At 40.2% G+C, this 121,115-nt stretch overlaps 3 protein-coding genes across 3 annotated transcripts; 2 read left to right on the forward strand and 1 right to left on the reverse strand.

Moving 5' to 3' along the window:
- Window positions 1–22,002: 22,002 nt before the first annotated feature.
- GPR137B (G protein-coupled receptor 137B) lies at window positions 22,003–46,780 on the forward strand. Its single transcript, XM_054395685.1, has 7 exons — window positions 22,003–22,371; window positions 31,166–31,215; window positions 36,034–36,256; window positions 40,132–40,281; window positions 42,167–42,295; window positions 45,045–45,169; window positions 46,650–46,780. The coding sequence occupies exons 1-7, from the start codon at window positions 22,003–22,005 to the stop codon at window positions 46,759–46,761; spliced, it is 1,158 nt and encodes a 385-aa protein (XP_054251660.1). The 3' UTR covers window positions 46,762–46,780.
- A 6,161-nt stretch (window positions 46,781–52,941) lies between these two features.
- On the reverse strand, window positions 52,942–79,303 carry ERO1B (endoplasmic reticulum oxidoreductase 1 beta). The gene is made up of 16 exons (XM_054393946.1): window positions 79,205–79,303; window positions 74,780–74,899; window positions 71,584–71,667; window positions 71,168–71,209; window positions 66,349–66,431; window positions 64,332–64,405; window positions 60,751–60,871; window positions 60,616–60,662; window positions 59,516–59,527; window positions 58,720–58,746; window positions 57,218–57,310; window positions 56,805–57,051; window positions 55,966–56,035; window positions 54,742–54,828; window positions 53,778–53,911; window positions 52,942–53,026 (listed from the first exon to the last, which is right to left on the reverse strand). Exons 1-16 carry the CDS (start codon window positions 79,301–79,303, stop codon window positions 52,966–52,968), a joined length of 1,401 nt encoding a protein of 466 aa, XP_054249921.1. The 3' UTR covers window positions 52,942–52,965.
- Window positions 79,304–85,699: 6,396 nt separating this feature from the next.
- Window positions 85,700–108,854, forward strand: EDARADD (EDAR associated via death domain). Its single transcript, XM_054399175.1, has 6 exons — window positions 85,700–85,730; window positions 92,844–92,902; window positions 94,348–94,387; window positions 97,139–97,227; window positions 100,033–100,078; window positions 108,478–108,854. The coding sequence occupies exons 1-6, from the start codon at window positions 85,700–85,702 to the stop codon at window positions 108,852–108,854; spliced, it is 642 nt and encodes a 213-aa protein (XP_054255150.1).
- Window positions 108,855–121,115: the final 12,261 nt, after the last annotated feature.

Genomic DNA, 121,115 nt, shown 5'->3' on the forward strand with positions numbered 1-121,115 from the left:
TTGGAGAGAATTCAGAGTGAAGTAATAAAAAAAGATCAGAGGACCAGAGGGAGTGACATACAAAGAATTTTCAAAGAATTGAAGGTCTGTACTTGGATGAATGATAATGGGGAGGAGATCTGATTAACACCTTCCATATGGAGTGTCTTCAAATATCCAAGGAGTGCTACCAAAGAGATGGAGAAATTATACGGTTGAGTTTGAGGAGTACAGATAACTAAGAAATCAAAATAACTAAAAGAATCCATGAAACCAAGAAATAGATAAAATATTTACTCACCATGAGGTCTTTTTTTTTTTTTTTCCCCTGAAAAATCATAGATTAGGCATGGTGGAAGAAGAATGACAGAAAGCTTTGATTAGTCCAGCACTAGGTTGGTCAGATTACTGAATAACAGATGTTAAGGATTAATTCTGTATGTGATCATGGGACAAGGAGCCCAACAGGTTTTGACCAGAATTTCTACCTTCCATGGTACTAAAATAGCTCACAAGTATACATGCACATCTATTTGAAAACTTCCACTGCCCACATCTGAGGAAAACTGGAAAAGGGGTTTGCAGATACTGTGACTCTCCTGACCTTCACAAGCTTTTTCCCAGGTTCTATTAACAGAGAAAAGGGAGTTAATCTCCCATTTGCTGGCATGACTGGAGGAAGGAAAATAATGCCTGTGCTCCTCAAGATGATCTGCTGTCCAAAGATGACAAAGCATTCTAGTGGATAGATCAAAGGATAGAGTAACCATGTGGTAATAAACTGGAGAGAACTGAGCATTTGGATAATGACAGGAAAGAAAAGGACTGAGGTCTGCTGAGAAGAAGCATTTTTTAATAGAGATAGGGTCATGGGAATAAGAGGGTCACAAGCAAAGGCAAGGCTTGCAGGAAGATCATGGAGTGAGCATCATAAATTTAAATCACTCTGTCTTGGAACTTGATGTTCATTGCTCATTAGAGTGGAACATGATGAGATTCATTCTGTAATTCTACATGAGTCTGTTTATTATGGAGGTCACAAGACACAGGAGCAACTTCCCAAAAGCGTATTTTGCAGCAGAACTTTCTACAGAAAGACTAATTTTGAAGTGCTGTTAGGCGCTCTCAAGAAGAGATGTACATGAAGAGCAATATTTTATCTCGCCCTCTGCATTAGCAAAGGGTACAAAAGATTCTATAATCCCTTCTTTTGCTCTCATGCAAAGATCTTACAGGGCAACAAAAGGACAAGCTCCTTTGGTAACTCATATCTTATAATGGAGAACAGCTGGGCAAGAGTGGGGGTGTGCTAAGACTCGGCCAATGTCCTGATCAGTACAGGAGACATACACTGCTGCAATATAAGGGTACATAGCAGTTACAGATTAATAATTACTTGGAGCAGGGCTAGAAACGTGTGGGAAATACTGTCTCTCAGGATCCTGCTAGATCTGGTGCTAGGAGAGACTGTAAACGATTCTAGGATTAACTTAACCTATTTTTGTGTCTCATTGTTAGAACTGTTAAATCAATGAGACAGAAAAAAAACATCCCAGAGGAAGTAATATAGTGAAGTTATATTTATACAGAAGTGTGAACACTTTTCTTTGTCCCAGTTTATAACTTAGGAAAAATGAGATGGAGAGCAGAACAAAATAGTATCAAAATCACAGAAACTGGCTAGTTAAAAAAAGCAGCCACATGTCATGTAGCCATATGAAAAATATCATAGAATCCTAGAATCAACCAGGTTGGAAGACACCTCCAAGATCATCTGGTCCATCCTATCACCCAGCCCTATCCAATCAATTAGACCATGGCATCAAGTGCCTCATCCAGTCTTCTCTTGAACATCTCCAGGGTCGGCCACTCCACCATCTCCCTGGGCAGCCCATTCCAATGGGCAATCACTCTCGCTGTGAAGAACTTCCTCCTAATATCCAGCCTATACCTCCCTTGGCACAACTTGAGACTGTGTCCTCTTGTTCTGCCACTGGTTGCCAGGGAGAAGACACCGACCCCCACCTGGCTGCAACCTCCCTTCAGGTAGCTGTAGACAGCAATGAGGTCTCCCCTGAGCCTTCTCTTCTCCCGGCTAAACACCCCCAGCTCCCTCAGCCTCTCCTCATAGGGTTTATGTTCCAGACCCCTCACCAGCTTCATTGTCCTTCTCTGGACACGTTCCAGTACCTCAACATCTCTCTTGAATTGAGGAGCCCAGAACTGGACACAGCACTCAAGGTGTGGCCTGACAGGTGCTCAGTACAGGGGAAGAATAACCTCCCTTGTCCTGCTGGCTACACTATTCCTGACACAGGCCAGGATGCCATTGGCTCTCCTGGCCACCTGGGCTCACTGCTGGCTCATGTTCAGCCTACTATCAACCAGCACCCCCAGGTCCCTTTCTGCCTGGCTGCTCTCCAGCCACTCTGTCCCCAGCCTGTAGTGCTGCTTGGAGTTGTGGCCAAAGTGTAGAACCTTGCACTTAGCCTTGTTAAATCTCATCCCATTGGCCTCTGCCCACCCATCCAGCCTGTCCAGGTCCCTCTGCAGAGCCCTTCTACCCTCCAACAGATCAACACCTGCTCCCAGCTTGGTGTCATCTGCAGACTTACTGATGATGGACTCAATTCCCTCATCCAGATCATCAGTAAAGATATGGAACAGGATGGGGCCCAGCACTGATCCCTGGGGGACACCACTAGTGACAGGCTGCCAGCTGGATGTGGCACCATTCACCACCACTCTCTGGGCACAGCCCTCCAGCCAGTTCTTGACCCATTTCAGAGTGAATCTGTCCAAGCCACAAGCTGCCAGCTTTGCCAGGAGCTTCTTGTGGCAGACAGTGTCAAAGGATTTGCTGAAGTCCAGGTAGACTACACCCACAGCCTTCCCTGCATTCACCAGGTGGGTAACCTGATCATAAATGGAGATCAGGTTGGTCAGGCAGGACCTGCCCCTCCTGAATCCATGCTGGCTGGGCCTGATCCCTTGACCATCCTGTAGGTTCTGTGTGATTTCACTCAAGATGACCTGTTCCATAACCTTCCCTGGCACCGAGGTCAGGCTGACAGGTCTGTAATTTCCAGGTTCCTCCTTCAGGCCCTTCTTGTGGATGGGCATCACACTGGCCAGCCTCCAGTCATCAGGGACCTCACCTGTGAGCCAGGACTGCTGATAAATGATGGAGAGTGTCTTGATGATGGCCAGCTCATCGGCCAGCTCATCTGCCAGCTATCTCAGCACCCTAGGGTGGATCCCATCTGGTCCCATGGACTTGTGAGGACCCAAGTGGCTCAGCAGGTCTCTTACTGCTTCCTCCTGGACTACAGGGAGACTATACTGGTCCCTGGCTCCATCTGCCAGTTCAGGAGGCCAGTTGTCCTGAAGACAACCTGTCCCACTATTGAAGACTGAGGCAAAGAAGGTGTTAAGTACCTCTGCCTTTTCCTCATCTTTTGTTACTATATTCCCCTCCGCATCCAGTAAAGAGTGGAGATTGCCCTTGCCTCTTCTTTTGCCATTAATATATTTATAGAAATATTTGCTTTTAAACTTTAATTTTCTTTTAATCAAAATATCCTACTTATATCCTGATACTACTTGTCTTTCAAGAATGGAGTCTCTGATCCAGCAAGAATACCAGGACTTTTCTGCAATGGGAGAGCTGCAAGAGGTCAAAAGGGTGTGTAAATAGACTTCTACTTAAACATTCAGCATAGCACTAACTACAACACCTAACCCAAGTCAACTAGTACACCTACTCCGAGCTTGAATGTTTTGTTATTTTCTGAAAGTTTTAACTTTTGCAACAAAAGACTCCAAAAGGAAAATAATAACTAACTCTGGACTTTTAAAAAACGCATAGGAGACAGGAAGATAAAATGCATAACCAGTTTCTCATATATGCAAAACCCAATTAGAATCTGAAGGAACACTGTTTTTTAAGCAATGGGAATAGGATGTGGAAAAGCAATTTGAACAGAACAGGAAGATAGATATAGAAAAGGTATCCTTTATTTCCTATCTGCTCCAAGAGTAAAGAAATAACTACTTTGTCCCACTGGTATCTTACTGTGCTGGATTTCAGAACAGACAATACACACAGGACCATGTAACCTGGTGATGGCATTTAATGCGTCTCAGGTTAAACTATCATTTCAGATTGAATGTGCACCCAAACCAAAATCATTGCTAAACTTCTTATGCTGTTTTACTTGTGATCCAGACTTTGCCTGCAATGACTCTTAGTGTCATTTGCACAGAGAACACACACACAAAAAGATGTTGCAAAGCTTCTGGGTGACAGTCAACAGGAAAAGAGAGGCGAAGTGCTAGTGTGAGTGTGATGCTAGTAGTGGCTAGAAATTCAAAACCAAATTATTATGAGAGAAGCTCAGCCCTAACTTTTCTACAGAAGGGCTAATACATTCTGAATAATTGGCATAGTCTCTCTTGTGGCAGTCAAGCTATTATCTCACACGTGCCTGTAGAGCACATCAGGCCTGGTCCTGCCTATATTCTCTGGCTGCTAGAATAATACAACTTGCAACAATTTTCATCTAGAAAAAGTATACATGATTCCTTAGATGAGTCTAGATAACCATTACAATTTAGAGAAAAGGCTTAACTAATTTTTCCCCATTATGACTAGATGATCTCTTTTACCAGGAAGAGGAGTTATTTTTGAAACTGATTTTCTGAAGTGGAGTTCATTGCCTGAGATAGTAAAATTCACCCAGGAGAAGGTATCATTACCCTGAGCAGCTGTAAGTGAAACAGAAACTGATTTTCATTTAGGGTAGATGATGATGTGGTGAAGCAAAGGCCAACAATTTACTGGTTTTCGCAGCAAGACTGGGTAATATAAGAAATATTTAATAAAGATAACACTTTATCTGTATTTAATAAAGATAACACATTAACTGTATGGTCTCAAAACTAGACTGTGGTTCATCTTTACATGTAGACGTAGTTGTGAAAGCCCTGCATAGAGGGAGAACAAAGTTCCCTGTATAAATCCATGATCAGTGAGGCTGAAGACTAGGTGCTAGTATTTCCTTTAGTGAGGTTGATTGTAAATATTTTCATTGGACAAGGTCTACTAAAAAAAACCAAACAAACAAACAAAAGATGTGTTTCCTGAACTCTGCTGGCCAATCATTCAAAGTTGGCTACACTAAAGACTTTCTGCACTGATGAATCCACTCAGCACACACCAAAGTTTCCTGAAGTTACTGAAATTTGAGAGTTTAAAATAATTTGCTGAATGGGGTGGATGTGAGTGTATGCTCAAAGACTAAAGTGTTTGTTCCTCAAACCTTGTTTGTTCCTACAACCTTGAATCATAACTTAGACTCCAAGAACAGTGTCAACAGGTAAGATTTTGGAGTGACAATTCTGCTGATCATTCACACAAAATTCTAATGAAAACTACTGGGTAAAAAGACATGAAAAAAACCAAACAACAAACAAACAAACAAAACTCCAGTATTTTCACCGTTTTTAGATTACTCTTCCTTTTTTTTTTCTTTCATAAGATTTCTAGTATCTTGAGTTGAAATTGTACCTATGATGTATTATAATAATTTATCTTTAGATTAAACAGGTATAAGTTCAAGAACCTATGGCATATTTTTAATCTGAAGGCCTAATTTGTGTGCTTGGAGACAAATAATTTTTAAAATGTTGGACATCATAAATATAGTTAGCTGTAATATACAACTCCTCTATAACACTAAAAAAATATTTTTCTCTCCTTTTAAAAAACCCAACATGTATAAAGACTGTGAACTTTCCCCTGACCTGAAATGGTCCAGAAACACAAAACCAAGAGTAATGCCATGTATTACAGCTATTTAGTCTTCCAGACCTAAGAACTTATATTGCTGCTCACTTATCTTGGAATCTGCAGACTAATATAAATAGTGGCCCACTCCTTTCTTCCCAAACACTGCTGAGTGTTTTAGTCTAGGATGTAACACTGAATTCTTGTCACAGAGCAACAGTTAAACATCAGGATCTGCACAGAAAAATCATGTTGCTGTTGGGAAAAAAAGAACCATTGTTTGCAAACACTAGGATTGATGCAATAACTTATTCATTGAAGATGTGACAGTGTAGGAGCAACAAAAGCAGAAACTCTTTTTTTCTACAATAATAATTTTTTGTGTAGTCTAAACTCCCAATTAAGGGAGGGACAGAGTGTGATCCCTGAGGCCAAGTAGCAAGGACTGGATTGTGTCCAAACTGCTAACCCCTAGATCTGACCAGCTGTGTCCACACTGCATAGCATTTAGCCCATGATCTATGCTGGGTTACTCTGACAAAAAAAAATCACTTTTATTTTTCCCCCAAGTTCACAGTGTCTGAAATAAAGTGAACCGTGATGTAGTCTAGCAGTGGTTTAGTTACAGCACAAAACTAAGAGGGTACATGACACATAGACCACAGTCTATGACACCAGAATAGGTGTAGATACTTGAAATTGAAAAGCCTTTGGACTGGCTTTGGAAGATTATATAGGGCCAAGAGCAAAGCCTGTTCCTGGCTTGTGACTGTCTTTTGAGTGTGGCAAAAGACAGTGGACTGTCTTATGAGTGTGGCAAACTGTCCCTAGAACACCACTCAGCTTTGTCTTGGAAAGAGCTGTTTGGACCAGGAAGGAAATCAACCTAACACTTAAGCAGTTTGGATATTCAGGGATGCAGTGCACGAGAGAGATCCCTGGCCCTCTCTCTTTGACAATAAAGATGTACTTGTGCATCTGCAGTCAGAGGCAGTAAGTTCTTCAAGGAGAAGAAACAGCAAGGCTGTTACAAATGAAAAAGTCACCCTTGCAAATAAAAGTGTACCAGAACTTTTGTCAAGTAATTATTTCTTCTTGCTCTGCAGTCACTACTTGAATTTCTACCTAAACAGTCTTTCTTATTATGTCTTCTCTTCCTTGACTCTGCACCCACTGCATAGATTCTCCTTCTTTACCTCTTACCTGCATGGGCCTTTTGCTCTGTATCAGTTGCATTCATCCTAGTTTCTTTCCCTGTCTTTTTTTGCAGAAGAGGGTTGATATTAACCTTTTGGGATCTTAGGGCTGACCCACTTCATGGATCATTGACCAGTTCTCATTCCTTGAGTTCTTTCTCAGAGAAACTCATGTCTGTTTTCCTTTAATTGCTAGTCTTTTATGATTCTCTCAAACTTCCTGCATGAAAAACATTTGAGTGTTTTCCAGCAGTATAGATCTTTGAAAGCACACTTCTGCCAGCGTGGGTTATTCTTATTTACAAGTATAACCACTAAACTTAAGAAAATTACTTAAAAAAAAGTATTATCCAATATAAGACCATCTAAATCTGCTCCTTATTTCTCTATTTTCTTCTTGAAATATAACAATTTTTATTTCTGCATTTCATGTATTTAATCCATTGTCCAATAGAACAATGATACAATCCAGCAACCCCATCCACCTTTAGAGCATTAAATACTATATGAAATTGCCATTTAGAGACCCCTATTTGCCCTGTGAACACAGCTTATACAGTCTGAAAATATTTGGAGATGCAGTTATTGAAAACAAACAACAGGGGGAAACGCTTATCACACTGCATCTAAGTTTTAACAAAATGATTGATTTTTGTGGTGTACTGCTGTTTACATTTATATCATCTAAAGAGAGAATCTAACTTCTGAAGAATGAGCCACAGTGTTTGAACAAACAAGACCATTGTGTTCTTCCTGAGGGAAATCTACTGCCCTCTGCTTCCTCCATATGGTAAAGACAATTCAGTTATTTAAGAGCTCAGACTCTTAAATAGGACAGGACTTTGCCTCATTCAAAAAGTAATTATTTACTGCAGTTTATTCTCTGCAGAAGTGCTAAAGTATAAAGCAGATTTTCATACAGCAGTGATAGTATAATAGCCTCATGAGGACTTTCTGTTATTACTCTGTAATATCTCAGACCCTTTTCTGGTGATTTAAGAAACATTGACATTCCACTTACAAACTGAAAGATTAAAGCATATAAAATAAATACAGCTTGTCCACATAGCAAATCACAGGAAACTCAGTGGACATTTCCTGACAATGAGAAACAGCTTTCTGAAGTGCAGCAGATTATGTTTCTTCCCAAGACAAATGCCAGTTTCAACTCTCTCTGAATATCCAGAATGCAAAGATATATAGTAATTCCTGATGCTCACAAGCCTCAGGAAGCATCACCAAATTGAGATATTCAGGGAACTACCACATGGCAGAAATTAATTAATTAATTAAAGTCGAAAGGAAAAATTAAAAGTGTTTTCTAAAATGAACATATAACAAAGAATTCTGCTGCTGGCTGCCAAATTGAGCCTTGTTGGGGGCATACAACTGACAAATTACAAGTCAGTAAGCAGAGAAAGATACAAAACTTTTGCAACAATTTACATTCTGTGTGGTGGAGGAATTTGAAAGTAGGTCTTAACTATCTGCAAGCTGTTTCTGATCTCCATAAATTGAGCCATCACTTGGAAAACAGGGTCTATGCTTTGGACTAAAGTAAACTAAACAGACGGATGTAACACTACAGCAGGAGAAAATCACCCCTGAAAGTACAGTATCTTTCAAAAAACCCTCTTTCTAAACACAGCAAAGTACAATAATAGGAGAATTAGAGAGGAACTTCTATTTGGAACAATCCTCACATGAACTGACACCTTACATTTAAAGCTTCCACAGCATCATGTCCATTTTATATGCCAAACTATAACCAAGACTAACTTAATTTTCTTGTTTGCTGATGCTCATTTCCACAGCATATTCGTCAGCATGCCATACATGTTTCATACATCTAAGTGTTCTCCAAAACCTGCCTGAGCATTTGCAACCTTGGGGCTTATATTTTTACTATCATCTATATTATGTGTACAGAAGAACTTATAAGTACGTTACGCTTATTATTTCATTACCACTAAGTCCAATCGTTTTTCAAATTTCTGTGATTTCTGAACATTTCCCACAGTTGACTATAGTTTTCTCAATCTCTTTAGACTGGCCTGTACAGAAATCCCCTCAAATTGTTCAAACTTGCCTAAGGACAAGAGCATTATCATCTCCAGAGCCTATCGTCACTGAACATTCCTTTTCCCTCTTAGTACCAAATATAAACATTTGCTACATGTTGCTTCAGCAGAGTAACAACTCAGTTATTGTCCCAGCATCTGAACCAGCTGCTTTCAGCGGCTCCTGACTGTGGCACAGCCAGTCCTATGGCCCAGAAGAAGAAATTGCTGGACTTCTATTGAGTTCAATAACCTCACTTTCTACTTTGAGGATGTCTTTTTTTCAAGGAATATCCAGGGAGTGGAAAAACGATTTCAAAAAAGAGTCGGATGAGAGAAGGATGGCAGGAAAGAGAAAGAGAATTGAGTTCTTTAAGTCAGATGATATGAATACAATACCTGACACTGCCAGCACTTGTGTATGCAAATTGTCCCATTCACTTTAAGAGGGCTGGTTACACAGTAACAGCAAGTAGAGGAGAACAACTTGGGCTGTCCAATCCTGCAGGCAAAGAGGCAGGACGGGGACTCCTAGATAACCGTGTGTACACTCCCAGCACTACAGCACTACCAAACAAAATCCATGGACTGCTGGTCCTGGCACGCTGCATTAACAACAACAAAAATCTGTTCTTTGACTGAAGATCTCTCCTCTTCAGTAATGCTCAGCTAAGGTGAGTGGATTCTCCAAATGGGTTCCTGCTATGCTTGAGGAAAGAAATGCTGCCACTCAGTATTAAGTAAAAAATGCTTAGAGAGATGAAAAGAATAGACACAACAAAGGCACTGGTACTGGTCCAAAGAGCAAAAACTAGGTGAAGATAGTGACCACCAAAAAGACAGAGCACCACACAGGAGGCACTAAGTGTCTTAAAATGTATTTAGAAGTTATTTCTTGCTGAGATTGACTCCTACTTCATATGTCTAATAGTTTATTTCTGCCTTCAAACTCCATTCAACGGGCATTAATGACTTCTCGGCATTGCAGGCTTTCTCTTTAGGATAGCAGGCAAACTGCAAATAGAACAGAAGCTGGGGGGTCCAGGAGGTTTTTTCCTTAACAGAGGTTCCATGCCTGTGAGGTTAACCAGCAAAAGATCCAGGCATATGCAATTCAACCCGCATGGGCTATGACACATGATGCTTTTAATACTGCATACCTTACAACCTCTAAAAGGTGACTTTTTGAAGTTGACATCAGGCTTGCTGGAAAACAGCCAAGAAGCTACAACGTCACAAAGGAAGCACAAGCTCACCACACCTTGTCCTTCAGACTGGAGATGATGCTCACAGTAAACCATTATTAACTAGTTCAAAGATTTCCGAGGCTGGGGTGGGTGGGAGCTCGCAGAAGCCATGCTGGGAGGGGAGCAGCCGGACCCCAGGCTGGCACAGTATCAGCATTTTCCCGCCGTGCCCCGGCACAGAAATTTAACAACAGCACCCTCCGCTGGCCGCCGCCATGAATACACCTGCTGCTAGTGAAGGGGTTGGCTGGAGCTGCAGCTCGGTCTGTTACGTCAAACCCAGGGAAACACGCATTTTAACTAAACGTACTCATAGCTCATACTCTCTGTAAGTGGTCTCCAAATGCCTCACTACACACACACATGTGTGAAAAGCAGGGGCAGTGACTAAAAAGCTTATGCACCGAAAGCACGCTTAATTTTAGTGTTAGTAACAAGATCCTTAAACTGTTAACACATGTGACAAGATTTATTTCCCAAACAGACTAATATCGATTATCACTTTAGTTGTAGTACCAACCTTATGTAGGAGATTGTAATGAAGAGTTACACTGGGCATTACCATCATCGCATTTTTAGCTCCAAGATTTCTGGTCGTTGGATACGTGCAAAATTCAAACAAAAGAAGAGGACAATCTGAGCCATTGTATGTGAGGAAGACAGGGTACCTGTGTGCATAACAGCTTGAAAACAATGTTTTTAATTTGATCTGGAAATAGTAAATAGCGACTTTCAGTGAGCAAACATGTTCAGCATTTTTTTTGCTTTGAAGATCACCTCTAAATTAAAGGTATAAAAATCTTTATGTTTTGTAGTCAACTCTTCAGCCGTACTGAAGTATCTAATATTCAGGTATACAATGATAAAAACACAAAGATCCATACTGAAATGCTCTTCCTAAAATAGTTCATCATCTGATTACTTGTTTATTTTGTAGATGATATTTTCTTTCTTTTTAGCGTATGTGAAATCATGCATGTTAATACAGTTTGTATTATCAAAGCTAATTAATTAAAAATTCCTCATAAAATTGCTTATATGTACATAGTATGAAAAATGTGTTTGAAGCCAATAAAAGAAAATAATATATAATGGAATCTAACACACTGAATCAGACTGTTAAGTCTATAGCAGCAGAATCTCCCCGAAAGGCTGGAATTCATCACTGTTGAGTTTGAAGGATTTTTAACTGCTTTATAGATACAGGCATCCACCACAAAATTTGATCTTCTCATTAATCTCTGTATTTTATAGTGAATTTTAAAAGGTTGCAAATTTTCCATGGCCTCTGTCAGTCACTGTGAGAGAGCACAGAAGGACAGATAGTTGCTTTATTTTTTAAGAATTTTTTTCAAATATACCTTATTTCTTCTAACATTAAATTAATTTTTGATATACCACTGCTATTCACTTTTTATATATGACTATAAGGCTACTGTGCAGAGAACTACTTTCATGTTTCCACATTAAAAAGAAAAAAAAATTCCTTTTACAAAGTCCTGCAAATGGAATGAATGAAAACAATTCCCATTTAGTGTGTCTCATAACATTTGGAAGACTGATGATTTCTTGTGCAACTCACTTTTATAGAGCTCTGAGGGAAACTGACTATCCATCTCCTTCCCCAGCCCCAACTTCTGACTACCAGATCCCACTGTCTTTTTTGTTGTGAACTTTCTCTGACATGACTATTTTCTTTCTTAATTTAAAAATATTCATAGACATAAACAGAATAAAATAGGTAGGCCACTAGGATGGATTTTATATGATTCTAACTAAATCATAACCAACGCTGAGTGAAGATACAGAGAGAGGCTTGCATATCTTACCTTTGAGGTACAGTCCTGTATCCTGGAAATTCTTTCTCCTTTATTTCTTTATACTCTTTTGTCATGTCTTTCAACAGAGGTCACACTTCTAGCAAGGTGTAATTAATGGCCCAGTGCTGTAGGTCTTGTGAGACTACAATTTTATACTTTCAGTTTTCAGAAAACTCCAATACTCAGCATGTCATTATGTAACGGACACCTGATGCCACCAACTTCAGAAACACTTGGGACAAGCAGTCCCAATATAGGACAGTCCCAAGAGGAACTGTCAATTGGTTAAAATCTCTTCTGATTTTAGTTTTGTCATTGATGCCACTGTCTGAGGTCTCTTTAGTACATCTCTCACAATTAAACCAACAAATTAGGTTACACATATCTCAAAACTTTTCATACCAATAAATCCAATTCAGCTGCTCAGGTTCTTTCATTAAGGTAGTTTGGTATTCTGTATGTTTTTTCTATTCATTAATCAAGTTGATTGCCAAACTGGGATTTAGAAAGTCATTACTGTTTAAAAAATCTAGGTCAAAAAAAAAAGAAAAAAGAGAAACATTATTTGAAAAGCCAGCAGTTTCTGATGAAACATTCTCTACAATGTCACAGTTAAGATGAAGTAAATACAGCTGCACACAGAAACACACTTTGTAACGTTTTAATAGCAGAAATGATTTAAGTCCTTTGACTGTGATGTCGTCTGTGCTATAAGAGGATTGGAAATCTGCCATTGTATTATACCGGATTTTGCTCTAAAATAAACTACATCCAGCACAGCTGGAGGTGACAGAAGTATGTCCAGGATAAATACCTATGCCTACCCTCCAACCCAGCTGTTAAATCATTCTGTGTCTTTCCTTTTCACAGCATGTAGCACTAGACAATTTCTACCCTCTCCTCTCTGCAAAGCTCCTCAGCTCTCCTCATCCTGTAGTTAGAAAGAGCTGATATACCCTTATTTTACCAAACCCCAATTTGCAAGAATCTTACACCCTCTCAACAACTGTGTCACTTCCTAACAACTCTGGTTCCACCTAGAACACTTTGTTGCACTACTACTCTGTCCTCTGAATGAAGCAAGGATCCTGGGGGGAAAGAAATCCCTAAAGGTAACACCAAAAACTACTTGCAAAGAAATTAAAACAAAGCTTACACTGACAATCTTCACCATTTCCTAATCTTTACATAGTTAATATATTATTACTTAATAATTATATGTTATAATTTATAACATAGTTATGTTTAATAACAAATCAACATAGAGTTATAATATAATGACATTTCTGGATTTATAATTATCATTTATTATAAATGCATTGTCAAATATTATTATTAAGGAATTATAATTGTAGCTAAGATGCTTATTTAATATAATAAACTTACATAGATGCATTTGTGAAAAGAAATGAGAAAGAGCAAGTTTTTGCTAGCCACGATACCATCAAACAACTTGGGAGAAATTTACAAAAAATCTGGGCCATCTGAAGTGTAACGCATCTAATATCCTGTCATGGTATAAACAAACATAAATGGTTGGCATGATTATTAAATTCACAAAAGCATAATCTTTCAAAAGCAATTCCATTTGCAAACATACTGGCACTTTTTCCACAATAAACCAAACATTTTGCTAAGCCACTTACTATTGTTTCTCACTGAAATGTATTTTAAGGGATGAGATAAAGCTCAATTGATCTTTGCCACTAAGCCACAGTTCATGAAGAATAAAATCCCACAGATGCAATCAGAATAAGGAGCAGGACAACGCTGGTTACTGCTTTGCAGCAAGGGTAAATGCAGAAAGGCTGCTGGTCAGGACAGGGTACTGCCTAGCTAAAGGCAGCTGACTGAAGGACATGAACCTCTGTAACAGCTCATTTCTCTTCCAGTGAAGTTTTATGAAGAAAACAGGCATCTTCAAGGGGTAGACAGTACAGAAAAGTGCATGCCCTCAGGACACACAGAGCTGGAGGGAAAAGAAGCAGCCTCAGTGTCTTCTCAACCTGTCCTTCTCAGGTGATCGGCACAAAGAATTCAATTGCCTGCCTAGCCCCCTGGATCCTTTACAACTCTGAGTGCAGACATAGACAGATGGCAGCCTTAACGAATGGTAGAATAAATGACCCACAGCACACGGATTAAATCCCTCACACCCTTGGTGGTGGGGTCGGAGGCACGGAACTGCAGCACACACTAACAATCCCTGCAGCGCTCTGGCCCTTGTTATGATTCCCTCATGTCCCAGGCCGAATGAAGTAGTGCCTGCTTGTTAATGCCGAAAGCCAGCATTAAGGAGTTTTATTCCTGATTTCACTGACAGGGGGACCCGCTGGGCCTGTCAGACCAGAGTCCTTCTCCCTCACATGTAGGCTAACAGCCTGTACAAGTTATGTTGCAACAGGAAAGTAACTGCACAAATACACAGGTGCAGACTTAGGCTGCAGCATAAAAAAGGTACACATGTATAGGGCAAGGAAGGGTGCTGTTGGCTGAACCTTGTGTATTAAATGTTGTACACAATTTTGTTGTAAAAGTTTATTTACTATTCGGTTTTAGCACAGGAGTTACATTTGTCTCTCAGATCTTTGCAGATGCTTTAAGTACAGATTTTCTAATGATCCAGTTCCTGTGGAAATTAATCCCCAAGGGTTTGACATGTATCTCAGTAATTCACTGCACAGCTACTCCACCTTGCGGTTCCAAACACAATCCTTTTCTTCCAGCCACACTGGCTACTCCTTTTCAACCTGTTTTTATATCCCAGAAAGGCCATACTGGAGTTCTGTAAGCCCTTCATCAACAAAAATGTCTTAATCACAGCTCCAAGTTTCAGCCGTGAGCATTCAGAGGGCAGCCTTGCCACAGTTTAGGGAAGTGAGGAAACATCAAGTTGTTCAGACCGTCTGCGAGCCCACTTCCTAGCATCACACAGTCCTCTGAGCTAGTATGGATGTCAGTACCTTTGTTTCCACAGCGGAATTCTCAGCTGCTTAAACAAGCAGATGATCAGGGCTGAAGCAGATGAATTTTAACATGTGAGAATTTACTAGCTGAGAGCCAGATGCTTTGCATTGTCTATGTATCAGAAGGCAAGGAAAGAAAATTAATTCGCTTCCTTTACTGGATGTGGCTAAAATCATTCTTGTTTAATTGGGCTTTTATTCTTTATTCATCAAGATTCTTGTGAAGAGAAGACATATTCCCTGCTAGGATGAGCCATAGATGATATGAAACCCAGAAACTGGTCCAAATGATCTTCAGCCCTCAAATCCACCTCTGTCGTCAGTCTACTAGCCCACATCCCTTTTCCAGTCAGACCATACCCAGCTGACTGATATATTTAAGGGAATCCCCACTTAAGGGAAATAAATGTCTACTTTAGTTCCTCTTTTGTATGTTTTACCAGTGGGGGGTGGGAAGGAGTGCAAAGAAGGAGATAAACACTAAGTCAAAGACAGCAGAGAAGGGTAGAAAAGGAGAAAACATATTCTACTTGAGCTAACTTGGATTTAAAGTATCTTTCAGAATTATGGAGCCATCTGGGAAACTGAACACTGGAAAGAATGCTTTGAGCACTGGAAAGCAACAAATTCTTTCCAATGCTTTTTAATCTTAGATCTGCAGATTGCTGAGTCTTGTTTTAAACCCCAAGAAACGTGCAGCATGGACAGAACTTTCAGGCTGTTCAAGACTTTCTTTCTTCTGGAAAGTAGACTGCATCTTCAAGCTGAGAGTGTTCTTATCATGTGTTGTGCAACGGGGAAGTTTGCAGGACAGAAACAAAGGCACTGGTACTTCTCTTTCTTAGAATATGTCTCCTTCCATCTTCTATTTGTGGCATAGCATATTTAATTCTTCTAGAAAGTTTGTTGGGTTTTTTTGTTTATTTGTTTGTGGTGAGTTTTTCATTTGATTGGTTTTGGTTGTTTTTTCTGGACAAGTATTGTCTGAAATGATGAAACTACAGTTTTCTTGCTTTGAAGCTACTTGCGTTACTCTGTTTAGTTTGTGCAATGAGTTCCTGCTCTTGATATGTAGGCATTACTTTATTTGAAGCCAATGGAAGATTTGGCTGCATTAAGAATTATGGGTTAAGGCCCTACATTTGTACTGTTGCACACCACTGTGTGACCTAAATGAGATTAGAATAATAAATCCTGATTTATTTATGAGGGCTTTATTTAGACATGTTTTGAGTATGCAGTCTGTGTCAGGATTAACAGTGAAATCAAACATACCCAAGCACAGAGAAAGCGCAACAACAAAAGGACAATTTTTCCCTTGAGAAAATTGGTTCCCAGCCCTCTGCTCGGCTTTTGCCAGAGTTGCTCAATGCTGAATGGCACAGAGATGCTGAATCCCAAAGATGGTGACGTAGTCCATGACTTGGAGATGAGCCCATACCGAGTGAAGGGTAGAAGTATCCCATCAGCAGTATTTCCCAAGGCTGAGTATTTATGTTATGCAATGCAGTAATATTCAAAAAGCTTCAAGTATTAGGTTTTCAGAAGCCAAAGACAAATGAGATACTACCATTTCAGGATTTACTGGCTAATTCATCTATCACGTTGTGCAGACACTAATTTAGATGCTTGCCCTGTAATTAAATCAGATTCCTGAACCTGTTCCAGGGGAATGTCCATTCTTTTCAGCATCCTGACCACCACCTCTCATTGGGAAATGTGACATCTTGCTATGCCATGCACCAAGTTGCAATGGCCTAATGCAGACACTGTGTGCTTACACTACATAGTTAAATTTCTCTATTCTAATAACCAGCTTAGTAAAGGCTTCTGAGGAATGTATATATTTAAAAAATTGTTTAAATAGAAACTAATAGACTGCAAGGACGTGAGCTGATATTTCTATGGGACACATAATGAAGTAAGAGGAGGTGTAAGTGTGTGACAATTTTGAGTGAAGTCATCATGAATTCCACAGAGTATCTATCTTTTTTTCTAATTATCCTACTCTCCACCAGCTAGTTGACAGATCTTGTTAAATGGCAGATTTCTGTCCTGCTTTGTTTTTGAGTAGAAATGGCAAGAATTATTTCCTTCAAAATGTTGTTGAGTTTACTAATCATAGGCCTCATGAATTGCACAGAAAAAGAAAATATTGACCAGAATACCATTTTCTTTTTCTTTGGTTTGGTGAGAGGACACCTTTCCTAGTATGTCTCAATTAGGGTGGAACTGGATGGAATGGCCTTTCACAGGTTTTCAGATAACTTTTGGGAAAAGCAGCTTTTGAAGAAGGGCAGAATTTAAGGTCCAACTATGACACTTTATTAAGTACTGGAGGTTTAAACCATGACAGACAGGTATTTGTAAGAAACACAGTCTAAGAAATCATTAAAATCCTGCCAGCGTAACTGAGGACAGACACTCTGGACTACCACAGTGTTAAATCAAAGATTAAAATGGTTCAGTATCTAAGAAAATCTTTAATTACTTTATTTTCTTCACTCCCTAAAAGTGCTCTTTTCTGCAAAATAATTTCTAAAAGACTCTTCGAAATACACACTAGTGAAAGTCATTAGATGCAGAGTGCTTTAGCATGCAGTAATTCACTAAGTCTTGCCAGCAAATTCATTAACTGCAAATAACATCAAAGATGAGAACTGTAGACCTTTCTGCTCAGGAATGGGGGAGCAGTTCAGTTTGTAAAATCTGGATACTTTGTATTATCTACTTCAGTCAGTTTCAAGTCAAACAGCAGTGAGGCAGCCTAGCTAAGCAAGTTTTTGAACCCTTGAGCTCTACTCAAATTTATTCCTTTGGACGACAACCCTTAGAAAGAAAACAGAAACACAAACAGATTTGTTTCTGGAATTACCCAACAGCACTAGACAGCAGCAGGAGTGTTCTGAAGACCAAGCAGCGCCTGAACTTCTCAAGCACTGGAAATCTGCGTGGAAGTTTGGCAAATGTGACAGAAGCAGGACCCAAGGAATTACAGACCTGTCATTCTGACCTTGGTGCCTGGGAAGGTCATGGAGCAGATCATCTTGAGTGCCATTATGCAGCCATGAAGGGCAGGTCCTGCTTGGCAAACCTGTTGTCATTCTACAGCAAGGTGATCCGCTTAGTGGATGACTTTAGTAAGGCATTTGACACCGTCTCCCACAGCATCATCCTGGAGAAATTGTCTGCTCAAGGCTTGGATGGGCAGATAATTTGATGGATTACAAAAAGGCTGGATGGCTCGAACCAAAGGGTGATGGTGAACAGTGGTAAATCCAGTTGGCAGCTGGTGTGTAGTGGTGTTTCCCAGGGCTCAATACTGGAGCTGGTCTTTTTTTAATATCTTTATCAATGATCTGGATGAGGGGATTGGATGTGCTCTCAGTAAGTTTGCAGATGACACCAAATTGAGTGGGAGTGTTGATCAACTTGAAGGTAGGAAGGATCTACAGACTGCTCTGGACTTGCTGGATTAATGGGCTGAGATCACTTGTATGAAGTTTAACAAAACCAAGTGCTGGGTGCTGCACCTGGGTCACAAAAACCCCATGCAATGCCACAGGCTAGGGAAAGGTGGCTGGAAGGCTGCCCAGCAGAAAAGGATGTGGGGACACTGTCTGACATCTGACTGAACATGAGATAACAGTGTGCTCAGCTGCGTCAACAGCATCCTGGCCTGTATCAGGTATAGTGTGGCCAGCAGGAGTAGGGAAGTGACTGTGTCCCTGTGCTCAGCACTCCTGAGGCTGCACCTAAAATACTGCATTCAGTTTTGAGGCCCTCGCTACATGAAGGACATTAAATGTCCAAAGAACAGCAGTGAAGCTGGAGAAGGATCTGGAGAGCAAGTCTTATGAAGAGCAGCCCAGGCAACTGGGATTGTTTAAGCCTGGTAGAGACTGAGAGGAGACTGTATTGCTCACTGCAGCTACTTGAAAGGAGGTTGCAGTGAGGTGGGTGTTGGTCTCTTCTACCTAGTATCAAGTGATAGAATGAGAAGAAATGGCCTGAAGCTGCATCTAGGGAGGGTTAGATTGGATATTAGAAAATACTTCTTTGCTGAAAGATTGGTAAGTCTTTGGAATAGGCTGTCCAGGGAGGTGATGGAGTCACCATCCATGGAGGTGTTTAAAAAAAGTATAGACATGGCACTTTGGGACATGTTTTAATGACTGTGATGTTGTTAGGTTGATAGTTAGACTTACTGAGTTTTGGACCTTTTCCAACTAAAACAACTCTGTGATTTATTAAGAAGTTTCTTGTAATGATGCAATGCAAACTTTCCCAGCCAACCTTTGTTCACTTACTGGCAAAGGACACATTTGTGATACACTTTGTGCAACCGGTGTTCTTTGCTGCCCCTTAGCAACACCTGACCAAAGAAGCATTAGCTTTCTTTGTTTACAACATGCTGCCCATGAGCTGTCAGTTTGCCATAACATCCACAGGGGAACTAAAGAAACCAGCAGTTTATTGAGTGGAAGTGGATTCCTGTTTCTCTGTACATTTTATACTTCAGGCATGTGGCAATCTTAAAATCCTGGTGGTTTTGCTGATGGCATGTCCTGGAAGCCTTTACCCTCCTTCAGCGGGTTAAAGTCTTACAGCATAAGCTGTGAAGAGTTCTTATAGGTCACTGATAAAAAGCAATGGAGTGCTTACCGCTACGGTGGGTTAATGTCAGCCACAAGCATAACCTGAAAGTTTGTGCTGAGGGCAGAGAGCTGGTGTGTAACCCACTGAATTTATTATCACTGTACTCTGGCCTCTAGATAGTGCATGTGTGCACTGGGGTTGTGGTCTGATGGATGTATAAAGCAAGTCTTTTAGTAGAACTGGGAAAGACTAGGAAGAGGTTTTCCTTGTTTGCTTAAAAGGAAGTATATTATGGAGATGTTTTCCTGACCTGGGAGATGCAGCCTTCTGTCATATGTACTGAAATAAATTTTGTTTTATCTGTTCTGTCTTTTATAGTGTCTAAACTCCTGTCCAGGCCCTTTATCTGCCTTGTATTTCCCTAATGAATGTGATGGCCTGAGTACATCCAGCTTCTCTGACAAATTTGCTTCACTAACTGCTGTTTTTCATGTTCTACTCTGGTATTGAGTCAATTTTACTTTTTTTTTTTTCCTCTTTTCCCAAGGAAATACAGAGTCTAGCAGCAGATCTAATTTAAAACTAAATCCAAGTTCATCTATGTTGAAGTAATAAAATTCTCTTTCTGTGCAAGCTACATCATGCTTCTGTATGGGTGTGCAGATTTTAATGCTAGGACATTTCTTATCCTCTTTTCTTTTTCCCATCACTCACTGTGTGTTCTATTTTATACACAGCAAAACCCACACAGCCCCTCACTCTGTGTCACCCTGCTTCTGTAAGCTGTTTATCCAAGATTTCCAAAGCTTCTGGTAAGGGTCTTAGAGTCACCTAATAGAAGTCACTCTTTCCAGTCAATGGGAGCTGAGTTTGCTTAGCACATTTTAAAATCAAACCACTTATGTTTCAGTACCTAAACATGGATTTTGGAACATTGCTTTATGTGTTCAGCGTGGGTATGTTTAGGGCAAGATGGGCTTCACTTGGAGACCTTTTTAAAGAACCTTTCAAACTTATATATGTTGTATTTATATTAATAATCACAATTATAACATTAGTCTTTTTCAATAAAACAGTAGTTCTGAACTCCTCTGGAGGTGAGGCATTAATAATGGAAATAATTATTTTCGTTAGCATTCAGTGTCAGTATCAGCATCTGCATGCCTTGAGCACTGTGTTAGCTCACTACATGGACTCTTTCACTCAAGGGATTTTTTTTTTTCCTGGGGATTATTTCAGGTAACAAACACTTCTCATAGCTTACTATAAATGATAGAACAGAATATGGCAGTGGTCCAGCCACAGCCAAGGCACCTTTTTCTGATGTTATATGACACTATACATGACCTAAAAACATATGAAGTATTTCCCCCATGTTACAAATGTCTAAACCACTCAGTTTCAGTTCTCACTTCTCACCCCCATGAGGCAAACCCAGCAGCCTGCCATAGTACCTGCTAATTTATAGATTTAATTCCAAGGACACATCTGCACACTCATGAGAAGGCATGTCTAGTCAGCTGTTGCCACAGTGACGGCACAAACAGAAAACCTAGAAGAAAAGAACCTGAAGATGCATGTATGTTTCAGATAATTTGGGTATTTAGGGATTTTTATTTGCTCCTGTACACTGCATTTGGAAGCCTTGATATGTCTTTTGTCCCATTCTAATGAAATATGTTAGAAGAAAAATAAAATACTGTTTGTGTTACATTTGCTGTGTAAATTGTATGTTTCTTTATGAACACAAAAGTTTCTGCAATGCAGAGCTGAACTGTTACAGCTTACTACAGTGATTTGAATTTAATTAATTTCATTCTTTTAAGGTGCTTAAAATGATTTCTAACAAAATGCAGCTAGGTAAAGTAGTTGCTAAATGGGAAACGAGACAAAAAACCCTACAAAGATATGTCAAGGCTGCTGGGGGGAAATGTCAGGGAGTTACTTCTTGTAGAAAATAGAACATCACTTGAACTGATTTAAAATCCAGATAATTTTCCTTAGGGAAAAAGAAAAAAAAAAAAAACAACAACACAGCAGCAAATCATTCAGGAACTAGTGGATTTCTTTGTTTCTTGCAAACGGTAAAGATTTGTGCACAAACACCAGCAAAGGGCAGCTTTCTGAGCTGTTCCCTGCCAATTGCTGACAAAGGCAGTCCTAATGAATCATTCTGAATTGTGATCATGTGCTACCAGCCCACAGTGAGCTGCCAAAGAGGAAGTGCAGCTTGTTTTCTTTCATTTTCTTGATTCCTATGCTGTAGGAAGATGAAAGAAGAAGAAGGAGGAGGAGGCAACTGCGGCAGCCAAACTTAATAAATAATTCTAAGGATTTCTGATATCAAATGGAGGCCCCTGAGTGGGACCCACTGAAAAATGACACTCTTCCACCGACCCTGACGCCAGCTGTCCCTCCGTATGTGAAGTTGGGCCTGACCATTGTATATACTGTTTTTTATTCACTGCTTTTTGTGTTCATCTACGTCCAGCTCTGGCTGGTTCTTCACTACCGGCACAAGAGGTTCAGTTACCAAACTGTCTTTCTGTTTCTGTGCTTGTTTTGGGCTTCTCTTAGGACTGTGCTCTTTTCATTTTACTTCAAAGACTTTGTCACAGCAAATTCTCTCAGCCCCTTCATCTTCTGGCTTCTCTATTGTTTCCCAGTCTGCCTCCAGTTTTTCACCCTGACCCTGATGAATCTTTACTTCACACAGGTAAGCAAGAGATATTTGGTCAATTAAATCTGAAAAAATGGTAAAGCTTTGGGGTTTGTTTTGTTTTGTTTTGTTTTTAAGAATCATGAGAAAAAACTTAATTTACAACTGTACTTTGGCAATACAAAAAGCAAAATTCAGTGATTTATTTTGAAATTTTAACTTTTGACCTATATGCAAGTGATCAGTGTTACAATGAAATTGAATTCTGAAGTGGTCATTCCAGGGATGGCAAATAGTATAGGTACTGCCTCTTAGGTGTATGGTTTTTAATTTAATGACTGGGGGGGTAATTGCATAGGAGAGCTTGGAAGCTGCACATCCAAAATGTTACTCTATTATTATTCTTTAACATTGTTGTTATTATTTGACTTATTAAACCTCCTGTCTTAGCAGTCATGATCTCTGTGTGCAGTCATAATTGTAATTTCTAATTTTGATGACAAACCCACCTCCCCAGTTTTTCATAAATTGACTAACATGTTTCTGAGTGAGATTTCTGTTCTGTGTATCACAGTCAAAACTGTTGATCAAGTCCTGCTGCAGACCCAAATTCCTGTCATGATCTATAAATAGCAGTGAATCTGCACCTCAGTAAGTGCTGAATGCTGCACAGAAACACCCTCTATTTCAAGGATGCTGTGATGTAAAGGTAAATTAGCCCTATAGTGGGGTAAAGGAAACAGCATCACCATTTCAGAAAAAGGTGGGGAGAGAGTATCTGTGCTATGGGCAGCACAGATTTGGCTAAAAAGCCAAATGAGTTAGGCTGCACAGTGCTCTAGATTGCTGCAGTTACAACTTGTTTGTAAGTATTTCTGGTGAGCTTGGGTATCTTGGCAGGACAAGATATTGGCATGCTGAGACAAAGACAGGCTGCCGGGCTTGCCTGCGATTTCACAGGAGGATTGCAGAAGGGCAGGAACTGGGTTCTCTATCTCCCCAGTCCCACTACAGTGGCTGAATCAGGAAGCCAAACCTGCACTCAGATGACCCTTGTCAAAGTCCACTTTTCCAGTGCAAGGGTAGTTGACCAGGAGAGCACTAGCCAGCTCTGGAGCACCCTTGGCAGTACTCAGGATGTTTTGGGTGTTGCTGTGTGCTCCGCTTGGAAGCAGCTTTGTGGCTGGCTCTAGGTGCTCCTGTAATCCTATGGTGTTTAAAAGTGCTCTGTAGTGAGTATAGGCCTGTTAGTTCTGAATAGCCTGGTTGCAGAGATCAGGCTGTTTATGAGATCTGTCATCCCAGACCTGAAAAAGCAGCAATGATAAACATGACAGCTGTAAGAGGATCACTTGAGTTGTATAGAATATTAAATACTTAGAACCGCATACACAGTGGTTTGCTTTTCTGGATTCAGTGTCTGAAACACCTGCTACCTCACCCTTCTCCATTCTCTGGGACTTGAGATGTATTAAGGGATTACAGGAACATTTCTTCTACACACTACTCAAATCTAGCTCAGGCATGTGGTGACCTATGCTTCATTCTGTATCTATTGTGAGAGTCATTTGATAGCGGTACAGTTCCCCACACCCATCATTGCACAGTCCATTCCCATGACAGTGGCTGGGACCAAGTTGTAGCCCTAATCAGAGTCTTCCCTCAGACATGGACATGTAGGACTGCTGTCAAAGTCTGGAGGTAGAATGCAGCATCCTGGCTCTTTGCCAAGAGGAGCTGAGGCTGGTGTGAGTACAGAGGGTGCACAGCGGTCTGCACTCTGCACATTAGAGTGCCAGCACTTGGGGTCTTAGTGTTGTGGGTAACTTATTCCTTTTGTCTAAGGAAGATCTAAAAAGAGAACATACAGAATGCACACATATGTCCTTTAAATTATTTTTGGCATCGTTGTCTGATCTCATTCAGGAAGCACAAGTCAGTGGCTGGAAACAGAAAAAAAATGCTAAGGTTGGTTCTGACTTTGAGACAATTTCTGCTTTGTCATCATGAATCCTCACAATCTTCCTCTGAGCCCCTTTGTAAAAGAATGTAATAGTTATCTGTCTTAAAGAGCTGTTGTGAGGCTTTTGAGAAGATATTGCAAGGGACTTTTAGAGTTTTTGATGTGCGTCATAACCTGTAAAGATCGTGGGCTGCTGTAGACAGGCATATTATTAGTATTGTTCCCTTTAGAGCTGGTTGCTCACGGTGAATTCTCATCTCAAATATCTCCCCAGTCAAAACAAAGCCTTAAGAAATACAAGCACAACCATTATATGAATATAATGTGAGACACAGAATAGGTGCACAATTTTTTAATTCACTGTTATTAATTCTTTACTTCTAACCATTGTAAGGTGGTTTGGCTTGAAATTCAGCATCTTTTTGAGACTGTATATTTAATATGCATCTAGCTTTCCTCAGTAGGCAAGCAAGAACTAGTGTGAAAGGGGTGGGGAGAGAGAATTTTGTTTTCAGTAATGGCTTATAACTTCACAAACCTGTTCAGAAACAACTTTTATCCATTTATTTTCTCTAGAAGGCAGGCAAGAAGGGACTGCAGCTGTGTCTCATTGCTTGAAAACCATACTATTTAAGTAGTGCTTAGCTAGGGGAAAGTAAGTGATGTATGTATACAGTGAGGACAGAGGACTGTCAGAGACCCTACAAATCTCTGGAATTTGCAGGTATTTATTATTATCTGCTGTACAGCACACACAATTTCTAAATGTGGCACTGCTAGGAAAGCTTTTAGACATAGATGTGAAAAGTGATTTAAAAATACTACAAATCCTTCTGGCCAAAGCAAAAAACTTATTTGGTAAGCGCCTGAAGGCGTTTGTTTCAGATTAATAAGCATTTTTGAACCTAACAGAAAGTTAGCCACAACTATTCTGTTTTTTAAAGGGTATCTCAAAGCAATGGGGATGCAAATTTCAACTGTATTTTAGGTGGAGCAACACAACTAAGCCACCACATTGGCACAGCTGAGGTTGTTCCCAGACCTGAGCATCACCATCAGCACATTCAGCAGGAGGAGTTGTGATGTGCTGGGGCAGGTTGTTAAAGCAGAGGACCTGTGTTTGAAAAGGGAAGTTACAATCAAAATAGTTTTGATTAAGAACAAAGGATCTTTGGATTAAGAGCCAAGTTCAGGGTCCTTTGTTAAGGTCTTAATGCCTTACATAAGGCAGAAAAGAAAGGGTGCTGCAGATAAGGCTTATAAAATATCAGCTCATCTCAGAAATCCCATGCTGGTGAAAATATGTGTGATTTCTAGTGAGAGTGCTACAAGTAACAGAATTTTTAATTTTGTGTCTGTATTCATTGTCTTCTAAGGAAAAAAAAAAAGGGGGGGGGGGGTTTTGAGGAAAAACAAAACACACATGCAAAAAAACCCCACAAAACCAACCAAACTATCTACCCTTTCAGGATAAGCCTCTGTCTACTTAGAAATCATGAAAATAAATCTCAAGTGAAGATGAGATCCAGTGGCAGTTTTGTAAAACAATAGCACAACACCAGCAAATAACTGCATTGTACTAAGCCAGAACAGCTCCCTGATCCAGATCCATTACATAGGGAGCTGAAGTGTGCATTTTCACTTACAGAGACCAAAAAGCCCATAAATGTTTGCCTCACACCTGCAGCTCCCATGGGTTTATATTGCTGCTTGATAAAGCTAATACAGCAAATCTGTAAATCACATATTTCCACTTTAAGTGACTTCAGACAGTGAGAATCCCAGGACTCCGGCGTTCTTTCATTTATGTCCTGCCTGGCTAAATCTTCCTTGCCCTTAACAAAAGGAGGCTGAGATGAGTCCTCAGGCTTTACAGTCAGTGCTGTGGGCAAAAGTGTAAAGAGGCTCTGGGTAATAAAAAAAAAGAAGTTGCTTTTTTGGTGTATGTGAGGAGGGATGGGCAGAGAAAGGCTTGCTTCACTTCATCCTGTTTGCTTAGACTTTGCATTTCCCTGGGGAAAAAGATACAAATGAAGCTGAAGCAAGGCTAGGATGAAAGGTTACAAAATCAAAACCCAAGGTCAGGGCCAAAGACCGTGAGCCATAGCGGGTGCTGGAAATCCCAGACCTCCCCTGTGGCCAGGCTCAGCAAACTATTTGGTGGACTGTAGGTTTAATCCTCAGGTTGGGAGCATCTCTAGAACCTAGGGAACCTGGTACTGAGCTAAAGACTTGTGAAGCTGTATGGATGGAGAAGGGCTGCTAGGCAGATTTACCTCTCCTTCCTCCTCCCTAACCATCTCCCTTTTCTCTGGCATCCAGATTGAGAAGCTTACCCTGCCTTCCAGGCAGGGCCGATAAAATCAGGGACTTTCAAGTGAGGAGAAATTGTACCAAGTAAGACAGTTTGGAGGGGAGCTGGCCATGCTGGAAGTGCCTGGCAGGGCAGATTAAAACCAGCACAAGGCTTTCAGTGAGGTTGCGTGTATCTCAGTGGAACTGGGGTATGTGTTAGCTCTGGGGGGGAAATTAAGAGAACTTCTTATCCTCTAATTACCATTTCAAAAGTTATACCATCAGTGACTGAAAAAAGAGGGCTTTACATTTGGAGAGAAATACGTATTTTTTAGTAGAAATGAATACAGCATATATAATACAGATTATTATTAATTTAAAGCATGCTTTAGAACTACGCAGGAGTTTGACATCAAACATTGTCCTCAGCATTGGATCTATAGGAGAAAAAGTGCAACTGCAGACTAGCTGGCTTTCAGCATCTGACATGAAGAATGAAGTCATTTGACTTGGAAAATAATTTGACAGGAAAGCTACACATTCAAGTTTACCATGGCCACCAATCCTGCCATGGTCTCTGTCTTTTCAGGGCTATTTTTACCAATTTACAAAAGGCTGAGTATGGCAGTGAGTCATGTCGCCCATGCTCACACTGTGTGGCACTTAGAGAGTAGAGGAGAAGCATGCGTATTTTGGGGAAACTGATCCAAATGAAAGAATGGACATGGGAGAAAGAGAGAAAGAGGAAGGTGGGACTGGGACTGGAAGATATACAGCAGAAGAAAGATATGTGCTGATGGTGAGGGGCTCTGGGCCTGCATGAGCTTGTGGTATATTTTCAGGGTGCAAAGAGAAGTTTGCATGGAGTGTGACAGAGGAAGAGAAAGGCAGTGGTGAAAAGAAACAGGAAGAAAAAGTACACACTCTGCTCCTTATAGAGATTTTGAACTGGTAAATAAAGCTAAACTCCATTCCTGTGCAAAGGGCCAGCACATAACACATACCTGAGGCTTTTTGGTAAGCTGGGTTGTGGATCCTGTAAAACTGAATTGATTAGCTAGCAGTAGTGGTACATAGAAGGTTTGTGCCAGCCATCACATAGAATTGTAGAATGGTCTGGGTTGTAAGGGACCTCCAAAGGTCATCTAGTCCAACCTCCTCTGCAGTAAGAAGGGGTATCCTCAACTAGATCAGGTTGCCACATGAGTTCAGCTAAACCAGAGCATGGACTGAACATTGTTCTAGTGGTTTGGTTTTAGTTTTGGTTTTTTTTTCCCCACTCTGGGAATATGTGACCTGACTTTGACACCTGCTTCACTGATATTTGGAGGGCCAGAGTGGCTCCTGATTTAACTTACATATCTGTAGCTGGAACCCCCTTAAGTTACAGCAGCCTGGCCCTGTCTGCTTTCCCTGCTGCTCAGCAGCTCTGCAGAGCAGTTTTGCAGACAAGACACTGATGGACTCCTAAACAATCCTCATTGCTCCTCTGCCAGGACCTGGTAAGATGTCTTTAAGGTCAGCTGTTTACATCAGTTCCTGCACCAGGAATTCTCCCTGGCTGTATGAAGGGCTTTTAGGAGTCCTTTTTGTACTGCTGCAGATTTATATGCCAGACGTATACCTCAAGGGAGTGGGGGAAGGGGTGTGAGAATCTCATTTGAGGTTTCCGGTGCTTTGGCAAAAACAAGGAGTTAAACCAGGATATTTCTCCTTTAAAGAAAAAGCAAAAGGGGAAACACTTTTAGGAAGAAAAACTTTAGACATTCGAAAATCAGCAAAACATGTCACGAGTTTTCTGTATCGCTGTTCATCTCAGGTCTTTTTTTAAAAGTCTGCCTTCTGCTCACTGTTAAGTCTATTCTTACGAATAGCCTGGTTTGCTCTGGTTTGCTGGAAGACTTGCTTAGATGACTCAGATATTGACTGGAAGCTTTCTCAACACTGTTGCGGGGAGGGGCTATTGAGCAACCAGTTTCTTGAGCTAAATGACTTAAAAGCAAAAAGCTGCACCCACGCATGTAAGGTATATTGAGATCAGCATCTGACATCCTTACTCCCACTGAACAGCTCTTTATTCTTTATTCTGTGACAATCACATTGCTTCCAGCAAGGCTACTCAGGAACTAAGGCTCCACTACTGTTCCAGCAAGGTTTAAGCAAAGCTGGCAGAACCTGGCTGTCTACATTTCTGTCTAGCAGTGAATTTGTAAGAATGTACATGCCTTATAGTGTAGTTTTCATTCTACACAGAGTTAATTTGTTATGCAGTGTTCATTTTTTTTTTTCTTAATGGTCAGTTTAATAGAATTCCTAAGATTTTATTGGCTAGGAGAGACTAACCAAATGTGTAATCACTGTAACAGCTGTTTTGGTGATCTCACATCTGGAGATCCTGCTGTATCTGCAGCAGTAATGCCATACTACATTTAGCTAAGTTATCCACTGAACATTTGTTAGGTAGGGCAGCCTTGATCTGGTTTATGTGACAGGAGTGTGCCATGACACTACAGGGGTGAGTGGATCCTTTTTGGGGAACCACAGGAGATGAATTTCAGGAACTTGTGAATTTTCAAGATTTTGTGGACTCAGCAAAACTCATTGCCCACTGCAAATTGCTTGTCTTTTGTAGTTCTTTGCAGTCTCTGAACACTTCTGTTCAGTGCTTCTCCTGAAAGCCGTCAAAACTAACAGTACAATATATGTACATGCTACTCAGAACAGGTGAGGATTGTGGAATGGCCTGATCATTGAGATCAGGAATCTGTGCCTTCCCACTTGCCCATGGTATTTTCCAGAATAAGCAGAGCAGGGAACAAGCCTAGCACAAACAGCATGTTGGAAATGTTCTGAAAGCCATCTCGTCTCTAAAAACTGTCTTTGTGTACCACAGAAACACATAACATTCATAAGCCTCTTGTACTTTCCTTTCAGTAGCAAGTAAGTAAACAACACAAAGCTTCTTCCTGAACTTCTGTGAGAATTCGTGATCCAGGAATTTGGAGAACGAATCACAAAAATATTTTGTAAAGTGTGCTTCAAGAGATGCTAATGGGTTGAAAACATCAATGGTTGCAGAATGTTTTTAGAGACTTTTCCCCCCTAACATTTCAGTTTTGGTTATTCATTTTCTAGGGTCTGCTGAAAAGCTCAGTGTTCTCTCCTGGTTCAGTTAGTGCTAAGCAGCTGAATGATGCGTCACGGAAGAAATTTCCATGTCAAGGCAGCTGTTTATGGTGAATAGGAGTTAAATGACAAGTTGTTCTAGAAGTGCTGGAACAAGTGAAGCCTGATTTTCTCCATATCTGCCTGATTCTTGATTTTGTGCTGTTTCCATAACTGGGACATTTCTTATAATACTTTGTTGTGCAGTCTCTCTCATACTGGGTGATGTGTAGGATCGTTATGAAGGGTTCTTCTCACAAGAGTTCATGTACCAGATGCATTTATAAGTTTTCTTATTTCCATTGGGTCACCGATAATTTTGGAGAGTGATAAAGGATCATGTCTTTGATGCTTCCAGTATTTTTCCATCAGTTCTCTGACCAGAGTATTTTAAGATTAGTGAGGTGACAGATAAACAAGTTGACAGGCAGACATAGGCCTACACAGACATACTGATCATGTAAGTCCCATTTCCTTGAGAAAGCATGATAATCATAGCAAATGTTATGCAAGATATACTAAAAGGCATGCAAAACCAAGTGAAATGGATAAGGCAGGATAACTGGAGGAGAAAACAATTAGGCAACAACCCAGAATAAGTCATGCAGCATGTTTTTTTTTTTTAATACTAGCCAGTCAGTGTGTTTTGATGTTGGTTTAAGTGAACACTGGTAAACTGAGTGTGCTTGGAAACCACTTTAGCTTATGAAAAAAACAGTGATGTTTATTTTTCAATAAATAAGATTATGCTAATATTTTTTCATATAATTTCTGATGGTGGTTAAACACCTGTGACCGCTACTACATAGCTATGCTGCAGAAAACATGTCAGGAGTTTTTCTGTTACAGAAAGGTGACTACTGGGTTTGAGCTTTCTGTAAAAATACATATTGTTCTATAGTGAACAGACAGTCAGCAGAAGCCAAATATACCTCAGAGAAAACTAGTCAGTTTGGTTCTTGGTGGTATGCTTTGGGCAATGTAAGATGCATACAATTGTATATGACCAATTTCAGGCCAGGATATTATGATGGGCTCTTCATGTCAACAGAGCATCTGAACCAGTATGTTGGTATGGGCTGGTCTGCATGAGACCATGTTAGGTCATGTAAAAGCCTAAGGACTTGACTCTAAGATTCTACTGCTATTGGTCCTCTTGTATAAAGTGGTATGAAGGACCTTACTCCCAAGTGGAGTAAGTGAAAATAGTGGTGTATAAAATTTGTGCATGAGTACATCGTGATCACCTGCTGAGTGGTTTTAGTACTTAGAGCTTGCCTGCCATGAGTAAGCAATAAATACAAATCTGTTAAGTAATGAAACTTATCATCACAATTCGTGACCTGTGAGACAGCATTCCTGCAAATCACAGTTTCTTTCTTTATTTTCATGTATCCTATGTTTGATGCAACGTTTTTCTGTTCACAGGTGATTTTCAAAGCTAAGTCAAAATATTCCCCAGAGCTACTGAAATACAGGTAAGAACTATGAAAACATTTAATGTCCTGACAAGTAGCCATATTTAACTATTTGTGGTAGTCTTGTCTCAGTTATTCGTATATCAGTGTTTTATGGTGATGGTTCTGGGGCCAGTTTCATCCTGTGACATTTAGAAGTCTGTGTCATTTCACAAAACAAGCACCATTTTTAGACATTCATATATTTGAAAAACAAGGAGAAAAGTCCCTGGGAGATTTGTTTACAGGTTCTTAATATTTGCACTTCTAGATGAATTCAGATCCAGTGTTTTGCTTAAGGTAGCAGAGTGATGTATTTATTTTGACAGGAGTGAGTGGAACTCTCATGAGTATTAAACCACGAGGTCAGTGGTAATAAGAAACTGAAGTATTTTGGCGAAATGAGAGAAGAGTTGTGAAGGGAAAGAACTAGAGAGAGTGAATTTAACTTGATGTGTTTGGGAGCTCTTTTGGGAGCTCACATGTAACCTTCCCTGACTCCACAGAGTAGAGGTTATGCTAGCTTTGTATTTATGTGGAGAGATTTGTTTGGGATCTTGCTGAGCAGCAGGAAATGTCAGGCACAACTTGAAAGCTCTCCAAAAGGCCAAAATGTCCAGAAAGCTGAGGAAGAGCTCAATAAATTAATGTTTACTGTGGCAATGCCTAAAAGCCTCAGCTGGGCAGTGTCTGAATAGAGGAGGTGAGAGAGAGAGAGAGAGGTTGTCTCCATTCTAAGGAAAATTTACAATCTGAATTCAGGATAGGAAAGCAGTAATTTGAAACTAAAATCTATTCTATTACTTGCGGACTCTTAGGAGAACGCCATATAAGCAGGTCAAATGTTAACATTGTCCTTTTCCTCTGAAGTTTGTTACTCAGCTGAACAGGTCATCATCTGGAGCAAGTGCTTTAGAAACAATGTTTGGTAGAATGGTAGCACAGTGAGAGCAGGCTTGAGGCAACCTGCAGTTGGGCTCCTGAGAGTATGGGACACGTAGGAGGTGATGGCCAGCTGAGGGTGTGGACTCCATGCTGAGCTGCAGCTGATGCAGAAATTGTCAGGATAGAACAGAGAGGCTGCATTTATTTTGGTGGTCTCAGAATGCCACTTCGCAAACCACAAGAGGAAAGAGCTCGATGCTTCCTGGTAAACACCTCTGCATCCAAACCCATTCACCTCCCTCTACGCTCTGGCTTCTGTGGGAAAGAAATCCAGAAGTATGGGCTGGCAGACAAGCACCGCACACACCACCCAGCCCCCAGTTCAAGCATGCCTGCCCCTGATTGTACTCATATGCAAGAGGAACAAAGAGGACAGCTTTGCACAAGGCCTGGGCTGCAGGTGAGGGTGGTACAGGGCAGGTCTGTGAATATGTTCCTGACTAGCTTTAGAGATGAAAGTTAGAAGCTTTGAACCTGATCTGTTACTGATACTTGTGACAGGGCTTTATTCCTGAAAACTGCTTGAAAACGTCTTTCTTAAAGCAAAGGGAGCTTGTCATATTTAGTCGATGCCTATGAAGAGACAATATTAGCACAGTGCTTGTAGTACATAGAGCATTTCTGTTCCTAAACACTTATATATTGTGACTGGAATTACTTATGCAAACCTACCTTTCCCACAACAGCTCCATGTCCACCCTGACTCTTGCCTACTGCATTTCTAACAGGGATCACACTTGGATCTGGCCTTTTCCTTTTTTAGCTCTGTTGGTAAAGAACTTCAGCAGTATTTTACTTTAATATCTAGATCTCTTACTATGAATGTGGTTAGCCTGTGTAGAAGAGCCATATAAACAAAGCTGACCTTGTTTCCTATCTTACACAAGGCAACTGAAGCGGTGTAACGTGCACACCCACAGCTGAGGTCCTGAATCTTCATTGCAACATGGTAGTAAAAGATAGAATCACAGACTGGCTTAGGCTGGACCTTTAAAGATCATTTAGTCTGCCCTCTATTCCATTGGCAAGGACATCTTTCATTAAATCAGGTTGCTCAAATCCTGATAGAAAAGTGATGGATGGCCTACAGTCAGGGCCCGCAGTCTGCACTTACTGAATTTGATTTTTCTTCATTGCTGAATGTGCACTTTTGGAAATTTATTTCCCCTTATTTTCTTTAATATGTGTCAGACCTTATTACCTGGGATCGGCATATAGAGGCACCTGGCATTTCTGCAATAGATGATGGCAACACAAACAGGGCAACAAAGAGGTAGGACTGCAGTCCATGTGCTGGCAGATGTGTCAGAAATCAGGATCATTTCAGATGTGGAACAAATTGATAAAATCCTATCAGAGATTCAGAATCTTAAGTAAACTTTAGGCAGTGCAGCTTTCACAATGTTAGTCACTGTGGCATCCCAGCTTCATATTTAAACAGTCCTTCTGCACATCTCCCTGGGCTGGAAATGGGTTTGGATGAGGCTTGCTGTGCTGTATGTGCAAGCCTTGTTACACACAGGCCTTAGATGCTGTATGGTTTCCAAGGAAATCACATATAAAACACAGTAGTTTCAAAGAGATGTTTCCTGTTAAACAAGGTGAATTTCAGTGTGTTCACCTGAAGTTTGATTTCTAAGCTCAAAGAAAAACTTAGGCATGCATCTGTGCTTCAGAAAGAACCAGAACACCCTGACATGTGCCTTCCCAGGCTGAGCCTGATTACACACAGATCCTTTGAACGGACTAGCCCAAAAATAGGGATTAGACACAATAGTCTTTTGAACAGTGGCTGGTGCAATCTGGAAGCACCTCTTCTGCCCTGCTTTTCTATTTTCTAAAAAACTCCACATGCTTATTCATGCCTTGTAGGTGCCCTTGTAGTTGAGATATAAGGATACATTCTGCCTTTAAGTGAGTTAAAAATGCTTTCTGCAGCTGCAGAGACCCTAAAGATGCCCTGAGAGACACAGTCTGTATCTCCATCAGTTCTTATTCAGAAGTTCAGCAACAATGCTTCTATTGTCAAAACAGGGAGCTATTTCCCCAGCCACATCATGTTAATAAGGGGAATGGAAGATCATTATGTGAAGAGCTGCACAAATGTCTGGCCATGACTGTCTCACCCTGGCACACAGGGGAGTGTGTGGGCATGAAAGCATGACAGTGTTTGGTTTTTATGGTTGGATGGTTTGTTGGGGTTTTTTTTGTTTGTTTGGTTTGGTTTGGTCTGTTTTTTTTTATTCCCTAACCTCCATGAAGGAGAAGCCTTTCCTGGAAGTCTCTGAGCCCTGCTGGTTGCAAGCCAGCATCAAGGAAAGGCTGAAGTGGAAGGTTTCTCTGTCTAAGATGAAGAAAAAAAGAGAGCATATACTTACTGTCTTGCAAGGAGACAGCATGTAAGAGTGTACTTTGTAAACCTGAACCCCACAAAAATATTTCACCTGCACTATAATAGGAGAGCAGAAATGGGATGATTAAATAAACTTTGGGAGAGAAAGGAAAGGAATACACATGACCACCACTTAAAGACTTTTGACATATTAATGAAAGCTGTGAATGTACCACCATTACAACTGGGAACTGCATTCTCCAGAGAAAGCCATGTGAGAAAGTTGCTCCAGTACTGCAGTGCTTCCAATATTAAACGTTGAGGTTTAAAGGAACTGTAGCTGCTTATCCTAAAAACAGACCGCTGCACTGCGCTAGGAATGACTACGATCTTCCCCCTTAAGAGGGAGTTTCCATGATTGACCAGCAGGGACTTTAAAGCTTTCGGTTTTCCCTGAAAACTGTTACACATTTTAAAGGTCTCAAAAGAATACCCCTTCCTTTCTTGCCCTCTGCAAAGAAGTGGGCTATGCCTTAGCTTTGAAGATGTGTTAATGCTATCGCAAAAGGATATGATTGTGTGAAAGAAGATCATCACCGTTGGGTGAAGTATATTTACAATCAGAATCGGATTCCTCAGAGACAGTCTGGATATTTGTGGTCAGCCTAATTCGAAGTTCCAGCAGACGTGAAAAGCTGCGGCCAGTGATGGCAGATTATTACTCTTACCAGTAATTGCCTTGGTCAGCAATGATAATGAAGTAAACAAACACCTGAAGTGGAAACATGACTTTTTCTTTTTTTTTAATGAAAAGCTCCACAGGTGTGTGTAGGAGTAAGAAGGAATTAGAAGTAGCTTTTATTGAGTATGCAGCATACATATCTTGCAGGTATCAGTGCTGGTATGTGTGAAAATAACAGATGGAGAAAAGCAGTCCAACGTGTCTGTCACGTTTCTGTTCCAACTCTACTCCTGTGATTGTGCAAAACAACTTTTTGCCTGGCATAGATAGCAAAATGCCAACCCATAATCACTATGTATATTTACATTTCTTGATGTTTATTTCAAAAGGTTGCCCATGGCCGAGTTATTTAGGAAAAGGGACAGAGAAAGATGCTGGGGAACCAGTAAGAGATTTTTTTCCTACTGTTAGATAATGGTGTAATAGAACCAGGGTCAAAACAAGTTCATTCCAGATGGCTCAACCTTTAATGAGATTTCTCCTGTCAGTGATCAGTCAGGGGGTTTGTGTTGTGTATGAGGTGCATGGCTCTAAGAAAGTCTGTGCATATTTAAGTAGTTTCTAAGAACCGTGTTGTTGTATTTCTGTGGCAACCTTCCATGTTTTGTTATCTTTACTTACAGCTTGTTGTGTAACTGTAAAAAACAGGCTTGAAACCTCCTAACTTAATCTCTCTAGCAATCTGAAGCACTATGATTTAGGCTTGAGTGTCTGGTCACTCTCAGCCCAATGTGTGCAGCTTTCATTGCTCAGACTGCAACTTCCATCTCGAGACACAGTTAACAATGTCACTAAACCTGTTTTCTCCTCACTCTCCCAGGTTGCCCCTCTACTTGGCTTCTCTTTTCATAAGTCTCCTCTTCCTCTTGGTGAATTTAACATGTGCAGTATTGGTGAGGACACAGAATTCAGAGAGAAAAATCATTGTCTCCGTCCGGGTGGCAATTAATGACACATTGTTTGTGCTCTGTGCTGTTTCACTCTCCATCTGCCTGTATAAGATTTCCAAGATGTCTCTAGCCAACATTTACTTGGAGTCCAAGGTAAGGTACATTTTCAATTCTTTTCAAGTACCTTCTAAAATACAAGGGCAGCTCAAGGCAAAGCCACACAATTCTTTCGGTCCCCTGAGCACTGGTGACCTTAAATTTCACAACTTGTGCTTGGATGGCCATCCTGCTCAATATATGAATTAAATACTAAGTGCTAGCAAGGGTGCTCCTGGCTAACACTAGTGACCCCAAAATGTGTAGTTTCCAGGCAGAGTTTACAGAACTTCTTGGCTGGATTTTCTCGTAGCTGTTTGTCAAGTGGATTCTGCTTTCTATCTTCATCTGATGATGTCTTAATTTTAGTAATGCTACAGAGAAAGGGCCTTTATTTTAGTATCCTTCAGCTTATAAATTATTCACTGATTAAGTTACACGTTTAAGGTAGCAGCATGCTGAAGATAAACCAGTGGAATATGAATCTACCTTTATACATATTGTCTTACAAATAAGGAGAATGTGTTTTAAAAGAATTACTGCACTATAAATTCAGCCAAGTGGGGAAAAGAGGATAAAAGTCTCTCATATAAATCTTAAAAATGTACTTTATAGAAATATTTTAGATTTACATCTTTGGATATATTCCATGGTCAAGGCACAGGGTGGCATCACCTAACCCTGTTTGTTACAAAATCAATGGTGTCTTGTGTTTATAAATAACAGAACAGAGCTTTCAAAGCTTTTTGTATTTGTAATAGATAGTTAAATCTTGAAGTAAATCATTAGTTTAACCAATAGCACATTATCTCTACCACAGAAAACCTTTCAGAAATGTAAGTTTCAGCTAGTCTTTAGAAAACCCTTATAATAAAATTCCTCTCTCCATTTATTTAATCAGATGAAAGGAGTACTTTTCCTGTTTATTCAGATCTGGCCATACTGCAGGGATGAATAGAAGATTTAAAAACATAGCTTAGTTTGTTTCATGGTTTGGGGTTTTTTTGTTGTTGTTTTTTTTTCCCAAGCCTGTCACTTGCTGACCAAAGGGCATGGGCAATGGATTATTTTTACTAGTAAGAAAAGTTTTCCTACTGCTGCAAATCACAGAAGCATAAATCTCTGTAACAAAGCAGTATTAACCTAAGAGAGGCTTTGTTAGATTATTTTGTTCCATTTCCTCCTCCTGTAGGAAATCTGATTTTCTTTACTTCAATCTGTTTCATAAAACCCAGACAAACTCTGACATTATTGCAGGCAGGAAAGGACAGGACACTCAGCTGATGAAAGCTGGAATGTGGAAATGAAAACTCAAGAGCACTTTGTTTCTCTCTGCTGATCTGAAATGGGAATTCCTCTGGGGACTCAGTAGAATTTGACTGCACAACGTTAGGGATAAAGATGGCTGGAACTGCCAGTGAAGAAACATCCTGCTACTGTTGTGCCGGGAAAAAAAATAAAAGCTAGATAAAAAAGAAAAATCCGCTCTCTACAGTGATATAACAGAAGTAGCATTGGACATAATGTGTCCTCTACCCTGCATGTAGATAGTCATCAGTACCGGCAGTCTTCTATTTGCATCTCCCATCTGCTGGCACATATCTTCTGACCACAAGTGAAAATGCATTCACCTCCATGACGCAGTGTGGAAGATGAGCCTGGTTCTCTACATCAAGGCTATGACAGCACCATGGAAATGCGCAGCCCTGCCCTTAGGTGCTGAATTGGGCCAGATCTGTGCTGGCCACATGTTCCTATGTGACCTGCACTAGATTCTATGGTCCTGCTCTGGCAGGGAGGTTGGACTTGAAGATCTCCAGAGGTCCCTTTCAACCTGTAACATCCTGTGATCCTGTGATCATGCAGTGGGACACCCTGCAAACTCAGGGCTCCTCTTCTTTCCTGTAGTGCTCTGTGACTGAAAAAAGATTCTTTTGCCTCTACTCTTACTGTTGCTCTCTCCTTTCCCCAAGCCACTAAGTATATTGGACTAGCAGCAAAACCAGGATGCTTTAATCACCTGTTTGGTGGGATTAAGTTTGTTAAATCTCTAGTATATTTAACTATTAACTGTTAAAGAATGACAGCTACATAGGGAAACCTGTACAGGGTAATACCAATCGCGTTCTCGTCTTCAATTCTGCTATCTTGACTCTGTTAGTGCCACTGAACTGGCAAATGGTATGTGCCAGTCAGGAGCTTCTCTCTGCTCTCTCACCCTCGGTTTCCATGACAGCATCACTGATTTGCTGGTACTAAAGGATAACAGAGAATTGCCTAGGAAAGATTTCCTCTTTATGGCATTTCTTACTTGCTGGTCTTGCCATAGCTTTCACCACTGCCTACTATGTATCTGGAATCAATTTTCCTATAGCAGAAGGCTCTTGGCTAACTCCTGAAGTGGCTGCAGGTTATGGCCTGGTGAACACCAGTAGTTGCAGTGTATCATGTGCCAGAGTTCAAAGAGGTTGACTATACTGGGGATTTTGTAATACTTCTGAGCCTGATTGTTCCCTGAAGCACTGTTACTTTGCTGGGAAAACTAGCAAGCTACTTTTTGTCAAGGTTTTCTGACTACTCCCCGAGCCTGCAATAAGGAGAACAGACCAGGCTCCTGGGTTGACAGAGCTGCAAGAACAGCAGCCACCAAGAAGGGTGATCAGCAGAGGGGCCCTGGTAGTCCTCTGAAGGCTAGGGATTCAGGAAACGGTGACTTGGTGACTTTCACTAATATTTCACTACCCATTCTGTTATGTCTGTGCTTTACTCACCGCAGCACTTTGGACCTCTGCTTCTTGGCTGCAAATCTGGAAGCGGAGTGTGTGAATGGAAGGAACAGGTTGCAGACCTTCCTGTCTCCTGCATGGTATAAAAAGACCTGTGAGAGAAGGAGCAGCTTCCTTTTTGGCCTCTCTCTCACACAGATAAGAGAAACCTGTCTTAGTGGTATGGGTCTTTGCGAGGGCAGGGCTGGTGAAGCAAATGACTGTAAGGTATCCTGTTCCTCTAAAAGCATGCAGAGCTTTAGCCTATCTTTTCTCCTTTGACTGTGCAAAGCTCTATTCCAGAGACAACTGCACATTTTACTTTGAGCTTCTCTCAAAGCCAGTCCCATATTTGTATATCTGCTTATCTCTGTGATCAGACCCATACTGATCCCTGTAGCTGTGGCTTCTGGATTTCTTCCTTGCTTGCTGCTACAACTTCTGTGCTGGGGTCTTAGTCCCCCACAGTGACCCTTCCCACCTGACACAGCGGTCAAGTGTCTCACTTATTCTTTATCATGGGTTAGGCTCTTTCCCTGCTCTGTTTTTCTCTCCAGGGCTTAGGAACTGTTGTTTTTTCACACTTTGTGGTCTAATCCCTCCCCTTGTGCCCAAGTTCCCACTCACAGACTGCCCAGCCATAATCACTCTCCCACAGGCTGTGCTTCCACTTGGTCTTCACTGAGTTGACATCAAGTAAGGCAGGATGTGCTGTGTTTAACTGCTGACAGTTAATGATCTCTGTACTTAGGAAATAGGTGCACAGCAAGCAGTTGTAAAAACATGCAAGATTGCATCATGCTAGCTAGCCAGAATCTGATACAGGATGCTCTGTAGCTAATGCAGAGCTGAAGGATGAATTCCCTTGCTCCATCTGATATCAAATATAGTTCTTAAGTGTTTTCATGGCTCTGAAAGTAGCACTTGTACAATAAATTTTAGGAATTAGTCACAGCTCATCTTTGTGAGGGCTGCAACTGCTACCATTGCCTGGAAACTACTGTACTGATAAAATACAGGAATATATGTAGTATAGGATATACTGATCAAAGAATGATAAAGTCAGTTGCATTAGACAGAGTAGGATGGCATCCCTTGAAGTCCATGCAAAGCAATGTTCTTCTCAACTGCCTTATGAATAATAACCTGTACTTAAATCTCTTCCAGGGCTCATCTGTGTGTCAGGTGACAAGTATAGGAGTGACTGTTATACTACTTTATACCTCACGAGCCTGTTACAACTTGTTCATCTTATCATTTTCCCAAACCAAGAAAGTAAATTCTTTTGATTACGACTGGTACAATGTTTCAGATCAGGCAAGTATGAAAATATTTGCTAATGAGAAAAATTAATTCTGCATGGCTGATTTCCTCAATCCTAAGACAAGAGGAATGAATATATTAAAATCCTTTCCTTTTTTCTCTAATTCAATTAAGATTGTTTTGTTCCAGGAATACAAATTTCCGATAATTTCAGCATAAGGAGAAAAAAAAACCCTTGTTGCTAAAAGACAGAAAGAAGTAACACTACCCAAGTAATTTGGGGGGGAAAAAAAATCAATCCTTTTTTAACCTTCACTTTATTCTTGTTTAAAAGGAAAAAATGCCTTTTGTTTCAAACAAACAAACAAACAGACAAAAAAACCCCAACAACAACAAAAAAAACCAACAAGGTTTTTTTTTCCATTAGAAAGAGCATACCACACTTGGACAAGCAGAAAACCAGTACCTGATTCTATTCAGATGCTCTGTGCTGAAGTCATCATCCAATCTACTGCCATCCAGGGTTGTGGAGTTATTTACCTTAATTCTGTTATTAGCATGTTAACTTCTGTAGTTTGAGGATAAGACTAAGATTCTCCCCAACTTTTAATTGCAAGTGACAATTCAGATTGAAACTAACAGTTGATGAAAACACTAAAGGAAATAGCAGGTGATTCTTCTTTGAAATTTCTGAAATTTGGGCATCCAGCTCCTTTTCCTTCTTTGAAGAGTGTAGTTAGGCCCTAGTAGTTTTCCAGCTCTGTCAAGGCTAGGAAAAATGGCAGGCCTGAGTTGACTGGTAGATAAAACTGTAAATAAGAAGTAGATGAACAGTAGGGTAGGATTGCTTGGAGGAGTTAATTATGAGTTAGCTGAGTAGGTTTGTCAAGAGACCACTACTCAACCCTGCTGTGATGCAGAGGAGTGCAGTTAGGTGATGGCATTCCATGTAACTAGAACAGGATGAGGCAGAAGGGTGAGGCATCTCCTGAATCAAAACATCTCCCCTCTTGTTGGGATCTAGAGTGTTGCTGCTGCTCCTGATGACCCTTTGCAAGGGACACTTCTTGTACTGACTCCCATTTCTCCTGTGGAGTCAGAGGTTGTTCATAGGGCACTCACTGGAATGTTCTAGGCCTTAAGGTTGCTACTACTGATTTTTGAACATCTGACCCGACTTCTGATATTACGGCTGCCTGGATTTTGGGGTAAATTATCAGAGCCATATGTAAATGGTTTGGAACCAATGAGCTCAATTTGGTACCAGAATCAAAAGCCACTTAAAAGTAGAGCCCAATGTTTGTACTGTGGTACTGTCTCAGGTCACCTGTCAGGAACATCACCCTTCTCCTGTACAAAACACATGAAAAGACAGCATTTGCCCTCTAGAACTCTGGCAAATGGTGGAGGGAAACTCTAGAGAGGTAAAGGTTAATGCTAGAGTAACAGCGTGGTTAGTAAAGCTAACAATATGCACCAATTTGAAGGGATCCAAGCCTTAATTTTTAAAAGCCAGATTGCCAGCATGCCCTTGAAGGCCTGGACATTGATTGTTCCTTCATGTATTATTTCCAGCTGGAAAAGGATTGGAAAACTTGTTGCTCATTACCTGGATTTGATCACTTGATCAAATGGTTTCTTGCCAGGTTCTGAGACTAGGAACTCCTGCATTAGATTTTGATGAAGTAAAGACAGGAGGAGGAGAAGAAAGGAGGAGAAGACATAGAAGGGAAGACATATACCCAACAATATAGCACATCAATTCTTATATTATACCTTCAATCATTAGCCAGGTTAACCAGGCTTTATACTGAATGAAGTTTCTGGTCATGTCAGGTATTTTAGCCAGTTAAGCATAGACCATAAGGAAGGAAGGTGCCTCCTACACCTGTACATGAGCTGCCATTTAAAAACACTTTTCTCTTTGACTTTTCAACAGGCAGATCTGAAATGTCAGCTGGGAGATGCAGGTTACATAGTGTTCGGAGTGATTCTTTTCATCTGGGAGCTCTTACCTACTTCTTTGGTTGTGTATTTCTTCCGTGTTCGAAACCCTACAAAAGACCTAGTAAGTGGAATTTGTTAGTGCAATGTCCAGGTGGGTCTGGAGGGCACACCTTCTGAAGGAGCTTTTGCTTCTTTACGTTTTGACTTACCTTTTTCAATGTGCCCTTGGCAGAATAAACACAATCCAAACTTCCCAATTCTTTATACTAACTCCTCATGAAAGAAATTCATCATGTTTGCCCAGAAGGAAGGCAAAGGTGTTTCTCGGGCAGTTTACTTTAAAAATCAGGAACCTTCTTAAATTTGCAGAGATCTGCCCTTTGAATTAATACAGTACTTTACTGGAGTCAATGGAAAAGGAGTTTGTTATCCAAACTTAGGGTCTTTTCTCACATAGCAGTGAAAAGGGTTATGTGCTAACTGGTCAAATTCTTTCAGCTCTGTACTTGTTCAATTATTTCCATGTCAAAGAGCAATAGCCATAACAAGCACTTGCTTTGTTTGCTGTTTCAGCAGAGCAGAGATTAAGGTGTAAATTGTAAGGAAAATTCCATGTAAGTATCCTTGATATCCAAGCAGTTACTAGATGGACAAATGCTTTTTATAGCTGTAGGCAGTTTCTCCAGGTTAGCATAGGATATGCTGGTTGACAGGTATCTGGTGAGTATTAGTCTTGTATTATGATTACTGAGGTAGTACCCCTGCTTCTGCAGGGTAAACCAAATCAAATCTAATATTCCCCATCAAGATGGGAATGGTAAATTCACAAGAAAGAGAAACAAATAGAATAAAACTTTTTAAAGAAGGTGACGGGGTTTATTCTCACATGCAGATTTCTCAGACGATAAAGCCAAGCTGAATAAGGAAGGAATACCTGACACCACACTAAGAAACCCCATAGTCCCCAGTGTTCATCACAAAAAAGAGAAAATATCTCAGCCTCAGTCCTGCTTAAGGGGTAGACACGACAACTGCAAAGAGAAAAAATATTTTAAAGTACATTCTATTTGTTCTGCTCTTCTAAAAAGTGACCATATAGAGATCTCATTTTATTTAAAATGAGTTTAGTGATGGTGGTCAAGTTTGGATAGTGTGGGAGAGATTTGCAAGAGAACAAAAATCAGGGATGTGGTCTAACCTCTCAAAAAGCTGATCACATAAAGATCTGGAACCCTACTCAAACAAGAGCTCAAATGGAGTCAAACATCTCTCGCAACTCAAAGAGCACTGCACTAATGCATATAACATTGTATTTATTGCATTGTGATTTGCAGAAAGCCTTCACATCTCCAACTTCATAAAGATACAGTTCAGAAGCACCAGTCAGTAGTATAATTTCTTTTATGGCTACCTCTTTTAGGGTTGACATTATCTGTTAAAGCAGATAGGGCATACATGGATATTTTTCTACACAAGACAAATATTTACATTGAACAATATCAAGGTAAGAAGGAAACTGGAAATTACTTGGAAACAAAAAATGAACTCTAGCAAGGCAAAACTGAACTTCAGTGCAAGTGTGCCACAAGAGGGAGACCAAGGGCCACAGGACTTTAATACATTCAGTGGGCTAACTGTTGGAGCAGTTAAGTATCTAACAGTCCAGTGGTTGAAAATGCTGGGCCAAGGAAGCATATGATTAGATTTAAAACAAAATTTCTTTCAGTTAAAAAAATCTTAATAACAACTTTGATTTAGTAAAAATCAGAAACGTTCTTTATTTTAATAAGGAACAACCCCAGGAAATAGTGGGTTTACATTTCATTCAGGACTTCAGAAACAAAAAACTTCAGAAGCAGCAGTCTGCATTCATCATTGCTTGAATGTAAAGCTCAGTTCCAGAGATGACTGTAGCCAGGAACAAGTTGTCTGGCTGCTCTGGTGCTGACACAGGATAAGTGCAGTGCATGGTCCTTTACCTTGCCATACCTTCAGCCAGATGAATGTTGGAAATGGACATATTTTTAGTTCATCTTTATCAGTTACTTAACATCTCAAAAGCAGGAGATTGAACTGCTTTCATTCTTAAGATTGAGGGGAAGATGCCATCCTGGTGCATCCACAGGTGCAGGAAGCCCTGTTCCTTGGGGATAAAAGTAGTGGAGCAGTAGAAGAGGCTCAGCTGGGTCCTAGTTGTTTCTCTGTACTGTTTCCAGAACCAACCTGACTTTCAGAATCTACGTTTTATGTTTTGATTCATAAGGAAATAAGGGCAAAATTCTTTGTAAATGAAGGATTTATATGTAGCCCCTTTGCCTGTTTTATCAAAAGATTTTTCCTTGGTATTTGGCCTTCATAGCACTGTAGGGTAGACACTGAAATTTCTCAGAGATCCTAAGGGGCTTTTCAGCTGTGGTCTCAATTAAGCAGAGTGCCATGATCAGTTCCTGAGGTAAGGGAGGTAACATACACACCAAGAGGGAAGGTAAACCCAAATCTTTTTACATGTTTCATATCCTTCAGCTCCTCAGCTGCTTCCATATTGCTAACTTGAAGTCAGTTGGCTAAAAGCACAAAGTGCCCAAGATAGACAGGAATTCAGCAGACAGGTTAAACGCACACTGGGGGGTGGTTTCAGAAATGGGTTGTACTGGTCAGTTAGAAAGGAAGAAAAATGAAAGCTGTTAAGATCGGTACACTATCCCTATGCTGACAGAGCAACAGAAAAAGCAAAAAGATTTCTTTTGCTCTACAGGAAATGTAAAATTGCCTGGTTTACTTTGGAAGCCATGAGCTAAGTCTGCAGTAACTTCTTTTAGGAATCATTACTTTTCTGTTGCAAGTACTGACTGAGATTCTCCTTCCCTCAGACCAATGCAGGAATGGTCCCGAGCCATGGCTTCAGTCCCAGATCTTATTTCTTTGACAACCCTCGCAGATACGACAGTGATGACGATCTAGCATGGAATATTGCACCACAGGGGGCACAGGGCAGGTGAGATACAAGAGGGAACCACTTCCTTCCCATAACAGAAGCTGGAAGAGGAAGAACTCTCTTATACTGCTGAAAACTAATGTAATTTTTCTATCTCCAATTGTTGCATAATTTCCAGGGGGTGACTGGAAGCAAAGAGTGAACCTGAAGTGGAAAGGCAGCACTAACTAACTGTAGGGATCCAAGGGCCCCACAGAGACTACCAGGACACAAGAATGAAAACAGTTACATAATTTAAGAGTATGCCACTCTTTCAAAATCTCAGGTCAGATCTTTGAGTTGCATGTTTCACCCTCTGTTTTTACCAGGAGTGGCTTAAACTAGTAAATGGCACTTCTTAAGTGTGTGAGCAAGGTAACCTTACAGGTCTGCTGTCTCCCTGCCTTCAGGGAGAACCAGGGCGAAGCTGGACAGTGCAGGCAACAGCTTGCAACAGTGGTAGTGAGAAGCCTCTCAGCTCAGGTTGCCCTGTAACATGGCTGAATGTCCTAGGGTTGCCCTGAAATAAAAGGGGCATTTGCTTTCCCACTTGCTGAAAGCTTATGTGAATCCACCTAAATGCTGAACTCTAACACAACCCAGAAACAGCACAAAAAGCCTGCTTTCTTTGTGTAACTGTGAGCTTTAGGTAAGGATTTCCTTCCAGGAAGGAGCAGTTGATAGCAGTTTGCAGCACCCAAAACAGAGAAGGAAGGGCACTGCCAAGATACTACCGTGCCCCGAAAGGAGACTCAGTCATGTGTTACTCGTTCGCTGTTCCTGTATCTACATTATACCAGTAGTTCATTAGTACAGTCATCTTAAAATGAAGGCTAACTTGCTTACCATAGCTGACAGATCTAGTTCACTCTTCTAGCTAAGATTGTGTGGTTGCTCTCTGAGCCCAAACCATGATTCAGTGAAGTTGGATATTCACTAGTTATCAATCATTCCACATAGTAACTGAGGATTTCCACTGAGGATGCTGGAGGTGATGCACACCAGGCTGGTGTCCAGCCTAAGGCTGGAGGCAGCCTCCCTTCTGCACAGAGGCATGAGGAAGGGAACCAACCATCTGTGTTGTCTCACACTGCTCATGGGAGAAAAACCAGCGTGCCAGAGCTGCTAACCAAGTAACGGTTCCTTGTACATGGACAAAGGAAGTTTAGGTCTTACACTGACAGGCTCTTGCAGTGACAGAACTTGGCAGGGATTCGCAGCACAGCTTCTAGGGTTTTCTAACACACTCTGGATTAGCAAATCAGAAAGGGGAAGGTTTTAGGCAAACTAGAAGAATCAGGAAACAGATGAGTTGAAAACACCTGGGCCAAGGTAACTGACAGATCAGAAAAATAAATAGCAGCCTGAAGCCCTAGTTGGGGTTTTATGTTTGCACTTCAGTGTGAGAACTACCTGTGTGATTGTGTTTTGCCCACATTCACTAACCAGCTATCTACAAAACTAACCTGTCAATCACTAATTCTTCCATTTTCTTTTTAAGTTTCTCTCCAGACTATTACGATTGGAGCCACCAGAACAACAGCTTCATGGCTTACATAGGATCCCTCCAACAGGATCCAGCATTGGACACAGACCGGCCAAGTCCTATGTAACTTCAATCAACTACAGCATTCTAAGACATTCCAATATTAAAACAAATGTTCTGGAAAACAAAACTTAGCAATTTTTCATCACCTTCTGGGTTTTATAAGTGTTTTTATGTACAGATAAATGAAGAATTTGTCTTTGCCATGAACCTTTTGTAGTTCAAGGAGAAGTATAAGCTAATGATTTAAACTTTGAGGACTGTTCTCATTAATACCTTGTTCTAAGCCATGGTGTTTTTGGCTTTGAACAGAGTTGTTAGAAGGTATAATTTAATCATTTTATGCTCATTTGAAAAGAGCACATTTCATGAAGCAAAATGGCATAATTATTTTCTAAGTATTTTTATTTTTACATTGTGTATTAGGTTAGAAATATGTGATTATGATAAATATACTGTAAACACACGAATGGATTGTTCAAACACACGACAGCAGCAATTCATACACACACATAAAAGCCTGTAAAGGGAAAAATAACCCAAATAAATACTGTCTTTTCAAGTTATTGCTACATTCTCAGAGCACAATTTACTCTTTGGATCATCACCACTTACTCAATATGGCAAGGTGTTTGGAGGCTAAAAGTCATCTGTATTCTAGCTACAATCTCTAAATGCACTGCATTCCTCTGAGAGCAGGGCAATCTCAGTGGCTATAGTGATAGTCTCAAAACAGCAGAGAGGGGCATCTGCTCTGGCTGCAGCACTGTGAACTGCAAAACAGGCGGAAAATGTTTAAGTTAAAAAAAACCAAAATGAAGTTACATGGTCATCTCTGCCAATCAGTTTGAGGTATGCTAGGCAGTAGAGTAAGATCAAGCAAACACCGAGACAGAGAGATGGATACACATAACAGTACTTAATATTAAAAACCTAGGAAGTGCACTCTGGGAATACAGTAAGACTCAAGTGGACACAGAAGCTATATTCCACATAACTAGCTGAAGCTCAGCAAAGCTGTGCATCAGCCTTTTATATTCAGGGATAAAATAAATACGGTGGTTTGCACTAGAAATGGTGGATAACTGTAATATGTGATGTTTGCACAAAGCAAGCCTAAAAGTAATTAATACTAATCTAGGGTGAGCAAGAACCCTAACTCTAATTCAGGTCTTTCATTGTGCCCAATACTGACTGGTATGCTCTGCTGGGAATTCTGCACTTCCAGCATCTCCTTCTCCTTCCCCACGTGAAACAAATACTGTAACTCAATCCACATTTCCCCAGGAGAAAACCCTATTTTTATAGCAATCTTTACTTCTATAAAAGCAGTTCATTTTGAGGTGTATTACAGAATCACCCAGTGGTGGATAGGCTGGATGTTTTCTCATATGTGCCTTCTTTGGTAAGTGTAAAGAAACGGAGAATTCTTATATGTACTTCAGAGAGAATACACAGAAAAAAATAGAAGAGATAGGGAGTAAGCATAGAGCACCATACTCATATCCCAAGTCTTCCACAGAATCTTTAGGTTTTGGGCCTTTGTGAGAAAAATCAAAGCACGAGCCCTGAATCTCTGGCAGAAGCACAGTGCAGCCTGCAAACCGTATACTCTCCAGAGTATAGTTTCTTCCATTAGTTTCTTCGCTTCTTCCCAAGTGGAAGTAGCCAATTAAACTATCAGCCAGAAATTGAAATTGGCTTCTTCATGGAAGCAGCCAATTAAACTATCAGCCAGAAATTGAAAAAGATGCCGCAGGGTTGGAAGAAGAACAGAAATGTTATTAAACCCTTTGGAGTTCTACAGTCATATTTGTACAAAACTGCCTAAAGACCTAGTGCAAGAAAAGTCTGCAGGAATTACATTTTTTCACAGTGGATAGAGCTGCACAGCAAAATTTTAATTATGAGAATTTTGCACTTAAACCAAGTTTAATCCCTGTGCCACAGCATGCAGGCAAAAGAGCGCAATGACAGGTAACTACAACCAATCATGGCAATCAGTTAAATACTGTCAAACACAAGAGATTTAAACAACATCCTGAAAGGTAAGATTTTAATCACTTTAATTATCATCCCCTGTAACAGGCACTTACCCACCTAAACTGGGGATGAAGCATGTATCAAATTTTATTAACATAATTTGTTAAAATGCACACACGGAATGAAGCAGCGAGCTGCAAAACCCTTTCGGGGAAACAATTTCACATGAAGAGCCCAGCCCTACTGGAAGAACCAACCAGAAAGTATTTACAAAATTGATTTTGTAAGTTGTTCCCAGATAGGGACAGAACAGACCAAATTTCACTTCAAAACAAGCTTTTTTACCTCTTAAAACAACTGGACTTAAACAGGGACTACATTTGGCTATATTCATACAGGACCATATTGTAGTTCTGAGACTGCTGTGCTGACACATCAGAATGCCCTGTAAACAGCAACACATATACAGGTTACACTCCTCTTTTGAGCAAAAAGTGAGAATGAAAGCCTTCCCCTCATCTTAAGCTTAAATGACTGACATGTAAATAGTTATGCAATTTCTACCAAGTGTAGTTAAAAGACAAATTGAAAGAAAATAAATTCAAACAAACCCCCAAAAACTACGTTCACAAAAGAAGTTGTAGCAGAAAATACTTTAATTTTCATTTTATGGATTCAAACATAGCAAAGATTCTGAAGTGTTTAGATCTCAGTAAGCAGTTCCAACATTGATTCTGATTTTAATAAATATTACATTTTAATAGGCTAGCTATATGGAAGAATTGTAAAGTGATGGATTGCCAATTGCTACTATATAAACATAAGCATCTAAATTATTTACAATTTATTACAGGTCATTTCCCAGAAGAGCACAAAGCAAGGTCAGATAAAGGCAACCCAACCATCAAAACACAACTCAAAGTGTGGCACAGTGTATTTCATGCACATACAATGACAGACAGCACAAATCATCATCTGAAGTAGGAAAACACTTTTGTTATTCCATCTGACACAAGTCTATATTCTAACCTTCCTCTCAGGCACTGGAAGAGCAAATTGTTCAGCAACAGCACCCCACGTTTTACCTAAGCAGTGTGCATCAAGTCTTTTTTACCATTCCACGTAAGACTGGAAAAATTAAATGTTTTTGTCTGTCTTGTCATCACTTCTGGGATTACAATCATCATGTCATTTGTACAGGGAAATGTACTTTTACTCTGAAATGAACGACAGAATGTTCATCTCCAACATGGAGATGGAATTTAAAGTAGTTTACAGGTCATGGACAGTGTAACTAACCTTACTTTTTAGTATAAAAAGGAATCTGGAAAGTTCTAAAATTTAATTTAACATAGAAAGAACTCAGTCATCTGACTCACATGGCAAACTTTCATGGGCAGCATAGTCACAGAATGCATATCGAATACAGTAAAAAGATAGTGACAGGAAAGTTGTTTCAATTAGATCTGTACCCAGAAAACAATCTTACATCCTAGTTCTACAATGACAGTGAAGTGAAACACCTTCATATTTGATCACCAGGTGAGATGTACCTCAAATGCAAAAGAACTTTCCCATGTGCAGTTTGCTGTTCAGCTGTATTCGTCTATTTTCATGATAGAAATTAAAAAAAGAGCTTCCCATCCCTTCATGCCTTACCCAACTGCATTAGCCTTGCCTTCATTGAGGCAATGAGGGTTGCAAGGACCAGGTGTCCAGGATGCGCATGCCTGAATCTCTCACCTGTCCCAAGAGCAAGTGCGTGATGCTAGTACATGATGCTGCTTTAGTGTCCTTAGATCTTAGCCAGGCACAGGTGGACAATAAGAAAAATAGCAAGTTGCATCCCCAGAAGGTTGGAAGCCATTCACTTTCCCCACAAAGCAAGGGGGAAAAGGTAAGAAACAACTCTGAGACTCAGTTTCTTCCTGGGGCAGCAGACACAGCAATTTTTTTTTCAACTGAAAATCCTAGCTAAAGCTTTAGGCACTACAGTATATAACAATAGAGATAAATCCCAGCTATACAGCATTCCTCATCAGGGAGCCTAGAAGTTCATGCCCTTGCATGTCCATCCAAAAGGCAAGAAATTAAGGCCACCCAAACCCCACAATCTATCAATATATACAATTACTCAGAAGAGTCAGATATGGTGCAACTCATTTACCAAACACTGCCGTTCACATCTGAGTTAGCTATCTGGATTCCTACTTCAGTTTAGATGAGAAAAATAAACTCTGGGGTGCAGATACAGAGCTTGCGAAAGGCCAGATGAATCCACCTAGAAATCACTTGGGTTCTTCTCCATTAACTAGAAAAAGGAAGCCTTTGGTGACTTGCTCAGACAGAGATGAGACAGGCTACTACATAAGAACATAACATCCTCAGACTGGCATCAGCCTTCCCTAAGACCATGTTAAATTATCTCCTGGCTTAGACAGGAACATCTGGCTGGATACCAGTTCCTTGTCAATTTGTGCAACTAACAGTCAAACTTTGTGGGGGTGGTTTGTTGTTCATCTTTTTTGTTGGTTTTAGTTGTTGTTGTTCTCTCTCCCTTCCCCCTCTGCCCCTCACCCCACTTTCATTTAGCTTACCACAGTTTGACTGAATATTGGGAAACAGTATTTTTCATAATAGTGAGTGTCAGCAAGACAGTCCACCTCATTTCCAGTCAGGAACAAATTTTAGGCTCATCTCAAAACAAAGTACATAGAGATAGAGCATATCCCAGCTTTCAGAAAAATCTCAGCTGTAAAGGACCACACTATGGAAGCCAATACAGTTACAATCAGTTATATAAACAGGTCGCTAAATATATGGTAGGGTGAAAAATGTTTAAGAGCACTTTATTTTGTAAAGACTTGTTTTTAAAAACAAGACATGTATCTACACTGTACCAGCACTTCCTACATTCATAATTTCTAACTTCTTTGAAACATGATGGTTTAAAAAAAAAAAAATTACTCCATTTTAAATTTAAACCAACATTTGGTTGCTACTAATTAGTCGTGCTGTTTCTGAATTCTGTTTTGGACCGCGGTCAAGTTATCATTGGCATTTGTAGATGATGATACGTATGTAATTTCATATTTTATGAAAGTTGTTATTAACATACCCGTTTTTTTATGCTGAATATCCTTTTAAAGAAGATACAGTCAGGGATTGCATAGATAGAGTATGCAGTACTAAATGTCAATGTGATTATGAATTTTTAAAAAGCATCATTTTTAAAAAGCGACTACAAAGACAAGTTCTTACTTTTTGTACTGACCTTTTAACATTGCACTAAAACATTAACCCATAAAGAGCAAATCTCTTTCCACAGCTGAAGTGTGCTCTTTTATAACTTTAGACTTTAAAAAGACAATTTCTGAAGACTGAACTTGTGATTACAATCTTGAAAATACAACGGGGTAGATGCAAATTTGACTCAGGCTTGTCAGGTAGCAGCACTCCACTAACCACCTTCCCCTGCCCTGATCCCACACCCAAGCAACCACGGGTAGCCAAGGGGCTGCAGAAAAGCAGAAAAGTCACTTCAACTGTGCTGCAGAGACAAGGTAGTTAAAAAAAAGGGAAATTCTGAGAAGTAGCACATATGGAAAAAACGTTGATAGTGGCATGATGCAAAGGAACTCAGTATGAAACAAAATTTTCTGCTCAGTAAATTTTCTGGTTTTAAGTAACTTTAATTATTACAGTAATGAGTTGGAAATCCACAAGAGCCTTATTTCCTTTTCTGTTTTTGGGTTGGTTTTTTCTCTTCTTTGTTTTTCTTTTCTTTTGTTTTTGTTTTGTTGTTATTTTGTTTCCCCCTCCTCTCTTTCTTTCTTCCTTTGTTTTAGACAGCCAGAAGAGTCATACCCAATTCTCAGAATATACCGAGGCTCAGTACTCAGAAGAGGCAAAAGGTGAACCACCTGTCTCAGGTCAGGGTGGAGGTACATATGTTTCCATGTAAAATAACTGTCTCAGGAAGACAAATAAAATCTATGAAGTTTCAGTACAACAGAACAGTGACCAGAGAACTTAAAAAATAAACAAATCAGCATAATTTACACATCTTAAAACTATGTATTTCATTCATAAATATCTTTTCTAATTAATAACCATTCCTAGTTTAAACACAAATTCAAGTTGGTTTTGATTTTCAACAATTTGAATTTCAACAATTCAAGTTGATTTTGATTTTCATCAGTTCATGTGAGTCCTGTAAGGATCGGTTCCTTCTGCTCAATGCAGTCATGTAAATGATCTTCACTAATGGGTTGTGCAAAGGCCTTCATTACCTCGTTTGTTGTAATAAAACTTTAAAATTCTGCAATTCTCTTATACTCGTGGAAAGCCTGTAAAACAAAAAAACCTTAAATGTTAACAATTCAACTACAACAAAAATGCAAATCATCACCTTCCAAGGGAGCTGTTTGGTTTTTTTGAACACAATTTTGTTCCAAAGATGAACACCCTGAATATAATGCCTTCCCTCAAAAAAAAAAAAAAAAGACCCACTATCTGAGTCTCCACTATACTTATGCAATACATTGCAGGGATTAAAATTTGTACATGTTTATAGTCTTCCTGACTTCATTAAACAACTAAAAATCTCTACCCAGAGATAGTAATTTTAAAAGGAACAGATTATTATATTCAAGATCTGAGACACTAGAATGATGAACAAAATAAGGTCTACACATCTTTTCATTACTTGAATGGGGTAAATTTAAAAAGTTAACTAAAGCTTTAATTAAAAATAATGACTTTATACACCAAAAATCCAAAAGCTTAAGAGAAATACAAAATGTAGAACAGCTGTAGTTGGTGATCAAAAATGAGGAGACAAAGTGACTGTTTAAAGGAATTACATCAAGATTTCACAAGGAGGAATTTATGAGATTTGAGATAAAGAGATGAATTGGATACAAACACAGAATGGTAACCAAGGTTAATAATGAACACTCAACATACTCAGTTTGAAGGCATTAAGTTTATCAATATCACTAATAGTAACTCAGCCTTTTCAAAAGCTACATCTACATGTACACCTCTATCTTTCCACAGACCCTGAGTGTCAACACTGAAGTTTTATGTTATGCTTACCTTCCAAAGGCATTTACAAGAGCAACTATTTCTTGACGTGTGAGCTGAAAACCTTTTGATGGGCTATTCTCAGGAAGGCTCTGTATTTCCTTCTCAGAAAACAAGATCTTCAGAGCAGTTCCTAAGCCCTGCGTCTACAAAAAAGTCCAGTGTTTTAGCATCAATAAATCACCACTGGCCCCATTTAATTTTGTTTGAGAAGGGAAAACCAGAAACAGATCAGAGGTATTAACTGGGACAGCATAGAAAGAACTCCAGAAACTCAAAGAGCCCAAATTTTTAATGTTACAAATTTCTTTGAAAGCTGAACTCTGATAAGTTTAATGCTCTGCAGCAGTACAGTAGGCACCAAGTAACAACTACTCTTAGTTTGGACTTGACGTTAAACCTTGAGGTTTGAAACCCTTGTTCTCAATAAAATAAGTGTTTGCAGAAACTAAAATTGATTTTCAACTCTCCAGTTTTACTGTACAGCTCTGCATTAAATTTCCTGCCTTCTCCATAAATGATAAAAAATGTAATTACTTCTTTTTCTTATGCCTCAATTCACTGAGTTAAATTTCTTGATTAATTGCTAGAAAATACAGCAAGTGCTGCACTTCCAGGAAGGCTTCCCACAGGTGATTCTGTAAGGCTCATCTGATCACTGAATACAGTTAAGATACTGACTGCCAGTAAGACCTTGCCATGAAGTGTCTACTTTAAATAAATTTTTCTGGTGACTACAAACTATACCTTTTAGTAAACTAAACATCTGGTGACTAGACAAACATCTTTAAACAGTAAACTAAACATACTTCTCTTTAATGCATAAGTAAGAATATCAAAAGACCAACCATGTGCAGCAAAGTCTGAATGCTAAGGTAAGATGCATCCTGCCAAACTGAAATACATGTTTATCTTCTAACCTTCACAGCCACGCCCCCACCCTGCCCCATGCACACACATGTGAAATAAATTGTACCTGCAGTTTGCCCCACAGCCTGCATTTGTCACATCCAACACAATCCATTATGCGGGATATGTTCTTGAAATGCAGTCTGAATTCTTCCTATCAGTTAAAAACAAACTAAAAAAGTTAACTTAAAGTACCTCTTAGTTTTACACAAAAACAAGATTAAGTAATGTAGTACCAATAGAATTTCCATTGTCTATTACTAAAACTGAGGAAAACCACTACCTTATGTAGTCAGGCCATAAGTAAGGTCCATGTAAACCCAGAATCTTTTTTCCAAGCCACTGTTACCAGTTAATTCCTCAAACCACAACCCCCTGCCCCACCAAGACAAGACATGCAAGATAATCTTGGATTCTGTACACTGTTTCTACCAACTGTCTCAAAATCGTCTGAACTATAAATGCTGCATCCCAGCCCAATTTTACTTCCATTATTTAAATTCCTTTTGAGCCAGCCTACCTTTTGACAAACAGGTAAATAAGTAACAGTTCCCAAGAAACATTTCCTGTCTAGAGCTGTAAGTAGACTGTTGCTTTGCAGCTTCAGTCAGAGTGGAAACACACATTAATTAAGATGAATTTGATTAAATACTTAAGGTCAGAAAAACACTAGCTGGGCTAATAAACTACTGGCACCTTTCTAATTACATTCTTTCTAATGCTTAAGAAATTCCATACCACTGCTGAACTACGTATTAAAAATGTCATTAAGTAACAAAAGAGACTGAGCCACATTCCAACTGTGGAATTGTTGTGCATACCGATCTGAACAGCAGCATGTTAGCAATGAAAGTTATAGGTAACAGCATCCATATAAAATTCGCATATCTAGGAACTATGGTTTTTTAATGTTAAAATTATAATACATTATCTTATACTATATAAGACATCTGTTTTTTTAAGCAAGTATCACTGTTTTTACCAGATACTCATGAAAAACACATACTCTATTTAAAAAACACCATTGCATCTACTGATAATGCCAGTTCAAATCATTTGCCTCATCACGGTCCTGACAGCAGACCCAAGGCATTAAACCACAGATTTCAGTTTGCTTGACCCAGGACAACACCTTGTACTCCTTTAAAGTAGATTAAGAGGCCTCACATACAATTCAGTAAGTTTTTTATCCTGCTTTTTCTGCTCTCAGCAGTGTGCTGCCAGTAAGTAGAGAGTAACAACTTAATTTCAAAATGGATATTTTGGATATCATTCACAAAATTCACTTTACCTTTAATGACTTGGCTCCTTTTTTATCTCCAGCAAACATGGACTTTTCATCAAAGTGCATATGGAAGGACCTAATAAAGACAAAATGTTAAAAAAAAAAACAAACCCCAAACACTGGCATAAACTACAGCGTTTCACCCAGTCTGGTGAGCAGCAATGGACATCAACGTAAAATACTTTTCAGAGTATTCATCTCTGCGCAATATCAGTTCTACCATTTGATCACTGTAATTTGAAATCTTTTTTTGCAGTTTATCTGAAATTTTTCTTCACTCCATTTCCACTGATCAAGATGTCTTTCTTAATATAAACTGAAACTGTATTAATGTTTGCTTCTCAGCTGATCACTGACTTAACACAATTACGATTAGAGACAGCAACAAAGCCACACAGCACATTACCAATCAGAAAAGAAGTGAGAAGATGAATAAAGGAACTGGACTAAAGAACCTTGCATAAAGAGAAAGGGATGGCTAAAATCCCAGAGGTTAAGCCTATATAAAAAGCTGGATTACTCCTAGAATCATTTAGACTATATGTACTATTTTCCTTTTCAAAATAAATCATGTGCACATTAATGAAGATTCAGAAAAAGCAGCGAACAGAATGGTTTTGTTGTTGCTGGTTTTGTTTGGTTTTTATAAAAATTGGTACATTCAAACCTCGGAAATATTAATCTCTTCCTATCTAACGCACAAATCCCTCTCGTTCTGTCCTCCTAATTTCTTCATTCCACTCTCCTCCTTGTTCTGTTCTATCATATCAAGAAGTCATCAATTCTCACTTGTGAGAAAAGAACTGCAAGCTACTTATTAAAAAAAAAAAAATTCTATGCCTTACTTTGTATCCCTGAAGATATCTAGTAAGAGGGCTTTAGATTCAGCATCCTCATGGCCATTTCCAGTGTAAAGGTCAACAACTGAACGTTCAAAGTATGGTGCAACCTTTGACAAAGCACGCAGCTCTATCAAATATAAGAAATACAAATTTTTCAGCCTCCTTGGTCCTTCTCCTTTTGTTTCAGCAGGATCAAAGCGGCGAGTGAACTCTTTCACATTCGGTCCCCAGCGAGGCTTCCCCCAGGTTTCTGCAAAGGTGGGAAGGGAGGGGCAGGAACATAAAACATACATAATTAGAAATAGACAGCAACTATGCATCAAAAGCATAAAAAATGTTCAGAAAAAAAAACCCCAACAAACATGTTATAGATATTGTAGAACTCCATTCAGCAATTTTATCTAGACTTAAATTACCTTCAAGAAGATAATTTGCACAAAGATGCAAGTTGATGCTAGCGTGAAGTCCAGAAATGAGTTTATAAAACACTCTTTTCTCAAGGCAAAGACCTGTTCAGGAGAAAAAAAAAAAAAGACAAACAGACCCCAAAGTAATTACTAGAAATAATGCATTAAAATAAATATAGCCTGACATTTCAGTGAAGGAAGTCTGCATAGTTTAACTTTCAAGAGTTACAGTTACAGTATTGTTAGTAAGCCCTTATATGTATCACAGGAAAAAAAAGTACCAAGAATGAAGTTTAGCATTTCTTACTTGGTATTTCAATGCTCTAATAAATACAGTCAAATATGTATATGGTCACGTAGTACAGAAGAATTGCCAAACAAAACCAAAATGCTTACATTGTTTGAGCAATAAATTTGGAACAGTCTCGAATTTTGACAATCTGGAATCCAGAATTATACTGTGACCCATCCTAATCAGAATCAAAGCTACTGAATTAGAGTAGTGACTGTACAGAAATACATCAAATTCCCCCCAAAAACCACATGGCACTGGAAAACACCATAAGTGTTCCCAGTTGTACTCTAAATTCACTGAAGAACTAAATCTACAGAGCAAAAAATATTACTTTGATGGACACAGAGCTCTAGAACATAAAGAAAAATGCAATGGCATTGGGCAGCCAAAATATAGTTAGAAAGCAGAAATCACTTCTACTACCACTTGGACCAAGAGGCAGAGACTACGCTCCACCAAGAGGCAGAGACTACGCTTGGAATTCAGGGGTTTCTTCCTTTCTCAAAGGTATGTCTGGGTGACTTCACTGTCACTCCAATCTGCAGCAGTGGAAGCAGAGAGAATGATAGCAAAGCCCATCTGTGAGGCTGAGATGTGAACTCATTTACAGACATCCCATTTTAAAAAGCATGTACATTTGTACATTTTCCTACAAAAGCACCAGTTAGAGACTTCCAACTAGACAAGACTTACAATAGGCGGAATGAACTCAGTTTAAAACTAAGCAAAATTAAAGCATTTACTTCTCTGCACACTTCCAAAATGCAGTTTCGTTACCACTGTAATAATAATTGCATTTAAAATATGAAAAAAAAATAATTCCTCTGTCTTCTGAACACACATTATATATATGTTAGTCCATATATTGGGAACAGAACCATCAAAAACTTTAATACTTTTTAAAGCTGTTTTCAGATAAAAATGTCTAGCAATAATGTTCCTACTTCGATGCCTAAACTGAGCAGAAAATTCCAAGTAACTGGTATGTAACTCCCCCTTTATAAAAAATGAAACACTGAAGGGTTTATGGACTATAACATCTAAGTGAATGAGATATCCAAAGACTATCAAGAAAAATATATTCTTTGACACTCAAAAGTTCTGCACTGTTCATTAAAGAGCCTACACTATGAAAAATATTTTAGGAGATGAAAAAAATTCTACAGTGTTTTATCTAATTATTTTAACATTATATTAACCTTTCAAGAGCCTTTACCTTCTAGCCATGTGTAGAAAGATTCTCCTGTAAATATAAAAATACATAGTTAAATGAAGAACATCAATTTTCAGCATTACTATTCATACTAACATTAGCTGCCACCTCAACATAAAGCTAAATAATTTAGCTATTAAAGTGAGAATAGGCACTGAAGTGGCTGAACGTCGTGGTGAGTTTAAATCTGCTGGGGTCAGATTAAGAGAAACAGTCAGGGCATTCAGAAGTGTATGGAAGTGCAAGCCTGATTATGCATGCACTAGTGGCGAAAGACATGATGGATACGTGTAACTGTATCTGATAGCACTTACCTTACCTTACAGCTACTGTCTGAAGGTTTCCTATTGACACAGATCTTTGCCTGAGAGCCTTCAGCTGACTACAAAATTGTAAAGTCTCTTGCCCCACAGGCAAGACCACATACTTTATTCTCCTCACTTTCCCAAGATCAAGGGCGTTCAACAAAGTACACAAAAAAATGTCCCTCTTCTTTTAAGGGATCTGACATCACTATCAATGGAGCTCTGGAGGAGACCCAGGAGTCCTTTAATTTATGCATCTCCAGTTATCTTGCTAATACCTTTATCACAATACATATTCTGCTACTTTTATCCACTCCTTCCCCTTACTCCTAATGCAAGACTTATCCCCCCAAACCCTCATTTTATGATCAATCACCTGCATAAAAACATAACTTTCCTGCCTTCTAATGCAACAGCAATAAAGTGAATAAATCAGATGGCAAAAACTCTAATGCTTACCTTACTTCTGCAAGTCAAGCAAAATACTTACTTACCATCATCGCCTCCTTAGGAGGAAAAAACAGAATAAATACATAAGCATTAAAAAGATATTTTCCACACAAAACTAATAAAACACAAGCACTTAAAAAGTGCAAGAAACCTTATCTACCAAAAAAAAACCCAAAAAAGCTGCTTTCCATCCACATCCTCCATAAGACCACCCGAGACTAAACACATTGTAACAATGAAATTTATTAAGAATTTGATGTCTTAGTAGCAGATGATTTACATATTCTTGAAAGCTATGTTTTAGCTTCAGAAAGATGGTTAGGAAGCTTTCTTCAGTGTACACTATTCAACAATCCGGCCAGTGCTCCTTTCTGAAATTCTAATTCCTGAGTTGAACTGCTCTTGCAATTCATTTTATTGGTGCATACCAGCAATAAATTATCATAATATTTATAAATACTGAAAGCTGTCATGTTTTTCTAACATACAGTGATAGATTCCAATTCAATCTCTTGGCTAATAGTTAACTTTTAAGGGAAATGAGACACACTGGCATGAGAAAGCTGATTCATTTGGAACACAAAGTTACAGTTTTCCATTTAAATTTGAAAACTTAAAGTCCAAGTCATTGTTGGTTTTTTTTTTCTTTTAAACATTTTTGCAGATAACTGAACCTTCCTAAGCATCCACTCTTTCTTCAAATAATGCAGTCATTTGTATATTGGTATTACACTAAACATTATGGTTGGAAATTGTACAGTTACTTTACACTAGGATGACTATGAGCTAAATAGCTTGACTTAAATGTGCCAAGAGAAGAGTACAAGAGTGCTGAATTTGTTGCATTTTAACTCCTTCCCATCCACACTGGAAAATTACTGGGACACTTACTAATCAGTTTGAGACTTCAACTCCCCTGACATTAATAAGCCTATTCATAAGAGTAAGATTACACATGTATGTAATCAAGTATCACAAAACTTAAGTCTAAATATCGAAAATGGACAGCTGCTTCTGCCGAGGAAATTAAAAAAGCAGAAAGCACACCTACAGACTAAAGACTGGGATTTGCATCACTTCTGCTGCAATAGTCACTATGTTAAAAAAACTGCATTAGGAAAAAAAAAAAACAGGCAAGACCCACCCCTGCTAGGTGCCAGTGGATTTAAGGGACGATAGACAGACCGAGGCCTAGAAAATAAGTTAGAAAACAAAAATTAGGTTTAAGATAAACTAAAGAGCAAGTATATGAAATAGTTTTCCTCTCCCCCCCAATTACTTGAAGCAGTTTTCCTCATAGATGCTGTTCCACACTCTCCAAGCAGAAGGCCCCTTGTATCCAGTGTAACGTTCTGGATTCAGCAGCAAATCCACATACTGTGCATCTGGAGATCTCTCATCTAAGTAAGAAACCTTTTGTTACATATTCTAACTGATCAGTTAAATATTTAATTACAAACCCACAATACTCACACAGCATTGAATGTAAATGTAACACTATCCTGTGTACCAACTGGATTATAAATGCCTTGTAATAAAAATATAGCAATAGACATACTAAATAGAAAGCTCAAAAGTATGAGATTTATTACAGTCTCTTGTACAGCCACAATTTCTAAAACTTCGGAGCACATTTTATATGGCTTCTTCAACTCCACCATAAACACTTGTCCTGCGATGTGTCCTCTCACCCGACACTAAGATAGAAACAGAGTTTTGTTTTAAATGGGCTTCAAAGTCAGCATTTATTTGACTGGCAGTATTTGGTTGGAGGGGTTGCTTTTCTGAACTGGGTATACTGCTATAGGGGCTTCTTAATACAGACAAGGTCAAAGAAACGCATCTTGCATTTGTTACGTATTATACGCTTCTTAGCTAAATGCCTTTTTTCACCAGATACCTTTGTATACTGGCAGAAAGTCTGTATTACATTGCTTAACTGAACAAACTTTCAGCACACCTGCTATCTCTGTTATGGAAAGAAACACATTATTTAAGCAGCATTTTAACAAGCTATACCTTCATCTCTATAGTTCACTACAAATTCAGGCATTGTATCCAAAGGAAACTGTGAAACAGTACCCTCTCTGCTTAAAAAAACTGTATGAATAGAAACTTAAGTTTTGAGCCACAACTAGTAAAAAAACAGGAAGAATTTCCTCCTCTTCAAAATTCTAGGTCAAGTGCAGCTCATGCTTTAGAAAACAACACATACAATACAAGATAGAAGTCCAGAGATTTTTTTCACAGGAATAGGCCAAGCAGTCCCACTGAGTATTTCCTCAGATGCTGAAAAAAGCCACAGAAACAGAGAGTGAAAACTGCTCTAAAAAGAAGAGATGATTCTGCACAAGCAGTTAAACACCGCTTCAGCAGCCGTAGCAAAACCAAGAGAAAGACACAAGACGCACAACACCACAGTGCCAGATGAGACAAGCTGGGAGCAGGTATAGATCTGTTAGAGGGTAGTAGGGCTCTGCAGAGGGACCTTTACAGGCTGGACAGATAGGCAGAGTCCAACAGCATGAGATTTAACACATCTAAGTGTTGGGTTCTACATATTGGCCACAACAACCCCGTGCAGCGCCACAGGCTGGGGACAGAGCGGCTGGAGAGCAGCCAGACAGAAAGGGACCTGGGGGTACTGGTTGACAGCTGGCTGAACATGAGCCAGCAGTGTGCCCAGGTAGCAAAGAAGGCCAATGGCATCCTGGCCTGTATCAGGAATAGTGTGGCCAGCAGGAGCAGGGAAGTCATTCTGCCCCTGTACTCAGCATTGGTTAGGCCACACCTTGAGCACTGTGTCCAGTTCTGGGCCCCTCAGTTTAAGAAAGATGTTGAGTTGCTCAAACGTGTCCAGATAAGGGCAACAAAGCTGGTGAGGGGTCTGGAGCAGAAGCCCTATGAGAAGCGGCTGAGGGAGCTGGGATTGTTTATTCTGGAGAAGGAGGCTCAGGGGAGACCTTATTATTTTCTACAACTACCTGAAGGGAGGTTGTAGCCAGGTGGGGGTTGGTCTCTTCTCCCAGGCAACCAGTGACAGAAGGAGAGGACACAGTCTCAAGCTGCACCAGGGGAGGTTTAGGCTGGATGTTAGGAAGAAATTCTCCACAGAGAGTGATTGCCCATTGGAATGGACTGCCCAGGGAGGTGGTGGAGTCACCGTCACTGGAAGTGTTTAAAATAAGACTGGATGAGGCACGTAGTGTCATGGTTTAGTTCAACAGATGGTGCTGGGTGACAGATTGGACTTGATGATCTCAAATGTCTTTTCCAACCTGGTTAATTCTGTGATATAAAGTTAAATTACAGCTTGCTTTACTTCTTTGACAGCATGGCTAACCTAAGCAGTTCCTACACTTCCCGGTCACCTCAGGTCTTCATTTTTTCTTCTTGTTATCCACATATAACTGAGTCTGTGAAGCAGTGCAACAGAAAGATGAAAAGCTGACCTGGATTATGAACCTTTTTTCACCTAGATCAGTTCCTTTATCTAATTTACCATTAAGACTGACAAAAAGCTGATAAAAAAATAAAAGTAACAATACAGTTTAGTGCTACAGTTGAGCAAATTAGGAGCTCTCTCATTACCAGAAAGAAAGGAAAAGAGAACAGTTTCTAACTCCTCACAGTCACTCCCAGTAGCTATTCTCTCTTACCCCTCCCTGCTCCAGCTCACAAACTCACCTGATAAGCAGACAATCACAACAATCTGGGAGATGGAAGGAAGATGTCAACTTACTTTCCAGCTATTCAAGTAAGCTAAATTAGCTTGCCATGCAGAGCCAGTGCAAAAAAAAAAAAGAAAAAAGAGCACTGGAACAACACAGCTAGGGCCAGTACACCCTCCTTCAAAAGGCATGATGTAAGAAGAGATGGAAGTAGAATCAGGATGTACTTAGACTAGTATTACTCCTAAAAGAAAGGCTCTTAAAATGTACTTTTCCCCACTAAAACCTCGTAAAAATACAAGCAGGCAGCTTGAAGACAGCAGAGACAACAGCATGTAACAGTTCAGATCTACAGTAATGCTCACTATTTATCACAGGAACAGCTTATGTAGAGTATTTTCACAGTTATGCAGCAGAAGTGCTGAAAGGGAACAGCGGTTGTTAAGTCCATTACAGCTGCTACTTTCTGAGTTGGCATCAAACAATAGCCTCAAAGTAGATTAAAACATCTTGCATTATGTACTGTCTTCTTAGCATAGAAAGCTTTGTAAGGTATTTATTAAAAAGGCCTTTAGCAGTCACTCCTAAACTTGGCAATTCTCATGTTTTTTTGAAAAGAGGTCCTTCAAACTTTGAATGTTACTAGCAAATAAAGACTCACATATTTAGAGCAGAGGGAAGACACAATCCAGCATTTTCATGTTCTACCAATAAAAGTCATTACAAATAAGGACGAGTTTAATGTAGAAATCATTTGGAAGCATAGCATGGCTGGAAGAACTCAGTCCAAGCATAAAGAGTAGAATAGCAACAAAAATAATACACTAGTAAGAAACTGAAACACCTGGAAAAGTAATTTATCCTATATTTGAACTAGATGCAACTCTTCCGTGTGAGGAAGCTTTTAAAAAAAATATATGCTAACTCCCTACCATTTACCTTCTATTTCCACAAAAGTCACCTGTTCACTGTATTAACAGGAGGCAAGAGTGAATGTGCATCATGTAGACTACCAAATGCTCCTCATAAAAAAGCTTCCTTTGCATGTAAGGTAAGAACTGTCAAATTTCCATTTAGCAAAAATTAAAACTTTTTTTAAATGCCTGTTTGCAGAGGAACTATAATTCTTAAATTTTATTTTAGAGACAGTAAATAAAACCAACAATCGGAAAAAGCTTAAACATTTTACCATCAAGTTCACAAAAATGATCCTGTGAATCATCATGTCTTGCCCAGTCAATGAAAGCCTCCTTACTTTGGTTACTGAGGGGAGAAAAATACATTTGATTTTAACATTTTAAATAAACAAAATCAGTAAGAACTACTGAAAGAAACACAATCCACGTATAGTAATTAACTTGGAATTGAACTCTGAATTACTGTATCTGAAACTTGAGAATATATGAAGTTACCATTTATTAGCTGCCCAGAGATTCAAGCAGACATGAACTGCAATACTTTAAGAAGTTATCTTATAGATAGCAAAAAAGATTTCATCATATTTACTTGCACAAACTGTGCAGCAGCAGTGACTTTGCATCCTCTTTCATAGCATGTATTTTTAACACCTTTCGAAGTACTACTTTAACAGCTGTCACTTTGGGGAGGGAGGGAGGAAGCATATTTTCATAACCTATACTAAAGAGATCTACAATACTTAGCCTTGCTTTTCAGTGGAGACTAGATGTACTAAACACTCCTTCCAAGTTAAATTACTCTGTGAATATGATTTGCTTTTAGTCTTTTAAATAATAATGCTATTCCACTCACTTTTCAAAGGCATACTGTACAGAGAAACATATACTTTGAAGTTCCCCCACAAAGAAACACAGTGCCAAGAGCTGAATGCTTTCTTTTATGCATACGTGCAGCACAGAACTACTAATGCCACTCTACCGACAGCAAAACGTAAGAGAGGTTAAAACTGGAAACTGTGCTCCAGGGTGCAGTGAAGTGCCCTGAAATAATGAAAACAACCTATTTCCTTTGATCAAATTTGTACCAGCACAATTTTACAAACACAGGCAATTCTATAAGAAGATACCTAGAAGATCTTTAACCTTCTGCCAAATCACAATAGGAGACTTCATACTTAGCATTAGGGGAGGAACTTCTTCAGTAATTACTAGGAGGCAAGATTTGGTAATCTCACAGGAAATACAGTTGAAAGGAAAACAACCCAAAAATCATGAGGATGATGCACCACTATGTGGAGAACATGGAGGTTTGCCTACAAAGCACAGACCCTCCCTGCACTTACAGGATCCATTACCTGCCCTCGCCCAAGTATAATTAAGATATTCTACTCTCACAAGAAGTGTTCTCTTTAGTTCTCCATGTGTGTACTTAATCTCATATTCTTTTGCCCTACATGAATGGAAGAGAGTTAATAGTTCTTATTTCACCTAAAAAACTCTTCATAAAAGTTTTACCTAGTTTGGTTTAAAAACACTGCATGTCAGGCAGCAGCAGTTGCTTTTTCAAGGCCATCTGATTTTGACAGGAAAGAGTTTTATCAACTCTATCAGGTGCAGCTGCTGAAATCTGAGGTCAAAGGCACCACACTCTCACCAACAGTGGAGAACTAATACCTCTATTTCTATTTTTTTAAAAGGTGGAGAGTAGTACAATGCAAGTTTTCCCAAGTGCTGTTCCACATACTTTCCTACTCAGGAGCAACACCATCCTGCAGAATTCCTTCCACCCAACCCTGACTGTACCATGCAATTATCAAGACCAGGGAATTGATCCAAGCTAAAAATAACTTTGACAACAACAGAAGTAACTCATAAGCTCCCTGATCTGGTTCACTGAATGATCATAAACAGGCATCAGTGTAACTGAGGGACACAGCAGGACAGAATCCCTTAATCCAGGACAGTCATCAAGAACAAAGACTCATACTGGTAAAAAGCAGAAAAATCAGGTGAGTTTAGTTGCAAGTTTCCTCTGAATGTTGATGCTGTAAGGTACTGCTTACAAATAATACCAAAGTGGGCTTTTTTTTTTTTTTTTTTTTTAAAGGAAGTCTGTTTGTCACTTAACACATTTACCTTTAGATGTTCTTACATCATTTCACATTTACTTTCTAACAGGCTAAGGAAAGAATGAAGAACAAAAAACAGAATATTTCAAAAAAGAGACAGACAAAATTAAACACTCCTTTATTACTGTTTTTGTACTATTGTAAATTGCAGAATACCTACCTTAAAGTACTGTTAACTGCTCCCAGTTTGTTAGCTTGCTCACAGTCTTCCAGTTCTTTGGAATTATTTGCTGCCTTTGAATACTGTAGGAAAATTAATATTTAAATTAATTACCTACAATTCTGTAAGGACAGGTGCTGTGAAAATTATTTCTAGGTTTAGCAGTAAATTGGCTAGTACTAGAGAAAACCCTCAGATTCCAAAAGCTCTAAGTAATTCTGGGACACTTTTTATTTCTGTTTTTCTTCACTTAATTTCATCAGGCCAGTTTCATTCTGTGGAATTAACTACCATAGAAAATTCAGCTAAATATGTAGGAATTTTGTTAGTTTTGGTTTTGTTTGCTTATTTGTTTAAATTAAATGGGGTTCTGAAGTGTTCCAGATAGTTATTTACATTGTTCTTTCTGAAAGGACATTGGAAGACAAGCAGTGTCATTCCTATAAACATACCTTGTGTTTTGCAAGCATAATCATACCCCAGATGCCATTAGTCATTTAAGTAAGAAAATACATCAGTTTTGCCATTTCCCCTTCACGTTTCATTTAATTCTATTCTTTGGCATGCTTTAAATGTGCGCAGGTCTAGAAGAAAAGCTTTTCAAGATGAAGTTTTCATTACTTTAAAACCAGAACTGAGGTATTTAAGCTGAATTCTGATTCTAGAGTATTTTTTTTTAAAAAGTAATCCACTAAAATGGACTTACTATTAGAATACTTATAATGAAAACATGTGAAGAATTAAGAAATTAAATTCCACTATTCTACAATAATATGGTTATGTCAGCAAGGAATTTAAGTCTGTTAGTTTAAAACTGAAAAAAACTCATCTAAAAATTTTGGAGCATAATAGCCAGTACCAGTGCTCTCAAAATATAAACCAACAAAATCTCCACTTTTTATTTTTAAGTTATTGGACTGGATTATTTTTTGTGTGTGTACGCTTTCTCTTGCAGACTAAGCCTCAGGTTTACACAGATACTTATCACAGCTCTTAAGAAATACAGAAAATAATTTAATGCTAAGTAACTGATAGCTTACATAAAGCTAAACTGCTGGCTTCCCCTATACTTAGAGTACACACATACTTATATGAAGGACTACTGTCTGAAACCAACTCAAAATAAAAACATAAGATAAAAGGCTTTGCTCCATCCTTCAGAAATAGTAAACAACAATTATAATTTGATACATTTTAAAAGAAAGAGAACAGTTCATTTCTGAGGACACACTTGAGGTCTAGACATCAAGAGGCAAAGTACCATCACAATACTTCTCAAAAAGAAAGAGATAAAACTGTTTAGATGAGCAAGCAAGACTCCTTGCTTTAAAAATGTATTTACCAGAATGAACACAAGGAAACATAGCAGAATCTACTGAAGACCAAAAGGAGATTAAAATACCCTCATAACTTAAACCTTGTTAGAGGCCTTTCCCCTAACTCTAGAAGAATATTCTCACTTAATTTTCTTGGATTTGTCAGGTATGGGGGCTCATTCTTTATCATCACATGGATGTTAAATGGAAAAATCTGAACAAGTGACTCTGGACTTGGACTGCTGACAAAATAACATAAGAGATGATGAAGTAAACATTCTGTATGTCTACAGAGTTGCAAAACAATCTTCACCCTCAAATGAAAATACACACTCACGTCTCAAAACCTGCTTAAGTGGGTCCATAGGAGGGCCAAGATGATGATCAGGGAATTGGAGCACCTCCCCTATGAGGAAAGGCTGAGAGAGTTGGGGGTTTTCAGCCTAGAGAAAGAGAAGGCTCTGGGGATACTTTATAGTGGCTTTCCAGTACTTAAAGGGGGACCCTTTAAGTGAGGGATTCTTTGTCAGGAACTATGGTAGTAAGACAAGGATTACAGCTACAAACTGAAAGAGGATAGACTTGTATTAGATATTAGGAAGAAATTCTGTACTGTGAGGGTGGTGAGACACAAAACAGGTTGCCTAGAGAAGATGTGGATGTCCCCTCCCTCTAAGTGTTCAAGCCCAGGCTGGATAGGGCTTTGACCAACCTGGTCTAGTGGAAGGTGGAGGCTGGAACTAAATGATCTTCATGGTCCTTTCACACCCAAACCATTCTATGGTTCTATGAATACATGTTGCCAGGCTTCACTATTTTCAGTATTTAACAGCCACAGCTGTGATCAGTGCTTTGTGACCACTGTCTACAAATCAGGACAAAGTATCTATTCCTGCCAAAGCAGGATCTCCTAAGAGTAGTTTCTGGGAAAACAGAAGAGAGGTGAGCAAGAAGTAAAATATTTTCAGTGTTGTAACCTTGAGTTACTGCATCCTATCCCTTGCTTCAAAGTTTAATACAGCAACTGTCATGACAGTTCTTTAATGTCTAGCCCCCCAAAATGTGGTCACCACTCAAATGAAACAGGATTATAGAAAAGTAAACTACTTTGTGTCTCTTTCAACATTTAAAAAAATATATTGGTGTTGAGAATTAAAAAGAGATCCTCTACTTCTAACTGCACTTTTGTGGGGAAATCTGTGTAAGTGTAACCCTGGTCTTTGTGGCTACATGAGCTTTCAAAGGAAGAGCTGCTATGGTTCAGCAAACAAACAAAAAAAATCCTCCACTAAAGCCTAAACAAAGCTGGAAGTTTACAGATTTCTCTGCATTAGGAAAGAAGGGCAGTAGGAAACTGCATAGAAGCCAAGCACTTAGACCACAAAACATTTCCCCACAAGATTCTCCCCTGAGTACATCTACTCATTGTTAAAAAGATGCCTGTGGCTGTTTTCACCTATTCAAGGCAGACACTACAAGAATGAAAGACAGAAACTGGACATGTATGTCCCCAGAGGAAAAATGCTTTTTTAAATCTTTTCCCCCAAACCAATACTATAAAAATAATCCACAAAACACAGGACTTTCCCAATGGACCAAGCACAGGCTAATAGCACAGTACTTGCAGTCCTTGAAACAAAACATTCATACTAAGGCAAGCTTGATGTTTCCTCAGAAGAAGGGATTGTCAATTTGTCAGTTAAACAAGACTAAGTTTTTAATTGGGTGCAAGAAAGATCTTTAACTAAATCCTGAGAAGTAAGAAAGTGGTGTTGGTAAGATTTATGTCAGTCCTGAAGACAATTTTCCTGCAGAAATATTTTGTTTTCTGACAGGGAAGCAGGAGATGTTACTATTATTTGCTTTTCTACAAATTAAAGATGCAGAAATGCCCAACTTCAAGCACTGTAGCTGGCTGCAACAACCTGAACAGCAAGTCGAAGTAAACAAATAGAAGCAAATGATGGCTTCCCAAAGAAGCTGTCCCAGCTTCTTTAGCATACTGAAACCAAAGGGTGGCTGATTGTTCATTTCCAAAGTTCAATTCGATACACTTATGTGAAATATCTTAAGAATAGCACAGTCTTTGGCTACTTAACATCTTATTTATGGCTCTCAAGATTAATCAAACAGGAAGCTCAAACACCTACTAGAAGAATCCTTTGTAAAACTGTCTTTAAAGAATTAAAATGCCTCTTTAGGAGGCATTACAATGTTCTAGGAATGAGTTCCTCTACAATCAAGGTTGGAAAAGAACAGAGTCAGTGAAAAAAATGGAACTGGCAACAGATGATCCAGCTAGAACTCAACATCTTCTGAAAGCCCAGAGACAGTGCCAAAATTTGTCTAGTACAACTACTGCTCTTTGTGCTGAAACTGTGAATGACTGATATTTAACTCACATCAGTGAGAAAGATGTTTCTTCTCCGATCATCAGAAACCTTTAAATCAAGAGGCACATTTTACTTCAGAATGAGCTTAACAATATATGGATAAACAGGAGTTGAGACTTCCTTCTGAGCTAAAGCTTGGATTGACTTGCCTGCATTGTTCATGAAAGGAGGACACGGAAGTCATCAATCCACGGTGAAGCAGTCCTCTCAGCTTTGGTAATCTTTCTTGGCAGAAAGCCTAAGCCTAATGCAAAGGGTCAGTTATGATACTGTGACCTATACTCTGATAAGGCAAGCGGCAACTATGGCTGCCCACTGAGGCAGAAAGTACTGGGGCGATAGAGATACAATAGTTAGCCAAGATTCACCACAGTCACGGCACTCAACAGAGCTCTCATTTGGACACTATTATCCCATCACCTACGAAAAATGTTTATTGTTGTCACTGTGTTTTAGATTTGGGGGTGAGGGAGGTTATCTGTGTTTCTGCTCTGACCTCTTTTCTAGTTATATACACCCTCTTTTCTTTTTTAGCTTTGCTACAATCACTTGGTGACCTAAGAAAGACTTGACGAGAAGTAAAAGTCACAGCACAGCCTGACTACTTATGCTTGCATCAACCACTACATTATCTTTAGACTAATGACCTGCTCAAGATTAGACACAGCAAAATTTATGTAACCATTCTGGTTCTTTTAATAGTAGAAGTTGTGGCTATCTACAATTCTTTCAAAAGACTGCTCTGCTACTGCATGCGTATCTCAGCCTATTATAGCTTCATAGAAGATGGCCTGTACTCAGAAATGAAAAAAAAAAAAAATTTTGCATGAGGCTTTGTGGGAGCATGTACTACATCCCTGATCATTCACTGATGCAGTCTGCACCAGTTCTCAAGCCATGATAGTCTCAGAAAGACATGACAGTACCAGCTATGTCAGAAACACTATCACACGTGACAGTAAAAATGTAAAGCCGCATACAAGAAGTGATCAGTTATGTTACCGATTTCATCACTATGCCAAGAATGAAGGTTTGTGATAAAAAGGCACACAGCTCTTGTAATTTAAAAAAAACAAAAATTAAGAACTTAGAAAAGTAATGACTACTTACTTTATTAGAGCTCCCAGCCTTAATTCCAACAGGTATTTTGCTCTAAAACCAAAAAACAACTGTTTTTACACTTCACAAAAATCGTTATGCTTGATTAAAATCTACAAATTAAATATCATTCCCACATAGGTCACAGCAAGCTTGCTTTTAAATAATTAACTTGATTCTTTATCTTCACAACATGCTATATCCAAAACAGTGCTAGAGTTCAGAACAGAATTATTCTTTAAGTTATTTGTTTTATTGGTAAAATAAATAAGTCCTTAGAATATATTGGTGGTATTTCTGCTTTTGGTCACTCTTATTTAACTTCAGAATCCCATTAGTAAATATTGTTAGTATGATATTAGTTACTGCAAATTAGCAAAGTTTTAAACCAAACAATATTTTTATATTCTATATTATTTTATCCATACCTCAGGACAAGGCTCTACATGACAATCTTTGATAGAACAATGGCCATCATCAGCCCAAAATGGGCATGGTCTCTTCAGGTTGACCTAAACATACAAACCCAAAAGATTACAAGCAGCACTTATATATGGCAACTTTACAAGAAATAGCTCTCAGTATCAGGAAATCCTTTCAAATTAAAAGAGAGATGACACCAGGAAAGAAAAAAAAGAGTTAAGCATAACACTTCAAGTTTGGGAAGTTTTCCTGGAGTTTGTTGGTTGATTTCTTTTAACTGCTTTCCCTCTTGAGTATAAGCTGAAGCTTGCTGAAGTGGAATTGTTAGTTAGTCTCCAGTGGATACAAACACATAGCATATTAAAGTGCAAAGTAAATCTCTCACCTCAAATATAACTTTAAAACAGTAAAATAAACTACTACTTACACACACTAACAAACATTAGTGATAGAACACACTTTGATCTCACCACTCCTAAACTAAAGAATACAGACTAAAGGTTTTCCTGAATGACCATTCATAAAATTGCAGTACACCAGCTTTTAAATCTAACTTTATAAATACAAAGCATTTATGCTCAGTAGCAACCACTATTTTCCAGATAGTCAGTTTTAAAACTTTTAAAATAAAAAAAAAAATTAAAAACCACACAACCCAAAATTAACAATTTTCCTTACTTTGTTTTCCTTGTGCTAGTGTTTTTCAGTTGATAAATACTACTCATGAAGATATTCAGCTGAAGTTACTGTTTACATGCAGCAAACTTCATCTTGGATGATGTATTCACTTATTAGTAACTGTTGCAGATAACTCACTTTGATTCTGTGCTCATAGAATATGATGGGTTGGAAGTGACACAGCAAGAGTTCTATAAAATGCACAGTAAAATTATGCCTAATACTCCACAGATGGCATCAGACCCTAAAGCAGTTTCAACACAAAATTTTAAGAACTATAAATGTGCTTATAAAAATTACTTAAAACTATAAATCTTAAGTCACAAAACTAATCCTTACAGTACATACTTCATAAAAAACAAACAAAACCCCCACTCAACAACATAGAAACTACAGTAAATTAATAGTCATATTAAAGATTATAAATAACAGTATTCTTGCTTTACCTAGTAGGTTAAAAGATTGAAAACTAAATGGAAGTGTTTAGTCCCAAAGAACATGTTTTCCCCTTTTATATAGGAACATAGTTCTAATTAATGTAATTTATATCTTGCACTTTCACTGTACATAGGAGAAATATAGACAGGAGACAAAGCTTAAACATCTAGTACAGAAATGCCAGAGCAGGCCCTCAGGCAAATAGGCAACTGAACTCTAAATCCCATGCTCCAATGAACTTAGAGTAAACTACACACAATAACTGAAGGGTTCACAATAAGAGAAACACACTACTCGATCTTTTCATTTGGAGAAAAGCTGAAATAACTGAGACATTGCTTTACTTTCCCTCCAGCCTATTGTCTTAATTTTGACAGCTAACAACAATCAAAACTGTACACCAGATAAAAATAAATTATCTTTAATGTCTGAAGGATAAATTGTTCTGTAACACCTGGTACCCAAATTAAAGCAAAACAAAAGGAATTCCCTCTTCAAAGGGTCCGTCAATACCATTAAGGTTCTCCAAAGAGCAAAACAAAGTTTGACTTGTTCAAACTAAATCCTAAAGTCCTCTACCAAATCTTTCAGCAAGTAAAACCTTTCTCTGTTTTCAAAACACACATACAAATTTAATTGCTACATAGCATCTGAAGGAAAGACTGTTTTCAAGTTTTCTGTTTCGATGTACTTACTCAGCGTGACTGGGAGTTATAAATTCAGCTTCAAAATGTTATATGGATTCCTCAGTCAAATAAACCCAAGCTAACATGACATTAAGCAGATGGTACAACTTCTTAGAGGTGATGACAACTATCTTCTAATCACAGGTCAAACCATGCTAGCACAAATACATTAAAAGCAGGGATTTCAGGTTACTTCCTCTTCCCCATTTCCAATATTCAACCCACAAACACCATTCTTGTAAAAGAATATGCAAAATTTTATAATTTTTTGTATTTGTTAATTTTTTTTTAAAATAAAGCAGGAAAAAGTGTTACATCACCTTCACAGTAAGGCCTATTAAGTAAAACATGCCCCTTCCACCAATTTCTACCAAAAAAACCCAAGACCAGAAAATGGTTAATTCTACAATCATTTTCAAAGTCTAACAATAAAAACAATGCCAACACGCTTAGGAAGATACAAGTAACTAGGCAGTAGCTGTTCTTACAGAGAGGAACACTGTAAATAAAAGAATACTGCTGTCTAAACTGATGATTAATTCAGAAAGAACACCTGAAAATCAAGATATACTACTTTCAGAATGAGTCAAGCGCACTAAAAACCAGCATACGCACACATAGTTCTAAGACAAATTGAAGTTGCACAGCACTTGTACTGTAATCAATACCAATTATGCACTGACTACACAGAACGCTCTTCTACTTTTTCAAGCCTGACATATTATCATTTAGAGTATTATTCAGTATTTGTCACAGATTAAAAGTTAGATTCCTTACGATGAGGCTTCCATAGTTTATGGTTTAATGTATAGAACTATATAGAGACAACGTTTTTTATTCCTTCCTTTCTTTCCTTGAGAACTGTCCCACTAACTATTCTAGAAACCACTCAGCACAATTTCAGCAAGACTTTAAAGCTTTCTTCAGTCTTTAAATAAAAACTCCATAGTCCATGTTAAATTTTCTGTTCTTTTATGGCTGTTGAACTAGTAATACAATGGGAATACCACGATTGTATTTACAAAATATCATGATTCAAATTCCTATTACAAATAAAATTACTTCAGAGTAGGGAGTGTTATCAGAATAAGTATATTCCCTGGGTGCTTACTCAACCTGGTTGATACTGTGACATCAAAAATACTCTGTTGCTTATTCAGTGGGGAAACAGTGAAAAATATTCTGGCTTACTTAGTCAGTTTTCAATATAAATTTTTCCATATCACAGATGGAAGTACTAAATAATGTGTGGTGAAGGGTGGGCTTGCACACTGATCCTTGGAACTGCCCATCTATTAGTAAGATCAGTATTAAAGATGAGGTAGGATTGCAACGCACCATTAATCTGCAGAACTGCTGTTGAAGTGAAAATTCAGAAAAAGTATAATTCTAATCATACCTTGTAATATCTGAAGTAATCACGTTCTTGCAGTTTCTGTATTTTGGGGAAGATCTTGAAAGTATTGAAGTCATCGATGCTTTCTATGTCACACAAACAATCATCTAGGACTCCTGTGAGCTATTTAAAAAATACATAAAAATGTAGTTTTCATTAAGAAATGCAGTATTAACTACAGAAAAATCCTCTAAACAGAAAAAGATGCCAGCAAAACACAATTCCATAGCAAATAATTTATTTCTCATTAACATATTCTATAACATACCTTACAGAATCAAAATTAGAAAATAAAAAATCCAAAGCACTTTCTTTGAACTTAAGTCCACCTCCAACTGAGTTAGTTAGCCACACTAACACTTTCAGTCCTGAACTTATTGACAGATTCAGCATATAGAATTTTCTGCAGAATGAGCAGTAAGATTTCCCAAATTACAAGTACATGGTATATTAACACATCAGAGTTGCATACCAACTCTCGTTAGCTGAATTGCTCATTAGCTGAATTGTCTTAAAAACAAACAAAACCAAAACAAACAAAAACCAAACCCCACAAATCACAATCATATATCGCCATCTTGTTTTTATAATTCTTCTCAAAGCATCAAAACACTCCATCTAGTTCCTTTAGACATATGGGAGAAAGGAGAATCCGTACTTTTGTGCCCCAAAAAAATAGTAACTTCACAGTTAAATTCTATAAATAAATACTAGGAAAACCAGGTGTAGGTATCTGCATTGTAAGGTTGAAAAATCTATTGTGAAACTACAGTCCCAGCTTCCTGGTCCCATTCCTCTTCTGACACCAGGAGAGCAATCTGGTTCAAGGTGCTGCACCAGCTTAAGACCACCTCTATGAAGAGGAGTGCACACAAGTGCGGAGGCACTACTGCCAGTACAGGAGAGAAAGACAGGACTGTACAAGTAGCTCAACTAACTTAGAGACTTAAGCCACAGCAACACTTTTGCTGAGATCCTGACAGCATCTTAGTGAAAGGCAGAAACATTAAAAAGTATGATTCTATTAATATTTGTATGATAAATTTCATTAGCTCTAAATTACTCCTAAGCATAGCTTCTTAAACAACTACAAATGTGTTTGAAAGGCTGTTCAAATGCAAGTTAGAAAGCTACAGATCATAGCTAAGGGTAAGGAATCAGATATTGCTGTTAACTACTACTGTTCTTCAGCCACACAGGAAATGCATTGACATAAAGGATGGCCTGGAAAGCATATAAAATAGGAAAGCCCTCATATCTTGTATGGGCTTAGAACTTCTAACTATTAAAAGGTTATGTGCAAAAGCAGATGGAAAATATTTTTTTCTCCACAGACTTCATGTAGATGAGATTATAAAATCATCTTATCTGTTTTATGCATGATAAATCACTTCACTACTTTACAGAACAGATACCCTTATATAACCAAGCTTGATGTAAGAGAGTCATTAGAAACTGAATTATAGGTTTCTTCTCTTTTATGAAGCATAAAGGAGGCCTGGTAGACAGATTTCCTCCAGCCCCCTGTGAGAATAAAAAGGTGTGGGTATGGCGATAAAGCATTTGGTAGAAAATTAACTGTATGTAAATCCTGCTTTTCCTGAGGCACTAAATAAGCTGTCACAATTCTGCAGAGTAGATATAGCAGTGAAATAAAACTCATTTAAGGGAAGTTACTTTACCCAAAGTCTTCTACACTGTTATGTTTGTCCTGTTCTCTCACTTCAACTCCAGGCTAACAGCTATGAAAGGGCCTATATGCAATTACAGTTTTTTCACACAACATGAAAGCTCACAGCATTTATAACGGCCAACTTCAAAGTCAGAAGATGAAACTTTTTATTATTGATACTTACAGAAAAAAAAACCTGGATGCATTTTCATCTATAATGATTTCATTAAAAATTCTGAATTTCCTTTTCAGTCACACAGAAGAATTACTTTTGCAGTCTTTACACGTCACACCACAAAAGAAATGGCAGAACATTTCGTTATAATATGAAAAGGCAAAAAGATAACTGACCATTTTGCTCAACTATCATGAAACTGTATAAACAAGATAAACCTCATGTGAACAGCAATACTGAAAACAGTAGGAAAGAGTCAAGAAATTTTCTTTGGAATCAGAAGAGTAGGGAACTGTTTTGATGACCAACTCATGAAGTTATCCACTGCTTACAAAAATATTTTTATCATCTATGCAAAACGGAAAGCGATTTTTCAGGGGATAATGTTCCAAATTCATTCAGTGTCGAATCCTCATGGAAAAATAAAAAGCTGCAGTCTTTTTGTAAGATTAAGACAGAAAACTAATGAAGGTCATACATTTGTCAGATGTCTGTGACAAAATTTTGATTCTAAAAACAGCTTTTTAGAACATTATGTAGTTTCAGAAATAATCCTGCCACAAAATCAGAACTGGTCTAAGAATTTTTTTAAGATTACAGTAACGAAAGCACGCAAGTGAAATCCTCCATTTCTCTCTCACAGCTTTTGAAAAAATGAAACAGCTGTCTTTATACATAAAATAGTAAAATTAATGCTTCCTTAGAAGGCATGCTCTATCTATACCAAACCACAGTTTATTAAATTGTCTAATAGCACATAACAAACACCAACACAGCAGCAGCGTCAGTTCATAGCACACCAATACAACAGCAACATAAGCTTCAAGTACCATAGTTAGAAGGGTTTTGATTAGTACAGGTGTAGCCTTCAGTGCTCTCACTTTTGTAATGATGGAACACTAAGAACAAGCAGCTTTGGTAATTACATTCTGTTAATTACACTGAACTCTAAGAAACTCCAAAAGCATTAGCTTACTACAATTTGTGTTCAAGAAGTCATCTGACATTAAATAACTATTTCTCCTATATTTCAAATATACTTATCAAAGTATTTCCGTGTATCGTCAAACGTATTTTAGCTCTTGTACAGGTAACAGAGCTGTACTGGAGATGTTATCTCCTCCAAAATAAAACAACCTTTCAGAAGGAAAGGCCAATGTCCAACCTGTATCAATTCCTCCTTATGAAATCTGGAAAGAAACATATTCAACACTTCAACGTTAGAAGCTGAACAAACGCCCGCACCAGTCTATTCCTACAAGCAATTTTATCAGTGTTATCAGGTTGTTATACTCTAATTGCTTCAACAATTATAAGACCACCTGGGACTCCTTGTTTTGTTCCGTAACATTTTACTTTGCCATAGCTGCAGAATGAGAGAAAAAATATAGGTAACATGATTTTAAGAACTAATGGCTAGCTCCTCAGTGCATATCAAACTCTAGGTATTTAAATCCTGAATACGATATGCCAACAATTTTATGAAATAGTAACAACCGCTCTGCCAAGTGTCATAAGAAAACTATGCCATTTTGTAAACGGCTCCTTTAGGAATCTTAATTCAATAAGCACCTCTTTATTCTAAAATTGCTACTAACATATGGGATTTTCAAGCCTAAAAAACCTCAGTTTACAACAATTTTTTTAAAAAGCCATAAAAGCCATCTAGACTAGACTACTCTAGTCACTGTCTTAATCACTTACAACATAGTAGGTTAAACAAAGCAGAAATTTAAAAACTGCAAGAAAAATAAGTGTCAGACACAGAAGACAAACTTTGCTCCACGTGGACATTGTGTTTCCACATGAACTCACTCTAATATCTTTGGCCCAGCTGATACCCTTTTCTGCTTGACACCAGCTGTTATTTCAGTCACGGTCATACTGATGAATAACGAACTCCCAACTAGAGACACTTGTCCTTCTGAAGCTGTGAAGGCAGTTCACAGAAAGAAGCAGCATTCTCATCCTTCTCTGTAACGCGTGCAAACAAATACGACCTAAACACAAGCCAAGCCCGGACACTGATACTACCATTCGAACATATGGCTTCTCATCGACTTCATAAAGACGCCAAACTTTTTGTCTAAACCAAAAGTACGATCCAACCCAGAGCTCCTCAACGTAAGAGTATAGACACCAAGCAGTGGTATCTAGATTAAACACTCCTCTATGAGCTGGACCGTTATGTAAGGCTCCCAGGTAAACCAACCTCTTCCCTCACTGTAGCAGCGGGGCACCACGGATCGGAGGCACCCAACTGGCCGGCCGCGGGCTGACTCCCAGCAACTAACAACCCGAGAGTATCGGATATGAAGGACGTGAGCTACAGACTTCAGCAAGAGATCTTCAGACTTCGATGCACAACGCACAGCCCGAAGCTATCCTGTCCCCCACAACCCTCCGAAGTGCCTCCATCACCTTCTCCAGCCCGCGACAGGAAGGATCTCTGCCCTCCTTCCCCTCAGGCAGGGGTCCGCAGCCCTATCCAATGCTAGTGGGACATCTCTGCCGAGCTATGCTCCTCCTCCCCGCCATGTGGAGACCCCGCCGCTTCGCCCCATCCGCTGCTGGTTCCTACCTGGGCCTTCGCTGTCAGGACGCAGATGAGCACCGCCAGCAGCTGCGTCGCCAAGCGTGTCCTCGCCGCTGTGCTCCGGTCGGCATCGCCACCGCTCATGCTGCTGCTGCCGCCACCACCACCACTCCGCCCGCCACAGCTGACGGGGGAGGGCGGCCCTGGCCCCGCCGCACAGAAGCCGCCGCCGCCGCCACAGGAAGAAGACGGAAAAACCCGAGGGTCGGGGGCGGTGGCGGTGGCAGCGTCTACTCCCAGCACGGCCACTCCCGCCTATGGCAAGAGCCGTCAGGCGGGGGCGCCGCGCTCACCCCAACCTGATGTCCGTCTGCTGCCGCCACAGCACCGACACACGCGCACAGTGCCCCCACACTGCCGCCGCCACTACCCGCCTGCTCCTTCGGCCGTCGCACAGCATCCCGGGAACTGTAGTTCACACGCGCGCGCAGGGCTGGGGCGGGGCATTGCGCGGTGTGGCTCCAATCAGAGAGGACCACGCGCGCCTCCAAAACAAGCGACGAGCGAGGGGCGTCTGGGCGCGTGTGCGTAGTGGAGTCTTGTGTTTGCGTGTCGACGCGTAAGGAAGGCACGATGTGGGCGATGGCAGCTTGCGGCACCGTCCCGCCGGGGGTGTCACCCCTGTTGCCGCACAGTGTGAAGTAGCACGCGCTTCCGTGAGGCAGCGCCGCGGGCCTCATCTTCCTACACCCACCTCGCCCCGGCGCTGGGCGGGAGGGAGCCGCCGGCGGGAAATTGTTTACCGGTCCTTGTCCAGCCTTCGGTCTCCTGTTTCGAAGAGACAAAAAAATACTAGGGACTTACCGTCTTCCTGCGGCTGCCAAGTGCTGGAAGGTGCCTTAGAGGTGATCTGTGTTGAGTGTTTAGAAGTGGGTTCTTTGTCTTTCAGGTTAATCTGCCCTTTATTCTCAGTACAGCAGCTTTTATAACAAGCTCTTTATACGAAGATAGGCACGCCTGATTTGTGAGGGTTTTAACAGCGAGCACAGGAAGATAGGAAATACACCTTTGCCTTGTCTGATTCTCTTACTTGCTCCCTTTGAGAGTAAAGTTAAAAGTTAATCTAAGAGCTATGGACTCCATCCAGTGGTGCTTTTTAAATTATTTTTTAAAATAATTTTTCTAGTTCTAAAACTATCCCCCAATTCCTTTCAGTGGAAGCACAAGCCAGTGTGCAGCGATTTGGAGCCTAGAAGAGCAGAAGGTGGTGCTTTCAGGTGTGGTTTCATGTTAAGAATGAAGTAGTGCCTTGTACAGAAAGTGGCAGGCCTGTTTCTCCTTTCCTCCTTCTCCAGGTCCCCATCCCATGTACCTGCACTAACAGTCCAGCAGTTGCATTTAAATTAATTCAGCTACTTGAATGATTTTTCTTAATCTTTTTTTTTTCCCCTATATACCATTTTCTGCCAGAGCAGCCAGCTGAACTGACACACCGTATGTCTGCCTTGCTCAATCTGATCCAGGGTAAGAGGCAAGGATGTGTATCCTTGTATCTAGAATATGTACAAGGATATGTACTCCTCTATGTTAGGGTAGGAAGATGAGAGAGTATGGCCAACCCTTCTAGTGGCTGCTTACTGTTACATCACTTTAGCTACACTAATTTTTATTTTGTTATTTACTAACTTTATTCTAACCCCTTAGGGAGACTGTTTCAAACTTGAGAGGTTGAAAGTTGCCATATTAAATCAATTTAATTTGTCTAGCTGTGCTTTGCCGGTAGCTATTGGAACTGATCTAAGACTATTACTGCTGCTTCCTTCAAGTTTTTGACTGCCTTGTAGGAAACGAATAATTTTAAGAGGCAAATAAATTATTTCCTTGTATAGATAAATATTCTCTGCTATACTAGAGCTGAATTTAACTTAATACAGTTTTCTAAACCCCAGGGTACTCTCAATCTTATTTTATGTTTTAGTGTTGATTTCAGTCTACATATGCTACCTTGGTAGCAGCATATAAATGTTTAAAAGAACATACAAATCCTAATGTAGGATTCTTTGTGAAATCAGTTTCAGGAAATAGCTTCAGAAGAAACAGTCTTAAAATTGCAAACAAAGCCTAACAGCATATTTCAAAGCTGAGAGTATCTGCTAAATTTGTTTATTTTGAAGACATTTGCCATGACTTTATAATATTTTAGCAGAGGCTGAGGACAAGCCTTTACTGGGGAGAGATAATCATAGTTTACAGCTTGTTGGGCTCTTGAAAAGAATCTGGAATATATATTTTATTTTTCAATGTACATTGTGCAGGGTACATGCTTGGCATAAGAACAAGTATGCTCTGTGATTTCATAATACACATTGCTGTAAAAAGCTGACAATTTTATTTGCAAACTCAAATATTTTCTTTCTATGTGCAAGCAAAGAAAGCACGAACTAAACTCATTGTTTTGTGTTAGTAAATGAGTTAAATAATGTGTATCTGTCACCTCTTCCCCATCACAGTATTGTGCACCAGAGAGTGACATATTCTTTTAGTAGATATGACAAATGTGTGAATATCAGACTTCCCTCTGGCCTGCAAAAAGGACACAGTGAGAACTGAAACTGACAAAATCCTGCTACTTCTATCTCCTTGTTCCATCTATGTTCTGTAGTCAGCTACTTCCCAGAATTGAGCTTGTATACTCTGGTTGTGCTCAGAAAAAAATATCTGTGGTCATCAATCATAAGAAAATGCATATTAGAAATTATTACAGACTAATTAAATCGAACAAACAGGCAAAACAGGATAGCTTCACATTTCACATTAGGAAAAGCTTGGTAAATCCCACTACTTCATGAAGTTCATGAATTAGATTTCAGTAATCTGAAGTGTGAATTTCTGGAAAAATTTGGCCCTTGAAACTTTTGCCTTTATTTTTCCAAATTAACATTTGCATAGGCTCTTTCTAAACTAGGAAAATAAAGCAGAGGAATCAATATGTCACAAACTTCTGTTTAAGTCTGGCAAACAGCAGTGGCAGGAATGCAGCACCTGTTGAGCAATGGAACATCTTGTGGTGGCCTAATTACAAAGATCTGATGATACAGCAAGGCAAAGCTATGGGTAAGGACTCCTAATACACCACCTAATGTAAGTAGAAAAAAACAGACCTGTGGTCTATCAGGCCCACTTCAATTGAAGAACTTGTATGCTGGATCTCCTGTTTTATCCAGCTGTCATTAGGCTAGATACAAGCTAGGTTTCCTTGCAAGCCATGCTTCATTGACATCTTGTTCTCACCTACTGATACCTGCCTTACCACAATATATACTAAAGTCTGAGGTAATGGTTGCAAGTTACTTTTGAAAAGTAGCCATCAGTACCTAGGTGAACTGGAGAAATTACATGAGTATTGTCTGTAAACAGCAAAACAATAGGTCAAACTCAGTATAGTGAAAAAAAATATACATTTTAATATGAAAATTGCATACAGCTATATCTTCACAATGAATGTAGGGGGAAAAGAGGAAAAGTAAAGGTAGAATGTAGTAAAAAAATAGCAAAGTAGAAGGTGGGAATAGATGTTTTAAAAAGAAGTCTCTGTAGATAGTGAAAAATTAACTGCAAATTTTAGTTACACACTTAAATCCTCATTCCTGTGTTTCATGTGTGTTACAGTTGAATGTTAACAAACTGCACTCTGTAGTATGACAGCATAGTCTGAGTCAAGGATACAGAAGTAATCTCTGGAGTTTTACTGTCATTCCTGTAGTACCTACAATTTCTGAAGAAGGAACACAAATGTCTGCTGTCAAACTTCTGAATATAGCAGGTATAGATAAGCAGGTCTTTCTGGTAAAAGAAAAAAAAGAAAAACCAAGGTTTATGCACTTGTACTTTCTGTGCATGTGCTTATCTGTCAACAAATCCAATTGTGAGGTAGAGATCTCAACTAAATTATTATGCATTTATGGTTAAAAGCAGCTAGGCAGAGGGAGCCTGGGAGTGGCCCTGCATAAACTGCAGTCTGAAACCAATCCTATTGGACTCGATTTCAATATGTCAGTCTAGGAATAGCAAGGTTTCACTGTTTAACTTGGACACAGCACAGGTCCTGGAGTGGTGGGAACATTCTCCTATCATGCAGTCCTACAAAGCAAACATTATCCACAGGCTTACATAAGATGATCTAGGTATTTGTGATATATATTTTCTCCATATAGGGTTTCATCAAATGTCAAATTTGTGACATTCATGGACAACTGAAAAAGATCAGACCAATAAAATTATTGGCAAGGAAAGCAGCTTTAACTTTCTAGCTGCTGGTTAATTATTCCTACTCCTAAACAGCTTCAGAATGCTAAAGAATGCTCTAACAACATACCAAAGCTTTCAGTAGTTGAAATCTACCTATAGGACACCAGGGAAACAAGATGCAGGGAGGTGTTGCCTAACTCTGCTGAAATACATTACAGGTAATGAATTTATAGAATCTTTGAATGGTCTGGGTTGGAAGGGACCTCCAAAGGTCATCTAGTCCAACCCCCTCTGCAGTAATCAGGGGCATCCTCAACTAGATCAGCTTGTCAAGAACCCTGTCAAGCTTTACTTTGACTATCTCCAGGGTTAGGGCCCCAACCACCTCCCTGGGCAACCTGTTCCGGTATTCCGCTACCTTCACAGTAAAGAACTTGTTCCTAATATCCAATCTAAAGCTACTCTTCTCTAGTTTGAAGCCGCTGCTCCTTTTCTTATCGCTACAGGCCTTTGTAAACAGTCTCTCTCCATTGTTCTTGTAGGCCCCCTTCAGGTACTGGAAGGCCTCTTATCAGGTCTCACCAGAGCAAAGTGGCAGAATCACCTCTCTGGATCTGTTGGCTATGCTTCTTTTGATGCAGCCCAGAATGTGATTGGCCTTCTGGGGTACAAGTGTACACTGTCTGCTCGTGTCCAGCTTCTCACCCATTAGCACCCCAAGTCCTTTTCCACAGGCTGCTTTCTATTACCTCATCCCCTAGTCTGTATTGATAGTGAGGACTGCTCTGGCCCAGGTGCAGAACCCTTTGCTTGCTCGTGTTGAACCTCATGTGGTTCACCTGGGCCCACCTCTCCAGCTTGTCCAGGTCCATCTGGTGTATTGACAGCACCACTCCGCTTGGTGTCATCTGCAAACTTGCTGATGGTGCACTCCATCCCACTGTCAATATCATTGATAAAAATATTAAACAGTACAGGTCCCAGTATAGACGCCTGAGGGACACCACTTGTCACTGCTCTCCATCTGGACTTCAAACCATTAAGCAGTCCAAATGATGTTGAAATAGTAGTATTTTACTCAATACAAACTTCCTTAAAGATGTTAGAAATGTATGAAGCAAACTAATGAGGAAGAATAAGCACGGTTGCCACATGATACCGGCAGACCCACAGTTACCGTGACTATTAGCGACCCCAGCCAGGGAGGGGAATATTACTGTTCCACTGTCTTAGTGGCATTTGTCATCTGCAACAGAAGCTCTCTATTTCCATGAGGGAAAGCCATAGGGCATTAGTTAGAAATAGCAATAGAAGATAGCAATAATATTTTGCTGGGCAGGAATACATTGTCCATGAGAATAAATGAGGTTTCATCTGTAGCCCTGTGCTCAGAAGATGGGAGGCTGTGTAAGCCAGTTGACTGAACTGGAGCTCTCTCAGTGTAACAGTAAAATTTGACTGTAAGGTAACCTTGTTAATAAACAAGTGGTTCACACAAAAATATGGTCTTTACAATAGCAAATTATTTTTTTCTGGTTTCTTTTGTTTGTATTGTGCAATACAATACCAAGAAATACCAAGTAGCAATACATGGTATTTCTTATTCAGAAACAGATTTCATGCACAGACCAAACTCCAGCAATCTGTATTACTTTGTATATTGAAACCTTAAGTGAGTGAATTTGCTGAAGACACGGGGGATGCAAAGCAATTACAAAGATTTTACATCATTGTGATATTGGAAGTACCTCTAGCATGAGAGGATTAATTTTAAGTATTTGTGAGAAACCAGTGCAGTTTATTATTCTTGCTCTGTAGTATGTGTGTTCTTAAACTACGACCGTGCCCTGGGAGCCATGTGCAGATGTACATTAAATCCTTACCGAGGCCACCCCACTATCTCAAGCCGGTAAACGTGTGCAAGAACAGGAATGCGAGCGCTTGGGTTTATATTGCTGAACTGACTTGCTTTACGTCTCGACTAGTGTTACTTGACGAGCCGTACACCCTCTGCATGGTCAATGAGACACGGAATTTCCATGCAGCAGAGCACCTGCCGTCCGGAGAGAGCGGTACTGCCTGCCTGCAGGGCGGGCTCGTGGCGGACGTGCCTTATTGTCCCAGCCGAGTCGCGCCCGCAGTGGGACCACCCTCGCACCCGGCCCTACCTGCGGCGTGGCTGCGGGCGGGGCGGCGGCAGGAAGGGGGCGGGGCGGCAGGGCGGTGGTTCCGGGCACGTCGGCGGGCGCTGCTAGTTCCTCGCGCTGGGAGCCTGTCGCTGCTGCCTGCCCCATGGCCGCTCCGAAGGACCCGCTACCCCCAGGTGAGGACGCCGCGGCGGGGAGCCGGGCGGGAGGGGCGGTGGCTGCTCTCGGCCCTCCCCGCGAGTCAGGGTCAGGCGCAGCGCGAGGTGCGGCCCGCGACGCCCGGCCGTCCCGCCTCCCGCCCCAGGCGGGGTGACCTGCGGCCGTGGCTCCCGGGAGCCGGCTGCGGAGTCTGCTCGGCCGAGTTTAAAGGGGTTTGTTAGTTGCTCCCTTCCCCCTCCGCACACGCTGATTGAGCGCAGTAATAATTTATCCTGTGCTCTGTTGGTGTGATTTCATACAACTTGCCTTGTCAAGCCTGCTCCAGTGTTTAGCATGTAAGTTTCCATGTGCTTGCTTTTCTTGAAATCCCTGACTCTGAGGCGCTAGGAAGTTCACACTCTATAACTTACATGGCTAATGGTGCAAATGATTTTGAGTACCTCATTTTAGGAATGTCAACATTACACTTTTTCCCTACCTAGCTGCGCAGAGGGTGACAAAGTTTGAGCAGTTAACAGTGAAGAAAAAAGCTCAAGTGCTGATGGACTGACTTTTCAGAGAACTGAATATTCTAATATAATTTGCTGTGTTTCCTTCTCTTACTCATATCTGAAATTCATATGCGTCTGGTGAAAACAGCATTGTTGATTCGTACTTAATCAAAGGGTTCATCTCCGTGAACAACATTAATATTAGGGTGATCAGCTTGAGTGGTACAAATCTGTGCTATTCATGTGTATATTCATGTGCCTTGGGGTGTGTGGTGGTTTGGCCCTGACTGAGGGCCAAATGCCCACCAAAGCCACACTATCACTCCCCTTCTTACAGGGTCAGGGGAGAGGAGAAAGATACAACAAAAGCCAGCAATAGAGAGGAGCAATTTAATAATAATAAGTAGAAGCATAAGCTGTGCATGGAAAGCAAAAGTGAAGAGAGATGTTAATCTTTGTTACCCATCTGCAGACAGTTGGTCTCGGGAAGCAGGGCTCTATGTGTAACACTTACTCTGAAGGATGGACACTATCAACGAATATCCCCCCACGTCCTTCTTTCACTTAATTCTTATATCTGAGCTGACATCATATGGCATGAAATATCTCATTGGCCAGTTTGGGTCAGCAGGCCTGGGGGTGGCCCCTCCCAAGATCTTGCCCACCCCTCAGCGCACTCTTGGGACAGGGAAAAGTTGGAGAAGCACAGCCTGGGTGGTTGTTCAGCAGTAGCCAAAACAGTGGTGTGTTATGAGCTACAGCACTGCACAACACAGCACTAGAAAGATGCTTTGAGGAGAATTAACTCCAGCTCAGCCAACCCAATACAGTGTGAAAGAGGTCTTATTACATGTATGGTTGTAACTATGGTCAATCTCATGTGCTTCACTTGCTATTGGTGCTGTCAAGGCTACGCTGCCAGGGAAAAAAACTCTTATCAGGAATACCATCTCTACCTGGTGTTTTGTCAACTCCTTCCTGCTTAAAGATCATTATGCTGAGGTCTCCAAAACTCACCTTGAGAGTTTGTTCCAATGCAAGGATGAAGAGAAGATGTAGGATTAGAAGTTTGAATGTGTATATAAATACACATATATACACCTGTGCGTATATAATATTTACAAACCGTTCACCCTGGTAAATGCACAGCATTGCATCTCCATTAGAGTTGCAGCATTGAACAGGAAGAAACAGTGGTGATGGGTAAAAGTCTGTTGTTCTTCCTGTTGCAGACTGGTTATAATGGACAGGCTTGGGCAGAAAAGCTGTGGCAGCCACTGAACAGTGTGCAGGTGTTGCGCAGCAGAAAGGAACCTTGGGAGCAACCGTCGAACCTGGCTTATGTCTGTCCAAGTCAGCTTGCACATGCTGATTTATGTCCATCTGAGTCAGCTTGTGTTCTTCCTGGCAGAAGTGTGGGGAAGTAAATGTAGGCCAGTAGTAGTGATTTTTTTGAGGGATCCCAGATAATGTTGTTTTCCAGCTGTCTGTCAAAGTAACTGAAACCAGATGGTCTGCACTGAATAGTAGTCAGATGATAACTGCATTTTCTGTTGCCCTTTCAGTATGCAAAACTGGATGTTTCACATTTAACATGAGAACTTTCTTCCCTCCTGTTTTGTGCACCTGCATGCATCTGTATGACATGACCTGCAGAATGCTGTGGGAGATACATGTGGGAAAGAGAGGACATGGCATTTTAATTGCCTTATTCACAATTAAATATTAAGTCTGTGGTTTTCAAATGATCTGCCTACTACTAGTGGTCAACAAGACCATGGTGAATCATCTGCAGCCAATATGTGGAGCCTTTATTCTTTGGTACAAATATTCATGCATATACATGCCACTGAGAGAAAATGTTGGGACTTGGTAGTGCCTTAAAACCTAAAAAATGGAAATTGCTATTCTTCATAAAGAAATAGAAAAGCAAAAGGGAAGAAATTGAGGAAAACAAGAAAGGTTTTAAAACATTTTTCAGGATGGATACTAAACAAGAAAGATGGAGAATCTCAGATTCACAGTGTCTGTGTTTCTGTGTGATACCTAGAAATTAGGAATCACTTTATAGGGCTGCCCTGGGGTCTGTCAAGTTCTTATTACAAATGCCTGTATCCTTGGAGCCTCTCTCATTTTTTCCATGCTTCCCTCTGGATTGTGGAAAGTAAATTATCACTGTCACAATGTACTTTGGCCGTATCTTGGAGGTGTAACAGTAGATAGGGGACGAAGCCCTTACCATAGCTACAGTAGCCACCAAGGTTCACCAGGGAATGGACCTTTGGTAGAGTCTGCATTCATGTACTTCAAGGCTTCTCTTATATTACAAGGCCAAAATAATTAATTTTTTAAAAATGCATCTAAGAATCCAGAAGGAGGAGTTGTAAGGCCTCCAGAGTAAACTGGCAATAAGTTGCATGCTTTGACCACTGGGTTTGGTTGGGTCTTTGCTGACAGTGGAGAAAGAGTGAGACTAGGGATGTCTAGCCTGGCCTGCTTCCCGGAGCCTTTCCTTGCTTCCCAGTACAGCCTTCTTTTTCAGTTTTCTTTTACAGGGTGTGTTATTCTCTCAGCCCCAGATCCCTTTCCAGTTCCTTCACAGCTCTCCGTTACAGTTCCCACTTGGATCCTCCATTTTTTGGCCCTACCCTTATGCAATGTCATACACCAATTTACTGTATTTTCTCATACTCCAGTTTCAACCTCTCTGCATGTGAGCTGGTAAGCTTATAACAGTTTATGCTGGCCCTTGCCATTAGGGCAGGTTGTATCCAGAACATATAGTTAATATCATGTTTCTGGAGCAAGGATTTAATATTTACCAAAAAGGGCATATGTGCCAAGAATATGGCTTTTTTTTTTCTTTCTTCCCTTTTACATTTGTCTTCCTGAACTTTGTACTGCAATATGAACAAGATAATCTAAAATTTCATAGACTTTTGCCTTTTTAGATCATTCAGTGTACCGATGTGCAAAGGCAGTGCTCAACCCTTATCGATCTGACCCCACTGATCATGTGTCACCTGCTTGAACAATGTGTGTGGTTTTCCTGTGGGCACTAGTGCTGAGAAGGGCTCTACTTGGTGTTGCAGTGAACGGCTGGCCACCATACTGAACACCCAGGTACTGCTGTTGATGGAGCTGCCTCGCAGAAGCAGGATGGAGAAAGGCTCTGTCTCAGAGCCCTGGGGCTGCTTTTTTTATTTAGTTTCAGGCTTGTTTATTGTATTGTCTTAAGTTGTCTTACACTTTAGAACATAATTGTTTAGGTTGGAAAAGACTTTAAAGATCAAGTCCAACTGTTAACCTAGTACTACCAAGTCCACCACTAACCCATGTGCCTAAGTGCCACATCTACAGGTTTTTTAAATACGTGCAGGGATGGTGTCTCAACCACTTCCCTGGACAGTCTGTTCTAATGCTTGGCAACTGTTTTGGTGAAGAAATTTTTCCTAATGTCCAATGTAAATGTCTCCCGGTGCAACTTAAGGCCATTTCCTCTTGTCCTATCACTTGTTACTTGAGAGAAGAGAAGGTTACTGACTTAGCTACAGCCCTCTTTCAGGTTTCTGTAGAGCAATAAGGTCTCCCCTCAGCCTCCTTTCTCCAGGCTAAACAACCCTAGTTCCCTCAGCCATTCCGCATAAGACTTGTTCTCTAGACCCTTCACCAGCTTTGTTGCTCTTCGCTGGTCACATTCCAGCATCTCAACATTGGTTTGTTAGTGAGGGGCCCAAAACTGAACATAATATTCAAGGTGTGACCTTGCTGGTGCTGAGTAAAGGACGATAATCACCTCCCTAGTCCTGCTGGCTGCTATTCCTGATACAGGGCAGGATGCTGTTGGCCTTCCTAAACATGTGTGCACACTCCTGGCTCACATTCACCCAGCTGTCAGCCAACATCCTCAGATCTTTTTCTGCTGGACAATTTTTCAACCACTCTGCCCCCAAGGCGGTAGTGTTGCATGGGGTTGTTGTGACCCAAGTGCAGGATCTGGCACTTGGCGTTGTTGAATCTCATAAAATTGTCCTGGGTTCACGTATCCACCCTGTCCAGGTCCCTCTGGAGAGCTGCAAGCAGATCAACACTCCTGCCTAACTCAATACCATCTGCAAACTTACTGAGGGTGCTCTCAATCCCTATGTCCAGATCATTGCTGAAGATATTAAATGGAATTGGTTCCAATATTGGGCCTTGGGGAACACCACCAGCCACCAACTGGATTTCATTCATTCACCAGCCCTCTTTGGGGCTGTCTCTCCCAGCCAGTGTTTTACCCAGCAAAGAGTATGCATATCCAGGCCAGGAACAGTGAGTTTTTCCAGGAGAATGTTGAGGGAAATGATGTCAAAGGCTTTACTAAAGTCTAGGTAGACAGCATTCACAGTCTTTCCCTCATCTACAAAATGGGTCACCTTGTTCTAGAAGGAGATCAGGTTAGCCAAGCAGGACCTCCCTTTCATAAACCCATGCTGATGGGGCCTGATTACCTTTTATCATGTTCTATTGTATTGAGTAGATTTGTGGGAGTAGGTCCCAAAATAAACAGTTATGCCCAATTTGGTTAGAATAATGTCTGTGTGCTGTTCTGGGGCTCAGTGTTTACACTGTGTGTATTGTACTTCATCTGGGGAACTCTGTTCTGAATGTACCGATTTCTGTATTTGGGAGCAGGTAATCACAAAACATTGATTACAATCACCTCTTACTGAAAGATGGTGGTAGAGCAGTGGATGTGGTCTATCTTGATTTCAGTAAGGCATTTGACACTGTCTCCCACAGCATCCTAGCAATTGAAGTGAGGCAGTGTGGTCTGGATGATCAGGTAGTGAGGTAGATTGTGAACTGGTTGAAGGAAAGAAGTCAGAGAGTTGTGGTCAATGGGATGGAGTCTAGTTGGAGGCTTGTGTCTAGTGGAGTCCCTCAGGGGTCAGTACTGGGACCAGTACTGTTCAATATATTTGTCGATGGGATGGATGAGGGCACAGAGTGAACTGTCAGCAAGTTTTCTTATGACACAAAGCTGGGGGTGGAGTGGCTAACACACCAGAGGGTTGTGCTGCCATTCAGCAAGACTTGGACAGGCTGGAGAGCTGGGCAGGGAGAAGTTTGATGAAGTTCAAGAAGGGCAAGTGTAGAGTCTTGCACCTGGGAAGGAACAACTCCATGCACCAGTATAGGTTGGGGATGGAGCTGCTGGAGAGCAGTGAAGGCGAAAGGGACCTGCAGGTCCTGGTAGGTGGAAGGGTGACCATGAGCCAGCAATGTGCTCTTGTGGCAAGAAGGCCAATGCCATTCTTGGGTGTATTAGAAGCAGTGTGGTTAGTAGGTCGAGAGGGGTTCTCCTCCCCCTCTACTCTGCAGTGGTGAGGCTGCATCTGGACTATTGTGTCCAGTTCTGGGTCCCTCAGTTCAAGAAAGACAGGGAGCTACTTGAAAGAGTCCAGAGCAGAGCCACAAGGATGATTAAGGGAGTGGAACATCTTCCTTGCAAGGAGAGACAGAGAGCTGGGGCTCTTTAGCTTGGAGGAGACTGAGAGGTGACCTCATCAATGTTTATAAATATGTAAAGGGTAAGTGCCAAGAGGATGGAGCCAGGCTCTTTATGGTTGTGCCCAGTGACAGGACAAGGGGCAGTGGGTGGAGGTTGAGGCATAGGAAGTTTCACGTAAATAGGAGGAAGAATTTTTTCACTGTGAGGGTGACAGAACACTGGAACAGGCTGCCCTGGGGGGTTGTGGAGTCTCCCTCTCTGGAGATATTAAAAAATCACCTGGATGCATTCCTGTGTAATCTGGTGTAGGTGATCCTGCTCTGGTAGGGGGGGTTGGACTGGATGATCTTTGGAGGTTCCTTCCAGTCCCTGAAATTCTGTGATTCTGTGAAAGCATGTCATGCATACTTGTGGTAAGTGTAAGCTCTTAGACTCAGAGTGATGAGAATGGGATGAAAATCCTATTATGTAATTTTATCCTTTTCAGGTTTTGGAAATGTGGTACTTAGCAGCAGAAAAGATTTCTCAAGGAAATGGCAGGATGATGTTAAATTAGAGTTTGGTTTTTTTTTCAGATTTTCTGTGCACTTTTGGTCAGTACTTTGCTATTATTTGTCAGTTTAGTCATTGATGGAAAGGGGTTGACATTTGATATCTGCAAGTACTTTGAAGATTTATTTTTATATCCTTTTGATGTTAATATAACTGAAATTTATGATTCTGTTGTATGCAAATAATTAGTGTTTCCCTCAAATATGTTTTTTATTATGTTTTGTACTGTAATCTGCCTTTTGTTATAGTAGTATTTTTTTGTTGTAGTGGGTATGTTTACTGTTAGAGATATTGCTTTGAGGACAAAATGGAATCCTGTCACTAGGAGAACATCTTACCTTTTAGCTTATTTTTTGTATCTTACCCTTTTAACTAAAAATAAATTAAAATTCTTAATTAAGTCCATCTGTTATCGGGGTTTTTGTCTATGTGCTAGTAACTGACACTTGAGTTTGTCGTATTTTATTGTAGAAATATAATTTGACATAATGCATGTAATGGCTGCATAGTTGTGATTTATCTTGGTCAGAAAAAGAAGATAGAAATTTTCTGAGGATTATGCAATGATAAAGCTTTTCTATTTCAAGCAGGTCATGCAGCAAAGGAACCAGTGGAGGATACAGATCCGAGCACTGTATCCTTAACAATGGTATGTACTTTGAGTCTTAACACAGTTAAAATCATGAGAAGAGGTGAATCATTCAAGAATGTCAGTTCAAACCATGCATATGGTTTGCTTACCCATATGATTAAAAAAAAGTTTATTTACTAACCCTCTGAAGTTAAAGTGTGAATAAAAATACCATTAAATACTTAAACTAAGTAGGTGTTAGAAGATGATCTGTCCATTGGGATAGCCCTGAACAAGCAAGAAAGATTCGTGCTATATAGGTTGGAGAAATAAGGAAACCCACTTAAAGCTTAAAATTTAAATTGTATTAAGTTGTTATTCCTTCCTGTACATATTTTGTCTGATGAGTTAAAGTCCAACCAAGCAGCAATGCCTTATAGGAGGCAGGGGGAATCTGAGGTGAGACTAAAGAGTGCTCCCTAGTGCTTGCTGGCAAGCAGAGTAGTACAGCTTACAAAGTTTTGTGTCTTAGGATTTTAAACACGTGAGTCTTAAGCTGCGACAAGGAATATGTCGGGTAAAAGTAGTATGAAATTATTTGAATTTTTTTAAGAGTTTTTTTGTTTTGTTTTGTTTTTAATGTTGCTATGGCTTGTTTACTCTGTGGAAAAGCCACGGTGCTGCGTAGTCCAGAGAAGACTGGTCTAATGCAGTTTGTAAACAGATTGAAATCCATTGCTTTACTTTATGTATGGCAAGTGGTCAAGCTATTGCTTTGCCCTAGTGTTTTCTTCCTGTTTTGAAGATATGTTAGAAGGAGTCAGCAGGAAATTCTGAACATTTCATTAGTACTTTAAATGCTGAACCTTCACTGGGATTAACAGTCTGTCTACATGAATTTATGTTAGCAGATTTTAATAAAAGATACAGACTTTGTGATTGTTTTTGTGCATTGAATAAATTAGATGCTATGTTTTGCTAAGGGTAGTTTTTTCTGAAGGTGAGGGAAAGTTGCTAAGTCTGAGATGAATGGAAGTTTGTTTATCTCCCTTCCCCTGCCCCCCTTTAGATTAAGATGTCTTTAATCTCTCCACTTGGTTATGAGCTTGAGAGCAGAAGGGGAAAATGTTTTTTTCTTCTTTCAGTACAGTAACATTTTAATAAAAGCTTATGTCTGCTAAAAGAGCTTTTCAAATAATCTCTGTTCCTTCCTGGTACCTTTTCTAGATGATCTTGCTACTTAAATGAAAAGTTTCTTTTGCAATCTCTGCTTTTCCACTAAAAAGTAATATCTTTAAAAACACTGCAGCGAAGCATCAATCTGTTACTTTTGTGTGTCAATCAGTAGTGTTAGTAGCATCTCAATTCCCATATAAAAAGTGTGCTACTATATCTGATTATAAACAGATCAACTAGTAGCAATTTAAGAGATGCAGCTAAAATTGTGCAGTTTATATCCTTCTTCTCCAGCACAATTACACTCAAAATAACAAACATCTGTGTCTCTTGCCTTTTTCTGACAGACTGAAAAATATCCTGTCCAAGACACAGGAGTACCTAAAGGTAAGTATTGTGAAATCTGTCTACTCAGATGTCATAGATCTGTTTTGTTACATCCAATAAAACCACTGGTGTTATCCAACAGATTGAAATACTCTTCCTTTTTCCTAGATGTTTATGTTTTAAATGCAGTGTCATCTTCTGTATTTTTAAGGTCAGTTTAATATGTAATTTCCTTCCAAAGTTTAGTTTTGATCTAAAACTCTAAAACTTGATCAGAAGTTCTTCTAGTCTGGAAGGACTATGAGAAAGCCATGTTCAGAGAACAAATGGTAGAGACATGATAATGTTCAGAAGATGGCTGCAAAGAGATAACCAGGTCTTTTGGCTCTGATTGTATTCTCAGCTCTATAACAAATTAACTCTTACGTTATCTCCTATCTTCAGCAAGTATACTTGGGAACCTAACAGAGGTCCACTCTGCACAAGTTCTTGCTTCTCCTTGCTGAAAACCATGTAAGGGAATGCAGGTTCTGTGTTGCACTGGAGTCAAATTCTTGTATTATGCAGTGTGAATATCCCTTACATGGTCTCCTTGACATATGAGGTGGGTTTTTTGGTCATCACAAGCTTCACTGTTCACTTTTGTCCAGGAAACTCACTGGCTCAGTTGAGGAGTACTCTGCAGGTAGTGTGTTCTCCATCCTGTGTTGCACAGCAGGTCTGCAGTGAGGACAGACACAGGAAACTATGACGAAGCTAATCACAGTTGAAACTTTTCCTGAGAAACATGAGCAATATACCTTAAAGAAAGGTTAGAGAATATTGTGGGGACTTAAGAGAGCCAGCCAGACAAAATCAGCATGTTCTCAGACCTGCTGATCATCAGGGAAAGAGAATGTGAGATCTAAACTCTTTGAAATCTTAAACCACTTTCTGTTTATTTGCAGGCAGGTGATTTTTTTCCTTCAAAATTGTTTATTAACACTAAAGCAGTTTCTCTGTAACATTCTTTTCCATTGCTGTTTGTCTTCCTAAAAACTAAGTAGACAAATTCCGAAATTTCACATTTGTCAAAGTACTTTAAATCTGGGATTGCATGTTTGAAATGCATTTAATTTAAAAGGGAAAGCTGAGAGGAAGTAGAATTTTCAGCATTTGCTATAGAAAGGAAGTTAACTCATTTTTGTTCTTAATTTTAGCTTCTACTTCCTCTAGCAAGTGTAAAAAGAAGTAAATACTAATACATCTTGACGTTTCCTTTTTGGAGTTGAAAGTGATACAAGTATCTCTTAATATTCTGTTAATTTCCATTACTTTTTTTTTCTGAGAATGATGTTTTGTAACTATTTTTAGAAAAATACACACTTAGAAATATGAATCTGTGATCTTAAAAGTGTTACAAATGTGCAGGTCCAATTCAGTGTAACACAAAAGTATGTTCACCACAGATTTAACGTTTGAATAGGCAGTACGTTGGCTGAGGTGTGGTGGGGGAGGTGCTGTTCTGTGACTTTTATAGGTCAGTTAATTAATAGACCATTTTGGGCCATGACTTAATAATAAGTTCTTAGCACCCTCTACTGATTATGAATTAAAGGGGAGTTGAGGGAACTTTTCATTTTTCAGGACTAGGCTTACTGTTTACATTAGGTTTGATGATAATTCTGTCTCCACTCAAATACAGAACAAATGTCATACACAATATTTCCACACAAATGAAGTGGAATTTTGATGCCCATACTCTGCATTTTCATCCATAGGGTTTTTTGATTATTTTTTTTCTTGTCTCTGGGCAAACAGTCATAAAGATGTTCCTTATTTACCCTGCTGGCAGTGGAATACTATTCATCTTTAAATTTCAACAGTATTATAAAACAAGAAAAAGAAGAAAATAATTATTTTGTTTTTTTCTTGAAAGTTAAGGATGAATTCTTTGATTTGGAATAATTTCTTGAGTTGCATAAGGAGATAGCTGCTTTCTGTTACCTGATGATTTATAAAGGTGATAGCTATTTTTTAATGAGATTTGTTCACTAAAACAGCAAATGGAAATGTCGCAGCACTAGCAGTCATTACCTTGGCGAGTTCTTGTGTGTAGATACGTGTAGGGTATAACCTCTTTTAAGCTTGTGGTAGTGGTTGGTCAACACTTATTTAATCCTGCAGAGTGGAATTTGTCTGTTTACACAATAGCCACAAAGGGCTTATATATATATCCATTTTGAAGGCTGAATTGAAGCTTGAAAACGTAGAGTTTGGTATGTTGTGCTTTTTCAATGGACTCCCAGGAGAGTTGACTTTGAAATGGATTATTTCAGAGCTTCAGAAAACTCGTATGTAGTAGAGATCAGTAGGATAAGCCTAGTTCACGAAGCGCCAGGATAAAAAGTAAATATTTGTGTAGTCCTTACCTCAACAATTGTCATTGTAAGTGTGATGAGAAAAGCAAAGCAAAAATTATAGTGACTTGTGGCAGTCATCTTCAGCCTACTGTGATGTGTCGGTTCAGTCAGTATTCTGAAAGAACATGACTTGCTTCAAAAGTAGCGTGGTGTCTGTTTAAAAAAGAACTGCTACACTAATACCAAGTCTCTGCAAAGGTCACTTTTCTTTGCACAGTCATGCTCTGCATGTACGTTTCTCAGTTTCTGCCGATTTAATATTTTGGGGGGTTTAATCCAGCATTTCCCAGTGACTGATCATGATATGGAGTTAAATTTTGTATACTGGACACCTATAATTTGTTTGATAGTCTTGATATGTAATTTTGTCTTTGGGTGCAAGACTAGTGTTTTACAGTATTTGTCTTAGATGAGGAATACCTAACAGATCAAGTTACATTGGAAATTGCATCTGTGAACATCAAGACCCTTACGTCAGATTCTGGCCTAATCCAACAGGTAAGAAAAATGATACCTGAATGTGAACTAAGTTATTGCTATTGATAAAATGTTAGAAAATAATGTATTTTAAGACTATATCTGGTGAGTACAGAATTACTCAGTAAAGCAGACCAGAAATAGTCTCTTTTGTAAGAGTTTAATTGAGGAATCTCTTGTGGAGAAGAGCAAAGGAAAGGTTATTTAATCATTAACTTATATTTTGTAGTTTAAATAGGTTTTGATTAATGTGTAAATGCTCTGAAGAAGAGTCAACAAAGAGTTAAGGCTTGGTCATGCATGCTCTCTCTCTTTCCTGCTGCAAATAGAGCAATAGCAGAGAATATGAGAAGAAATAAGGAGTCTCAGGTTTTGGACTCCTTGTGTTTTGTCCTTAGGGAGACACGTGACTGTTTTGCTTTGACTTTGGGACACTGCTCTTCCCATAGTGGAAACACTCCATGGTTTGTGCAATCTTACACTGCCAAAGTGGGCAATGCTGAGTGACATCCATGCTCCACAGTTACCATCTTTCAAGTGAACGTTATCTTCTGAATTTCAAATTGGTTCTCTTTGGGTTGAGCAGAAAATTTGGCGAAGAGAAAATGAATGAGCATTTTTCCAGGGAGGCGAAGAATTAAAGGAGTTCCTTATGCCAGAGTTCCAGCTGAATTTCATCAGAAACAAACACGGGTTTGGTATGCATTTCACAGATGATGGAAGTAGTGTTCTTGTTTCCATCATCAAGAAGAGAACATTTATTGCCATCTAGAGTTACTATTAGGATATTTCAATGTATTAGGTTGTTAATGGGTCTACAGAGATAGAAAACATTCTGTTTATGTTCAGATTGTGCATAGGTTTATGGCTTTGATTAGACCTGTAGAGGTTTGTTTGATTTTAGTTGTGGGCAAGAGTATTCTTGCTTAATACCTTCATTTCATGGGCAGTAATACTACATTATCTTATTCCAATTACACTACAAGAAAATTATCATGACTGAAGGCTAAACCTGAGTATATCTGACGATAATTTTTAAAGTGAATAATAACTCATCAGTAAAAGCATAAATTTTAAAAACAGATGTATGGCACAGGTAAGTATCCCTGGTTTTCTTTGTACTTCTTGCAGTACTAGCCACCCTTGTTATATTTTGTCACAAGAGAAGATGAGGTCTGTTAAAGGCATTTAACTTTGGCAGTACAGCTTGAACTTTCATGAACGCACAAAGTGGGAAATGTTACTGAAGCTCAGGACAGCAACTTAGCTATTGCAAACCAAGTAAACAGTATCCACTTTTCCTTGTTGGTTTTTTGGTTGGTTGGTTGGCTTGGTTTGGTTTGTTTTTTTTAAACCTTTCCTTTATTTGCTTGTTTGTTTCTTTTGAAATAGATCTCTGGGACGTCTGAGCTGTGATGGGCAGGTCCTTGAGGCTCAGTAGTAATGTTCTACCTTTTAAAGGAATCTGTGGCAGTGGAGAGAATTAATATAATCAAGACCTCCAGATGCAGTTTTTCGTAAACATTGGGTGCTAATACACTGCTATAAAGGCCAAGTTCATGTTTAAAAAGCTCTGTCCAGAGAAAAGCAAACTACTAAAAGATAAAAGCAAGAATTATTCTATTGGAAGTGGCATGTACAGTATTAGATCTCTCTTGAGCAGAGAGCAGACATTTTGTGGAGGGAATTGATGTTGCATGTGGTTTTCAGGGAATAAAGAAATGCTGGAAAGAGCATGCAGTTTTCTCCTTTCCTAATAGAGTCTAATCATACTTTCTGTATAATTAGACTATGAATGTGTGTATGTTTACCACATCATAAATATTCTATTTTTAGAGGATTTCTTAGTAAAGAAGGTGTAGCAAGTAGTAACAGAATGTCTTACTACACTATATTTTTATCCAGTTGACTTGTGTTTTCATGCACAGCCTGCAAAATGTTAAGACGACCACTGTGGTAGTACTGGATGAAGGATGCAATACAAAAAATCAACAATAATTTATTGCAGCTATGTAAAGGGAAAATCCCCTTCTGCTTTCATCTTTATATCCTCAACAGAAGAAAGCTATTTCACCTGGCTCCACACCTGCATAGTTAGAGTGAGGGCAGCTGCAGTTTCCCAGCAGCCCTTCCAGTTTTTAGATTTAGTCTCTAAAAAGTAGAATTTAAATGTTACAAATTATGTTGCAGTCTCAAGCTGCTAAGTATTTTCATTATGTTTAATTAGCAGGCAAAAAGCCACTGAGGGAATGTTTACTTCAAACAAGAGGAGGGTTAGACATGAGCCAGCAGAAATGTTCAAGTACACGTGTTGCCTAGAAATCCTTCCACGTATGTGAAGATTGTAAAAACAGCTCCTTCACTTTTCCTAGGTCAATGAAACCATCCCTTGCTGCTGCGTGTTACTGGCAAAATTCTTGGTGTTTTGGATTTTTTGGTGTTTTATTGGGTTGTTTTGTTTTTTCATTAAAAAGCATTTTTTTTTAATCTTTTTAATCAAACCATATGAATTGTTGGACAGCTATTGTAAGTTTAAGAACTTAATATTCAAAAGATGTAACCCCATAGCCCACCATTAGTAAAGCTAACATTGTTCAGTGGATACAACCAAGAAGCCTGTTTTGTGAGCCAAAGCATGAAAATCCTGAATGAAGAGACTGCAAATTGTCAGTAATTCCTCAAAAGAGATTTATTCCCTCTCTGACCTTACAAGTATCTTGGGATTTTTTTAAGTAATCTCTTGCCACTTGTAAATTAGCCAAATATATATTCTGGTGTTCAAAAACATTGTTTTGTTTTGATTTATATTTGTTTTCTGTTTTGTAGCCAGAAGACAAAGACATGCAAAACCATACTGACGAATCACTTTCAGGTAATATGTCAGCTTTACTTTCTGCCTTACTTTACACCTAGATTTTCTATGAAAGCATTTTGTTAAAACTGCTACTTGTCACAACCAAGAACTGCCTGGATAATTGGCACTTGTGGATCTCACTTCATTACCAGTGTCATTTACAGCTTCCAATTTGTTAGGAGGGGATGGTGATCAACAATGCAGACCATACAAAATGTGTAATTTGGGCTTTCCAAACGCATCCAGTACATACACGTTTGGAAGAAATCTGTAAACAGCTATTGGGAGAGGACAGAAGCTGGCAGTAGGCTGCGGGGGGGTGGGGCTTATCCCATAGCTGTCTGAGCTTTGCTGTGGGTGGGGTGTGTATGATATACAGCCCTGTTAATCTTAACAGTGAACAACTGAAAATTTCCTGTGAGTAGAGAAGCTTGTCCTATCATGTAGCATTAGGATCATCCAATCAGGTGGGTAGGTCATCCATCATTTGCTTGTCAGTATCTAATATGGGGCATCTTGGTAAAACAGGATTCTTGATAATGCTTTTAATAGTCTGCACATGGTATAGAACAAGAAGCAGGTTGGTTTACTTTTGTTTACCTATAACTGTGTCCTTCTTTCCCCCTTCTTCCCAGCTTCTGTTTGAGGATAAAATTTACTCTGGCATCCTTGCAAAGCAAAATAAGATGAAATTCAGATAGGGCAGGAGAGCACCCTTTGGGCTTAGCTAGAACTTTTATTGGATTATATTAATTTTGTCTCTTGGTATGAGTTAAGCAAGCAAGTTTTGCCTCACTTCAACGAGAGAACAGAAGAATAACAGAATAGTTAACATACATATTTCTGCAGAGAACTGCGGCAAGGGCATGGAATACCTGTGAACAAAGATGTCATCAGAACACGTTTCCACTTAACAGGGAGTATAAGCATGTGTATGAAGTTATGTGTCTGCAGCAATGTTGTCGCTACACGTCCTAACTTGCTAAAAACTTCAGAAGTTGTCTTTGGCCTGCTAAAAAAGCAAACTGATGAACAGTATTACAAAAAGAACAATAGCCTGTTCTTCTCTTAAAAACAAAGTGCATGCAGAAGCTGCATTCAGCTCACAATTTAGACATGTTTCTGGAATTTTCACACAAACTGGCAATTATTACTGCAAATGAAAAACAAAGCTCAAAACAAAACCCCCTCAACCTTAACAGAGGCTATTGTTTGTATGGGTAGGTGGCACGAAGTACCAGATTTGCCCTTTGCTACAGAGACAGTTCAGATTTCTTAGACCAGCACTGATCCAGAACTTGTAAGTTGTGTGTTATTGTTTCTGTTGTTTTTAATGAATCTTTTGACTGATGCCAGTTTTCATATTGTAGTGCCCCTCTTTTAAAGTTTCATCCCAAGTAGGACCAGTTACCTTCTCTGCTTCAAGCCATATAGTGCGGGTAGAGGGCAGAAGCTTTAGAAAGTGCTTCTAGGCTGTGTCCATTATTTGTTACTGCTTGGAGATACCAAACTAACAGAATCACAGAATTGTCAGGGTTGGAAGGGACCTCAAGGATCATCTAGTTCCAACCCCCCTGTCATGGGCAGAGACACTTTCCACTAGATCAGGTTGCCCAGAGTCACATCCAGCCTGACCTTAAAAACTTCCAGGGATGGGGCTTCCAACACCTCTTTGAGCGACCTGTTCCAGTGTCTCACGACCCTTACGGTGAAGAACTTCTTCCTAATGTCTAATCTAAATCTACTCTCCTCTAGCTTGGATCCATTCCCCCTAGTCCTGTCACTATCTGACACCCTAAAAAGTCCCTCCCCAGCTTTCTTGTAGCCCCCTTCAGATACTGGAAGGCCACAATAAGGTCTCCTCAGAACCTTCTCATCTCCAAACTGAACAACCCCAACTCGCTCAGCCTGTCCTCATAGGAGAGGTGCTCCAGACCTCTGATCATCCTTGTGGCCCTTCTCTGGACACTTTCCTGCACATCCATATCTTTCTTGTAATAGGGGTTCCAGAACTGGATGCAGTATACCAGGTGGGGTCTCACTAGAGTGGAGTAGAGGGGGGAGAATCATAGGATCATAGGAAGTTAGGGGTTGGAATGGATATTCGAAGATCGAGTCCAACCCCTCTGCTAGAGCAGGACCATAGAATCTAGCACAAGTCGCACAGGAATGCATCCAGATGGGTCTTGAAAGTCTCCAGAGAAGGAGACTCCACAACCTCTCTGGGCAGCCTGTTCCAGTGCTCTGTGACCCTCACAGTGAAGAAGTTCTTCCACATGTTGAGGTGGAACCTCCTATGCTGTAGTTTATATCCGTTACCCCTTGTCCTATCACAGGGTGCAGTGGAGCAGAGCCTGTCCCCTCCCTCTTGACACCCAGCCCTCAGATATTTACAAACATTTACTAAATCCCCTCTCAGTCTTCTCTTCTCTAGACTAAAAAGCCCCAGGGCTCTCAGCCTCTCCTCACAGGGCACATGCTCCAGTCCCTTAATCATCCTCATAGCCCTCCATTGGACTCTCTTCAGCAGATCCCTATCCCTCTTGAACTGGGGAGCCCAAAACTGGATTCAATATTCCAGGTGAGGTCTCACCAGGGCAGAGTAGAGGGGGAGGAGAACCTCCCTTGATCTGCTGGACACACTCCTCTTAATGCACCCCAGGATCCCATTGGCCTTTTTGGCCACAAGGGCGCATTGCTGACCCATGGATAACTTGCTGTCCACCAGGACTCCCAGGTCCTTCTCCACAAGGCTGCTCTTTAGCAGATCACCTCCTAACCTGTCCTGGTGCAGGTTACTATTCCTTCCCAAATGAAGGATTCTGCACTTACCCTTGTTGAACCTCATTAGGTTCCTCTCTGCCCAGCTCTCCAGTCTGTCCAAGTCTTGCTGAATGGCTGCACAGCCTTCAGGTGTATCAGCCAAGCCTCCCAGTTTGGTGTCATCAGCAAACTTGCTGAGCAGACACTCTGTCTGTCTGTCTGTCCCCTCATCAATGTCGTTGATGAAGATTTTGAACAGGACCAGACTCAGTATTGATCCCTGGGGGACTCCACCAGTTACAGCTCTCCAGCTGGACTTGGCAACACCTGTCGACCTATCACCTCTCTTGACCTGCTGACTATGCTTCTCTAAATGCAGCCCAGGATGTGATTGGCTTTCTGGGCTGCAAGTGCACACTGGTGGCTCATGTTGAGCTTCTCATCCACCAGCACCCCCAAGTCCTCTTCTTCAGTGCTGCTCTCAAGCCAGTCACTGCCCAGCCTATATCAATGCTTGGGATTGCCCCAACAAGGATGTAGGATCCTGCACTTGGTCTTGTTGAACTTCATAAAGTTGTCATGTGCCCACCTCTCCAGCCTGTCAAGGTCCCTCTGGATGCCATCCCTTCCCTCCAGTGTGTCTGCAGCACCACACATCTTGGTGTCATCAGCAAACTTGCTGAGGGTGCACTCAATGCCACTGTCCATGTCACCAACAAAGATGTTGAACAAGGCTGGTCCCAGTACTGATCCCTGAGGGACTCCACTTGTCACTGGCCTCCACTTGGACATGGACCCATTGACAGCCACTCTTTGGGTGCAGCCATCAAGCCAGTTCTTTATCCACTGAATGGTTCATCCATCAAACCCAGACTTTACCAGCTTGGAGACCAGGATGTCATGCGGGACAGTGTCGAAGGCTTTGCTGAGGTCCAGATAAATGATGTCAGCTGCTCTCCCTTTGTCTGTAGATGTTGTGACATTGTCATAGAAGGCCTCCAGGTTTGTCAGGCAGGATTTGCCCTTGGTGAAGCCCTGCTGGTTGTACCCAGTCACCTCTTTGTTATTCTTCTGTCTCAGCAGTGCCTCCAGGAGGATCTGCTCCATGATCTTACCAGGCACAGAGGTGAGACTGGCTGGCCTGTAGTTCCCTGGGTCATCCTTCTTTCCTTTTTTGAAAATGGGGGTTATGTTTCCCCTTCTCCAGTCAGTGTGGACTTCCCCATGACTTTTGGACTGCCATGACTTTTGGAATATAATAGGCAGCAGTTCAGCAACATTTTCTGCCAGTTCCCTTGGTACCTGTGGGTGTATCCTGTTGGGTCCCATGGACTTGTACATTCTCAAATTCTTCAGAAGGTCACAAACCTGATCTTCACTTACAGTGGGCGGTTCCTTCTTTCAGCCCCTGCCATTATCTTCTGTGATTTTGGGAGCCCTTGCCAGTGAAGACTGAGGTAAAGAAGTTAAGAACCTCAGCCTTCTCCACATCACTTGTCACCAGTTCTCCTGTTTCCTTTCTGAGGGGGCCCACACCTTCCCTAGTCTTCCTTTTGCCATGAATGTACCTATAGGAACTTTTGCTATTTTGATCTCTGTGGCTAGATTTAATTATAACTGAGCTTTAGATGTTCTAACAAGGTGTCTTGCTGCTTGGACAGCTTCCTTATATGCCCCCCATTCTAGCTGTCCTTTTTTCCACTCCTTGTAGAGTTTCTTTTGTGTGACAGTGTGTCTAGGAGCTCCTTGCTCATCCAGGCAGGTCTCCTAACATTCTTTCCTGGCTTCCTCTTTGTGGCTATACTTTGCTCCTGGGCACAGAGAAGGTGATCCTTGAATGTGGACCAGCTGTGCTGGGCCCCCCTTCCCTCTAGGGCTTTGTCCCACTATACTTTGGCCAGCAGATCCCTGAAGTGATCAAAGTCTGCATGCCTAAAGTCCAGGGTCATAAACTTGGAATACATCCTCCTAGATACCCTGATGAGGATCTTAAATTCTAGCCATCATGTTCACTGCAGCCAAGGCTGTCCCTTAGCCTCATATCAGTCACCAGCCCTTCCCTGTTAGTGAGAACAAGGTCCAGCACAGCACCTTTTCCTGTTGGTTCCTCTACCATTTGGAGGAGGAAGTTGTCATCCTTGCATTCCAGGAACATCCTGGATAGATGGTGCCTTGCTGTGTTGTCCCTCCTGCAGATGTCAGGGTGACTGAAATTGCTCACGAGGACCAGGGCTTGTGACCATGAAGCCACTTCTATTTGCCTGTGGAGGGCCTCATCTGCTTGGTTCTGCTGGTCAGGTGGCCTGTAGCAGACCCCTATGGTAACATCACTTTCTGCTGTCTTCCCTTTAATCTTAACCCATACACTCTCAACCAGCTCATCATCCTTCCCCAGGTGGAGCACCATTGATTTCAGCTGGTCAGTGATGTAGAGGGCAACACCTCCTGCCCTCCTATCCTGCCTGTCCTTGTATCTGTCTATCCCTACGTTCCAGTCATGGGAATTATCCCACCAAGTTTCAGTAATAGCCACTATGTCATGGCTTTCCAGCAGCACAATGGCCCTTAATTCATCCTGTTTATTGCCCAAGCTGTATGCATTCACATGGAGGCACTTCAGCTGGGCTGGCCATGTCGTCCTCTTGTGTGAATCCCCCTTGATTCCCTTGGGGTGTCTTGGTGCATTGTCCCTGGCTTGCCTCAGGGCAACAAGTTGAGAGTCTTTACTAATACTCCTTACCTCTGCCCCTGCTGTGCTGCCCTACTGTGTGTCACAAGCAGGCATGAGATTACTAACCCCTTCCCCCTTCAAATGTAGTTTAAAGCCTCATCAATAAGCCCTGCCAACTCCTGCCCCAGATACCTTATCCCTGTCTGGGACAGGTGCATCCCATTAGTTACTCGCAGCTCTGGAGCCCAAGCTGTGATTGTAAAATACAGACCCCTGTCAATGACACCAGTCCTGGAGCCATGAATTGACATGTTGGCTCTTCCTATATATTCCCTCATCCATTGCTGATGTCGGGGATGGAGGAGAACACAACTTGAGCTCCTGATCCCTTTCCCAGTTGCCCCAAGGCCCTAAAATCTCATTTAATTGATTGTGAGCCTCTTGCTGCTACATCATCACTACCCACCTGAAAGACCAGAAGTAGGTAATAATCTGAAGGCCTCACAAGGATGGGAAGTTTTCCTGTGATGTCCTTTACCTGGACATCAGAGAGACAGCAGACCTCCCTATGAAGTCTGTTCAGTCTGCACGTCGGGCCTTCTGCTCCCCTCAGCAGGGAGTTTCCTACTACAACGATTTACTGATTTTTCTTTTGAGGTCAGTTTCTATGGCTAGTCTGGAGCAAGTCAGCCTTGGTGGCACTTCAGGCCTTCCCTCATCCTTGCTCACAATTAGTTCCTCCTTCAGAGCGTCATACCTGATCCACAAGGCCACTGCAGGCAGTGTGCTTCTTAAATGAACAGGCTTGCTCCATTTGTTTTGTCAGGCAGAGACCTGTTCTCATTGACTCTGCTTCTGTGGGTTGCTGCAGGAAGGCTGGGGGGCTTGCTGATGAGAGGATATGTAATCCTCTGCTAAGGTAACTAAGAGTTACCTCATGCACCATTTTTGTAGAGATCAGTTTGTGGAAATTATCGATTTCCCCTCTCACTCTCTCTGATGTTTCTCAACCTACTCACCTCCTCCCTAAGCTCCATCACTTTAACTTGGAGCTGTGCCACTCGGTGGAGAAGGTCATTGTGGTGGGTTGAAAATTCCCCCTCCCAACATAAAATTTGACAGACAGCTCAGTTGGAAGCAAATGAAAGCTGTATTTACAAGCAAGACTACAATCTACAATGGAATGCAATGAATATGTACAAATATACAATATTTACAGGTGTTTACAGTTAATAAACAGCACAAGAACACCCCTGGCCAAAGACCAGGGAAAGCTAATAGCTTCTCCATTCCTGTCCCTCCCTACCCCTTTTACACAAAAGGGACAAGAGAAAGGAGCAGAGAGATATTTTGTTAGACTTAGCCAAAACAATATAGCCAAGGTCAAGCAGAAGCCAGTTAGTATTTCCCAACCCGAGGAAGCAAAAAGAGAGTAAGATTGGTTTTGTACAACTAATCTTCTCCAATGGAATTGTTTTGAACTATCATTATTTTCCTTTTTACACCCAACAGTGATTTATTTACATTTTACTACTTTCTGTTCAGGATCTGTGAAAATTTTTAAAGGCATAGCCTAAAACTACCACAGTCATCAACCTGTTCACACCGCACGCAGCCATAGTCAGCGTGGTCCCCCATTGCCAGTGAAAGGCTGTGGCATTCCTCACAGCCTGTGGCCTGGATACCAGTATCCATTTTGGTGGGTGCTGGGAACACAGTATTCCTCCTCCAACTAGCCACCATCAATCCATGAGTAATTTCTACAGCCTCGTGACTCATCACCTCCCTCTGCCAACTTCTTGAGATGTTTAAATCACCCGCTGCAGTTGCAGCTCCACCCACGCTTAGTCTGCTTCTCATGTGAAGATGCTGGCTCAGGGTAGGAGGATTGGACATTCTGCTCTCCACATGCTGCTCAGTTTCCACTCTCCAGAAGCCACCACTCCATACGAACCTGCTGCAGTGACAGAACAGCTCTGGAGGCCGAGATCACAGACAGATCTCCCAGCCTTCTAAAAGGAGCAGGGCACAGCTAAGGCTGTATCTGCAGACAAAATAGTCCAACAGTGCCCTGTATCACTGCAGTGTTAGAGGTCTTGTTGTTAGTGTTTAACTAGAAATATGACTAGAACTGCTTTCTACATGCTTTTATGGGTTATTAATGTATAATGTAGTCCGATAGCACCACATTGTTCATAATGCCAGGGAGATACTTACTGTTGTGTGTGGGAGACCTTCAACTGCAGTTTTCCATATTTGATGCAAATTTAGAATGTCTCACCACCTACTTCCAGCAACTTGATGTTTTTATTTTTCTCACATATGGAGGAGTATGCACTTTAATGCTTTCCATAACGTACATTTAAAATAGATTGCTTGGTAGAACCGGACAATTTTTAATGTAAGAGCCCTTACAAAGCAAAGGGACATTTCCTATTTTTGTTATGATGAAGTGCCAGGTGTTAATTGTATTTGTAGCTGTCAGCATCAATTCTCCTGATGTAAATATTTCATGTTGTTGTTACGAAGGCAGCGTTTCCTAAGTTCACAACCTTTTCTTGCATCCTACAACACACATACAGAAGATGCACACAATAAGCACATAATCCTCTTAGTGGTGTAAGCAGGAGCTATGGCAGTTCTGAGGAAGTGACATAGTTCCCAAAATCAGAAAAGATGAATGTCCCAGCTCACACACTGGGTTGAATTACATGCCTTTTCCATAGAAGTATAAATACGGTACTTTGAAAATTACTGTCCTTTTGATTATAGCCACTGAGCATATTGAAGAGAGAAGTCACAGAAAGTTAACTACATGAGAATTTCATAAGAAAAGACATTTGTCTGTCACTATTTGGCCTTTTTCAGAAATGGTTCACAGGAATACAAAACTCTTTAATCCTTTGTGCTTTTAACTTTTTGTTCCTGGGGAAACCACAGCAACAGATCCTAACGTCTCCCCATGTCATGTTTCTCACTGCAGATATCAAGAAAACCTGCAAAGAAAATGGCACCTGCTCGTTGTGCTTATTCCGTGCACCAACCATAAGTGATATGCTCAATGATGAAGACTTGTTGTACACAGTGAGGCTAAAGCTGGATCCCTGTCACCCAACAGTGAAAAACTGGAGAAATCTTGCAAGCAAGTGGGGGATGACTTATGATGAATTGTGTTTCCTTGAACAGAAGCCTCAAAGTCCCACCTTGGAGTTTTTGCTACGGAATAGCGACCGGACTGTGGAGCAGCTGATTGATCTCTGTAAATTTTATAAGAGAATTGATGTTGTGAAAGTGCTGCTGAAATGGGTGGAGGAGGAGTGGCCCAAGAGAGAGAACAGAACTTACCAGAATGACTTGTAGATCAAAGAAAGTTGATAATCTGTCTGTGTTAAGCTCTGGGACTAGCTGCCACTAGGACATGGGAACTTTCCCTCGCAAGACAGAGAGCGAGCCTGTACTGATGGTTTGTAGGCTGTGTAAGCTTTATGTACTGTATACACATACATATGTTTTGTGCCCTCAGGGTTGCAAAGATAACCTTCCAAAAATGGATGGAATAATTCAGGTTGTGTTCTTGAGTCTACAAATGCCTTGTTGCTGTTTGTAGGCTTGGTAAGCAGAAGAGGAATGAAAAAGCCAGACCACTGGTTTTACTGTAGCAGTTGTGAACCGTGTCAGCTGTGTGCTGTTGCTATTGGGAAAGCCAAAATTAGAAGCCAGGTCTTGGCCTTTCTGGCAGCCGTTCTACAGTTGTACATGTTCAGCCTAATAGAAGATGAGGGGTTATCTTTTTCCCCCTCATTTTAAAATTTTTTTTAAAGCTTTATGACACTGGTTTTGGCACTGGAACATCTCAGTGTTTCAAGTAGTAATTTGGATTTGCATGTTACAATTAATTCAGTGTTTCAACATCACATTCAGGCACAGTAAGCTTTACATCTCTTTTATAAATAACTATTTGCATACTTCTACATCATAGGGCAGGTATTTGCTATAGAAGAAATCATACAATTCAGAGAGACTTTCTAGCCTGTAACCACTAGTGACCAAAAAAATGCTTAATACTTAAACTTACTTTCCAAAGTTTTGAAAAAAATATACACACTGAGTGCACTTATCTGTTGTTTTAAATGCCTCTCACTTTGCAGTGTGAGGCAATAGCTAATGTCTCACCTACAGTATATCCTTAGTATTGAGTATAACTTCTCTCTTCACAGGCTGTAGTTTACAATCCTGTTGATTGACCTACTTTCTGTCTCACATCAAAGTAGTTGCACACTCGAGTGAAACTAGCACAAGCTTATGTATTGATTAAAGCCACTCGAATGGGAAATTAACAGGTACATTCATCTATGGTCCACATAGATGGCTATTAAAGCACTTATGGTGGTTTAAAATGACAGATTTTAATACTCTGAATTACACTGTTTACAATTTATTTTAGAAATGGAACTTTTACCTACCATTCTTCTGTGTTAAAAAAAATAAAAAAAAACCTCCTCCTGAAAAATCAGTCATATGATGCAATGTATAATGTACTTATAGCTATAATGTCACACCAAAAAAATGTTGTGACTTAAGAATACTTCTAGTTGTTACCGTTACTAAAAGCATCTCAGATGATACTAATATGCACATAGGTGTATATACCAAAGCACTGGTGAACAGTATGTTAGGATGTGGGGCAAAACTAGAATGGAGTGCATACTTTTCTCAAGTGAAAATGACTAAGAATTAGTAGCAAAGCTGAGGGAAGTCTAGTGCTATATACCATTTTCTTACTGTAAGAGAATGAAAAGGAAATACTGCAGTATAGATACTGAGTTACAGAGGAGTTAGAAGTAAAGACTAACATTTTCAGTGTCAGGCACTAGTTCTGGAGTGATGTAAATTAGCTTTATTTTAGGGACCTCAAGAAGCTGAAGATCTAGTTTCAAGGTGAAGAGATTGACCTAAATTTGAGGGTTTTGTTTGTTTAAAACCTTTTTTTAAAAACCATTTCTCAAAGGATAAAGACAACAAGAACAACAAGAAAAACCCTGCTACAGTTTTGAACAGTAAGTTTTCTATCCATGTTTTGAAGAGGAGATTGTACTGCTGTATCTTGTTGGGGCTGGAGTTAAAATGTTTCATGTTCCTCTTCTAGAAACAGGGGTTTCCCAATAGATACCTGTCAACTCTAAACTTTTGCAGATAGCCTAATGACTTTAGTTAGGAGCTGTAGAATAGGCATTGGGGACTACTGCTGTTGCTGGGCCGCCTGGTATTTTCAGTTCCTACAGAGGAATTGCATACATGCAAACAGCTCATAATGTAGCTTGTCCAAAATAATCCCCATTCCTTGGTCCTACTGTATGCATGATTTAGGATCATGTGTCTATGTGTTAATTTTGCTAAGTGCCAGTGTGCCACCAGCTTGTCTCTCCCAGAACATGCCACACCGTAGTTAGGTATGTGTGGTATTATAGTGTGCTCTGCTTTGGTAAATCCAGTCCAGCAAGGAGCTCAAGCCCTCACCTAAGAATCACAGTGGGAATATGAAATGAGGCAGCAGCATTTCTGAATCAACTGAAGTCTACCCCTTTTCCTGTTTTCTGGCTGAAACTTGTACAATTTTGAAGAAACACTCTTGTTATATGGAAGTTACTCCTGATCCTTTGAAGCTCTGGAAAAGTCAATGTCAGCTGCAAGGATTCATATCTCATAGAAATAAAGCTGCTTCTGATAGTTTGTAAGTGGATTCTATATAAACTCAGCACTGAAGATTGAAAATACTAGGCTTAAATTTCATCATACACTGGATTATTCATTAGTATACTTGAAATATGTTTTTCCTCTTTGTATGGCATAAATTGAGATGTACACAAATCTTTAGTTTTATATCTGTTTGCAGGATATTGGGTCTGACTGTTCAGTTTATTCTTATGTCTTCTGTTATAATGCATACTGTTTTTAGAAGAAATATAGATTATCAATGTTTGACTTTATTGTATCTGGTTTTATTACAGCTAGAAAAACAACTGTTTTCCTTCTTACCAGCCATCGTATGACAACTGAACTATCAACTAGTGCTGTGTAAAAAAAAAATCCAATGTAGAAGATAGGTGGCATCTTAAAGCACCTATGTTTGCAACAGATAACTGCTGTTCAAGAAAGGAAGATGCACTTTTAAAATCTTTTTTATATCAAAAAATGAGTAAATTTTGGTAAATGAGCAAATATGTTTATCTAGAAACTTGGCAGTGTAGTTACTAACTATAGAGGGGTATGAAACCAACACTGAATGAACTCTTCCTGAATTAATAACCAATTTGATAATGAAGGATTCAGAAAGGTTCTACTAGACTTTCATGTTTGTTCAGTTGCATTTCCTGTACCTGTATGAGACATGAGACCTGCTCTCCCTTCAGGAATTTCCAGTTCTTTGGCCAGACGTCCAAACCACTACATTCTTTCATTCCTGTAATAACTGTTCTTTAGCAGCAAGGGTACAATCCTGTGCTCCAAGGGCCCCTAGTTTTGCTGTTAAAACAACTATGGTGTTTTAACAAAATGTAGCAAAATGGAGGCAGAGTTCAGTTGCTTTACTTGCTGCATACAATTTCCTTTGATCTGTGGAGAGGAGTGCAAGGTGAGTTTGGAGCTGTTCATTTGCAAGCTCACCAGAAGGGAAAAAGAAGTCAGCATGGCCCCACGTGCTTGTCCGGTTGTAAGTTGTACGTAAACTGTAAACCATTCTTCTTCCTGAATCACTACTGAATAACAGAGGGCTGCAGCTCAGTCTAGGTACCGCCTCATGCAAGAGATTGCATATTATCTCAATCTGACTGCCTTGCACAGTTCCAAGTCAAGCTGTTAGGAAGTGGAAAAAAATGTAAATGCTGCCTAAGGGTGGTTTAAGTTAGGGTAACACTGTTGACTTGTGGCCATATACAGTTGCAAAATGTCAGCAGAATTGTTTAAACAAGGTCAAAGAAAGTGCATGGCATTTGTAATAACAAAGAGCAACCCAGTTCTATAATTTTTGCAACAGATCATGTTGTTCTGTCTATGAAACAAAAGCGACTAGTTTAGTTATTCATAACTTTAATTTCAATGTATCTTCTAAGTCTTCAGTTTTGGGTCTGTTCTGGACAGTTGGGCAGAGCAGCATTAAATGAGGACTTAGGCTTGTTGCCTGTTTTGACAGAAAAGTGCTTTTCCCAGCCCCTGAGCTCAGATAGTCCTGATTGTATGGCTGTGGTCAGTTCTTGGCATTAGCTAGGTAGGGAAGGTGTGGATGTACTGGTCAGACAGGCTGAATATGAACAGCACTAAGCAAAAAATATGTGGAAAGGTGGAGCCTTTGTCTGTATTTTGGCCAAGGAATGGGACTGACTGATGGCAAAGAGGAGCTGACAGACTTGGGAATGGCATAATGTACCCTCTGTTGGGGGTGGGAGGGTCAATTAAACAACTGGGCAGATATTCTAGATGGTTTGATCTCTGTGTTTGGTAATTCTTAATTTGAAAGGCAGATCATTGGGGTAAATATATTTGTTACTGTGATAATGAGAGTCACATGAGAATCTTAAATGTGAGAAAGAGCAGTGCAAGTCATGTTAGGATTGTACCAGCAAGGTTGGCTTTGGCCTTTTTGAATGCTGATGTGAAAGAGTATTGGTGCATCAGATTTGTTCAAGCTTTGTTTACTGGCCTTCACAGTGCCATGGAGACTAATATTAAAATTGGAGAAGAGATGAGAAAGAAGTAACTTCTGTCAGAAATAATTGGTAAGAAATGTTTGCAATGTTAACTTTCTTGCTATTTCCAGCTGCAACTTTAAACTTTTTTTGAGAAAATTCCAGAAACAAGGCCAAGTGTTAGTAAGTTGCATAATGAATGTGTTCTGATAGACTTCCAGCTTTGCATATCCACATAGAGGTGTGTTTTTGTTTTTTTTTTCTAATTGGGTTTGCTTCCAAATTACCAATTATTTAATTTGGGAATGCTTTTTGTTTCCAAAAATAATCAAAGTTTCATATTGTTGATGAAATAAACATGTTTACACAACTAAGAAGTTTCTTAACAGGAAGAGCAAGAATAAAAATAAGAAAGGGGTCCACAAATCCTTACACTAGCTATATCTTGAGTCTAAGCCGAGGATACTTTTTCATGTTTGTGCCCGTTATATGTGAGCTTCCCCTGCTCCTCTCATGCTTTAGTTCATTCACAGTTCCATAAATAGTTCATTAGAATTTTTTTTGGTCCTAATTGACTTCTGTTTCTACTTTTTCTGACTCTGAAGAGTTCACCAACTCAAATGTCTACTAAAAGCCTATTCCCCTCTAACTATCAGAAAACACCTACCATCTTGTGGTAAGAGCTGATACTACAGTCCTTTCGTTTCTCTGTTGAAAAGGGAGCAACCCTCAGGGCAAGTAAGCCCATCTGTAACTGGAGAGACCTACCAGGGAGATCCAAAGACAACTGTAATGAGGATGATGGTGTAGATAGGGCATGAAGGTGAAGACCTAGGGATCTTGGATTTGGCCACAGTCTCTAGTTTGGAAAACATCACACAGTTCTTTGTTTTGCATATATGCCTGATGGTTTTTATCTCCTGAAGTAGGTAGGGACTGAGGCAGTATATTTTGGTAGGATGTGACACAATCATCTTTCGGAGGGCAGAGAGGGCAGGCATAGGCACAAGTATGCTCTAATATGTAGTGGATTGCAAATGAAGAAGTAGCCCTAACTACTACACCCAGCTGGAGGTGTGGGTACATGGCTGGGTACAGGCAAACCTCATGAAGTTTGATAAGGACAAGTGCAGGGTCCTGCATCTGGGGAGAAATAACAACAGGCACCAGTACAGGTTAGGGGCTGCCCTGCTGGAAAGCAGCTCCACGGAGAAAGAGCTTGGAGTGCTGATGGACAGCAAGTTCTCCATGGAACAACAATGTGCCCTTGTGGCCAAGAGAGCCAATGGGATCCTGGGATGCACCAAGAAGGGTGTGTCCAGCAGGTCAAGGGACGTTCTTCTACCTCTCTGCCTTGGTGAGACCACACCTGGAATACTGCGTCCAGTTTTGGTCTTCCCAGTTCAAGAAAGACACAGAACTGCTGGAGAGAATCTAATGAAGAGCCAGAAGGATGATTTAGGGGACTTGAGCATCTCCCCTGTGAAGAGGCTGAGATCCCTGGGGCTATTTAGTCTGGAGAAGAGAAGACTAAGAGGGGATCTCATCAATGTGTATAAATATCTGAGCAATGGGTGTCAAGTGGAGGGGGCCAGACTCTTTTCGGTGGTGCACAGTGATAAGATGAACAACAGGTTCAAACTTGAACATAGAAGATTTCACCTCAACATGAGGAGAAACTTCTTTACAGTGAGGGTGACAGAGCACTGGAACAGGCTGCCCAGGGAGGTTGTGGAGTCTGCTTCTTTGGAGACTTTCAAAACTCACCTGGATGCATTCTGGTGCGGACTACCCTAAGTGATCCTGCTCTGGCAGGGAAGTTGGACCTGATGATTTCTTGAGGTCCCTTCCAACCTCTAATATACTGTGATACTTTCAGAATCCTGAAGTGTTGTGTCATGATTTTAAAAAATAAGAGGTATGTTTTAAGGGTTATATGGCCTGTAATTGGTTTGCAAAAGGACCAGTGACTTCTCTATAAGTTAGTTGCCCTTTGTCCTTCTGATCTGATCTGTATCTTGTTTGCTTCTATGCTTTTGTTCAACAGTTTGCTTTCAAAAGCAGGCATTGCAACAAAAAACAAACAAAAAATGTAGACTACTTAGTTTCTGAAGTAGCATTAGCATGTTAAGCTTTTGCATGGGTAAGCTTATTTTAAAAAATCCACAACCTTTTTATTTTTGCTTGCTGTGATTTGTAACATCTGTGCATTTAGGTTTTAAATGCAAAACTGGAAGATCTGAATAATCACTGGAGCTAAGTATTGAAGTTATGGAAGGGCAGTGATTAACCTGAAACTAAGTAAGAGCTGAACCAGCTGGGCTGTCAACTGAAATTTTAATGTTGGTGTACAAAGAAGTGGTAGCTCATGTCCACTTTGAATCTAAAGCCTTTCAAAGAAGCTGGGGGAATGATTTCCTTCAGAAAATGGTTTAATACACAACTATGGAAGACATGACAGTGTCAGGCTTTTGAGATCATATGAAGGCTTTGGGTATAAAATTTCTGCCGAACAGTACAGTGTGGTAGAGGCTTTACTCCTGTGGCCTGTAGTACTGTATTTACTAGGGGAAGAAATTAGTTACTCTAGTTCTATACAACAATACAAAAATTATTAGCTCAGAGTAACTTCCACTGGTCAGGTTTCTTAATAGGCACTAGTGGCCTATTTTGATTGCCTCACTGCAAAGCTCAATAATGTGTGTATCCAGCAGTTTTGGGTGAGGATAAACAAACTTGTTAGAATCCATATTTTTGATCTGTTGCCAGCCTGTTCAAGACTTTTCATCAGACTTGCAGAGACACTGAAGCTATTAATATTGAATGGTCATAGTGGTGTGTTAACATGGTATGTACAGAAGGGATAAGCTTCTGGTTCTGGACAGGAGGGTTTTTTTGCAGGATATGTAGACAGTGATTCATTAAAAAATCCTGCGTGCAGCCTTCTATATGAGGGGAAGAATGGTGTTTTGAATTGCACAGAGGACCGGAATCGGAGCAAAAAGGGATCTGTGAGAGGTTTTGCAGTGTGTTTACTTCTGTGAAGTCTAGGAACTTCTAATTGGAACGCTGTATAAAATAGTGAGCTAAGTATAACTAGGCATGCTGTTACCCTAACCTTGGGCAATGATTTTCTGCCCTGAGAGGTACATGCTGTAGACTGGAAGCAAGGACAGGGGTCTGCTTAAGAAATCTCCTTTGAGGAAGTAGGATAGCACATAATCATGTGCTTTGTGGCACTCCACTGAAAAGTGGAACTGGAGAGCAGGGGCAGATAGCAGAATGAGAGCAGATAGCAGAATGAGAGCAGATAGCTAAGGCAGCTAGCATACCCAGAGCACTGCTGGAGTGACTAACAAAGGACTGATCAGCTTGTAATTCTGCTGGGAGTGCTGCAGTTTGGATGCAGCCCTGCTGCCCAGCAGGGACAGCAGCAGACTCTGCTTTGGGGAAGTGCAGATGTAAGGTGAGGTGTTCATTTCAGGGAGAACAGAACAAATAGCAACTTCTTTACCAAGAAATCACATGAGGGCTCAAAGTAGTCAGTGGTTGTACTCTTCTTCGTCTGTCCAATAAAATGGGGCTAGACACCATCAGTCTGTCCTGAGTCGTAGGTTGTGGCACTGCTACTCAAGCCTGTCTCTCCTCCAAAGTGAAGTGGGAAAACAGAATGCAAATGGATAGCTAAATCTATAAGAGAACATTTCATTTTTTAATAAGATAAATCAAAGCAGTTCTTGGTACCCAAGAAGGAATATGCACATTTTGGAGATCACCTAATTATCACTGAAAACAGCAGGAAGTTCCTAATGAATGTACTGTCCTGGTTGGGTATGGTAGCAGCTGATGTTTAGTAGCAGCTCCTGTACTGCTGGTATCTTGAGAGTATATTCCTTTCCCAGTTCTTGTACTTGGGGCAGGAAAGGCAAGTAAAATTCCTTAGAGGCAACAGAGTCCTCCCTCAAATGCTATCTTTTGGCCTAGAATAGTTGCTAAATTTGCTTCAGCTGAAATTGTCTGCCTCTGTCTTGAAAATGGCCTTCTGTTGCCCCAGAAAGCAAAATTCTGCTTGAACATGGGAAGTCAGATCATGCAGTCCCAGAAATGGTTGTGTACACAGCGAACCGTAGCTTTAAAAGCAGAAGTCTGAATCAGGATCTGGACCAGGGAAATGAGGGAAGACCTTGTTATTTGCTGTCATGACTGCCATTAGTAATGGTGCTGAAAATAGCAGTCACAAGAAATCAGCAGGAAAATGACATTCTGTGAACAAAGCAATTGCAATGTAGTGCAAGGCTACTCAAGTTCTAACTCAGCTGACTCATTGCCAACAGTGCATTAGATCTGGGAGCTGAAGTAGGGATTTTCCTGCAAAATTCATAAAATGCTTATGACTCAGCCTTCAAAGAGCTGATCAGCATGCTAATCAAGCAGCTGCTCTGCTTCAGTAAAGAACCAGTGCATACTTTAAATCACTGCATTTCATTTACATTTGTAATAAATCACTGTATTTCTTTTATATTTTTCTTCCCCAAAGCAGAAAAGCTCTGAGCCAAAAGCAGTAGTAAAGTAGCAAAACTTTTTTTTCAGTGGTTCTTCTAGAAACATTTCCACTTACTGCTCCACCTTTCAGCATCACCACTTTTTCATTCCAGCCCTTCAGCATCTTTTCTGTCTGTTTTGTTTGACCCAAACTTTCAAACCTGGTTTGAGGTTGAATTCAAATACTGAGAAGTGAAGGTATTTCATGTACTTATCTCAGTCTGGTTTTATCAAAACTTTATACTCTTTTAACTAGAATGTCTGGAACAATAGCTTCAAAAGAAAACTAAGTGGTAGTTCACGCTCTAGGTCTGTCTCTTTATTCCCTTGTAAAAAAGTGCATTGGAATTTTGTGAAACAATTGCATACCATGCTTTCTGCTATCACCCAACTACAGTGATTGGTCCCTCAAAAACATGCATGATTCTCAGGTGTCTTTCCCCAGGCAATCTGCTATGCTGCTTTGTAATCTGAATAGGAAATTTCTGCAGTTCTTAAAATAAATGTTACCATGCCTTTCTGTGAAAGAGTCCTTCAAATCTGATACGGCTAGGCTGATGTTTCTTTTAAAGCCCCTACAACTATTAGCAGAACTCTAGCAAGTAGATATGGTTTGGTATGGGGTTTTTTTTAGTGCTTATTAATTGTAGAATAGAAGACTGTATATTAGATAATGCTATAGCCATGTGCACTGCCTCCTGCAAGACAAATAAATACTCTAATGCCTGTAGTTCCGTGGGCCTTTTCTCTTGCAAGCATTATTTCTGTGTTTTTTCCCACATCCAGCATATGAACAGGGGGAGCTTTAAGTAGTGCTTTACAATTCTCAGAGCAACTTGCTGCTACACATTACATACAGTAAAACTATTAGGCACTTAATTGCCCTATCTGCTTAGTAGACTGAAAACAGCCAAACCTCACCAGAAAGGCTGTGAAGGGGACAGGAGGATAAAAATATGGCCTAGGGGCAGTGGATGTAATTTTTCCAGGTTTTAGAAATGGAGGTGAGCATAACCTTTCCAGAACTCAGAAACTGCACAGTGCTGGAAAACCATTCACCCGGTCAGCCTTGAAAACTGCATTTGGGTCATGTTACAACGTGCGTCTTGCTAGGAGATGGGAGTTCGGCTATAACAAGGGCCCTACGCAGGAAACAAAGCATGGAGAAAGTGGGGGGTTTGCAGGGGAAGTTTGTGGTAGTGTTAAGGACCCTAATTAACTTCGTGACGAAGTTGTTACTTGTAAATCCAAGCTCCTCGGGCAGGAGCAGGAGCAGTGGATCAGGAGCCTGTGGCACGACTCAGCCCGGGCGAAGCGGCACTTGACGAAGTTCTTGGCACGGTTCGGGAGCAGGCCGAAAACCGCCGTGAGCGGCGCCTTGCCAGGTCATGCCAAACGCCCCGCGGTGCAGAGCTCCCGTCTCGTCCGCGCAGACAGCTATCTGCCCTCGGCTGGGGCCAGGGAGGGCCAGGCGGCAGCGCTGCCTCCCGCCACCACGACTTCCGGGGCAGTAGGGTCTTGGGAGGGAGGTAGGGCTTGCCCTGCGCCGGGACGCTGGCTGCGTCCGGAAGCAGTTGGGCGGGGTGAGGCCGGAGAAGTGGCCGCGCCGGACGTTCGCAGGCATTGCTAGTCACGGAGGGGCGTTGTGCAGGTAAAGAGGAAGCGTCCCGCTGCGGAGTGGGTAAAAAGAGTAAAAACGCTCCCTGAGCGTGTCTGTGTTTGGGGGAGAAGGGGCGGGGCGTAGGCGGGGCCGCGGCGGGCCCGGCTGAAGGAGGCGCCGGGGCTTCCGTCGGGGGCGTTCAGGTAGAAGTGGCCGGGGTTTCTTCGTGAAACCAGTCCTGTGTCCTTCCAGGGGGTTGAGGTATTGGATTTATAACCAGGGGTGCGGGGATGCCACTGGTGTTTCGTGTTTTAATGGTTTGCAAATATCCAGAAAATGCCTCCCTAATTCACCTTGCAGGAATCTTGTTTGCTTTGGTGTAAAATCCAGCTTTGATTATAAAGGCTAACCTGAGTTACCCTCATGAAAGACATTTTCTGTATGTCACAGTGCGACATAATACCAGATTGTTGTCCTTTTCGTTTTCCTGTGGCTTTTTGTTGTTGTTTTGTTTGTTTGTTTGGGGTTTTTTTATGGAATAGGTTTTCAGCTGCTTTGCAATATGTGAAATAACAGGAAAGCATACTTTTCACTTTCAGTTCTAAAAATATAGTCAGGAAACCTTAATTTCACTGCTGCAGACTTAAGATTTGGTGTAACATGTAGTGACAGTGATTCCTGTGACAGAAAGTTACAGGAGAACCCTGCAGTTGTGTACCCATCACCATTTTTTTTGCAAACAGAGCCTAAATTGTAGCTTTCCCTCATTATTGTGACCTTTTCAATAAAACCAAAAAAGCTAAACAACAACAAAACCTCAAAACAAAACAAAACCCAACCCCTCAAAAATCTCCTCAACCCCATTGCTTTGCCTTAGGGCCCCCTGGTCTGCCAAGACTGACAGTCAGTTCTGTTCCAGGGTTCTCTTTCATTAGGACCTAGATTACTGTTGCACACCCAGGGCAGTTCAGTTAGCAGGCTGCTGGGTTGTAGGTCTGGTTTTCATGTTTCATTTTTTGGGATCTGCTATTGGGCTTTCAGGTGTAAGTGGAGAAAATACATTATTTGCTTTGCTCTTGATTTCCAGCTTTTTAAAATGAAATTTGCCTTCCTTTGCACATTCCTGTTGTGAATTGATGATGGTATCTCATGAGAAGGTCAAAGGGGCAATACAATTATGCACCTTACGTTCTCTGAATTGCATTCTAGGCACTGGTCTGAATTAGGACAATTAATACCCTTCTGGCCTGAATGTCCCATAAGATAAGCCAGATGTTGCAATGGGCCACACTGTTGTTGAGTCATTGCAGAATATTAAGGCCAGGGCCCCATGAAACAGGTCACAGACCTTGGAGTTTTGTTTTGATTGCGAGGTTTGGGATTTTTTTTTCGGTGGTTTGGTTTGGTTTGGTTTTTTTGTCTTCTAATGTTGCTAGCAGTTGTCACACAGTAAAGATGCAAGAACCCTCACCTTTGACCTTTTAAACCCTGTCTGCCTGTCATCAACACACGGTTTGCATGCTACCTTAAGTCTTTCTCCAGAATTAATTAGCAGTTTCGATTGTGTCCTGAATTTTGGCCACTTTGTTACAAGATTCTCTAAAGACATTACAGTGTAGCTGGATATATTCACAAGCTGTTGTTTCATTCCTTGTTAGTTCTGCGAATTTAATAGAAATTTTGCAAACTTGTGTAATTATTTGTAGAGTTTAGGGTTTCTATGTGCTGGAGGAAGAAACGTCAAACACCCTTTGCTTCCCTGCTTTGTCCTTTGTCCAGTAACTTGTACTGGAAAAA

This window comes from Indicator indicator, chromosome 2 (assembly GCF_027791375.1).
Source record: "Indicator indicator isolate 239-I01 chromosome 2, UM_Iind_1.1, whole genome shotgun sequence".
Taxonomy (NCBI): Eukaryota; Metazoa; Chordata; class Aves; order Piciformes; family Indicatoridae; genus Indicator; species Indicator indicator.

Excerpts from the sequence above, each read along its gene's own strand:
- ERO1B (XM_054393946.1), bottom strand. The coding sequence starts at position 79,303 with ATGAGCGGTGGCGATGCCGACCGGAGCACAGCGGCGAGGACACGCTTG. Across the intron at positions 71,210-71,583 it reads ATGTAGAGCCTTGTCCTGAG|AGCAAAATACCTGTTGGAAT; the intron begins GTATGGATAAAA and ends TTTTGGTTTTAG. Across the intron at positions 60,663-60,750 it reads TATGAGGAAAACTGCTTCAA|GCCTCGGTCTGTCTATCGTC; the intron begins GTAATTGGGGGG and ends CTTATTTTCTAG.
- GPR137B (XM_054395685.1), top strand. The coding sequence starts at position 22,003 with ATGGAGGCCCCTGAGTGGGACCCACTGAAAAATGACACTCTTCCACCG. Across the intron at positions 40,282-42,166 it reads GGTACAATGTTTCAGATCAG|GCAGATCTGAAATGTCAGCT; the intron begins GCAAGTATGAAA and ends ACTTTTCAACAG. Across the intron at positions 45,170-46,649 it reads CCACAGGGGGCACAGGGCAG|TTTCTCTCCAGACTATTACG; the intron begins GTGAGATACAAG and ends TTTCTTTTTAAG.
- EDARADD (XM_054399175.1), top strand. The coding sequence starts at position 85,700 with ATGGCCGCTCCGAAGGACCCGCTACCCCCAG. Across the intron at positions 92,903-94,347 it reads GCACTGTATCCTTAACAATG|ACTGAAAAATATCCTGTCCA; the intron begins GTATGTACTTTG and ends TTTTTCTGACAG. Across the intron at positions 94,388-97,138 it reads AGACACAGGAGTACCTAAAG|ATGAGGAATACCTAACAGAT; the intron begins GTAAGTATTGTG and ends TATTTGTCTTAG.